Genomic DNA, 144,179 nt, shown 5'->3' on the forward strand with positions numbered 1-144,179 from the left:
CCTCTGCATGTGCCAGGGCTTCCAGAAACTTGAAAAACACAGGACTGTACTCTGAGAAGTCAGGCAAGCTCATAATCTTATAATGTGCACTAAGGCAGGAAAGATTAAAATGTTTGGGTGTTGACAAGTGACAAGGAATCTCTTCAAGTGTGTAAGCTGTTCAGAAGAAGTCACACACCATGGGGTCTATGAGCATCCCAGGCCCTCTGCCTTAATTAAAGTAATTGGCTTTCCAGATTTCCCTCAATATTCTATCAGATATATCTTTTAGTAAGCGGCTTAGTGAAATATTTCACATAATTAGTTAGTCGGCCCAGCAAGCCGAAGAGCAGAACGGAACCTGTCTCAGGTCGACGTTTATGGTAAAGTTAGCTATAGAATTGCCACCTCTTTCTTGTCTATGAGTTTTATAACATATTGACCAATGATATTACCCCAACGGATGAAGGGTGTATAACGCTGTGCAAGCTAAAATATTACACTGAAGGAAACACGAATGAAACAGAATGAAGCCAGCTCCCTCCCTGCTTACCATGAAATGTCCTTTACCTTCTTCTTCTTCTTCTTCTTCTTTTTTTTCTACTTTTTTCAACACAATTTGACTACAGCTTCTGTTTCTCAGAGTGTGTGCGAGGGGACCAGCTGTGATTTGGAAAAGAGAGGTCTCTGGGTTTTGTGTTAGGTTTGAAAGAGAGGTCATCATATTGAGATAATTTCATTACACATCCACCATGTATCAGCTGGGTTACTATGTATTGTGTGTGTGTGTGTGTGTGTGTGTGTGTGTGTATTCAGTGTGAGGATGGCCTGTGCTATTTCAACAAACATTGTCATATGTCGCTGACAGAAACATCTTTGCTAAAGCGGCGTCATGCCAATGTTAATATCTCCTGTTAAATTATGTTCAGTGCAACTGTTTCTCTTTCTTTCTCTCTCTTTCTCTCTCTCTCTCTCTCTCTCTCTCTCCTTCTCACTCTCTCTCTCTCTCTCTCTCTCTTTCTCTCTCTCTCTTTCTCTCTCTCTCTCTTTCTTTCTTTCTCTCTCTCTCTCTCTCTGTAATTGCTCAGCTTTTGCTGAGACTGTTGCAGCTCATTTCCTTCCATGCTTACACCCACACCGATGAGCAGTGTAGACTGGGCCAGTGGTATAAGCCCATCATATGACTGCATGCTGTGCACATCAGTCTAATCATATGGAAGAGATGATCACAGGGCAGGAAATCGTTGCACAAGGCCAAAGGAAACAATCTTTCTGCACTGGCTTAAGCCAATCATGTTCTCTTTCAACCTCTGTGTTTTCACTACAGCCCATCTTTTCTCTTTTTCTGATTTTGGAGCTCTCTCCCTGGTGTCTCATAATTTAACATGAATACGTATCCCAAACTTGTTTCAATTACATTTGCAACCAGGAAAACATACACACAGTTTTTTTTTAAAAGGAGGTTCTTAGTTTCAGTGCGTCTAACTATGTAATCGATTACTTGGTTTTAAGCTCACTTTAGTAAATATTGGTTAATTGTAATGGCTATACAGCTGCTTATGAATTACTAAAAGTAATATTAAATTATCAAAAGCTCTTACAATTTGATTCCACAGTCACAAAACGTAAAGAACATCATGCATGAGCGATCATCACAACTTCACAATATGACAGCATACTGAGTGAAGTAAAGACTCATGAAGCAGAACGGAGAGGTAGTCGTCCTTTTTTCCCTGTAACTAGAACAACCTCCACACTGTCTTTTACTTCTATTACTCTCCCTGCACATGGTATACACTGAGAAAAAAGACAGCAAAAATAGTGATCATTTTAAACATGTTGGGAGAACCAGATTGCCTATGTTATCTGTAAATCTGAAATCACCTCAGTGAGACAGCAGGTGATCAAGTGAAAGACGGAGCATCAGACTGAAGAGGCAGTGTAACTGTAATCCCGACAGCAGTTAGCTAGGATTAAAAAGATGTCCACGGGTCTAAAGTCAGTGAAAGCAGGTGTGCTTGTATGTCTTTGACAGGAACTGGCTCCAACACCATCAGATAGTCGAGCCTCAAATTTCAAGCTGAAGCAATTGTAATTTTCCTATATGTGTTGTTTGTAATTAAAGCATGTAAAGTATGATTTTGGGACATATGAGGTAGTTCTCTTCTAAACCATTCACATTTTTAAAAAATCTCAATTTAAGCCCCATTACCACAAAACTCTAGACATTACAGCATCTCATCCTGTATCAATTAAATCAATTATGCTTTGTCCGAACCACCATTTTCTTTGAATGAGTGACAGTCACTCCGCAACACCCGTCTCCAGAAATCCCCTTCTGCCCTGGCCTGACAGCTGAGGGACTCTCTCACTCTGATTAATGCTGTGTTCTTGGAGATAAATGGCCCATCCTGGTCCCCGAAGGCCTCTAATTGAATTGGTTTCCAGAGAATACTAATGGGGCGTAATGTTGAGATAACTGAAACCCAAAGAATAAGTGATCATTGACAGCATGTGTTGCCAGTAATAAACATGTCACAGAGATGGCCAGTCAGTAGATGCATAATTAATACCCCAATGTACCACACATACACACTGGCCTGCGCCTGGCAGACCACCTCTTGCTCAACTCATTCAGTACAAAATTCAGTATAAATGATTTTCTTGAGAAATTATGCCATGGACTCTATTGCTTTAGACGAATAAATCTTAAAATATTTTGAAACTGTTCCATTCATCCAAAATCTGCTGCTAAAGTTACCTAATCACTTATCTGCAAAGGCACTTTAAAAAAATAAATTAATATGAATACCTCACCTATATATGGAGTATGCATTTGATAGTACATGGCAACAGTTTCTTGGGTTAAACTGTTTGTGAAACATTTGAGAAACATTTACTCTAACACTCACACACACATACACACACACACGCATGCTCGCACACATGCAGGTACGCATGCATGCACACACACATGCACATACACACATGCAGACACAGAAGCACACACACGTACACACAAACACACACGCGCACGCACACACACACACACACACACACACGCACACACACAATCAGCACTCTGTGCCATTATAACACTGGCAACCGCTGCCTTCCCAGATGAGCGTCTTGTTGCCACAATGCTTTTACACATGTGGGAGATGTTTGTGCAGAGACTTGGGAAACCATCAGGGCACTGAAAGCTCTTAACATAAACATTGGTCACTGATTCACACTTCATCTGGCCTGGCCATACATGTGCTGCACTGCTGCGATATTTTTGGATATCTGCCCACTTCATTTTTTTTTTATCACTTTCATGGTTTGCCTAATTTTTCTCTCTTTCTCAGAATAAATACATTATTCAGGAAAAAGACACCATTTTTGAATGTACATGTTGATAGCACCCTTGATAAGCCTACCAAATCTACTCAATGTTTAATATATTTCCCAGTTACAACATATCATAATCCCACTCATTCAAACAAGATGATTATAGGAAATACATGAGAGAAGAACAAAAACCAGAAGAAGAAGAAGAAGAAGAAGAAGAAGAAGAAGAAGAAGAAGAAGAAGAAGAAGAAGATCAGGTTTAATCAGATAAACTGGAAACAGGAATGAACCACAATCTGCCTGCTGGTTTTAATTATGGCCCACCAGTTGGCAGCACGGCGTCCTGGACAGGAGGTGTCATCAACTGACAGCGAAACCTACGTTCTCACCCTTCAAATGGGCCAGAGATCTCGGCTATGTTTGGTGAAAAAACAAATTTCCTCAGTGTGGCTACAAGCTGTGCTAACAGTAAAGACATTTTCAATGGCACCCCTAACCTCACTGTTCATGACGGGCACCCAGTCTAGTTATTGTATTTAGGTTAAGTCTAGTGTCCATGAATCAGTCAGAAGACAAAAACTGCCATGATGAGCTTGGCTTTGGGGCTGGGGGCAGTGTGATGTTGAAACCTTGGCATTTGAGATCATTATACAGCCACCATTTCCAGATAAATGTTCTGTGACAGTCTCTGCCTGAAACATAACAAGCTTTGTCTGCTTTTGGAGGGTGTGTCTTGTGGTATGGGCCAGTTGGACATACAGAGCTATGACGCTTTCGTAATCCACATGACAGTGTTCAGTGACTAAGGAACCCATAAAATATTCTGAAAATAAATTCACTGTTTATTTTCTGATAATACAAAGTACTAAGAGGTTTTATGTGTAAGCTTTCTCAGGATTAAGAAAACCCTTACCAAGTTTAAACAGTTTTGTTCAGTTGACATATTCTTGTTTATATGTATTCTTATTTATTCAAATAAAATCTGAATGCTAATTACAATAGGACATAGAGAACAAAACAAACTAACCGACGAGAGTTGTGCCTCAGTAATGATCTTGTACTATATGTTTAATGACATGTGGCAGGTCGGGCTATAAAGATAACAGTTGTCATTTGAAATACTCAGACAGTAACAATGACTCCTGCCTAAATTAGACTGGTCGTTGTCACTGGAGAATATTTCAGATCTTTCTGTCGTTTAGATTGATGATCTTATGTAAAGACAAGCCGTATTGGAATTCAGTTCAGCCTTTGAAAAACAAACTATTCTCTCATACTTGCTGTACAGGCGGGTCAACAGGTCTCCTACGTAGGCTGCTGCGTTCACCCATCTTTCCCAGTGAAACTAGGCTGCTCCCTGATCCCATGGTCTGTATGGCAAAAAACAACAAGGGAAAATAAACAGACTTGTCCACCTCTGAGGCTCTGTCAGGAAAAAGATCTCCATTCTAGTCCATTTGTTTGTGGAGATGGTGAAAAGCTGTCATGATGTCACCACTAGAGAACAATTCACCCCTGACTCTCTCATTGCTCCAACTCAAACAAATGAGTTAAATTTGGTCTTTTCAGTAGTACGTGTACTTTTGTGTCATTTACAGCTGCTGCTGGTCTTGTGTGCTGTAAAAATAGAGTATATCATTTTACATACATCTAGATTGGATCAGCCTTTTGAATAATAATAATAATAATGACAACAACAACAACAACAACAACAATAATAATAATAATAATAATAATAATAATAATAAAAATAATAAGGGCAGATGGATGGAGAAGATGGACAACTCATGTTCAGAATGCTGAGTAAGGACTTGGACCATACATTGAAAGCGATGAAATGAGAACACTTTTCTTCTCAGTTCTAGAGTGGGAATTATTCACATTACTTTAAACTGAGGAGAATCAGTGAATAACCCAATGAATCTGAAACATCAAACTAAAAAGTTGCTAAACAGAGAAGGAACTAAATAACAGAATAACAGAAACTTTGTCTCAAGCATTCAGATTTATTAACTAACATAAATTCAAGTTTATTAACAAACGTAAAGCTTGTTTTTTTCATAAGCAGTACTTATTGTGCCATGTTTTGTGCAAAACAGCATGTTTTCACCCCCAATTTAAACCGAAGTTCCCAGTTACCATTACCATAGTGACACCTAGTGACCAAAATAACAATTTCTACCATGTGTTAAAACTACTGCTGTGCATGGCCCTGATTGACTGAGTCACCCAATGCTATCAGAGGAATGTGTTGTTGCTGTTCCATGGGAAAAAAATCCATGAAAAATACTCGAAAATACACAAAATTAGAATATACTGAAACTGTACTGGAGGAATGCTGCTCCATCCATCAGAGAAATTCTCTGAGATTTGGTGTTTTGTTATTTGTGATGGAACGTCACAAATAACAAAACCAAGGCAAGACAGCTTTGATATATGGTTTATGGCATTTTCCTGTTTTCACAGATAGATAGATAGATAGATAGATACATAGATAGATACATAGATAGATAGATAGGCACTACTTTACCAATCCCTGTGGAGGGAATTCAATTATTGAAGCAGGAATACAAATAAATAGCACAGTATGGAAAACAAATAATAACTAAGTAACAAATAAATGAATTATGCAATGCAGTAAAAAGACACTAAGTAAGCAAACATATAATAAAGGCATCCATGTGTTTAAGTACATGTGTTGAAAGGGGAAGGTCCAGTACATTGTTGGCTATAAGACCATCTATGTTTATGTGTTTATATGGATATGGCATAAGCTACCACCTAAACACTATAGATGGGGTCACCATTATCCTGGAGGACAGCACTGAATGACTCATCTGACCATATTATTTTTTTGCTACTTGGCAAAACACAGCCTGCACTCTGTGGATCACTCACTGTTAGCATTAACATGCATTTCTCTAGGTGTAATGAGAGGTTTATGGACTGTAGCCTAAGCATAGTATCCCTCTCTGTGAAGCTTTTAACCACTGTTCCTCACTAGCCATTGTTCCAATGCTCCTTATGAAACAGTATTAGCCAAATACAACCCAATCAGTAAGTTAGATATTATCCTACATTCACGGTAGCTTAAAAAATGGAAAACTGGACGCGTCCAGAATTGTGGGTCTAACTCTCAGCATGATTGGACCTTAATTGCCTCATTGACACAAAACCCTCACCGTCTTAGCAATTTAAATAAACAATACAAATAGGACTGGAGGAAACCCCTTTATTTGCTGAAGGGTATCTAAAATAGGACAGTGAATGCTACCCAAGAAAGAGGAAGTGAAATGCAAATGTCCTTGAGTGTCCTTGAAAATCCCTACTTTCATGACTGCAGATATGTGTGTGTGTGTGTGTGTGTGTGTGTATATATATATGTGTGTGTGTGAGTGTGTGTGTGTGTGTGTGTGTGTGTGTGTGTGTATGTGTGTACTCCCTTTCTCTCTCTCTCTCTCTCTCTCTCTCTCTCTCTATATATATATATATATATATATATAAATATATATATATGATAGATGTATGTATGATATATATGATATATATATGATAGAAGCCACTGACATCAAGACAAGAAAGCTCCTTACAATGCATGGAGGATTTCACCCCAAATCCAGCATCCTGAGACTGTACACTAAGCGGAATGAGGGAGGCCGAGGACTAGTGAGCGTCAGAGCCACTATCCAGGATGAGACAACAAAGATCCAAGACTACATCAGGAAGATGGCCCCAAGTGATGAAGTGCTTAGTGAATACCTCAGGCAGCAGAAACCTCTGAAGAAAGAAAAATAGGAGCAGGAACCATCATGGAAGGAGAAGCCCCTGCACGGCATGTACCACCATCAAGTAGAGGAAGTGGCCAACATCGAGAAATCCTACCAGTGGCTGGACAAGGCTAGATTAAAGGACAGCACAGTAGCACTGATAATGGCAGCACAGGAACAGGCCATGAGTAGAAGATCTATAGAGGCTGAGGTCTACCACGTCAGGCAGGACCCCAGGTGTAGGCTGTGCAAAGACGCCCCTGAGACAATCCAGCACATAACAGCAGGGTGTAAGACACTAGCAGGCAGGGCGTACAAAGAACGCCATAACCAAGTGGCTGGCATAGTATACAGAAACATCTGTGCCGAGTATGAACTGGAAGTCCCAAGGTCAAAATGGGAAACACCCCCGAAGGTGATGGAGAACGACAGGGCGAAGATCCTGTGGGACTTCCAGATACAGACTGACAAGCTGGTCAAGCTGGTTATGGCAAATCAACCAGACATAGTAGTGGTGGACAAGCAGAAGAAGAAAGCCGTTGTGATAGACATAGCAGTCCCAAGTGACAGCAACATTAGGAAGAAGGAACACAAGAAGCTCAAGAAATACCAAGGGCTGAAAGAAGAGCTAAAAAAGATGTGGAAGGTGAAGGTAACAGTGGTCCCTGTGGTAATCGGAACACTCGGAACTGTGACCCCCAAACTGGGAGAGTGGCTCCAGCAGATCCCAGGAAGAACATTCGAGATCTCTGTCCAGAAGAGCGCAGTCCTAGAAACAGCTAAGGTACTGCATAGGACCCTCAAGCTCCCAAGCCTCTGGTAGAGGACCCAAGCTTGGAGGGGAAAGAAGACCGCCAACAGAGGCGAGGGGGAATTTTATATATATGTAACACACACACACACACACATTTTTTTTTGGTCAAGAGCAATTATTGCCACAAGTGCATAGTAAATGTAATCCTATCAAGGAAACAGTTCACAAATAAAAGCAAGATGAAGACGTTTAGAATGAAGAATTTGCATTGGGGATTAAATAAACATGGCTGCCCTCGACAAATACAGTGGAAAAGGGAAGAAAAACAGAAGAAAACATAATGGTGTTTTAGCCATGTGCAGGCTAGGCAGCTAGGCCTGTCTAAAACTCTGACAGGAGGATACATGTTTTGCAGGTGAGATGGAGCTGTCTGCCCTTTTCTCCTCAGATGTATGGGAATGTTCCTCTCTAATTAGTATGTCATTTCTGCGCTGTGCTGGGAAGTGCTCCTTGATCTCAGAGGGAACAGCTACCTGGGCAATGAGGCTGTGTCTGCTGGTTGCTATGGAGTCTGAACACTCTAAACCTGTGCCCTTTTTTGTTACTATATTTCTGAATTTTCATCAGTTACTGTGATCTGACACAAGTTGACACAGTGTATTGTCTATGAAGGGCTAAATAATTTTCGAGTTTATGTACGCCTATACTCGCCACTATGAAAAACATGTTTTCTTTTATCACAGTTTGGTTGGGGGTAGTTTCTGAGTTTATATGTTGGAACTCGATGGTAATTTCTTTCTTTTTCTGAATTATATTCCCTTTCCTGTGGTGTATTGCAACTAGTAAAATAAAAACCAATGACGTTACACATGGAAGAAATTCCGTTAAACAACAAACGTTTGAAGGTATTCACATGAAACACTTCACCTAACATCCGTTTATACGACACACGTTACCATGGTTACAGCAGCTTGCAATTTGTGTTATCTCCAGTTGGGGGCAATTATCGGTTGAATTTTCTACCAGTGAGAAACTCCTCACAGCAGCACCACTTTCAAACCGTAGCCAGCGTGAGACGTAACACAAGTTTTGAAGGGACTACGTTAGGCAGTGCTTCATCGTGAACCACGAATATGAAAATATGGTTGTTAAAACAAGGAAACAAAGCGTGAAGGACCAACCGTCACAGAGCACCGAAAGAGAGAAGACACAGTTGGGGTCACCAGCTCAGAGTGTAGGGAAGAGTAGACGTGGAAAAGAGGGGAAAGGTTCTCTCAGTAACCTGTTTCAGAGCAAAAACGGACTCTTTCTTGGATTGATCAGAAACAAACTGGGACTTAGCACCTCGGCTTTTATAAGGATAACAATCACTCTGATTCTAGGTAAGAGCATATCTAGCTTTGCTAGCCAGCTTGCTAGCTTTGTGATGTTTGCCATTCGCTCTTCTAACCTACCTCTGCAAGTGGAGCTTCAGTTAGTAGCTAGCCAGCAGCTACCGTTAAATGCATACGGCCGTGCTAACACACACTTTACAAGATAACGCTATGCCTTGGGCTTGCTGCAGCTTGCCAGGTGTTTCGCATGGCAAGCAGTATGTTCGTATTCATGTCACATATCTGCACTGGCTGCACACCTCTCATTGCATTTTGACCAGTAATGCAAACACGATTTGCAGACGTTAAGAGCTTGGCTAACAATAGCTGATAGATTTGCTTGACAGCACGACTGTAGCTTCACCTTATCTTACTTTATTAGTGCCAAAATGACCTGGCTAATTAGTAGGCTTCCTTTATTCGAGATTTGGCTTTTATGAGAACCAATATTAATGCCATTCCTCCACACTATTTTCTGAGCTGTCTGGATTTGAACTGACAGCTAACTTAGCCAACCTGTCATGGAATCATAGTGCAGTTAAGACGCTAACTGTTTTACATATTTTACACATTACGTTTAATACAATGTAGTGGAGCTTCCAAATACGTTATTTTATGTTGTACTTGTGAAACGCTTACTTTTAACTTTTTTTAAACCATGTCTGAACTTTTCTCTACCCGCAGCTGTTATCGCCGGAGTTCTACATTGGTAAGTAGATAGCCATCTTGTGTCCCGTTATAAACTCCCGTTTTAAGTTTACGCGTTCATTCTACAATTGGTTCATACATATCTAATACTCGTTTTCTTACTGTTGCCCCAAATCTCCTCAACGTAGGTACCACCTGTCACATTTGTTCGAAAATGACAGACATTTTTCACATCTCTCCGCTCTGGAGAAGGAAATGGCTTTTCGGACCGAAATGGTATGATATGCTTGGAGTTATTTTATATTAATCTTTTTACGCCTGTGAAGTATACTTTGTTAACATTTTTTATTTCTGGCATCTAAGATGTTTATGTAAATCTTTGTCCTGCTTGCAAGGGGTTATTGCAACTGCTAAATAAATATGTAGCTTAATCATGTATGTCGGATTATGAAATATCCTACTTGATTTAACATTTGCTTTGTATGAACTCTAATTTTTGTTACTTCAGGGTTTGTATTACTCCTACTTTAAAACCGTCATTGAGGCCCCAAGCTTCTTGAATGGTCTTTATTTGATTATGAATGACCGGCTCACAGAGTATCCTCTGATTATAAATACCTTAAAGAGGTTCAACTTGTACCCAGAGGTGAGAATACCTTGTGTGTTTTCTACCTGTTTTCTACCTGTATATAAACATATTTGCATAATTACATAATTAAATGTTAGTTTCTATCATGTTTATCAACTTCATCTTGGTTTCAGCTAAGCAGACAAACATCCTTTTTCCTATCCTCTGCTTTGTAGGTGGTCTTAGCCAGCTGGTACAGAATATACACAGGTACAATGGACTTCTTTGGGGTTCCCACAAAAATGTGTTGGTCCATCAACAGAGGGGAGGGGCTTGACCCAGTGGACAGCTGTGAAGGTATTGTCCTGTTTGTGCTGGATGCACTACAGGATATTGTGTAATTTGCAGTAAGAAATCAAATTTAATGCTTGCTGTGCTTCACATTGTGTTAAAATGAAACTGTGCAAAAGAACAGCTTTTTGTCAGTTGTATGCACTTCCTCCAAGACTTTACCTGGTTTCATTGCTTCAAGCATAGGTTCTTTAACTTAAACTTAAAACTTAGGCCTACTCCCTATGTTGGTAGTGTGTTGCTATGAGGGTGAAATAACACTCTAAAACTCTCACAGTTGAAGGAAGCCACAGGAGGTCAACACTATATTCTTGGTTGTTCCTTTTTCTGATAAATTGAGAATAGTGTTATTGGTTTCTTCCTGCATGTTAAGGGTTGTTGTAGCTTCTAAAATGAGACTTTTTCTTTTGTTCCTTTTTTCTTTTTCTTTAATGCTGTTAAAATTGTCAAGGCACGTAGTCACATCACTGTGTGAAATCCTTGCATGCCAGCAGTACAGATCTTCAACAGTTATCTGTCCACATCTTAAGACATTTTAATTTGTGTACTAAATGTTTGTATGGTCTTTTTGATAAAGGTAGTTGTTCCTTCCAAGAATTGTGAATCTGTTTTGGTTTGCCCAGTCACTATATTAATTTTAGGCATCATGTATATTGTAAAGATTGACCTTTAACATTTAGGAAGTGGTTTAAAGTTTGAAGAAATGCAGCTGAGACAAAAACAACCGTGCTTTATACACTACTAAGTACATCTCTAACTGATCAGAGGACTTATTTGAAATGTTCCTGTTAACACTTTGATTCAAGCTACAACTCCTTACTTTTTTCCTTCCTGGCAGGAATGGGTGATCCAGCTTATTTTTATGTTACATTTGTGTTCCTGTTAAACGGAGCAATGATGAGCCTCTTTTTCATCTATGGAACTTATCTAAGGTAGTTATGAATTTTCATTTTCACCTGTCTCTGGGAGAAGCCAGTTTAGACAGTCCTTGCTTTGGTTATGTTTTAGTGGGACGTGATTTTAATTCCTGCTGTTGTCTGATTAATATTTACAATTTCAAATACATTATTAAACAGTCTGCATGATGAAGTTAATTGAGAGCTGAGATGTGTAGCCATTCAGTGTAACCCCCATAGTGTTTTAGGGGTCACATAGGTGATCACTACGTAACAGGTAGGCATTTCACTTTAATTCTGTGTTTCATTTATTTATTTACTTTTGTTTTCCTGTAGTGGCAGCAGACTGGGTGGTGTTGTTACAGTCTTGTGTTTCTTCTTCAACCATGGAGAGGTAAGACAGGTCAAGACTTGCTGATCTGGCCATACAACTCATAAAAGCAATACAGTCAAATACTGAAGTACTGGACCTGATCTGTGAATGGTGAAACCTTAGGAAATATGTTAGCCTTCACTGTGCATTTGCCAAATGCTGGCTCTACACCCTCTGTGCCAAACTAAGAGATAGTAGCTCAGATGAAAAGGTAGATTAAAGGTGACTAGTAGGAGTCAGGCAGCAGGGAATAAGCAACATAGACATTTCAGTGTATGCTAATGAAGCTTTTCTCTGTTTTGACCTCAGAGCACTCGGGTCATGTGGACACCTCCCCTGAGAGAGAGCTTCTCCTACCCTTTCTTAGTCCTACAGATGCTCCTTGTCACAAACATCTTGCGGTAACTCTCTCTCCATCTCAGTGTTCTTTCCTTTCTGTCTTATCAAAGGAAACCATTTTAGCTTTGCAAGACTCATTTGCTTTTGGTAACACAGGTTTTGACATGAATTGGGTGATGTTTTTGATAAGTACATAATCTCATGCTGAGACAAAGAGACCTGACCATATGTTTACAGTCATCTGACCTTTCTGTGTTCTTTTTTTCCTTTTTCCTGAAGGACACCAAACCCAAGCAGAAACACCATGATTGCCCTGGGCGTCTCCACTGTGTTCTTCATGCTGCCCTGGCAATTTGCCCAGTTTGTCTTACTCACTCAGGTGAACGATTCTGAAGAGTAGAGGCAAAAATGATAACAGTTAAAGCCTTATCTAGACAGATCTGAGAATCTTTTTCCACCCATCTAAGTGCTAGATATCAGTTATTCCAATTGTTGTGACAAAAAATTTATGTTAAAAAATATTTTTACTACATCAGCCATGGCACAATTGCCACCTGTGGCCTGGACTCCAATAGGATTCATTTGGCTGTTTTTTGGGCTGGGTTAGTTGTCTGCCTATGGAGTTATAAGTAGAGCAAGTGAATAGCATTCTGCTTGATGCACTTTACAATTGCTAATACTGCACAATTCGCAATATGGAAAATTTACAAGTAATGTAAATATAAGAAATTGTGAGGAGATGGGGGGGGGGGGGGGGGGGGGGGGACTAAAGAAGCCATAGACTGTTGTAAAGCATTCAGAGCTCCTGTATGATTAACTCTTGTTTGTGTTCTAGGTGGCTGCTTTGTTTGCCTCGTACATTTTGGGATATCTGAGCCCAAGCAAGATGCAGTCCATTTTAGTGACTCACATGGTAAGGATTTTTGAAACAGAACTCTAAACTTTGTTAACGACTGTATTTCTAGGGATGTTGAGTATTGAGTGAAAAATGAACTGCCAGTATCAGAGCATAGTGTGAAGAAAATGTAGTCCATTTGACTGAGTGGAGGGAAGGGAAAAGTGTGTTGGCAAGCAGTGTAAATCAATGCCATGTGCCTTGCCATCAGGCTGATGGGAAGAAGGAGCTGTGAATGCTAATCCTTAGCCCACTTATCTTTTCAGCAGGACATGCTAATTGTCATTCAGAGGCACCCTGTTCCAGAAAGAATGTGCTCCGTGATCATGAGGTTTCGAAAGATGGTGTATTTGTTTTATTTTTAAGCGTGTAGTTTTCAGGGAATCCATAATAGTTTGATGAAGAGGCCTGAAAATGTTTTCCTGTGTCCCATTTCTACTTCGAGTGGATGTAGTGTAACATAGTATGTTACACATCAAAAATAATTGTTTTATAAATGAATTTTGTCTGTTTGAGCAGATTTCATTGGGTGTCTGCTTTCTTCTGATGTTTGGAAACTCGATGCTTTTGACATCTTTCTACGCCTCTTCACTCATCTCCATCTGGGTGAGTATTATAGATGATAATTTCTGTCAGAAGCACCATATCTGCCATTAAATGCAATGTTGTTTCTCTCTCTTGATTCAGGGTATTATTGCGGTCAGGGAGAGATTTTCTGATGCTTTCAGATCCAGACTCCTGTCATGGGTAAGGCCAAATGATGCACCACTGTTAACTGAATGCATTCCAAATGAACATAAAACCAGAAAAACACACATCTTTTTTCTTGGAAACCTTTTCAATCTTTATTGTTCATTTTTAGGTCATGCAGGGCCTTGCCTGGGTTGTCTCAACAGTTATTCTGAAGTTTGTGTTGTCAGTGGTCCTTGGTGCTTCAGATGACGTGAGTTCATCTAGATCTGCTAGTTTTTTTCCCGCTTAGGTGACATATAAAATGTAGGCTGTACAGTAGTACTTAAAGCTTTGTTAAACTTGTTTTGCTGATACTGCTTTTTCCCCTTTTTTCCTAATCAAGGCTCACATCAGCAGCCTGATTAAGTCCAAGTTCACAAGCTACAAGGACTTTGACACAATGATGTACACCTGCGCAGCAGAGTTTGATTTCATGGAAGTAGAGGTTGGTTAAGGGAACCTCAGAACTCACAACCTCTCACTATCCAATGTCTTGCTTCAGCCCTATATATATCTTTATAATTATTTTTTTTAAGTAGTTGTATTTTCCTGTTCCTTTTACACTGATGATGTGTCGTTTCTGTAAGAGGCTGTGACAATGTTTTAATTAGTCTATTTGGCCTGTAGTTACCTCTTTCTTTGTTTTGTTTTAAACTTTGTTTTTAGTGAGTTACTCCCTGTGTCCAATTTCAATAATTTCTCATGTCATTTAGACTCCTCTCCGCTACATAAAGACTCTTCTGCTGCCAATTAACATGCTGACTGTGGCTTTCATTGCTGGAAAAGTGAGTAATTATGATGTGTTTGGGAAACAGGTCTTCATGATTTATGGTATGGCTCATTGTGTGTGTGTGTGTGTGTGCGTGTGTGTGTGTGTGTGTTTTAATGACATTTCCATATGCAGCATCGGCTGAAATGTAAAATACAAATGTGCTAATTCATTCCCCATCTCTGGATACAGGCTATACAGGATATTTATCAGAACCTTAGAGCTGAGGACACAGAACCTGTAAAATCACAAGATGGATCAGAGCAGTGAGTGCCTCATCACTGTCCAACAATACCAATTCTCATGACTCATTATTCTCATGTCACTCATTACTGTTTATCACACACCTCAATCACCTAATGTCTTAAATACAAGATAGAGGAGTACTAGTTTATTGGTCGAGATGCACAGTGATGTGGTTTTAGAATTTCAGTTTTTCTAACTCGTATGTACCTAAAGAATGAACCTAACAGAAACCTAGCATCTGGTCCCTTCTAGGCAGTATGTTAAGCCACATGCTCTTATCAGGATCACATAAGACTTGTTCACTTAGAACAAGTCCAAATGAAATATTCTATCCTTTTCTAATCTCAACAGTAAACAGTCCTACATGTAATTACTGAGTTACTGATAACAGTGTAGAAATGATTATTTGCATGTGTGCAGGAGAGGGGCATGCATGCCAGCATTTATTCACTGGGTCCAAAAGACAGATTTTCCAGTTGACTTCTGAGTCATCTGTGGCCTCCTTAGTATTGCAGTTATTGTCATTTGAGACACATTTGCTTTTTCTTAGAAACCTTATAAATGTAATGACATTTAATGATTATATCACAAGTTATGTTATACACAGGGCTTTTTAACCATATTGTACGTATTTGCCTGCTGCATATTTACTGACAGTTATCGTCTGTTATCTCTTGAAGAAATAGTTATTGACTAATACATAGTTTTGTTTATCATTAAAAGTGATGCTGCCTTGGTGGTTTGAGTAGTCTGGAACAGACAATTTCCAATGATGTGTAAAATTTTTAAGAAATGCATCCAGTCAATTAAGAAAAAAATCTAATAAGAATAACATTCTTTTTGTGCGATTTCTCACCCTCAAGTCATTTTAATTTTTTTTTTTTCCTCTCAATTTTTAGGATTTTGTCCAAGGGAGTGGTAAGATGATTTCATGATGCATTTATCCATCAACAGGTTGAAGTATTATGTGAATGTTAGCATGTCACTACTGCTTCTTGTAATTATGAATAATTGTTCATTATTCATAAATTTCTGTTAGGGATTTATCAATCTTTATTTTGGATGCTCTCTCTGTGTTTAGTAGGGGTGACCCCGAATAGTCGACTATTCAACGATTTGATTTAAGGAGCCTGATTCGACTGCAAATCTCACAGTCGAATCGTCACAAAATGATGTCAGGATCATTCCATCCCGGCTACATGGGGATGCTGAATTTCTGATAAAATAAATTCTTATCTCAAGAAAAGAACTCTTTCCTGTGATAACGAATTAATTATGTCATTATCGCGGGGAAAAGTTTTGTTATTTAACTCAAGATCTCAAGAAAACTAAGAAAAATAACATGTTATCATGAGAAAATGGAATCAAAATTAAAGTGTAAACTGATGGCATCTTAGGTATTCCATAGTTCCTGTTGGGAGAGAAAATAAAGGCAATAAAAGGTGCCATACTGCACTCCTGTTCCTTCAGTCCCATCACCTACAGTGGGAAGACCCGTGGTGTATGTGGACTGTTACCTCGAGAGCTGAAATTTTGAAATTTAATGCATCAGATAATGAGCCAGCCGGTACTCTTGGTCCAAGCAAAGATGCAAAAGGTAACACAATCAGGAAGACAAATTGCTTAATTAGGTGTTTCAGCTCTGTCTGGTGTGTAAAAAATGGATGCCAACGTTGCAAATGAGAATATGGATCACTGAGGGAGGAAAAAAAACACCGAAACATGATTCGACGATCAGTCGACGATAGGCAAGACTTGACGAATCAGATTTGACTATGCAAGTTCTTAGTCGGGGACACCCCTAGTGTTTAGCAGTTCTATATTGGTCCTAATCCTTTTCCTCCTTGTGCTGATTGGCGTCATATCTTAGTTGGTGTACCACAGTCTGCAGCTGATAGCTTTTGCTGTGCTCGCTGTGCTCATAATGAGACTAAAGCTCTTCCTCACTCCACACATGTGCATCATGTCTTCTCTCATCTGCTCCAGACAGGTGAGCACACTGCACTATCACTGACCGTTTATCAGCCGTTCCTCTCCACCAGACAATGTCTGTCTGATAGTCTAAACATGTTTCCATAGTGACTTCAGCCTTTACTTATGTTGCTGTATTACATATGTCAGTTTTGGAGTCTGGCTACCATGGGGTTCCTTTAACACAGTGGTCATACATATAATATATGATCTTCTGTGTATCCTGATTTATGGTCCCATGTGTTCTGAAAAAAAGGTCTGTGTTCTTGTGTTTTGATAGCTGTTTGGCTGGGTAGGTGAGAAGTTCAAACTCCACATGATGGTCTTTGCCATTCTGTCTATAATGGCAATGCAAGGGGTGGCCAACCTGCAGAGTCAATGGGCCATCATGGGAGAATTCAGTAACCTTCCACAGGAGGAGCTCCTGGAATGGATCAAGGACCAAACGAAACCCAGTAAGATAGAACAGCATCCTCCAGCAATCACCGCAGGGGTTATGTATCGCAAAAACTTTGACATTTACCATTTTAAAATCATTTGTCTTAATGTAGGTGCTGTAGAAAACAGGATGCAAGGCAGCTCATTTTAACGACCTTTGTCGTTTTTGTAGCAGCTGTATTTGCCGGTGCAATGCCCACCATGGCCAGTGTGAAGCTGTCTGCTGGCAGGCCCATCGTTAACCATCCACACTACGAAGACGCAGGGCTGAGGTGAACCAAGACTTGCACAATTTCTCATGACCACGGATATGCTAACCAGTATTCTGTAACAGTAACAGGACTTCCAGGATGATGCACAAATAGGAGCTTGTGCATGCTGTTGAAGTGTTTTAATGGAGTCTGCTCTTTTAATGTATGGATTGTTAAATTAAAATGTGATATGGAAATATGAAATACAATATGAAATCATGATACTGGCTTTGGATGATAAAAGGAGTCTTAAGTATTCTTCCTATAAAATGAAATTTTGCTGCATTTACAATGATGTTCCTCATTACCTTGCTACTTGTCACCAGGGAAAGAACAAAGCTGGTCTACGCCATGTACAGCAGAAAGCCAGTGGAGGTTGTGAAGAATAACCTTATAAATCTGGGCGTGGATTACTTCATCCTGGAGGACTCATGGTGCACCAGACGCTCCAGGTACACTCCTCCAGGCCTTTACTGTAAATCTGAGTCAAAATAGTGAATGTTTCACTCATTGGATTTTTCAGCTGACTGTCATTCAACCATCATTCAACTTTACTCTTGCAGGCCGGGCTGTAGCATGCCAGAGATCTGGGATGTGGAAGACTCCCAAAATGCAGGCAAAGTCCCACTCTGCACAATTATGTCCAGGGACTCCCGTCCACATTTTATCACAGTATTTCAAAACAGCGTCTACAAAGTTCTTAAAGTCCCCAAAGCAGCCAAAGACAGTAGATAATAAGAGAGATGGTTTTTGTAACACTAGCTCTTAGTAATGTCATGTCCTCTGGTGCAGAACGTCAGGTTTCTTTTTTTTTGTTTTGAATTCAAATTTACTTTTTTTCTTTTTTTCAAATAAACTCATTTCAAATTGTTTCACTGGATGAATTAACTGTGGTGATGATGTGAAGAAGGTGACAGAGTGTTTTGAAAAGTGTTCCCACACTTGTTTTACAATGTGACTATTTATACTGTTAAAGCGATGACTTCCAGGTTGTGTCATCCTTGCTGCTCTTAACCAGCTCAGTATGTACCATTGTCAGTTACAGACGTTATAAAGCGGAGAACATTTCAGATTAAATCCTGCGTACAGTGGAGTCACGCTTTACCAGAGGTGCGAATCCTGCTTTTATTTAATTGTGGCAAACAATCAGTTTTTTGTTTGACTTCCCCTTTATCTTTCATGCCCTGGCAGAGTGATGAATAAAAAATCTGTTCTGTACTGTGTCATATTTGGCTGATAAAGACTGCAAAGTATTTTTTGTAAATGTTTTTCGTATGTTCAGAGCAAATATTTTTTCTATTTTTTAAAGTTACTGTAATAGCAGACTGTAGCTTGTGGGATTCATTGCTGAGGATGTATCTTTTTATGTCATTACAAACAGCTGTCAGTATTTGCAACCCGCCATGCAGCATTGAAGTTTTCTGTTGTTGAGAATCTTTTTTTGTTTGGCTTTTGTGGTAGTTTAGATAAGCTGCAATTTCTAAAATATAAGCTATCCATTTCAAATGGTGAATAAAGAGATGTTGAATTTCTTGATTACTCATCAGTTATTTTTATGTTGCTCTGTTGATTTGTTTCTGAACATTGGTCAGTTGTATTTTTTGATTCTAACGAAGAGTTTTAGGTGGAACATTTTTGAAGTATCAATAAAGCTCTTGTTACATTAAAGCTCATGTTTCAGTTATAGAGAGAAGTGTTTAAGCCCATAAGTTGCATAACGTTTGACTTGATAAACCAATGGCCTTCCTCTTTCTTGTTATATAAGCAAGTTGTATAGAATCCGCCCTCACAACTAACACATCCTATTTGTCAATATTTGTGTTCTCACTGAGAGAACTCAACTCAGCGTGACATGTTCTACGTTCTGTCTACATACAATGTGAGGAGGGCCTTCTGTGCACATGGAATCAGTTTTTAAGTAAAGTGCATTTGAATTTGAGTACTAACACTTCTTTATAATGCACCGAGTCACTCAACAGCATGATACACAAATAACTGCATCAAAGATGGGAGTTAACACTTTCAGAATACAGACAAATGTCTTATTTGCAGACTTAGTTTTAATGTATTAGGACAATCATAAATCCCAGTTTTACCTCTGTTTTGTCAAAAGGCTTACTTGACTACAGAACATCCTGTACTGAATTACAGTGCACAACTGTTATAAAGTACAAAGCATCACAATTACAAAAAGTAATTACTTTAATGGGTCACACTTTTACTAGTAGTACATTGTATGAAGGTGGCCACTACTGCTAGCACTACTACTAATATTGCATCTTCTCTGCTGTGTCTTCATGTTCACTGATAATCAGCACTAATTTTATTAACAGTGTTTATTTGAACAGAACAGGATACTTCTGTGATAAGAGTAACAGGGAAAGAGAAAATTCTCTAAAACACACCAAAAATGTATGTGTCTGACAGGGAAAAAAAAACCCAAACACAAATGACATCTGCAGTGTAATCACCTTTATTGCTTTTATTTAAACAATTAAATTTATATCACAAAAAATAGCTTTTGTCTGACTTGTCCTGTTCTAACCTAGTGTGAATAATATTTGAATATTGAACAGTTCCAGAACAATCATCCGAGAAACAGATTTAAAAAAAAAATGATTAGGCCAGTCCATAGATAGTATTGAACCAAACAGTGGTACAGTGAAGGACTGACTTTGGCCTTGTTGACATATTGGTGTAAAGGTCGCGGTTCCTATATAATGATTATGCAGACTGACCAATTGAGAAAAGCAGTGATATTTGTTCTGTTTGTGCTACTGCAATCCCCTAGGGGTGGATACTTGGGCACAGTACATGACCCACAACACAGAGAGCTCACTTAACAACAGTCTGTCCCACTCCCCACCACAGGGTCTGATGCTCAGAAGGTGATTTGTTATTTTTTAATAGGGGAGATGACCCAGTGGTCACTGTCACTACTCTATAGAGTATACAGGGGAAAGATTATGATGATGCTTGAATTCAGCCAGTCTCACTAGATAAATATAGTTTATTTCAACATGAAAACAAAATATAATATTTTGTTACCATTAGGGTTGGGCGATGTCTGAAAGCCGAATTGGAGAGAGTTACGTTGCTAGCCCAAGTATCTGCTCTGTGACAAAAACAAGTGCTTGATGGAAGCTAAAGCTAAACAAGAAGCTGAAGCTACCTTAGCTAAACTAAAGCTACAGAGAGAAGACCTAGAGTTACAGACCACTTTAGCAGCCTCAGATGCTAAATTCAGAGTAGGAGACGAGTTTGAGAGTCTTCAAGTCTCATCTATAGCCCCAAGTCTCATCTATAGCCTCAAGTTGAGGCAGCTAAGCCCTCTGAACTGCAAGATCGCAGGCAGGTTAAGCCCATTCCTCTTGGTGCCGGGTCATTGGGAGAGAGGGAACATGCTGGCAGTAGCATCCTTAGTGCACCTGTTATAGCCACGCAGCCAGAACAAGAGACCATAGGGTCCACACAGGCCATCACAGAATTCCTCATGAGACAAGACTTTCCACTCTGCCACCTCAGAACATTCCTATATTGAAAGGGGACCCTATGGAATATAGGCTAATCATCAGGGCCTTTGAGCATGGCGTGGAGGACAAGGCAGAGAGTCACAAAGACCAGCTGTACTACAGCAGTGCACAAGTGGGCAGCCCAGAGAGCTGATACGGAGTCGTCTCCGCATGGAACTGGAATGTGGCTATCGCGAAGCAAAGAAGAGCACTATGGAATCGAGCACAAAAGTTCAGTGGCATACATTGAGAGGGCACTGAACTGGCCGACTATTAAGTCTAAAGACGGAGAGCCGCTCCATTCCTTTGGCCTCTACCTCACTGGAAGTCATAACGGCATGGCAGACGTGGAGTACATGGAGGAGCTCGAAAGCGCAGCCACCATGCGTACTATCATTGCCAAGCTTTCGTACAAGCTGAGGGAGTGGTGGAGAAGCTTAGCCTGTGGTATTCTAGACAGGCAGCAGCATAGAGCCAAGTTCAGCAACCTTGTGGACTTTATAAATGAGCAAGCCAAAGAAACTTTGCACCCTGTGTTCGGGAACATAATGGAGGGAACCAAGAGCCAAGCTAAAGCTTGCAATAATGAAAGGTCACTCAGGAAGAGTGGCCTTTGGAGAGGTTTCATCACTGCCACAACAGTAGTAAAGAGTAAAGTGGAGGAGAAGCCAGCTAAGAGAGGTTTAGTCTGTGCTTTCTCTAAACCTTGCCTCTTCTGCCAAGAAGAACAGCACGCCATGGAGCACTGCAAAAAGATGAAAAGTTCTCTTCACAAGGAGAAGATTGACTTCCTTAGGGCTAAGGGTCTGTGTTTCAGCTGTTTGAAACAGGGACATATGAGTAGGGCCTGTAAAGAAAAGATAAGCTGCCAAGACTGTCAACTGACACACCCTACAGTTTTGCATATAATAGCCAAGGCTACATCTAACAAAGCAAAACACAAAGGCGAGCCATCGGATGATGGTGAAGGTCAGTCTGTGGTCAGCGGGTGCATCGATGCAGAGACAAGGACCTGTGGAGCCATTGGGGCCGGTAACGTTGATAGCAATTGTTCCGATTCAGATCAAAGCTAAGAGGGGCAACAAAGTGGTGACAACCTATGCGTTCCTCGACCCTGGCAGCACCGACACATTCTGCATGGAGAAGTTGATGGTGGTGGTCAACCTCACTGGCAGGAACACAGGTATCTTGCTGAAGACCATGGGAGGGGAGAGGATTGAAACTAGCCACTTGGCGTCCGGCTTAGAAGTCAGTAGTCTGGAGAGTAATAACCTCCTGTAACTGCCTAACGTCTTCTCTAAGACAACAATTCCAGAACATAAACAGAACATCCCTCGACAAGAAGATGTGGATAAGTGGCTTCATTGTAGTCAAGTGCATCTCCCGAAGATTCAAGCGGGGATAGATCTTTTCAGCAGGACTAACATACCCAAGGCCATGGAACTGTGGCAGGTTATTTCCAGTGTAGACGACGGACCGTACGCAGTGAAAACTAGGCTTGGTTGGATCATTAATGGACCCCTCAGAGAAGATAATGGTCATGGTGCAACGAGTGGACTCGCGCAGGAGACACCCAAGAGCACATCAGTGATGACGCTGGATGAACTGTGGAGTCAACAGTTTAAGAATGACTTCCCAGAATGTCAAGATGACCATCTGCAAAAGTTGAGGGACGACATCCAGTTTTTGGAAATGGTCTCGCAGTCCACTAGACTTGTGGAGGGACATTACAGCATCGGTCTACCATTTAGGAACAGAGTCATCAAAATGCTGACCAACTGTAGAGTAGCTGAACAGCGAGCTCTCAACCTAAGGAGGAAGTTCATTAAGAATTCGCAGTTCAAAGCCAATTACTCTGCATTCATGGATGACATCATCGCCAAAGGCCATGCGGTGAAGATCCCTAGCGAGGAGCTCAGCCACAGCAATGGGAAGGTTTGGTACTCGCCACACCACGGGGGTGTACCACCTGCAGAAGCTGAAGATCAGAGTGGTGTTTAATTGTGGAGCGTCGTATCAGGGTACCGCTTTGAACGAACAGCTGCTACAGGGGCCAAATCTAACCAGCACACTGCTCGGTGTCATCGCCAGATTCAGGCAAGAAGAGGTGGCGATCATGGCTTACATAGAGGCCATGTTCCACCAGGTCAAGGTGCCGGATGAAGATGCCGACCCTTTCGGGTTTCTTTGGTGGCCCTCTGGTGACATTAGTCAGGACTTGGGAGAGTACAGAATGGCAGTGCACCTGTTCGGTGTGACTTTGTTCCCTAGCTGTGCCAACTTTGCTATTTGAATGTGTGCAGAAGACAGCAGAGACTGATTTGGAGCCATGGGTATCGACACAGTATTACGTAATTTCTATGTCAACGACTGTTGGTCAGTAAGCTCAGAGGAGGAACCTGTGTCTTTGTACTACGACTTAAAAGCCATCTTTGAAAGAGGAGGATTCCGGCTCAGGAAGTGGGTAAGCAACAGCCGGGCCGTGTTGTCCGCTATCTCTGCAGAGGAAAGGGCCAAGGAAGTCGAAGACCTAGATTTGTTTCCGGTCCCAGACGTGTTTCCGGTCGAGCGAGCTTTGGGCATCCAGTGGTGTATCCAGTCTGACAACTTCAAGATTAAGATCGTTATAAAGAACAAACTACCCATCAGAAGAGGCATTCTCTCCATTGTTAGTTCTATCTATGACCCGTTGGGTGTCCTAACACCTATGGTCCTGCCGGCAAAGAGGGTTCTCCAAGAGCTCCGTAGACTGTAGCTAGGCTGGGACGATGTCATTCCCGAACATCTAGTTCAGCAATGGTTCAACTGGATGAATGACCTCCACCTGTTGGAAGACTTTGAAATGGCTCAGTGTGTCTAGGCTTTGGCGAGCCAGCACTCAGCCAGCTGCATCACTTTGCAGATGCCAGCTAAGGAGGCTATGGAACAGTGAGTTACCTGCTACAGAAGGGCAAAAGCAACAAGCTTCACTGCGCTTTTGTCATGACTAAGGTCAGAGTAGTGCCACTCAAGCTGATTACCACCCTGCGCATAGATCTAGAGCTAGCTAGCACATGGACAAAACATTGGGGTAATCAGCTTGTCCAGAGTAAGACAGTGGAGGTATGTTAACACTTTCAAGAGCCCAGCTGACTACGCGTCAAGGGGACCCAAGGTCGACTCATTCATGAGCAATAAGACTTGGATACAGGGGCCCGACTTTCTCACCAAGCCTGAGGATGAATGGCCAGAGAACCTGGACCACCCTGGGGATTTAACTGCAGAGGACCCAGAAGTAAGGACTGTCGTGGTCAGCACTGCTGCAGCCGAAGAGCAGTCAGTTCAGCAGTTTCTGGAGCACTTCTCTTCATGGTTCTGTCTAAGGAGGGCAGTTGCCTGGAGCTTAAAATTGAGAAGCATTCTGCTGTGCTCATGTCGCAAGAGGAAGGAACTGAAGGCTTCTCTTGCTTGGGCAGAAGTTCATAGGGTGATGAGGAGCTTCAAGACTGGCTTTAGGAGGAACAACCTCACAGTGGAGGATTTAAAGGAAGAAGAGCTGAAGATCATTCGTTTCTGTCAGTGGTGGAAATTCTCAGAAGAGATCTCTGTGCTTCAAAAGGGTGACAGTGTGAAAACAAGCAGTCACATCTCTAAGCTTAATGCTATACTCCAGGATGAAGTCCTCAGAGTTGGTGGAAGACTCAGAGGAGCTGCCATGCCTGAAGAGATGAAGCACCCTGCCATCCTGTTGAAGGACCTCCATGTAACAGAGCTTATCCTTAGAGAGATCTACCAAAGCCTAGGCCACAGTGGTCACAGTCATATGCTGTCTAAATTGCGACTCAAGAATTGAATTCCTGGTGCAAACACAGCCATAAAAAGAGTTCTTTCCAAGTGTATCACAATGCTCGTATGGCACCGCCGAGCAACAGCACATGGCTGACCAACCTCACAACAGGGTCCTGCCGGATGAGCCCCTGTTCACCAACACCGGGGTTGATTACTTCGGTCCTTTTGAGGTCTGGCACGGTAGAAGCCTCATAAAGTGGTACAGTGTCATCTTCGCCTGTTTGGTCATCTGTGCAGTCCACATTGAGGTAGCGTCATTGCTAGATACAGACTCCTTCATCAGCGCTCTTCGTTGCTTCATAGCAAGAAGAGGTTAGGTGAAAATCCTCCGCTCAGACAATGGGACAAACTTTGTTGGAGCTGATTGTGAGCTGAAGAGAGCTATTGAAGAATGGAATATCTCCAAGATTGAGGACGCTACACATCAGAAGGGAATCCAGTGGACATTCAACCCCCCTACTGGTTCTCACCATGGCAGAGTCTGAGAGTGGTTGATCAGGTGAGTAAGGAAGATCCTAAGCACCACCTTAAAGCTCCAGACATTGGATGAAGAAGGCTATCATCAACAGTCATCCGATTACTAAGGCCTCCAGTGACCCAACGATCTGGAAGCACTGACTCCCAATCACCTCTTGCTCCTCCAGTCGAAGCCATCTCCGCTGCTGGGGCTCTTTGTGAAGGTCTTTACACCCACAGCAGATGGAAACAAGTCCAGTGTATGGCGGACATATTCTGGAAACGATGGACAAGAGAGTACCGACCTCAGTTACAAGAGTGGCAGAAGTGGTCATGCATGTTGCGCAACTTTGCCGTCGGAGACATTGTGTTGATTGTCGACCACACTGCTCCACGCACCTCAATAATATATCTACATGTTGTTGTTTATATAAACAGTAAAGAGTGTACAAGCTATCATTAATGTACAGTTGAGAGGCTTGGGATGCCTTTCTTTACTATTGGATTTTTGTGCATTACATTTTTCGAATACTGTCACTTTAAGATAGGTCTGGGTTCAAGGAGGCAACTGGGGGGCTTTTGGGCCACGGAGCAACACTGTTTTTGGACTGTTTTTGGACCGTGTCATATTAGGAACAACTTAGCTTTAGGTTTCCTCTTGTCAGAGAAGTTTTTGTTTTGATTTATTTGATTTATTTATTTATTTATGTAGCATGTATAGTATACAATAAACACCTTTATTTTATCCTTTTACTCGGAGTCCTGTGGAAGTCTTTCTTTCTATGAGTGTACACACACGAGTTAAGGAGTTGCTTCGACTACCACAAAAACATTCAGCCCCCCACAGATACAGTACTAAGTGGCATACTGATCGTGGTGTACTGAAAAGTAACACAATAAACCAGCACACACTGCATTTACTGTAAACAAGTTAACCACTTTACCTGCTTTTGATTTAAAAAATTTGTAACATGCAAAAGTGTAGAACATAGGACTAGGGCCACATTGAGAAAGAAAAATTTTGAAATATTGAGAAAAAGGTCGTAATACTACACGAATAAAGTTGTAATTGAGATAAAGAGTCATAATGTTACATAATGTCAATGTTAAGTCGTAATTTTTTTTTAAAGAAAAAAAATAAAAATCATATTACGAGAATAAAATCATTAAATTTTGAGGGAAAAAATCCTAATTTTACAGGAAAATATATCACTAGCAACAGGTAAGAGGACAGTCAATGACAGCTTGAGCCTGCTTCTGGCAACTGCTGTTTGTCTCAGGCGTCGTGCTGTGCCATACACATTAGTCAACAGGTAACCTTACTTAATCATCTTATCATTAAACGTTTGATAAATGCGGTTTGGTTTGTTGAGCAAACACAGGTTTACAGTTTCATTCCTCATTTTAATGTAGGGCACAGACAGCCTTTCTGATATTATCCCTCTAAAACAACACGCAGCCTAAAATTACGACTTTATTCTCATAATATTCTGACTTTTTTTTCATAAAATTTAGACTCTATTCTCATAATATTACGACCTTACTCTCGAAATCTCAGAATTTTTTACCCTCAATGTGGCCCTAATACTCTGTCGTAAGAACAACAATCAACTACAATTAAAATCAAATAACTAAGATAAACAGAAGGGTATGTCCTTGTTACGACATTACTTTTTTGCTGCTTTTTACATCGACGCCGAGGAGAGAACTGTAATCTAACACTAGTTTGACTGACTGTGCTTGCATCAAAATGCAGTTAACGTCCATTACAGTGAGCATGACACCAGCTCTGACAGAGGCAGCGGGAATTGATTAAACCACTAATGTTAGCTAGCCAGCTCGTTAACATAATATTGCGTTTTTGGATGATTGATATATGTGCAAATATATATATAAAAACATTCAAGCTCCCCCCATGGAACATTTCAAGCGCCCTTGGGGGCCCTCTGGTGGCCATCTGGTGGTCATGGCAACCCTAAGCAGCCGCTTAGTATTCTTATACGTACACTTATAGTATGCTAATACAATTTGTGGTCATTGTCATTCTTTCATCAACCTAGGTGAACATTATATTTGCGTTTGTAACATAGACTGTTGTTGAAACATGACCAGTAAGTTTCAAAGTTGTTCAGTAAATAAATTCTTTCCAGAAACCAGAGCGGCAAGAAAAAATCCTACCAGAAACCCTGAAGCCGGCCCATGATAAACAAAGGGAACAACCCCTCCACTTTTGCATGAAGTATCAGATCTGTCTCAAGAGAAACAGGTGAAGTATTCCTTTAAAAATATGTAGACTCATTAAGTACATGATGCAGAGTCCATGGGCTTGAGCAAATCCCTACCAAGCACTTCACAAGATCAGTTCCATTAAACCAAACTATCAGTGGATCTATGAGAGCCGCAGAGTGTTCACTAACCTGAGGCCTTTGACAGGGATGTTGAGGATATTCCTGTTATCATATGGAATCTCCATATGTTGGTCAGCCTCCAACATGCGCTGTGCCTCCTGTGAGGAACAGAAATGAGTGTAAGAGATAAAACCAATAAGGAACTGACTGAAAAATATTGGAGTGGGGGCAGTGTTAGGAGTAGTTGTCAGACATGTAGGACAGTGGGCCCCCTGGACTGGAGTTGAGAATCCCTGTGCTATGGCATTACTGCCTGTCGCACCTCTTCCGGTGCCCATAGGTCAGCTTCAACCCTTGGCATGGCACTTGTGTTGCCCCCACCTTCTCTGAAAAATTTGGAGACCTCTGTTCATGTCCTGTCTGCACCTCTCCAGCACACCGTCCAATCTTCTCAAGAGCTGGTCCTGTTGCCAACTGTAGTGTTCTTGGGAGAGCGCGATCTTGCAGCCTGACGAGATGTGCTGGAGGCATGCATTTGGACTGCTGCAGAGGGGGCAATATTCTTCCTGGCCAAACCACTGGTGAAGGTTCAGTGGGCAGGGGAGTGTGTTGTATGTTGCCCTGATGAGGACACTAGGTCTTGCCTGTGGGATCTTCCACAGGTCTGGCATACTGATATTTCTACCAACAACGCATTCCCAAGTTGTCAAGCCTCCCTGTTGTCCCTGTGCTACAGCCTTGATTTTATCGCACTCGTTCCCAATCCTTGTAACCTCAGACACCAACAGTTCATTCCTCTCTTTCCTGCTGGCCTTGGATCAGAACTGCAGGGCTTCTCCCCAACTGAGACCTGTCCTTCCTGTCTAGACTCTGCCGATGATCTCTTTGTACTGCAGTCTGCTAATTGACAGGTCGATTTCAGCATGGGCTTTCCACTTGCGGCCAGTGCGGACCTGGACATTTGTATTCCTCACTGCCTGGTCAGTAGACTCCTTCATCTCCAACACTAGTCTGGTCTTCTCCTGGTTGTAGCCCATGCTGATTGATTGCAGTGGCAGCTACAGAATGTTCTTTCCGAAGAGACCGGTATCAGAGAGGCATCACGGCAAGCCCAGCCACTTTCGGATGAAAGAGTTGGATTTCCCATCCAGCTTGCTTACTGTGGACAAGGGGATTTCACACAGTTTTAGCAGCCACATTATCCTCTGGTGTAGTGTGGTGTGATAGCGCCACACCCTATACTTCCCTGGAAGCTGGCTTTGGTCAGTCCTTGCTAGGCCATGAGAGAGCTGTTTCAGCACGCTTCTCCCCGTGTGCTTGTCAGAGAGCTCTGCTGTGTTTTCTCTCTTAAGGCTTTTGATGGGCTGTTCAGCCAGCAGCAGGATTTTCTCACCGCCCATGACAAAGATGACTTCTTGATGACCTCAAAGATTACCCCATGACCTCTTTCCTGAGCGAGAGACTTTGGGACTTGGCTGGTTTGATCTTCATTCTTTCCCAGGATATCATCCTCCCACCATTTGTCTTGCTCCAGTGAGTATTACCTAAAAGGTGGCCACAAAGAGAATGGAGGATATTGAGCATCCCATGGCTATTCCTACCTCCAACTACTGCCACTCGGTTGTAAACTCTTGGAGGGCGAAGCTCATCTGCAGGTCTTTGAAGTTATTTGAGACCAGGCTTCTGATGCTGTCAGGCATGTGGAAGAACTTGGTGGCGTAGCTGATGAGCTGGTGCAGAACTGATCCATACATGTTCGCAAGGTCAAGCCAAAAGACATGCAGGTCTTTCTTTTCATGCTTGGCCAGTTGGGTTTGCTCCCAAATCACCAATGAGTGCACCACAGACCCTTGGAAGCCTGGGACCCCTGCCTTCAGGCAGCTGGTGTCAAGGTGGCCATTCTCTATGATGTAATTGGTCATGCTTCATGCCAAAAAGGAGAAGATCTTCCCTCCAACATTGATCAAGATGATGCTCCTGAATTGGCTGATTTCCCCGGAGTCCTTTTCCTTGGGGATGAATCCCACCACTGCTCTTTGCCACTCCGATGGGATACATTGCTTTTTCCAGGCGGCTTGCATGAGGGTCTACAGCAGTTTCAGTACTGCGGGGCAGTTCTTATGGAGCTTGCAGGATATCCTATTGGGGCCTGGGGCTGCTGATGCGCTGGCCTTTCTCACGACCTCTCTGACTTTGCTGAGCTTGGGGAGGAGGGTGTTAAACTGGGATATGGCTGGGTCTGGGTGAGGCATGTGCCCTGGCGAACCTAAACGCTTGTTCCATGCCAGCATCAGATCAAAATGAAGGCAATTACTCCTGTGTGGTTTCTCATGAGTCATCCAAGAAGCCAATCATTAGTACAGTTAACAACGTTTATAGTAGGTGCACATAGAGACACAATGTTCTCTGTTTGGATTTTCACTCACCAAATGCTTATATCTGTGCTTTTTTTTGTTTGTTTGTTTACTATGGGATCTTATTTTATATTTCTAGGTTGTCTTTCTTTTTGTACCAAGGTAGAGACATGTGCTATTTGAAGACACATGATGTTTACATACCATTGTATCTGGAATTGCAGCCTGAGTATTGACTTATTTTATCTACAGCATTTAGGCCAACTGAGGCCATGCACAAGGTCTACTAACAACATGCTCTTTGGGAAAACTGATCCGAGAATGTTTTTTCAAGCGGGATTCTATCTGATAAAGACAATGTGTGATAGAATCAGTATAACTGCAGAGTATCATTCGAGCTACAGTATACTAAAAACAAAGATGTGATTATCAATAAACTTCCACTCTCTACTAACACTCGTACATATCTCTATGGATTTTCTTGTCCTCTTTCTTCCTTGGCCACAATTTTGCTATTGTCCCCCTTAATCTCTCTCTCCTCTTTTAGCCTCAGTGACTCCCTCCAGTCCCTCTGCAGCTTTACTACAAGGTCCCGGGGAGCTGGTGTGTATGGCGTTTGGTTACAGTCCATCTGACATCACCATCACCTGGTTACTGAACGGCGACTTTGAGCAATCTGACTTCACTGTCAGCGACCCAGCGAAAGGGTCAGATGGAAAATTCAGTGTGTTTAGTCGTCTGCGTCTTCTGCCCACCTGGAGCAGAATATACCTGCAGGATCAACCACACCACTGGCATTTTCTTTGTCAATGTCTCCAAACCAGGTACCTGTCATTCTCCAATAAAATAGGTCTGTAGCAGTGTCGTTAAAAATATAATTCCTTAAGGGTAATAAAATTGAGCACTCTAATCGTGTCATGATTGTGCCTTGTGACTGATTGTACAATTGTATCAACCTCATTCCATGTTCTAACCAGATAATAAATAATTAACTTTGGATATACTTTTTTGTTGTTGCTTGCTTGTTTGTTTGTTTATTTTTGTTTTGTTTTTCATGAAGAAATCATTGAGGAAAGCATATACTTTGATGACAATAAGGCTGATGAGATCCTAATCGATACTGCCTCCTGATTTGCTCTTCCAGCTTCTCCAAGTTCCTATTCTTTGCTTCCTCCAGAAGCTGCTTGGCACCCTTGAAGGGATTCTTGCAGAAGTTGGCTTGTTCCTTCTCATTCCTCTTCCTGCGCTTTTGGATGCGCTCAGCTCTCCACAGGCTGGCAAGACACCATAGACACCAGCCTTAGTGGGGAAATAATGTTTGGTTTTAAACTGTTTGAGGAAAGAGGACAGGAAGAAGGTGGTGAAGAACAGACTGACGGACTAGAAGAGGACATCAGGGGTAAAGGGTGTCCACACGCTGGACCCTCAAACTTATCATGGAGTTTCATGTCTTTAAAAGGGGGAGGAGGAATTGCAGCATCTTACTTCATGCTATAATGATTCATATGACAGAATGAAGCAAACAGTAAAAAGCATATTCAAACACACACACACATTATGGGTACATCCAGGTCTCTCCAATTGATTCAATCAGGAGTAAACCCTGTTTGATTCCATTCCTGTAAGATTTCAGGAGTATCATTGGCAGGCAGTGAACCAATAAATCACTCCCCTTATATTGCATTATTTGGTGTTGCACTGCCTGATGTCCAAATAAATAATTACAAATGCAACATACTGGCCTTCTGCACTCGGTTAGGCAAGCGGCTAGTACTATTTAGGTAGAAATACCCTCTTCCCCCTACTTACTCTCAATGGATCAAAGAGGTTATGCAATATCTCAAGCTAGAGAAGATAAGATATTCTCTCCAAGGGTCCATACTGAGATTCTATATGATTTGGCAGCCCTTCTTGACATTTGTAAAAATTATGGAAGCTGAGAATGTAACCCTGTAGAATAGCCCCCCCCCCCCCTTTTTTTTTTTAAATTATTACTGTGTGTCTCAGCTTTTGATATAATGTTGGAATATGACCAGCTTTATTTCATTGGTGCAGGTCTGAGGGTGGGGGATGGGTGGGCTTAGGGGATTGTTTGTACAGTTTGCATTTTGCATACAGGGGATTGTACTTTGTATACTGATTGTAGTGCTTGTACTTTGTATACAGGGGATTATTTGTACTGGTTGCACTTTGTATACTGTGAAAATCTTTAATAAAAAGGCTTTGGTTTATATATATATATATATATATATATATATATATATATGTTGTTATATATATAGATGTTGTTTTACTCGTTGTGCGCGTTGATGGTGAACATCTCTCCCAGGTAGAAAAGCTTTTCCAGGGCTTCGTAGATGAAAGTGATACGAGAGCAGCGAAGGCCTCTTCGGTGGAACGAGCGATGTAGCAGACCAGCGAGCTGGCGTCCGTGGCAACCAGCACGAGGCAGAGGAAAGCCGTCCACACTTGGACGTTCCAATACAGTCATGGATCATTGTACAAGTCATTCTGAAATCTCAAAATTACATTTTAGTACATTTTAAATGACAGCTTTCAGATAGATTGACCAAACTTCCGTTTGCAATGTCTACTATGGAAAGTGCAACTGCACGGCCTACTATACGGTAAGTTTAACACGTCGTGAAGTTACGAGATTCAGTAATAACGTTTTAGAGGGAAAGTAATGGTTTATTACGTTATTTTAATTCTTATTTATTCAAAGATTGTCTTGCAAGTGAGACTTGAAAATGTCAACAGATCTTCAAAGTTACAGTACAGAAGATAAATGAATGCATGTAACAGATTGTAAGTTTACCTCATAGTATCTAATTAGAAGTCTCCTCCTGTTTTAGCTGTGGTCCAGAGTCTAACAGATTATATAAAAGAGTTAAACATTACACAACACTGCTCTCCTAATGTATTCTCATAATCGCATTATTAAAAACTGTCAACAGAGATAAGAAAAACTGTCGATTTCTCAGTTGACCTAGAAGTGGACTTTGATTAAGAACAACTAGAGGAGGTGTAGAGAAGGAGGGCTGGCCTCTGCGGGGTTACAAAAAGACGACATGCGGACATCTCTTCTCACTGCGAACGCAAGCTGAGCGTCAATGTCAGAGATGGCCAAGCAAGCAGTGTGGTTTCTGGCAGTATTGTGCATCTTTGCCTCTTCAGGTCTGACCAGGGAAGAGGATGTAGATGCCATCTCCCAGCTGTCAGAACAGATGAGTACAATACTGAGGAAACTGCAGGCAAAAAACGAAGGTATGGTGACCTCAGACGATTTGAAATTGGAGCTGGAACGCTAGAGCTCCCAGTACGTACGTTGAGAAAAAGAGGTTTAGTCTATCTTGAGATGCTTTAACTTTATTTTAATTTCCTCTCAGAGCAAGCGTCAGAGATTCTTGCCTTGAAGGAGAGACTTAATGCCTTAGGTAAGAATGAGGGTTTTTCTTTTTTTTCGTTCATTTGTTTACCAACGTCAAATTCTAATCCTCCACGCTTATTTGATTCACTATGACTTCTTTTCAACGTCTGCAATGTTTTCGTGAAACACATTCAGGTCTGAGCTAACTGACAAAATTAACTTTTTGGGCGAGAGACTAACTCAGCAGTCATGGTTTTACTTTTGTTCTTTGTGTTCTAAAAGTTACAATTTCTTTTACAGGAAACAGTTCAGCAATGTCTGAGCCTGTTGAGACAAGCAAAGCTTATAAACTCTAAAATGTGTAACTTACTCCATTACCGCTACCAAGCTGGATCCTACCATTTAAAAAGAGAGCCTTTATGGCCTAATTGGAGCTTCCATCCTTTTATCTCTTATGCAGTCTCAGACCCCCAGGAAAGAACTTTACAGTATGTTTCCATATAGATGGGTCTGTTAGACCTTTTTTGATGTATTTTGCTCTCTGCCTGAACAGGAGACTAGATTAATAGGCTAAAAAGCAATGGAGACCAATGGAGAAAAAAGTGTGTGATCAAAACAAGCAAGAGTTTTTGTTTTAATAAATGAAAGAGTGACTTAACAAAAAAAAATTAAAGAAAGATCAAAACCATGCTCTTACATGTGTAATTAACTTTCATGCTTATTCACAGAAACACCAAGGGTAGCGTTCGCAGCATCACTGGGTACCAATGGGCTTATGAATACAAAGGCCTTCAAGACGCTTATTTACAAAGACGTATTGACCAACGTTGGCAATGCCTACAACCCCAAGACAGGTACTACTGTCCAAGTTGTGCCCCTCTCTCTCTCATTCATTCACACACACACATACACACACACATACCTGCACATGCACACAGGCACTGACTCCCTTCCCTTGGACTTATATTTCCTTTAGGCATCTTCAAGGCCCCTGTGAAAGGAGTCTACTACATCCGCTTCACAGCTAATTCCCCAACCACAGACACCATGAGTGCCGTGCTGTATAAAGGCGAGACTGTAATGCTGATCGTACATGAGCAGCCGTCCGGAGAGGGCAGCGACACTGCCTCAAACGGGGCTCCACTGCTTCTGGAGGAAGGAGACGAACTCCATATGGAACTCTGGCCTAACACCCAGATCTGGGACAACTCTAACCATCACAGCACCTTCAGTGGCTTCCTTCTCTTCCGTATGTGAGGAAAGCAAGGGTTCAACTCCACACTTTACCTCTATGTTGAGCAGTTTCAGACTTTGTTGCCTCACACTTGATCTGTTGGGATTCGGACTGGTGCATGTTACACTTAAATGTGGTCGTGTTAAAACGACTGCTTTTGTCTGACCTAAAGTTTATTCTGTGTGTGGCATTAAAATTAAAGTTTGTTTTGACAGCTGAGATTTGAGTCCTTTAATTTGGAAAGTCTGTCATCAGATAACATGTGACAATGTTAAATTCCTTCTAATTTCACACATATTCATTATTCACACACATGTTCAAGGATTTAAAACACCTGACAAAGTTTGTTAATATTTTCTTGGATATCTCCTCTTAACCGTACCAACAAGAAGTGCGCACTGGTGAGGAACTGCTCATTAACTGCTAAAAGAGGAGAGTATGTCTGCATCATGACCAGTGGAGGGTGGTCAGTCACCACAAAATTTGACAAGAAACCTCACTTTCTAAAAACAACTGTTAAAAAAGCTGGTCATGACCAAACACACCTTTTTGCTGTTTCTTAAATAAATTTTCATGGTCAGTTCAGGTTTTTGGGTTCAACCTCTCAGTCTCTTGCACTGTTTAAAGATGGAAGAGAAAAACTGTATTGAAATTGTTGGCATGTGCCGAGGTCTTACCAGCAAAATTTGAATAGAATCTTCTCAACGACCAGGACAGGACCGGTACTTCAAGATAGTGAGTGGCTGACCAGCAAACAAAGAGTATGCCACACCAGTGAGGGAGGCTCCGAAAAGAGATTCTATGGCACTCTGTGATTCCCAGGGAATAAAAGGTGAGGAGAGAAAAAAAACTCAGTATAACGGAAAATGGGTTCACACTAAAGGAGAACTGGAACCTATGGTGATGGAACAATAGAAATGGGAGGGGGGGCTAAAGGGGCAGAGGCATTCCTAATTACATCCTGGACACTGAGTCTGAATAGCTAGCGAAACATCCAAATTGTCCGTCAGAAGTCAAAGACACTTCAGTCCCAGTCTGTGCGCAGAGTTAAGCTAACAGACTAAACTCACAATGTTGTTCTTGGTGGCCTCTCCCAGCAGGCCTCCAAAGGTGATGACAGGAGACATGCAGGCACAGTAGAGAAAGAGAATGGAGGCCAGGCACTGTAGGCTCAGTGCATCACCCAAAAAACCCTGTTGCTCTCCTCCTCAGGCAACAGCTGCACTTCCTTTATACGTGCAGCAATGGAAAGAAAAAACAGTAGGATGTACAACTCATCTTAGAGCTGGTAAACTGAGATAAGGTAGAGCAAATGTATAACTTAAAATTTTGTCGTTAAAACTCGAAATGTGCTTTAAGAATAATAATAGCAGTAATATGAAAATATGAAAGACATTTGCTCTGCCTGCTTTAGGGGAATTGCAGCTTCACAAAAGACCTTTGACAGCACCGAAGACAGCAGTATGAGTGAACCACAACCTCACAGCCAAAAATCAAGAAAAAGGATGAGGAGTTTTATGATGTAATCCAGTGATTCTCAACTTCAGTCCTGGGGGCCCACTGTCCTGTATGAGAAGTTTAAACTCCACGATGGACTTTTACCATTTTGTCTACAATGGCAATGAAAGGGGTGGCCAACCTGTAAAGTCAATGGGCCATCATGGGAGAATTCAGTAACCTTCCACAGGAGGAGCTCCTGGAATGGATCAAGGACCAAACTAAACCCAGTAAGATAGAACAGCATCCTCCAGCAATCACTGCAGGGGTTATGTATCGCAAAAACTTTGACGTTTACCATTTTAAAATCATTTGTCTTAATGTAGGACTTGACTTGATAAACCAATGGCCTTCCTCCTTCTTGTTATATAAGCAAGTTGTATAGAATCCACCCTCACAACTAACACATCCTATTTGTCAATATTTGTGTTCTCACTGAGAGAACTCAACTCAGCGTGACATGTTCTACATGTTCTGTCTACATACAATGTGAGGAGGGCCTTCAGTGCACATGGAATCAGTTTTTAAGTAAAGTGCATTTGAATTTGAGTACTAACACTTCTTTATAATGCACCGAGTCACTCAACAGCATGATACACAAATAACTGCATCAAAGATGGGAGTTAACACAGTTTCAGAATACAGACAAATGTCTTATTTGCAGACTTAGTTTTAATGTATTAGGACAATCATAAATCCCAGTTTTACCTCTGTTTTGTCAAAAGGCTTACTTGACTACAGAACATCCTGTACTGAATTATAGTGCACAACTGTTATAAAGTACAAAGCATCACAATTACAAAAAGTAATTACTTTAATGGGTCAAACTTTTACTAGTAGTACATTGTATGAAGGTGGCCACTACTGCTTGCACTACTACTAATATTGCATCTTCTCTGCTGTGTCTTCATGTTCACTGATAATCAGCACTAATTTTATTAACAACAGTGTTTATTTGAACAGAACAGGATACTTCTGTGATAAGAGTAACAGGGAAAGAGAAAATTCTCTAAAACACACCAAAAATGTATGTGTCTGACAGCAAAAAAACACAGATGACATCTGCAGTGTAATCACCTTTATTGCTTTTATTTAAACAATTAAATTTATATTACAAAAAATAGCTTTTGTCTGACTTGTCCTGTTCTAACCTAGTGTGAATAATATTTGAATATTGAACAGTTCCAGAACAATCATCCGAGAAACAGATTTAAAAAAAAATGATTAGGCCAGTCCATAGATAGTATTGAACCAAACAGTGGTACAGTGAAGGACTGACTTTGGCCTTGTTGATATATTGGTGTAAAGGTCACGGGTCCTACATAATGATTATGCAGACTGACCAATTGAGAAAGCAGTGATATTTGTTCTGTTTGTGCTACTGCAATCCCCTAAGGGTTGACACTAGAGCACAGCACGTGACACACAACACGGAGAGCTCACTTAACAACAGCCCCCCCCCCTCTCCCCCCCCCCTCCCCGTTTCAAGGTAACGTGAAGCACAGAAGATTACGATGATGCATGGATCCATTTTCAAATCTGGAGAATACACACAGTGTGGTTCTGACATTATGTAAATATACTTCACAGGGCCAGTTTCAGGGAACACGTGACACTGCTTTAACACAGGTAAAAATTTTGAGTGTTATATGTTTTGCAAATATTTTGTAAGAGAAACAAAATGAGAAACGTTTGGCAAAAACAAAAGTCGGGTCAGAAGTCGGGTCATTTAATAAAACAAAATGTGGGGCGTTAAAGTAGAAGCAAAACTTCAGTTGTGATTTCTGTTCAAGAAAAATATAAATATTAGGGAAATAATTCATAACATTATCATTAAAATACAGTATTACAGAAATAAAAGGGGAAAAGCTAACTCACATTTTTGACCAGTGTAAAAGTGAAGACAAACTTTGAGGTTTTAAGAAAGAAAGCCTAATCATCTCTTACAGCAATTATGAAGACAGAGAGAGAGAAAGAAAGAGAGGGGCTCTGACAGAACCCAGAAATTCCTGAGACTGCTCTACAACACACACACACAAAAAAAGAAAAGAAATAAGTTATATGTTGTCTGTCCCACTCTCATGATAGCAAGTGTACCTAAAGTGCACAGTAATGAACAGAACAGGGAGGGAACCTTAATTACGGTCAAACACCACCTGTCCTGTTGCCTCGCGGCTTCCGTGAACTTGACCGCTAACTTGACTGTTAAAAAATAAATTAATAGATTTACAAACCGATACAATAACAATGCAAATGACAATTATATAAAAAGGCATCTCAAGTGACACAATATTATCACACTGGATGTAAACTGTTTCACTTAGTAAAGGTTTCTAAACGTTTTTTTCCATAGTAACAAACACTGCTTACGTCCATGCCAGTTATAAACCATCTACAACACAGAACAGCTTTAAGGTGACACTGAAAAGCACAAAGATGATGTATCTAACAATTAACTGATGATATTTTCCATCACTACAATCTTCTGTGAGAAACTCCTTATGGTCTTATAATTTGTAACTTCAGCAGTGTATGGTATGAAAGTACTGTGTTGTATTGCATTCTGACTTTGGTGCATCTTGATCTGTTTGCTATACTTGCCTCAGGTTAGTTGTGTAGAATTCCTTTCTCTATTGATTAAACCTCTTAACCTCTAAGTAACTGAGCATGTGTAATTTCAGTAACGTTTTGTAAATAATATGAAATACCCGCTAAATGGTATTAAATATTAACTGAGCTGTAACATCGAGCAAAATGAAGGAATTGTGTGTAATAACCCAACTTTTTGCACACACATCAGAATCAAACGTTTCACGTGATTCAGGCAGCCACACGGCTAACTCTTACTCGAACTGTGATATCGTGGAAAATGGAAAGTAAAACTAACAAATACAACATATTCAGGGAACTACCAAATATGTACGTATATCGTTACTGTTATGTACGTAAGCTCCTAAGCTCTAGAGTTAATAATACATGAATTTCAGGTTTTGAGGGTCCAGGTACCTCTGAGAAGCGTATGCTTTGATTAATAACTGTACTTTCAAAAGACTTTTGATCTTTTGCAAACATTCCTTGGATCAGTTTCTGTAAAAAACCTTTTTATGAAACCAGTCGAGAAACTTTATGAAATGAATGAATCTTAGATTCAAATAAAAAAAATTTTTTAAATGAAAACCAAACGGTAAAAAAAGGCAATTTGTTTACATCCTAACAAAATAAAAATTCAAGCACATGTATACAGTGCCCATCACTCATCTGTCCCTGCAGTATGTCCCTTGGGCTTTGGCATGACTCTGGCAGGGCAGCTGGACACAGAGAGAGAGAGAGAGAGCGACCTCAGCTGGATGGGAGGACTTTAAAAGGGCCAGTTTGTGCAAGGTAACTATACGAGCGCCCCCGAATGAAGTCCCTCTTTTCACAAGGACGTCTCGGCATCCAAAAGCTTCTCTCCTTGTTCATCTTCTACGCTAATCTTAATGCACGTCGGTGTCTCCTCGCTGTAAAGAAATCAGAGGACAAAAACACTTCCTCCATGAATCATTTGGCCAAACTAACAAACAATGTCAGCGATGGAATGACACTGGGTGAAGTTTCAATTCAGTTTTGGGCTCAGTACTGGAAATGAACTGAAATCCAATTGATAAACTATCAACAGATTTACCCATTAATTATTGACATGAATTAACTGAACTGAAACTGAACAACAAAAACAAGAAGAATTCAGACACTTTCCCAAATACACACACAGATGAATATTCAGATTCTTTTTTTTAAATAACTCCAAGCAGGTCTAAGCAATACAACTTAACAGCTATGTGAACACTTGCTCCTGTGTGTATATGGGAGCAATGAGGCTAAAAGTGTTATAGTATTAGGGTGAATGTTAACAGGCATCCATGCAAAATGAATCAGAGCGGAGCATCCAAGCCCAAGAGAAAGCAGTTTGAGTGATAGCTACCTTGTGTTATGTCTCAGTGCTCGGGCACTGTCAGAGTTCATGGCCACAGCTTTCCACACAGCAGTTTTGGCCATTTCATCAGAAATATTTACCACAGAGGGATCAGAACTGCAAAGAAGACACAGCACATTCAGCTGGTGAATGCACACACACACACACACACACACACACACACACACTGCCCACTAACACAGATCTAAACCAATGTGCTTGATGGTCATAAAGCATCTGTACCACCTTGGACCTCAGATTTATTGCAGACACACCTTTCCAGTGCAGAGCCTGAACAGAGGCACTGGCTACTGAAGCCTCCGCAGTGATTCTGCTGGTAATGTTTTGCTGTGGCAGCCCGGCATAGAAATAAATACATCAGTAAAAATTATATAAATATCTTTAAAATAATAAAATTGTAAAAAAAAAAAAAAAAAAAAAAGGTAAGATAAATGCATTTTAAAGCAATGCTGCCATGCTATACTGCTTTGTCATTGAAGCCCTCTATAGAAACAACACTCAGTACTGAAGTGGCACTCACTGCTGCGCTTGATGCACCATGGCCATCACGTGTCTGAAGAGCACAGTCCAAAGACTTCAGCCAATCTCACTAGATATATATAGTTTGTTTTAGCATCCGCATGAAAACAAAATACTAATGTTTTGTTACTATACGTTTTCATAAGCATTTAATCTGTATTTGGTTATAATCTGGTTAAACTAGAATGTCTGCTTAGAAGAGAAATATCAATTTTTAGCAAGACATTCACGTCCCAACGAAACAATCCCAGAGAAAACACTTCAAGTAGCTTGTCACTGAAGGTGGCACATCCAAGATGACCGGTGCTTTATGAACTCTCCAGTGGATTTGATAGGCAAAGCCAGTAAAAATGCTGTGTGTGCTGGCATCAGGAGACTTAGTGCATCCTGTTTTTAACTGTTAGTAATACCTACCATTACAACTCACAAAGCGACACTTCCAATTAATCAGTTAGCCTATCGGCGGATTAATTTGAGCCTTATTGAATGTGTTTTTCAAGGAAATTAAAAGCGTTTTTCACAGAAATTATATTGCTTTTTAAGCTGAATTGACTTTCAGTTGTATTCTTCTGAAATTCAGCCAAAACCAATCTTTGCTGCTCTTTTAGACGTGGCTGTGGTTATTATTTGAGGTTCAGCGTGGCCTTCCTCAGCTCTGTAGTAAACCAATGCTCGTTTTCATTGGCAGTGTTATTATGGGGAAGAATTTTTGGGTCGTCCAACCATGCTCTCACACTATGAAGATGATAACAGTCATGTTAGACAGATTCTCACCACGTTAATCAAATGTCAGAATTGATTAACTGCTAAAACGGCAAAAAAAGAAAGTACACATAGTGTCAGATACAAGCAGGCCCGTGATAAACAAAGGGACCAACCCCTCCACTTTCGTCCTCCCCGCATGAAGTATCAGAGGCTATGCTGTCAGATCTGTCTCAAGAGAAACAGGTGGAGTATTCCTTTAAAAATATGTAGACTCATTAAGTACAAGATGAAGAGACCATGGGCTTGAACAAACCCCTGCCAAACAAGGCACAAGATCAGTTCCATTTAACCAAACTATCAGTGGATCTATGAGAGCCGCAGAGTGTTCACTAACCTGAGGCCTTTGACAGGGATGTTGAGGATATTCCTGTTATCATATGGAATCTCCATATGTTGGTCAGCCTCCAACATGCGCTGTGCCTCCTGTGAGGAACAGAAATGAGTGTAAGAGATAAAACCAGTAAGGAACTGACTGAAATACACTGGGGTGGGGACAGTGGTCTTTCTCGGCTCTGTAGTAAACCAATGCTCGTTTTCATTGGCAGTGTTATTATGGGGAAGAGTTTGTGGGTGTAATTGGTGTAGAGGTGTAATTGAGGAAGTGGGGGTAGCACATGCGTTTTTTTTTGTGTCTGAGGCTCATGTTTGGCATAATAGTGCTGGTACTGACTAGGGCTGGGTATCGCTTAAAAACCTTTGACACCGGTACCAGTACCGATACCTTGACTTCGATACTGGTTCCCGAATGATACTTCTTTCGATACCAATTTTATAAAATCCATTTTAACAAAAAGAAAACTACACATTACGGTATCTGTGTAAATCTGTAGTTTTACTTTTAAGCCCCTTGGCATTTTTACACACTCAAAGCAGTTTTACAACATAAAAAATAAACCCACTTAGCAGACTACCAGACGACTGCTGTACTTCCTGTACCACTGCTGCCCCAAAAAACATTAGGCTGTGTTCAAACAAAACATCTTTTTTTAAGCTGTCAGCATCTGTTTTACATAATAATCCTTCGGAGTAGACCGTGCGTTCAAAAACGTCCAGAGTGTTTTTTTAACACCACCGCCGGCGTTTTTTTCTGCAGCTCAGGGTGATTTTTTCAGTTGAAAAAGTTCTCAGAAAAAGCACCCTTCGTTAAGCGCTTTTTAACAACTGAAAAATCACACACGTAGTGATAACTGTCGTTTCCAATAACAACCACCAAAAATGGAGAAAGTAGCGATTGAGAAGTTAATTGTGCTAGTTTCTGAGCACAGTGAACTGTATGACATGACAGTTAAACGGTATCATAACATTAATCATAAAAAGGCCGTCTGGAGTCAAATTGGACGGATTCTAGATGTTTTTGGTAAGTGTTTGTGTTTACTGCTTGTCGTTAGCTGTTGTTGTTACGGCAACAAAAGACGCTCTCAGCTGCTTTTTGGAACAAATTCTGCCAGCGTTTTTTCTACCTTAAAAAATCGCCAGCGTTTTTCATCAAAAAAGAGGCTACGTGTGAACACACCCTTACAGGCATTTTTACACCTACTATGCTATGCACACTATTGTCCAGTGTCTCAAAATACAACATACAAACACGAGCCCCTTCTCTGGGCTTAATGTAGTGGTTCTCCTGCATGCCTCTACGACATGCTCGTGTAATATCACGTAGACAGCCAATCACCAGCATTATTAGAGCTTGGTACAAGCATCCTGCATGCTTATTAGCTCACTGACGCCGATGAGATTAGGTATTGACATTTGGTACCGAACGACGAGGCACTTTTTTCGATATTCGATAGTATCTAAGCAATTCGGTCGGTGCCATAAAAGTATCGAAGTTCAGTACCCAGCCCTAGTGCTGACCCTGAAAATATGCTTCGACTCACACTTCTATTTACCTCTTTTTCTTTCTTTTTCTTGTCATCCTCCTTCTTCTTCTTACTTTCTGGCATTAAATCATCTAGCCAGCTGAGTTCTCTCTTGGTGAAGCAGAAGTCCAAAAGCTTTCGCACAAACACCAAAGCAAGAACCTATGAAGAAGTAACAGCTAGTCTTTAAGAAAGACTTGAATGCACCCAGAAGCTGGAATTTTTGATTCTTATAACTCCAGAGAAACTGCCAGATCATGTCTGGATGGTAAAAGAAAACTGTATAGTTGAGGTTGTGTGTTATGAAGGGAGCTGGCTAAAATGATCACCATCATGGGGAAGACCACAGCAGCTGCAGAAGCTTTGATGACCCACAGTAAGACCAAGCATGTAAGTTGGACAATGGTGAAGACGTGAACCTTCCACAGAGGAACGTAACGAAGGTAGATCAGGTCTGGCTGGTGCTTAGCAGGCATGCCAAACAGCTTGATGCGGTCAAAGAACTACAACAGAATACATAATCTAGTTATACTATAGAATTAAAATGAATGCTAATTTATTATGAGGTGACAATGTTGACTTTACAGGTAAACTTATGGTAACTGGTAAGTAGTTGCTACCAAAAACACATAAATTTACATTTTAACACCACCAAATTGAGGCCTGGAGAAAGCCCCTGCAATAATGGAAAGTCAACCACAGTAGTGGCAGAGACACATTTATATTTAAAGGAGTGATTTAGTTTTAATCTCACAAAATGTTCTATCTAACCCCTACAGCTGTTTGTAGTCAATACAAAGGCTGAGAGGATAATCCCTAAAATACTGTCGTGGTTGTTTTGTTAATTGGAACAGAAGTAAACAATGATTGTTTCATAACTGGCAGAAGAGCCTTACCAATGTACACAATACGTATTGATAGTTTTAGCCAGGTAAAATTGGCATCAAAATTATTTTGAAGTTACTGGTTGCGAAATTGTCCTTTTACATGGATCAAATGCCAATTTTTCCCACTCTGTTCTGGAATTCTCCTTGAATGCAATTTTAGCAAGAAAAGTTCAAACTCTGATTTCTGCATAGCAGCTATGTTGACTGATTAAATAAATCTGATGTTTGTTACACTTTCACTTCTGAACATTTGCCTACATTTGCAGTTGCTTGCTGATTTTAACTGGATGGCAAATACTTGCTACCCCATCATAAATGTTCATTTAAATTCCTAGGAACTGATCCACAACCAAATAATCTTTAGTAGACTGATCTGCATGCCCTTTCAAACTCATTGAGCAACTAGGCAAACTTTTAACACAGACAATCCTGAGTCTGTGACAACAACACATATTATTAAAACAAAAACCACAGATTTTTCATGAAAACATCCCTGTATGGCAAAAAAAAAAACATACTCACCTGTATGCCTTTGAGTGAGGACACACCCATATAGAGGAATACTCCATACAGTACTGGCATGGGGATAAACTAAAGGAACAGTTAAAAATGAGTGTTAAACCTCCACATCACTGTCACTGTGTTTCAACTAAGACTCTTGTGTGCTGTTAAAATGAGGTAACTGATGAGGGATTTTTAAAGGACTCTGACCTTGAGCACAGAGGTCATAAAGACTGAGAGACCCATGAGGATGAAGATCATGAAGCCAGTGACTCTCTGCTCTCGGATCCCTAAGAATTTGGGCTGCTCCCCGGGGGCGGAGCACTCAGACTCCACCTTCAGGCTGTTGACGTGGGAGATGGAGAGCACGGTGGCGGCTACAAACCAGGGCAGTCCCATTATTGAACATACTCCTAACATAACCGCCACCACCATTAAGTCCAGGTGATACCCACAGCCTTTCTGTGAAAAAGTGTCGCAAATGTGAGAGGGCCAAAAATGCAATGCGACAGAAAAGAGAATGAAAGCTTGAGTAATCAAAAAGTTACAAAGGACAGAACAACTCAAGAAACACTGAAAAAATATAGGAAGAGATGAATCACAGAAAAGAAGTCAGTGTAAAGAGAGACTTTGAGAGTCATTTCATCAGAGCCTCTTGCTCTCTAACCTTGAGTTTGTGTTCTTTGCGGTTGATGATGACAGCAGTGATCTGCTGGTCCATGAAGATGAGAATGGTGCAGAGGAGAGCTGGAATAGCTGCTGCCAGCAGGGTCCAGGTCGGGTTATTGCCCAGCGGGGAGATCAGCCAACCGCGGTTCTTAGAAGTGGGCTTTGGAACATGATAATACAAAGCTACATGAATTTTTTGCCCAAGAAATGGTAAAAATACAAAGATCCAATATCATTATTATTTATGAGAATATGTGAATGAACATTCCTCTATTGAGACAGTACTGTAAATCTAAACTGTAAAGTGATGTTGGGCAAGATCCACTGTAATGTCACTGTTATACAAATACATTTTCATGTTTGAGACAAGCTCTCCAATTCCTTACAAGCCCAAACAGGCTTATAGCAAATTATGCTCATGTAGTAGGTGCAACAGAAAACAAGCAAAGACCAGACTTAGTAGAAGTCTGTGAAACCCAGGTGAAATCCAACTTGAATGAAGACACATACCTGCTTTACTTAATTAAGTTACTCTTTTACTGTTTTACAATATTTAAAAAAATTACAAATGAGAAACACATTTATACCTCAAAGGTGTCAGGGACGTTGAGTTTAGGAGAGGCAATGCCAACCAGATAATCCACCAGGACCATAATCATTATGGTCAGAAAGACGGCAAAGTCACTGATAGTGGAGCGCACCTAGAAAACAGAGGAGAAAGGCTTCACTGATGTCCTTATGGATCTGCGTTAGGACATGTGCTGTGTAATAGACACTAGCCTGCTTACCTTAGTGGGGAAATACCGTTTGGTTTTAAACTGTTTGAGGAAAGAGGACAGGAAGAAGGTGGTGAAGAACAGGATGACGGACCAGAAGAGGACGTCAGGGATATAGGGTCTGTTGTCTACACATGCTGGGCCCTCCAACTTGCCATCAAGTTTCAGACACATCTTTAAAGGGGGCAAGGGAAGAATGGTAGCATCTTACTTCATGCTATGATTCATATGACAGAATAAAGCAAACAGCTGTAAAAAACATATTCAAATACACACATAGACATACACACACACACACACACACACACACCCCTATATACTTACAGGCACATCCAGGTCTCTCCAATTGATTGAATCAGGTGTAAACCCCGTTTGATTCCATTTCTGTAAGATTTCAGCGGTAGCATTGGCAGGCGGTGAGCACTGACACCTGAAAGAACAGTGTGGGAGGAATCAATAAAAAAAGAAAATCCAGTAAGACCATTTTCTCTCACGTACAAAAAAATCACATTCAACATTTTCAAATGAATTTTTGAAATGCAAAACGCTGATGTGTCCAGCCTGTGTGGCACTGAGTGGAGCTGGACACAGGGTCCATTTACTCACGTGTAGAAAGTGAGGTTGTCTAAGTCATTGTGCATGTTAATGGGGAATATCTCTCCCAGGTGGAAAAGCTTTTCCAGGGCTTCGTAGATGAAAATGATACATATGAGAGCAGCGAAGGCCTCTTCGGTGAAACGGGTGATGTAGCAGACCAGCGAGCTGGCGTCCGTGGCAACCAGCACGAGGCAGAGAAAAGCTGTCCACAGTCCGATGCTTGTGCGCAGGGGAAGGTAAGACAAGTCGTAGTCGCTGGAGAGGAGAGAGAGATTTGAGCTCTCCAGGAATACAGTCATGGATCATTGTATGAGTCATTCTGAAATCTCAAAAGTACCTATTATTTTAAATGAGAGATAGATTGACCAAACTTCCATTTGCAATGTCTACTATGCAAAGTGCAACTGGACTGCCTACTGTACAGTAAGTTTACTACGTCTTGAACTTATGACAATCAATAAATAACATTTTTTAGAAGGAAACTGTTGATTTATGTCTTTATCTTAATTCTTATTTATTCAAAGATTGTCTTGCAAGTGAGACATTCACTTCAAAATGTCAACAGATCCTCAAAGTTATAGTACAGAAGATAATTGGATGCATGCAACAGATTGTAGGTTTACTTCATAGAATCTCCTTAGAAGTAAGTCTCCTGTTTTAGCTGTGGTCTAACTGATTATATAAAAGTTTTAAACATTACAGAGCACTACTCTATTAATGCATTCCCCTGATCGTGTTTATTTTGAAACTGTATCAACAGAGATAAGAAAAACTGTCGATTTCTCAGTTGACCTAGAGGTGGACTTTGATTAAGAACAACTAGAGGAGGTGTAGAGAAGGAGGGCTGGCCTCTGCGGGGTTACAAAAAGACGACATGCGGACATCTCTTCTCACTGCGAACGCAAGCTGAGCGTGAATGTCAGAGATGGCCAAGCAAGCAGTGTGGTTTCTGGCAGTATTGTGCATCTTTGCTTCTTCAGGTCTGACCAGGGAAGAAGATGTAGATGCCATCTCCCAGCTGTCAGAACAGATGAGTACAATATTGAGGACACTGCAGGCAAAAACTGAAGGTAGGGTGACCTCAGACGGTTTGAAATTGGAGCTGGAATGTCAGAGCCTCCAATGCGTACATTGAGAAAAAGAGGTTTAGTCTATCTTGAGATGCTTTAACTTTATTTTAATTTCCTCTCAGAGCAAGCGTTAGAGATCCTTGACTTGAAGGAGAGACTTAATGCCTCAGGTAAGAATGAGAGATTTTTTTTTTACCAACTCCGTCAAATTCTGATCCTCCACGCTTATTTGATTCACTATTGTTTCTTTTCAACATCTGCACTGTTTTTGTGAAACGCATTCTCGTCTAACTGACCAAATGGAATTTTTTGGACAAGAGTGGCTGGGAGAGAGAAAATTCAGCACTTATCGTTTTACTTCTGTTCTTTGTGTTCTAAAAATTACAGTTAATTTTAAATAAAAACAATGCAGCAATGCCTGAGCCTGTTGACACAATCAAAGCTTATAAACTCTAAACTGTGTTAATTACTCCATAACCCCTACTAGGGATGTAACGATACACTCAGCTCACAGTTTGACTGGATTCACAATGCTATGTTTACGGTTCAAGTCTTCCACGACATTTTTAAGAATATCAATTGAACTGACACTAGAATGAGAACAACGGATTTTGTTTTTGATGTATTAACAACACTGAACTATTATTGTCTTTTTGTACCATTAAACCAAAAGTGATGATAGCTTAACCCAGGAGGAATTCTTTGAAAGCTAGACAAAAATAAATAGCCTTCAAACATAAAACAATAGTAAATTGAATGGATCTGTCTGTATTACATTAATACGAAATTACTAAAATTGCACCTCAGCTCACAACACTCAAATTCAGACACAAGTTAATGAGCTAAGATACCGTCACAAACACTACTGATACTGCTGATTTTAAAACTTCAGCTATGTTTGTTCCTGTGTGTGCCTCAAAAAGGGGATGAGTCTAGAACACAAAACTTTTCAGTACCCACTATCTATTGAGCACATGTGCTGTTACTGTAATGTAGCTCTGAACAGTCCTGGACGTCCACCCATCTGTCATCATCGCCACACTCTCCGTACTTTTCAGAATTTCTGTCACTTTGGTTTTTGCTTCATTGTACAAGGCTGGTATTACAGACCGACTAAAGTGCGGGATGTTGTATTTGGGCAAGCAGTAGGTGAAATCCTTCGCTGCCGACTACCATGAATGATCTCATGTCGTTAGCGATAAACTCTCCTATGGATCTGGCGATATCTTGTGCTCTTGTACATGTGAGGCAACGGGGATGCAAAACTTTTTTCAAGACAAGTTTGGCCTTTAAGCGCTTGCTTTCTCACACCCCTTGACCAGAGTTTGTCGTTGTGGTGGCGTTGCAGATGCTGCATCACATTCATGGTATTACCTGTAGTGTAGCTGATAGTTTTTCTATAGTGTTTGCGCACCATCTTCATTTTGTCCGTTAACTTGTCACCATTCTCCTGTTGAAGGATTCGGAAAGCCAAAATGTTGCCACACTTCTGATTTAAAGGAGGATGGCGCATGCTCGAATTCAATCTCAGCTCCAGCCACGCTCATTACGTTTCACACTGACACTGCTAGTCTGTTACCGAAACCTCTTTTTTCTGCCTATAACTGAAACATGTAAAACGTGAGGCCTGGAAGTGCGGCCTATGACATTGTGCACTGGTAATACAAATAATGATACAGGTGACTACTTTTATTTTATATATTTAATTACCACCACTGATGAATTTATACGATGCGTACCGCCAACTTATACGAGGCGTACCGTCACATTTTTGCACCGCGATGTATCGTGCTACGGTGAATCGTTACACCCCTAACCCCTACCAAGCTGGATCCTACCATTTAAAGAGAGAGCCTTGATGGCCTAATTGGAGCGTCCATCCTTTTATCTCTTATGCAGTCTCAGACCCCCCGGAAAGAACTTATGTTATGTATGTTTCCATATAGTCTGTTGGGTCTGTTAGATCATATGGGTCTGTTAGATCTTTTTGATGTATTATGCTCTCTCAATAGGAAACTGGGTTAATAGGTTAAAAAGGAAAACCAATGGAGAAAAAAGTGTGTGTAAACAAAAACAAGCAAGTGTTTTTGTTTTAATAAATGAAAGAGTGACTTAACAAAAAAAATTAAAGAAAGATCAAAACCATGCTCTTACATGTGTAATTCACTTTCATGCTTCTACACAGAAATACCAAAGGTAGCGTTCGCAGCATCACTGGGTAGCAATGGGCTTATAACTACAAAGGCCTTCAAGACGCTTATTTACAAAGACGTTTTGACCAACGTTGGCGAAGCCTACGACCCCAAGACAGGTACTGTTGCCTGAGTTGTGCCTCTCTCTCTCTCTCTCTCTCATTAACGCACGCACACATGCACTCGTACACATACACACGCACACACAAAGGCACTGACTCCCTTCCCTTGGACTTATATTTCCTTTAGGCATCTTCAAGGCCCCTGTGAAAGGAGTCTACTACATCCGCTTCACAGCTAATTCCCCAACCACAGGCCCCATGAGTGCCGTGCTATATAAAGGCGAGACTGTATTGCTGATGGTGCATGAGCAGCCGTCTGGAGAGGGCAGCGACACTGCCTCAAACGGGGCTCCACTGCTCCTGGAGGAAGGAGACGAACTCCATATTGAACTCTGGCCTAACACCCAGATCTGGGACGAGGATAACCATTACAGCACCTTCAGTGGCTTCCTTCTGTTCCGTATGTGAGGAAAGCAAGGGTTCAACTCCACACTTTACCTCTATGTTGAGCAGTTTCAGACTTTGTTGCCTCACACTTGATCCGTTGGGATTCGGACTGGTGCATGTTACACTTAAATGTGGTCGTGTTAAAACAACTGCTTTTGTCTGACCTAAAGTTTGTTCTGTGTGTGGCATTAAAATTAAAGTTTGTTTTGACTGCTGAGAATTGAGTCCTTTAATTTGGAAAGTCTGTCATCAGATAACATTTGACAGTGTTAAATTCCTTCTAATTTCACACTTATTCATTATTAACACACATGTTCAAGGATATAAAACACCTGATAAAGTTTCGTCTTAACTATACAAACATGAAGTGTGCACTGGTGAGGAACTGCTCATTAACTGCTAAGAGAAGAGTGTATGTTTGTGTCATGACCAGTGGAGGGTGCTCCATCACCACAAAATCTGACAGAAAAACCTCACTTTCTAAAATCAACTGTTAAAAAAGCTGGTCATGATCAAACACACCTTTGGTCTGAATTTTTGAAAAGAAAAAAAAAGTGCATTCAGAAATATGGTCAGCTCATAGCCGTTTGGGTTTAATCTGTTGCATTGTTTATACCATGGTCCAAAGGTTTTAATCTTGAGTGGATGGAAGAGAAAAACTGTATTGAAATTGTTGGCATGTGCCGAGGTCTTACCTGCAAAATTTGAACAGAATCTTCTCAAATACCAGGACAGGACCAGTACTTCCCAAGATAGTGAGTGGCTGACCAGCAAACAAAGAGTATGCCACACCAGTGAGGGAGGCTCCGAAAAGAGATTCTATGGCACTCTGTGATTCCCAGGGAATAAAAAGGTGAAGAGAGAAAAAAGTCAATATAATGGAAAATGGGTTCACACTAAAGGAGAACTGGAACCTATGGTGATGGAACAATAGAAATGGGAGGGGGGGCTAAAGGGGCAGAGGCATTCCTAATTACGTCCTGGACACTGAGTCTGAATAGCTAGCGAAACATCCAAATTGTCCGTCAGAAGTCAAAGACACTTCAGTCCCAGTCTGTGCGCAGAGTTAAGCTAACAGACTAAACTCACAATGTTGTTCTTGGTGGCCTCTCCCAGCAGGCCTCCAAAGGTGATGACAGGAGACATGCAGGCACAGTAGAGAAAGAGAATGGAGGCCAGACACTGTAGGCTCAGTGCATCACGCACATCACTCCAGTAGAATGGAGCCTTTCTCTTCACATCCAGAATCAGACCCCCAAATATCCTGTAGGATGAGGGGGAGAGAGAGAGAAAACAGGAGACAGAAAGTCAAAATCCTGACATTGTCATTACAGGATAAATTCATCTCCATCTGTCATGTAAGGAATCGCATTCAGCTCGCCTGGGGTTCAATCCTGTTGCATGGAGACTCAAGATGCGTCACTCAAAAGACAAGAATGTGAGAAGTGGTGATGTGTTCAGACTTTGTTAGGATCTCATGTATGTGGTCTTTCCTCGTTAAGCTAAATTCTACAAGTCCTTCTCAGAAAGGAAACAGTACCGTGACCCCAAAAACCCTGTCGCCCTGCTCCTCAGGCAACAGCTGCACAACTTCCTCTATACGTGCAGCAATGGAAAGAACAAACAGTAGAATGTACTACTCATCTTAGAGCTGGTAAACTGAGATAAGGTAGAGCAAATGTATAACTTAAAATTTTGCTGTTAAAACTTAAAATGTGCTCTTGCAAGTCTTTAAGACTAATAATAGTGATAATATGAAAATATGAAAGACATTTGCTCTGCCTGCTTTAGTGGAACTGTAGCTTCACAAAAGACCTTTGACAGCACTGAAGACAGCGGTATGAGTGAACCACAACCTCATAGCCAAAAATCAAGAAAAAAAGTCAAGGGAAAAAAAAAAAAAAGAAAAAAATCAGTTTGTAATTTATGGGCTGAGGATTTTATGGTGTAATCTTCGACAAACACTCCCATAAATCAAAAAATTGTACTGAATGTTGAATTTCATTTCTGAAACATCATCACTCCAACGGCACTGTTTATATTATGTTATATTATCAGTGTGTATTTATGCCGTTGATTAGGCAGGGCTGATTTTCTCCTTTAATGGATGACTAGGTCGGGCTGTATTTGCAGAGTGGAGTGGAGCTTTTAAAATGGATCTTAATGGACAGGGTATCTTACACAACAGTCCCTGGTACATCGCTTAAGGTCCACATCAAAGAGTGTCCACTGCTGCTAAATATACACCCCTCCTTTATTTAAGGCCTGCCACATGAAAGGCTTACAAAATGTGTTGTTAAAAAGACCCCCCCCCTCCTTCGTCTGCCTAATGCCTGTTTAATAAGGTGACCACTCTGTACCCTTTGGTTCTCAGAGGCTGTTCTCCTTCATCAAAAGGGACTTAAGAGCAAATCCACACTGTAACAACACCCCTCCCCACCCCCCAAGTACCACCCCTCACCTCCCAAACCCCCCAACCTGGTTTCTCCCCAGCTTTCAGCAAGGTCAGCGGGATTCAGCCGCGAGACGCAGACAACCCACACCCATTCACCTACTTTATCTGAATCTTTTTAAAAAGTTCACCCTCATACTCAGCAAAAATCTGTGTTTCTTATTCTGTGCTTTCTATCATTTCTTTTAGATGCTTTAAGCAGTTCTTTTGTGTTAAATTCAGATTCGGGAACGTGACTCGACTGGCCTCAGTGAGCAGTGCTTTGACTCACCTTCCTGTTCTCTGTAGCTCAGGTCCTGCATGATGGTCTTCGTCTTTAGTGGTCTCCGATGTGGGAGCAGAGCCGTTAGGCATGGAAGGCATCTTTCTCTTCTCCTGTAGGGAAAAAAAAAAAAAAACAAGTGCCATTCAGGGCAATATTACTATAACTCTGTCTCTCCTTCATTAACTAAAACGCACAAAAATGCCGGTCAGGTACAGTACAGTGTAAATATCACTGACTACAAAGGCCTCAGCGGCAGAGACAAGTGGTCCTGACCTGAGAAGGGACACTCTTCGGGGGCTCGATTCGTATCGTGGGGTCCCACTCGCCGGGTGGCAGTACGGTGACCTGATCCAGAAACTCGTCTATTCCAGAGAGCAGGTCATTTCTGTCTTTGGCTTTGTATGCTACATCGTGGAAAATCTGTCCAAGAGCAGACCACAGTCCATCATAAAAGACTTTCTTACAATTTTTCCCAACTAAATCTACAGCAGACAAAAAAAAATGCAGTTGAAGACAGAAGTGGGTACTCATGCTGAATCTCTTGCAGACACATCCTGCATCTAAGTATCAGTTTAACATGATTTCCCAGTGGAGACAGTGCAGAGGGTGGTGGAGAAAGAAAAAGCCCTGACTGGCAGGTCTACGGATGAGATTTCTCACCTCGTCAGTCATGAGAGTGGCAATGGACCTGCCAATCTCATGGTACTGAGGTCCTTTCCCAAATGGCCCCAGCAGCAGAAATAGAAACCTGTACAGCACAGAGAGAGAGAGAGAGAGAGAGAGAGAGAGAGAGAGAGGGGGCTCTTACAAAGAGCTATGGGCCTAAGTCCTCACACCCTTGAAGAGTTTTTGTGTATGTGTATAGATGTATGAGGGAGAGAGTGTGTGTGAATGTGTATGTGTTTATGTCTGAGTATGTGTGCGTGTGAGAGAGAGTGTGTTTGGGTGTGTGCGTGTGTACGTGCGCAGTACCTGGTAGGAACAGGCACTTCAGTCAGCCCCGTGAGGAGAACAGCTGGAGACAGGCGGACGAAGGCGACGATGGGCCTCTCCAGGAAGTCCACCTCCCCCACTAAGACATTAGAGGCCTCTGCACCAGGAGGAATTTTCTTCATAAAGTTCATGTCCACCTGAGGGTGAGGAGTGTCAGAGTTCAGAGATGATTAAACTAGGGTGGAGCCAGGCGGGGGAACGGGGCTAGCTCTACCGTGTGCCAAGGTCAATGGAGAGAGTCGGGGGGGGGGGGGGGGGGAGGTCTAGGTTCACTCTGTTTTAACCCCTGTAACTATGCCAGGGAAAGTTGATTAGCACACTGATGTTGGCAGCACAAAAAACAGATTAGTTTGTTTTTTTTTTCCCTTTTATCGTTGTTGGTAATAATAAATTAAATTAAAAAAGGTTTCGTTTCTGACGGGGTCGACGTTTCTGACAGGGGTCTCCATTCTCAGTCCAAAGGTCAAACTTATAAGGGTTTATGTTTTTGTGCCTGGGATATTGTGGGACACACCAACAAGACAAACAGGATGAAGTGTTCTGGAACATAATAACTGCCCTCTTTAGGAAAGAAAACAAATATACAACATTTCACACCAGCAACTGCACAAAAACACACAAAAACGATACTGAACTACTATCAAAACACACAGATGTGACAAAACTCTCTTGGTAGTGACCTGTAAATCACGTATGAAAAAGAACCTGGACAAGATGAAAAGATAAATAAATAAAATGAAACCATAGACATGTGAGAGAGGGCTGAACAGAGATTTTACATCCCTGTAGTTCTCACGACATCCAACAGTTAACCACATGACAGTGGAATTTATACTGACTCAATCTTTAGGACTGTTTGTCTCTTAGTGAGCATCGTTTGGCTAACCTGGGTTTGCACACACCGGAAGGTAATGCCTAACTTTGTTGAAGATCTGAAAAATAGGTTGGTTTATCTGTATCAGTGACCAGACTGAAAATGAACACTGTTCCTCAAACAGAGCTCCCAGGAACCCAATGGCTCATTTGTGTTCTTTCAAAGAAATTCAAGATTCACAGATCATCTTACGTGAATTCAGCAGAGTTAAGACAAAGGAGAATTCATCAACTAAAGTCAAAACTTTTTTGCCCCAGACAAAGACCACCTAATATTAAGTTCTCAAGGTCTTGTGTGCACCAGGTGACTATCTAGAGGTTGCTTCTCTTGAAGAAGAAGCAAAAAACATCATTACCACTGGACACCACTAATTTCTGTCATACGACCACAGACACAACAAGATCACAACATCACGTCATGCTGAGCAATCAGTCCAAGGCGAACACAGCACTAGTCACAAGAACAAACGTCACACGTCACCACACGACAAGGACCACACGGTTAACCGACAGAGGTCAGAGATCCACATCAGCAGGTAGAGGTGAGGAAGGAGCGACTTACAGCAGGCCTCCTGGTACCCCCTCCCAGGGAACCACAACTACAGTGAAAAGAAGGGTTGCAGTCCTGCTTCAGGCCAGACAAACAGGGACAGGATCACTAAACAATGCACTTCATCTTCCATTTGATACTGAATTACGGTAATAACAGTAGCTTTAACTAGAAAGGAGGATCATCTCTAAATGTGGCTTCTAAAGGAGAACCTTCCAAACAGTCTCCCGCATGCAAACATGTCCCATTGTACACACAGCTGAAACAGAGCTCTGCTCAGATCTGTTCTCTTGCCACTGAGTTGCACTCTTTTCTATGTTCAAGCTGCATTTCTATTCAAATCATCCATAAGCACCTGATCACACCAGAGTTTCACATAAAAGATTGAAAAGATTGGAGAGACATACATTTCTAAGATATTTTTAAAACTTATTACTGGGGTCATTCACAGTCATGATAAAAAAAAAGGGAGCAATAAAGAATGATAACACAGCGTGCATAACAAACGCAGGTTGCTTGAGTACAATAGCGAGACAGTCATCGAGCAATCTGTCCCATAGTCAGTTGGCGAATAGGGTGAGGAATGTGGGGTGTGGGTGTACCTTGCTGAAATCCACTGTGCTGTTCTCCCGGCTGCCACCAGCCCCGCTGATACGACTTTCACTGGGTTTGCTGTTCTCCAGATTTCCCGGGGCCGACTGGGGTGATGCCAAATGACCTGAGAAGTGGAGAGAACGGGAAGAGGAAGGGAGGAGGTAGACAAAAACAAAAAGACAGCGGTTAGATACAGCTGTGAGAGCTGGATTTCCTCACTGCTCCACAGGTCTGGTGTGGTGTGAGTGCGTGTGTGAGAGTTTCTAAGTGTGTTGTCTCTGAAGACATGCTGCAGTGGCCACATGCTGTCTGGATGACATATGCCGTAAATCATAAAAATTCACCTACATTACGTGTCCGAACAGATTCACAAAAAACACAACCCATCCGACAGTAATCTAACTTTCAAGGTTCACGCTGTGTGCAGTGAATACTCTGATTTGAACTCGGTCGTGCTTAAGCTCATTATATCATTTAAGTGAGATGCTGACACAAACATACCCCATTAAAGCTCAGAAAACCTCATCAAATACAAGCCAGGGCGTGGATGACATTTACAATCAGCTGCATCACCTGCCATTCCAACATGAAGCTTTGACAACAACCGTATTAAAAAGCAATGCGAGCTACAGACGTGAGTGAGAGAGACCCTCCCCTCCAGTTCAATACATGCACCACATCCATCAGACATGACACACATGAGCGTCAAGACAAGTTAGTATGGGGCTCCCAGGCCCGGGCGACACACTGACATTTGCAGGGAAAGAACGATAAGACCAGGAAACACGATCTACCCTTGGCTGTGTATGTGTTCAGTTAGGCTCGCAGCTTCGTCTCTGAAAATCTAGCCCTCCACAAACTACAGCACGAACACCCAGTGTTGACGGAGTAAGGTGGATGATCAGACATAGATGTATTTGTCTGTGTGAGGGATGAGAATCATGGGAAAGGGGAGCTCTGTCAGAATCTGTACATCAGATACAATAGACAAATGAAACTGAAGCTGCTGTTAGGTTGAAGGTGGTCTCTGAGGTTCTTACAGTATCCCTTTCCCATAGATGTGAAATAGGGTATAATATCACAATATCTGTCCAAAGTTTACGAAAATACCTCTGGCTAACTCATCTTGTGAAACAGTTTCTCGCTCTTGACAGAAAGAAAGGGCTGATGGGTAAGTCACCTTTATATGTGCGCAGTAAGCCACCTTTGTATATACATAATGTGTGTGACGGTTTGTTTCCTACAGCTTTTCTTCACCTCTCCACCTTCACAACAAACGAGGACAGTTAGGATCTTGAATCAAGTACCAATGAGTTTGACTTGATTTCAGCTCGATGCACAATAATAATAATAATAATAATAATAATAATAATGAAAAGAAAAATTATTATTGATATATTATTATAATATTTTTAACAGGAATCAGTATGCTAGTTGCCCAGAGAGAATTCAAGCTCAGTGGTTGACTAGCTGACTTTGTAAACGTGACCATATGCACAGAACAGCCTGTTGCCAAGGGTAGACTGTTGTACAACATGTGAGAGGCCACCTCTGTGACATCACACACGACCCACAGAGGCCGTCTCAGCTTACAGATTTACGAGTGATGCAATCTGAGATAGCCCATCTACAGCCAGCCCTGGTGAATCAGAGCGAAACGCAAGCTGCTCTCTCACGTCTGCACCATGACATCACTTATTAGAGACCACGAGACGTTATTTGCCCATACAAAGATCTGTGTGTGACGTCTGATTGGATTCCCAGGTGTGCAGGCTGCACTTCTTAGCGCGTCGGCATGCGAGGAAAAACAATGCGCATGGAATGACGATGCAATGACTCACCCACGTCTGTCGCTTCTAAATCAGGTTGCAGCGTGAACAGTTTTGTGGACACTTTTCAGTGCTATAATTCTATTCAGTGAAATATGCCTTTAGAGGTATGAACTTCTCCTTCAGACAAAATCCATCATAAACTTTCCTGGCTGTGAAACTTGCTAGACACATACGTAAACCCCTTTCAGCAGTGACCAGCCCCCTTGCTATCACACTCCCAGGCACACATGACTTCACCTGCTAAAATAAGACCCCCCCCCCCATCACACACACATACAAATTCCTCCCTTAATGACTTTCAACACCCCCCCCCCCCCCCGACCCCCTTTTTTCCCTTCCACGTGATAACAAAAAGCCATCACCTGATGAAGGAACCCAGACATAGAACACGTGAACACCTCAGGGCCTCTTTTCAACATGACAGACAGGGAATTAGCTTTACATGCATTGTGCAGATAAAACCCAGTTTGCTTCAGGTTGAGACAATATCTAAAGACTGGGACGTGAGCATGAGCATGGACTCTAGCCTGCGATCACAAGACAGACAAGAACAGCCAACCAGAGCTCTGAAAAGAATAGATTAGGTGGGGACGGTTAAGTGAGGTGAAGCAGGACACACTGAGGGGGTTTATTCATGCAGGTGCCCTGTGCCCATGTTGGACGGTGGGCTTCAGGATATTTGCCTGCTGAGGAGGAAGGGGGCAGGAGCAGGGTTTGACCGGGCACCTGCCCGGGCGTTGCCTGCTCGTCTTGGGTCGCGCTGAGGCGCGACTGAGGGTCCTCTTCCTCTGGCGGGAACACCACCACCTCTGGAATGTCCTCTCTTTCTCCCTTCGCCACCAGCAGCTCTGGGCCGGGCAGCGGAGGGGAAGCGAGAGGGGGGAGGGAGCGGCGGGAGGCTGGGGGCGTGTTCTGGGGCGTGGCGGTTGGTGTGGCCATAGGGGAGGCGGAGGGGGATACGCTGGGGCTGGGAAGGAGGTAGTTGAGGATGACGGAGGTGCGGGAGCCTTGCGACTCCCTGGAGGGACGGCGGGAGTGGGGCGGGGTGGACGTGGAGATGGAGGTGCGACGTAGGAGAGACAGACGGGATGCAGAGAGACCCTCCCCTGAAGGGACCAGAAGAGGCCAGAGAAAAGGAGGACAGTGGAAATAAGACAAAACAGAACAAATGAAATGTGTATGGAGGGAAAACATAAATCTATAAAATCACAGGCATGTTGAGATTGAAAGAGAAAAAGGGTTAGAATGAAATGCTGAGGAGATTAAGGGAAGAAAGAAAGAAACAAAAAAAAACAAAACAAAACAAAACAAAAAAGTTAGGAGGTGTGGAAAAAGATCTTAGTGTCACCACAAACAAACAACCCAAAAAAATGATTACACGCATTCACTCCATTACATTACCATAACACAGAGGACAAGGTTCAAAAAGACGGCAACAGGAACACTACACATGCAAACACAGACAGATGCAGAGTTGGAAGGGAGGTTAAACAGAGCTGTTCAATTTGTCTGTGCAAACAAACGGCTTCAATTCTAAGATAATCCCTCATTCAGAAAAGTCACTATAACACTCGTAATTTTAAAGAATAGCCCCGTTTACACTGTGGGCCAAACCTGGTGCTCGAACTTAGTTCCTGGGCCATGGAGCGTTTACACTGTACTGTGCAAGGCTTAAACAGGGCTTGACCAGGAACCTAAGTTTTAGCAACAAGCCCAGCTCAATAGTCAGGGCCAGAGGTCCAAGACCTGGTGCTTACATGTCACGATGAGTGGTTACGACGGTTACAGTTCTGTTTACACTTTCTACTAAGAGGTGACTAGCTAACCCTAGCTAACTAACTAATGCTAACTCATTACCAATCTACACTAACACATTACATTAAATACAAAAAAATGGCCAATGGGGGGGGGGCAATTTTGGAAAAGAAACAAGACAAGGGTGCTATTAGAAATTTGGGGAAATGAAAACATCTGGCATCAGTTTGAAGGAAATTGTTCAGAATGATGAGGTCTCTTCTGTTATGTTTCAAAGTTTCCGTGTCTTTCTCAGTCGCGTTTTGAGATGTGATACGGTGGCCTCGTCTTGTACGTGCCGGGCTGTGCTCACATAATGTAGCATGGTAATAACAAGGAGGAAGACAATGCTTGGCTCCATTTTTGTGAGCTGTGGTTAGCAATGCTTTGTTTATCAGTTACAATGGAATGTTGTATAGTGTCTCTAAGGCTGCTGGTTGGTTACATGGCCCGTGGCGTAAATGCAATAGGAACTCTAGCCCCGGTGCTTGCCGCCCAGGACAAAGTTCCTGGGCTTATATTCCTGGGCTGATGGCCCACAGTGCAAACGGGGCTAATAAAGCCTCAGACAACAAAAAACCTCATTATCCTTGTTTTTAACTGCTCCAAATCGCAACAAAGGAATGCAGCCACATCTTCATAATACATTTCAGAAATGATTATTTTAGTGCACTTTCCAGTGAAAGCTAATAATTAGACAAAACTTAGTAAAGGTGTGCTTAGAAAACACAACATGCACCAGAGGCACCCTGTAACACAGCCTCTCAACAAATCACGAAACACGTCTTAATTTAATCATGTAACGTGTGAGTGCTGTCCACACAAACGACCAAGCATACGCACCCCATTTTTTTGTTTTGTTTTGTTTCTCTTTCTTTGTTGAGAATGGGAGAGATTTCAGATCAGCAACAGTGTTTTCAAAACTTTTTTTTTTTCCTCTTTCATTTGGCCAAAAAACCCCAGCCGGCCTATTTTAAGAACAGACCTGTATTCTCGTACAATAAAAAGGAGCGGGTAAAAAAAGTGGAGTGCATCGGGGAATCTCACCGTTTTTCTCAAGTAAGTGTGGGTCAGAATGTTTCTTGCCTATGTCGGCGAAAGAGCGGACCAGTGGGATGCGGTTGCTGAGTTTCTTCTCGTTTTGGTGGTGGTGTCTCTTTAGCATGGCCTCTCGCACTTTGTCCCTCAGTTCCTCACTCAGCTGCTTCGATGCCACCATGCTATCTATAACCATGTCTGAGAGGAAAGAGCCATGTTTATGACTCAATGGAAAAATAAACCAAGGGAGACCGCTGTGCGTGTGTGTGTGTGTGTGCGTGTGAGTTAAAAACAGGAAAAGAATTGCTGCAGATAAAATTACACACTGAAAGTCATTTCAAATTTAAAGTCAATTCAAAGTCAATTCAAAAGTCTACGGCGGTCACGTGAGGAGGAAACGGTGAGTGTGAGATGCGTGAGGGAGAATTACCAGCGATTTCCTCGATGGTACTTGCTCTCATGTCCAGCATGACTGTACCATTGAGAATGCAGCTGCGCAGTTCAAACAGACTGTGCAGGGACAGGGTGGCCACGTAAGGTTTACTCCAACGCTCGCCGCCGTCTTCCACGTCCTCCTCGAACTTCAGCCACCTGCACACGAACACACACAGATCACACACACGCTCAGCAATGAACCCGACAAACGTCGCCGGGCCCTGGCGTGACGACCTCCTGCGTCGTCCCGGGGAGACCCACGCACCTGGCCATCTCTTTCCATTCGTAGGCGTTCCCTTCGCGGAAGGCCAGCTCATCCAGTTCGGTGAACAGGTCGTGAGGGATGTGCTCCTCGTCGTCGTCCTCGGTGCCCAGGATGAACTGGACCCTCTGGGACGGGGTGTCTGCGGCAGAAGATGATGCGTACACAGGGTGAGCTCGCGTAGACTAAACGAGACGACTTGGCAGATGGCCGGGAACTTTGCGCTTTGAAAATGACCGACGCTGTTTAAGACAACGGGGATCGTAACTCATGTGAAGTCTAAGTGTTTACTGAATGTTTGGTCGAGTTTTAATCAACTGAAGTGTCTCGGGACAATGGGAGGATGTGTGTGAGGCAACAGTTTGACGTTGAGTCACAGCAGTGTGTCAGCAGTGTAATCTTATCATTTCTAGTCTTCTTATTCTCCACAACTTGTTTCCAAAACAGTCTTTCACAAAATCAAATTCTTCCACACAAGGTATGCAACAAGAGAACAAAAGTCCATTTAGACCAGCTCAACCAAAGAGCAAAAGAAGAGACCTATCACACAGACAAGACAGGTCCAAAGTAAACACAAACAAAAGGGCAGTAATGACTGGATTGTTTCAGTGGTTGTTCCAGAAGAAAAGGCTCTTTTTGGATTAAAAACCAGATACCTAAAAGTGCAACAACAGACCTCTACAGATATAGAATTAAATCCTGACCACAAACATGCCAGAATAGAGCTGGAAAAGGACGATTAGGGGTTAAAACAACAGAGCAGGCACTGGAGAGAAAAACTGGTCAGTGTAAAGTCCTTTCCACCCTTCCCTGGTAAATGCCCTGCTGGTTAAACATGGTCTTTGTTTTCCAGCAGTGGTGGAGTGCAAAGGCAGCCAAAACGGAGGTGAGGTAGTGCATGGGCAGATACAAACAGAACATTCTAAATCTGCCCTCAAATTTGACGGCAACGTCATTTACTCATTTAAGCGTTTATAATGTCATCGTTTTAAGAATATACAAATTATGTATGGCATACATCTGCATGCATATGGATTTGGATGTTACACCTATTTTAGCAATGTTACTCTGTAAGAGTCTGTGGGCCATGGAAATAAAATGTTTCATGGTACAACCACATTTGATAGTATAACAGTCTTTAGATTTTAATAGGACAATCTTTTGGGGGTGAGGGGTAATCACAGTATGGCCCTGTCAAGGACATAACAGTTTAAGAGACACCTATGTTTGGGATGTGACTGTGTCTATGCACATGGTTGCCAGAACAGCCCCAGTATGGGCTTAGAGCTGTCCTGACCTCAGACAAACAGAGATGTTACGTAATTACCATATGTTGGAGACTCTCTGCCATCTTCCCGGTCAGAGACTCGGTCTCTTCTCTTACGGTGGTGTTTGTGACCACGGTGCCGATGCCTCCGTCTGCTCTGTCTTCCTAACGGTACGTGGACGCCCACGTACACGGCTCTGTGACCTGAGGAGGAGGAGGAGGAAGAGGAGGAGAAATGAGAATTATTTAGCCGTATGATTGTGCAGCGATGACGGTGGCGAGCGCGCAGTCTGTTCTAACCGACCGGAAACAGAAACAGGGTTTGGCCAACAGACTGCAACCCTGAATTATTCATTCAGCCTGAACTATGAGTTCCATACGGAAAAGCCTACCCTGACCTAAATTCCAATGCACACACAAACAGAGATTTATGAACCTATTTCTGAAAACAGTTTGGTTGATTAGTCCTTTACAGTCCTCTCATCTTAATTAGATTTGAACATTTCTGCTTTGAGAGTCTCTCTTAGTTCAACTCAGGCGAACAGCGCAAAACCTGGATTTGATGCTTTCAGTTGAAATGACATATTTTGGAAAATGAATATAAACCTTACAAAATATGGCAACGTTTGTTTTAGTTGTCTTTGTATTTCCATGATGTTCTCCAAACACCACAATTCAAAGAACTGCTGAGTGAAACTGCAGTCCGGTATAACCTTTGTCTTAAGTTCAATGGAAAAAGACACAGAGACACACTGTGTCTGCATTCGGTAATAAGCTTATTGTCACTCCTGTGACAGATGCATCAGCAGCAACCAAACTATGCAGTTTACAGCATCCATGGCTGTGTTTATGGCCTGCAAGTTGGAGCTGTAGTTCTGAGAAACTCCACTTGAGAGCTTTGAGAACACTTAATGCGTGACGTCAAAGAGAACAGAAACCTAACACCCACATCATTTGGTTAACTCACGTGGAGGAGGAAGTGGTCCTGAGGGTGTATATTCAAACAGGCCATCATGTTAGGGTGTCTGAAACTACGTCTTAAAAACAGCGAAGCGAGTTGTGATGGAAATGGACTCGCACATGCACCGTTCTTTCTCTGCTAAAACAGTCAGGTTTTCTTTAACGCTGGCCACACATCTACTGACAGACAATCTGTTTAATAGATTTCTCTTTGCCAAGAGGAAACACTAGTAGACCACTTATAGTGTACCAGTCTCCAGGAACAGTGTATGCAAGTGTATGAATCACTCACAGGACCAGTTTCACTCCAGTGCTATACCACTGCCATGGACTACAGCACCTAAGCCCTCTCACAGATCTTGTGGAGGTAGATCTATGTTAGTTATTCTTTAAGGATTACTGGTTTAAGTTACCAAACCGAGAGTAAGAGAGGTCAAAACCCTAGTTTTAGTTTTTCTGCTGTCCTGTAATGACAGAGTCATGCACAACACATGTTACAATGCTGTAGTGATTAGAGGGAGGAGGCAAAAGCAGCCAATCAGACGCAGGCTATGGGCGAAAAAAAAAAAAAAAAATCAATTGTCACCCACACAAGCGTACAATGCTACTCCTCTTCTCAGATTTCAGTCACTTCCCCAAACAGTTGGCGAGTCAACAGCACTGTGTGGTTGCTTGTTTCAACCTGTCAAGGTCTCATGTGAAACACAGCCCACATCCACACCTGCCTGCCACTGTTTGCAGCTTGTGGCAATACGTGCTTGATGACACAACAAGCTAAAAATGTGCATGTATGCAGGCACGTGCAGAAAACATGAGTGTGAAAGTACAGTTTTCAGTAACAACTGATGCATCATTTCAAACGTGCCTTGAGGCAAACACCAGTTTATTTTTTTCGCGAGTGTGCATTCATGTCGCATTTAACAGGTTTCTGGGGTCAACTATTTGCCAACAATTGAGACAAAACAAATTGAAAGAAAAAAAAAAAAGAGAGAGAAGTAGGAAAAACAGAAGAGGGCAGAGTGGTGATTTGCATTGTGTAAGACGTCAGCAGTCAGAGAAGCACAAAGAGCCATGACTGGAAAGCAGCTCTGTGTTTAATTAATGAGATCTGGGGTCTTGGTGTTTAATCTAGCCTAATGCTATTAAAACAGGAGGGTAGGGGGGAGGGGGGGGGGGGTCTCAAGCCATTAAAAGTTAACACAGAGCATTCTCACATCAAAACCCCTTTAACTCATTATAACCATATTAAAACACTGTGTATGAGACGCCCTTGTGGTTCACATTGTATGAGGCATACTGTTTGATAAGAACATTGTTCAGTTCTATTCACTCCGTAATGTGTTTCCTTTTGAGAAGCAAAAAAAAAAAAAACCTTCAGTAACTGGGAGAGGTCCTGGTTATTCTGCCAAGGACCCAATATGAAAAGGCCTACATTCAGTTATCCATTTTACAGAATATTTCTAGCACTTCCTACCACTTAACAGTTCTCCTCCACCCCCCCCCCCCCCCCCCCCCCCCCCCCGCCCCCTAAAACCCTTTTTATGTGCATACTTCCAAATTGAAAAAGCTTAATAAAAATAAAAAATGTAGGTCAGGGTTTTCCAGGCCAGTCTTAAGTCTGTGTCTGTGAGTCGGAGAGAGTTTAAGGACTGTTGCATTTACAGACATGTCTGAATGAACTCCTTTGGCACAGGAACAGACACTACATACCTGCACTAAAACATGGGCAGAGAAGCGAAGATCAGCCCATAAAATGAGTCAGTTGGGTAACGAGGAGCACGTATCGCCAGGGGACATACCACCTAAGAATCCTGCATGCTAGGGTTACACAACAGCAAAACACTCTACAAGTTGGCTGGATGGACAAGAGCGCACATGAGGCTGTGTGTGTGTGTGTGTGTGTGTCTGTGTGAGAGAGAGAGAGCTAGAGAGAAGGAGAGGGAGGAATGGCTTTAATCAGTCTCTCCTCTCAGGCGCAAAATAAACTGAGTCAGAACATCCAAAATCCTGAAATTCACTCTTTTGCAATGTGTCAGAAGAGCAGATGGTACACATACGAAAGAGGGAGAGAGAGAGAGAGAGAGAGAGAGAACTAAATAGCACAGAGAGAAAAAGTGATCATGACTTACTTTCTAGCTCCTCTTTCTCAAAGTTTGTATGGATAGTAGAGCTGGTCTTTCCCAAATCTACAACTGCCTCCTCATCGTTACCCTAGGAAAAACAAGAAACAAAATTTCCATTAAAAACAAAAACACATCAGGACTGGCGGATACAGAAAGTGGCTGATGGGTGGGCCTGGAAAAATCTGGGTGGGCCTGAGTGAAGCTCATCACCGCACATTTTCTTAAACAGGCTTAGATATTTACAGTGTGATGACCGCAACAGTACCATTGTTGCAGTGTCCTACCAAAAGAGCACCAGCGTTTCTGTATGTACGATGATTATTGTACTTGTAAAAAGTCGTTCGTCTCAATAAATGTGTGTTTTCTGAAATTACACATCTACGTCTGTTTGTTCTCTTGGTTATGAGTCATGTATGATCATTTTCCTCAAAATACGATCATTTTAAGCCTCTGGTACAATACTTTAATGTTTCCCATCTGGCCCTGGAGCAGACTAAAAACTAAAAAACTGAAACCATATTGGCCTGATCGTCCACCAGTGATTGTTTTTTGTTAAAGAAAATGGGTCAATGATAGCTGTTCAGCCATAGCTGCACTTAACAGTTGCCAAGCAGCTGCTACACCAAACTCAGACAGAACTACTGCCGTGAGTTAAGGTTCATGTAATGTAATGTAGCCTCATGTCAGTCAGCAAAAGAAAGAGAGCAAGTTCTGAATATTATTATTATTATTATTATTAATACATAATTCCAATGATTCCTAAGACAAAACAATTCACATTCAAGGTAATTACTGAAAATGAAGAAAAAAATTATTACAAAAAAATATTTCTTTTTGTGAATCTGAATGGGTGGGCCCGCTGTCAGTCAGAGCAGGCCTCTGTCCACCTCTGTCTCCTTTATACTGAGGGTACAAAAGTGGACCGGGAAGGAGGTCTGAAAAATGCGGCATCCATGTCCATTGTCCAACATCCCGCACACCAACTCAAACCCTTCCCAATACTACTCTAAAGCCCCTTTCACACATGCACCGCAACCCTAAAATAATCTAGATTCTAACCGGAGGGGCTGTGTGTGCGAACGCAAATGTCCAAATCAGTCGAATCAGATTCTAAACAGACTTTATTCTATATCCGTTTTTTCTTCACTTGGGTCCATATGTGAATAGAGCGCATCATAGTCCAGAGGATGTACAGCAAGCAAGTGGGTGTGTTGGTGCCATTTCTAACATGCGACTGGTGTGAAACCAGAAGAGTACATCCGAGGGTGAAGAAGAAGGGTCGTTAACATGAAGACACCAACGAAAATGTCTAACTGAAGAGGCGACGAGATTCGGGAACTTCTGTCGACGAGGGCCAACTCTGAAATCGTCAGACAAAAGTCGGTGGCCTTGTCCGCCTTTTTCGACGTGTTGTACACAACACACTGTGATTTTCGCAGCGTACTTTTTGCGTCGTGTCCTGCCTCCTGCACTCTCTACCCAGGCGCCAACTCTTGCCTAAACCAGACAAGTATGTGAGAAAGCATCTGACCCTCACAGTATCCTGTCGTGTGCTACATGTGTGAAAGGGCAACTTTGGACAAAATGCAAACCTGATTCTGCTGACATAGTCCGTAGTGCATATGTGAAAACAGCTTAATGCCCACAATCCTAAACCAAGGGCCATGCCCAACTAAATGACACTCATTAGCCCAATTCATAAATACACACAACCATGTTTATTCACAACCTAGTTTTATTTTCATCTGGCCTAATCAAAATTAGAGTGCAAAACGACTGGCTGTTTAAATGATGGGTCTTAGTAAAAACATTTCAGAGACATCTAAAAGTAGACACATATCTAGAGCACAATGACTTGTATTTAGTGTTTGGTTGCATGACAAAATTTGAACTCTCAGTTTCATCCTTTAGCCCTATCCAAAGGATACGTTCACAGTCCACCTACATATAGGCTGAATCTATTTATCGCCCGGAAAAACTATTTTCATTTCAGTGAAAAGGGTACGAAAATGTCAAGCCCTCGCACCCACGCTCTCAGCAGTGCCAGCTCTGTGTTGGAATAACACAGAGTAAATATTATCAGAGTTGGCAAAGCTGGCAGTGGCTTCTGTTTCAGCTCACTTTATGATTTATCATAACTGGCATCGTTACAGAGTAAAACTAAAAAATAAAATAAAATAAATAAATAAAATGACTACACGACTCCAGAGAGCCAGAACTCTCAAACGCGCGAGAAAAAAAAGTCTGAGCCTTACCTAATAAAAGTACACCAGAGCCACAGCAAAAAACCCCCCCACTACTGTCAATGCCATGGGTCACAACAAAAAACTTAAAAATAAGAATAATAATAATGAATTATGTCATAGACAGCAAGGTGCCTGCCTCTGGTGGCTATACACTGAGACCGAGGGAGTCAGTCCCCGTGTGTCTCCACTAACACAGCGAGGTGGTCCCACCCCCCTGTTTGGCTGCCATCCCAGCATTCCTGAGCGCTGTGGGATCAGATATCATCGCAGTGAAGAGCACGGGGGTAAGAGAGGATTAGAAGCTATTAGCAATGACGTTTAAAAATACAAAAAAAAAATAAGGAGAATATACAGTGTTTACTTATCAAAATGGATCTGAGGTGTAGTCCAACACATGTGGGCGGGCTCTCAAATCAGATTGAAATGCGGGGAAAATAAAAGCGAAAGCGAATTCTAAAAAACGAGACACTTAGGTAAACAGATGAGTCCAAACTCAACTTCAGGAGGAAAATATGAGGTTCACACAAACCTTATGATACAGGCGATGACAATTACAAGCACAAGTTGGCACATACCGAGAAAATAGTGGATCCTCTGGTTCTTTGATTGACTATATCTCCCCAGAAGTCCTGCATTGCCTCCAGACCCTGGGGGGCAGCTTTATAGCCGGCTCTTTACGAAAGCGTGCAAAACAAGACGACCACTTCAACTCCGCTCACGCAGTCCAAAAAGCCCTGGCACAAAGACGACAGATCGAGAGGCGTAAAAAGAAGAAAGGAAATAGGGTTGGTGTCCCGAGAGTCAAGAGCTAAAAGAGGACTGGAATCCCGAGAATCAAAAGCAGTTTCTAAAGTTTGAAACAGGAGCTGGAGGAAAGTAAAACCGCGCAAGAGCTTTAGCTACGTAGCAAAAATAAAAAACAGAAACTCTAAGTAAGAAACTCTAAGTAAGCTGCGCCAAGACTGCTCCCCCCCCCAAAAGGAGACTCCACCTCACACACGCAGAAGTCAACCGCTGTAGAGAAAGAACACAGCGAGGAGAAGAGGACAAATGACAGAAGACTGAGGTGAGAAGGCAGATCCTGCCAGCGCCTGTGTATCCAAACACTTGGCAACTCCGAGTGCCTTGGGAGTCGGTCGTGTTAGTGAAAACACAAATATGAGGCCTTATTTACATCATGCTAAGCTCACGCTCTCTCTTTTAGTCTGTGTGCGAGTGAGTCTTTTTTTTTTTTTTTTAGGAGTGACACGTGGAGAGGGAGGGAGGGAGGGAGAGAGAGAGGGAGGGAGAAAGGGAGGGAGGGGGTGTTGGAGTTCAGACATAAATGGAACTGCACATGGGGCAAGTCCTGGAGGGGACAGGACAGCATGTTGCATGTCTGAGGGGTCATGTCTTGATGGATAGGACCGATGCGTGCTGAGGTAGAACACAGAAGGCACCCAAAGACCAAATGTGTCGAGAGAACGTATCGATACCTCGTTTCATTTAAAAATCGCTTTCATGATTGCAGACAGCTTTTAAAGCTTCTGGCAAGTAAGTTAAATTTCATAGTAATTCATCATGTTTGTGAGGTGCCTATCTGAGAATTTTCTATCCATCTACTTGCACCAAGGAGAAGGACTTCCTTAGCAGCAAAGAGGCACACTTAGACAATCCATACTTGTTGCCCCAGGCAACAGAGTAACATTTTTCAACCAATAAGGGAAAAGGAAGGTGTGTCGCTCAGCCAATCAGGTTGAACATGGATATGCTAAAGTCTGACAGCTTGAGTGCGTGTGATATCAGCAGCTGAGCCTTGAGAAAAAACCTCTCAAAGGGGCTGTATAATAGACTCACTCAATGAAAACCACTGCCTTCCTGTCTCTTCATTGCCAGCCACTGAGAGTTTGTGTATAATAGCACGTTTGTGAAAGAACTGAAAAAGGATGTACAGGATTCACTTTAATTCAAAGAAACACACCTTAATTTCTTAATCCTACCTTTCTATTGGGCACCCCCCCCCCCCCCCAAAAAAAAGTTCAGAGCAATCTGGTGATCCCCCATCCCTTGGTTTTTGTCTTTAACTTTTTTGGCAGAGACCCTGAAAAAAGTATCATTTCAGGTTAACAGCTGACTTGTCCCAAATTAAGGGCAAATGTAAAGTCAACATTCTCACTTCTCATTTCCTAAACGCAGCATACTGCAAGAGGCTGACAACACATAACTGACAGCCAGTGAGACAGTTATTGCAGTAGCACAGTGAGGAAAAATAGACCACTCACAAGGCCATTTTTCCCAGGACTAAGACATTACTGCACAGTTAAACAAAGCTCTCATAACCGTCGCATCGTCATACCAGTCTTATGACGGCACAATGATCTAATGCTAACCACACTGTGATCACTTCTTTCACCAAAGCCAAAAATAATCCAATGTCATTCGTTGTTTTATTTCTCATTCTGGTGTGACTAACATGTCAGTGTCACAGTGCAGAGAAGGCAAAACTCATAAATTGGAGGAATCCTTTCCTTTAGGGGATTATATCTAGTAAAGTAACAAGTCTAGATTTGCTCTGTCACAACAGTGTTACATAGTGAATAAAACAGTCATGCCAGTTTTTAACTGACATATTACACCAGTGAAGCAGCAAAGAATCCACCTTGCCTATTGCTGTCTGAAATACTTAACAGGACTGACACAGATTAAAACTGTCCTTCAACTGACACTGGCTAAATGAGACTGTCACATTTGTGTGTGTGTGTGTGTGTGTGCGCGTACATGTGTGTATTAACTCTTCGCCGCACATAATTCAAACAGCACTCTTTAAAGGTCTCATCCATCCAGCTGCACAGTGGTGGAAGCCTCTGAATTTTCCCACGGATGCCATCAATCAGCTGGGCCTGTCAGTCTTAGACAGACAGACCCAGACTGTGCGTGGTTCATTTCTGCTCAATGATTAGGTTTGAACTGCTTCCCTGTGGTAGCCTATAGTACCTGATACTAACTGATCACTCAAACCTCTAATCATTAGCACACAGACGGAAATAAGACAGTTAATGATCTCAAGACTCTAACAAGAGATTGCTGCAAAAATCTATTTGTTTCTGAAGAGCCTCTGAATAATGGGGTGTGATAACGTCTTCCTGTTTCAAAGTTCTCTCAATGGAAAGACACACTCTTGATCACTGGACACATTACAGTGTTTTGCATATTTAACCCAAACTAACCATAAATTTGAATTTTTGGGTGCTTCTTACTCTGTCCTTCAGCGCATCAAGAGAAAAGGAAAGAGAGAGACAGATGGATGCAGAACGGGAAAAGACACAGAGGAGAGAGACTGCATTTCTCAGACCATTATCTAGCGTTCGTGTCGACCACATTTCAGCTCTGTTAAGTGTAAATCTCTGTATTTGAGTTCAAACACTTTCAGAGCACTCTGTGAACTTAGAGAACATTTTCCTGAGCCTTTCATATTAGGAACACTGCGATCTTCACGTTTCAGCACGCTCGATCATAAAAGGGCAGAGAATGAAGGCAGACAAACAAACATTTCCTGTACTAATCTATGGCATCTCGCTCTCACAGGCGAGCTCCACCTATAAAACACATCTACACACTCGGCCAGTGATACCAAGCGTGTTCTGATGATCCGACAACAAATGGAGAGATCTTTATTACTGTCCAACTTAAACCTACACTAACGCAAAAGAACACTTGGCTGACTCTTCTCTTTTCCAAAGCCCTATCTCTGCTTCTCCTTCTCTTACACCTAAAGCAACTAAATGAGACAACAAAAGACAACCTCAGTATTGCAGCAAAAAGAGAACAACAAGTCACCATTTGCATGTGCCAGCTTAAATATTCATAGGCAGTATGTCCTTTCATGTTTAGTCAATCATGCCTTTCTCTGTCATCATGCTACCTCTTTCCATCACTCTAAACACCCTCCGTCTATCTCTTCTACTCACAATCAATCCCAGTCTTTTGCCTCCTACATCACATAAACAGACCTACCGCAGGAGACACATGATTGCTTTCATTCTTCTCCATGACAGCTGCGAATCACAAGAACTTTCCGTTCTCCGACGCGTCCGTCTGTTCGAGCTCTCTGCAGCTCTGCTCTCCCTGGGAGAGTGCCTAAGTGTGCTGTTCTTTGGCGTGTTGAGTGTGCCTAAACGAACGGTTGCTATGATTTGTGAGAACATGGTTCGAGAGTCTATACAATAGCACAAATAACAATGCATCCTCAGGCGAAATGACATGAGTGAGACAAATACAGAGAGATCCTAGAACCAAGTTTTGGCAATAGATTGCTTTATTTTATTTTTTTTCAAACTGTTGAACATGAAAACCATGACTAGGTAAGCCTGCTAGAGAAGACATACAGGCTATAGAGTTCTTACTAATACAGTCCCTGTGATCCAGTGCCTAAAATACCCTTTTAACTGGGTACAGGATTAAATGCTGGCATGTCTCCAAGAATTCTGCAGTTAAATTCCCATTTTCTAATTTTCTCCCACATTCTCCTCGACTTCAAGTGCTCAATTACACATGACCTCTCCTACTTGGAAGAGTGCAATATATAAGCCATGAGACTATTGTCAACATAGAGGGACTGTGACCCTTGTCCACCCACCAGAGGCAAGCGTAGCACAGCTGGGACTGAAACAAAATGCTAAAATTTACATCAACATAGAGAAATCTTACCACAAATAATGCTTTTATGCCTCTGAAAACAATGAGCTGGCAAAATGTTACCATCACATCAAGCCATCACATGGTGGAACAACTAAAACCAGTCATACGCTAACATCTATATTCACCCTCCCCCTTCAGCTAAACAGTCCCAGAAAATCATTCCGTCATTCTTGTTTTCATATGCAAAGACTTACGCCTCTACAGCATGGTCAAGAACAGAGGCCTTATACGTTTGGAGAGAGCACGTGAAACACATCATGCCCTACTCACCCATTCATACAACAAGTCTTAAAGCCACAGGCAAACGACAAGTCTTGGTATTACTTGGACAGCTGACTTTGTAGAAACTGCTCTTTGCGCAGATATGAGATCAGTTTGGCCATATCTCTTACAGCATTTAAGGTTAAGACCTGTAGAGAAGAGCTGCTCTCTGATCAGCAGAAATCTAACAACTTCTATCAACTTCTCATACTTAAGCAGAAAAGCGTATCCAAAAGATGCAAGGCGTTTCTTTGTTTACTAAATATGCCTGCGTATGTGACTGTAGAGTTATAGAAAGCATATAAGCAATAAATGACCAATGCTACTTGCTACTCTTGCCTGGCGTGATAAATTTTGTTGACCTTTACAATGCACAACGAAAAAAAGGCCTAACTTCACTCAAACAGTGTTGCAGATCATATGGCCACATATCATAACATAAGGCCTCATTATTATCTGCATCATATCAGCAAATACGTGCCAAGCGTTAGCTTTACCCTCAGTCTTCTGCTACACAACGTGAATCAGAGTAGAGGTATATCCATTTGTAGATGGAAAAGATAGCAAGTTTCATATCTATCCATCCACAGAGTTTTCAAGAAACAGTCATTTTAAAATATTCAAATGATATGTATATCTCATCTTCTTACATGGATATACACAACCTAAAGCTCCTGGCAAAGCACTTCTCCCCATCTTCTTCAGTCAGGACTAAAAATCATTTTATTTGTAGGGGAAGATGGAGTTATTTCCACAGGGCGTAGGGTAATTTGGCTTACATTATGTATAACGTGTTAATTAAGCAGGTGCCGTCATTTGGAGGCATGTGCTGGTTCATGCACGTTTATAGCCTTTTCTCCAATGACTGTCCCTTCCACTCTCCACCCGATCAGCCGGTTAGTATGGCCTCAGAAACGGGAAGCCGGCAAGTGACATTTGCCTGATTAAACACAACATGGGAACTGAAAGTGACCACTGCTACATCACATGGCAGGGCGCATCAAAAAGAGGACAGTAAAATGTCGCAGGCTCACGAAAGCATGAAAAGGAAAGTCTAAAGGCCAGGTCTGAGATACGATAAGAGTCGGAATGCCCCCCACACGACGCCCACCTCCTCTCACTGGGTGGCAGTTGATACTGCAGAGAAGAGATCTAATCTTCACTAATGAGGATCCTCATTACCCTTCATCCAGCTCCAAATCAGCCTTTACTGCACAGCAGAAGGATCAATACGTCCCATCTGACCAAGCTTTCATTTCAGTCTTAGGAGTTGGAACACAATCCGTCTCTGGTTTTGCCTTCTGAGGCCATGCAGTGAAACATCAAGAGGTCTCAGAAAAGTATGACCTAGGCCCTGAGGGCAAACCCTGAGTTGACCTCCTACAGAAGGTCCAGCCATTCCCATTTGCACTGTTCAATTCTGTTCCGTTCAGTTCTATGGACAAACTTTGTCTCCTTCCGTTCTCTGAAAGACAAAGAGAAGTGGAGCAGTCACGCATGGCTGTGAGTTAATGTAGGTCCAGGCAGTGGATGCCTCTGTGCAGGGATGCTACAGCAAGTCCACTCCAATCCTGCTGAGCTCATGGTTGCGACCGCGCTTGTTTTAGCGCTGGCATTGTCTGCTCAGTCCCATCAGCCCAGAGACCTGCTGATGCACCCGACGGGAAACAATGACCAACATCCTGCTGTCTAATCTTCCACCTAAACTACTGGGTGTGCATGAAAAGTGCACATTCACTGACGCAAAAAATCTCAATGTCCCCAGTGTAAGAGTCGGAGCAGCGGGAAATCGTATTTCAGTGCATTGGAGAGTAGATCCAATCAAAGATTGCGTCAATCAAAGTAAAGTATGTCTGAGTGACTGGGTCTACAGGTGTTCACACAGTGGTACGGCTCTGTGGGAAAAGGTCAGTTCATTTGGAGAACTTGCGGTGAAAGCCAGTGTTAGCATGTCAACCGACAAGCCTGCTTCAGCAATGAACTGGTCTGGCAAGATCATGTCCTGATATGGGCTTTCTATCATCTGGGTCATCTTTATATCAGATCGGGACACTTTGTTGAGGTGTTGTCGTTCTGAGTCTTCACAATGTGCATATGCTCTCACCACAGCTTAGGAAAACCATCGTAATTTAAATGAAAGATTTTGTGCTTTCGGTACCTGAAGACAAACACAGATAACAGCCCTTCCGCTTTTCTTGGACACGTCCTCTTTTAAGTACGGACAGGTATTACAGCCAAACTACAGTGTAAAGACTGTGAGGAGACAGATTATAGCAATACTATTTATACGCGTGAAAAAGAAGATAGGAGCGGGTAGAGAGATGAGATAGTCGAGTCAACTGCACGGTAAGCCCAGGGGATGGAGACTGACATTTCCTTTCATGGGAGTTTTGTAGCATTTTTGAAATTCATATCTATCTTTCCATTTTAGCCCTTAAGACCTTAAATATGTGGTGACCTAATAAGGGCACAGAGGAAAAAACAAAGTCATTACAGTTTATGAAACCATTCTTCAAAGAGAAGGAAAAACTAGAGTGTTTTTTTTCACACAAGTCAGTGAAAATTAATGTGCATCATCAAACGTCTCCCTAAAAACTTTTGTTGAAGTCTCAGAATGTGACACTGTTAAAAATAAATAAATAAATTCATTAAAAACAAAGAACTTTCAGCCTCTCTTTAAGGCAGGCCACACTGTGTGCCAAAACATGACATGATGCTGAAAAGCAGTGAATGTAACTGAAAGGTGACACATGAAATATGAATGCAATTTATCCTGTCAAACCAACTGGCAAACACAAACAAATTGTCAGTTGTACATGAAGAACCAAGCTCTAAATGGGATGTGCTGGTTTACTCAGGAACATGAAATCTTGATCTCCAGCTGCTGCTCACAGGTTGCTACAGTAACCACAAGGCGGAGGAGGAGGAGTAAGAGGCAGTGTCTGGCAACCAAACATAAAAAGGCATCACAGTGCACAGAGATCAAGGAGTCTAACCCTAGAGACTTTCACAAACACATACTCAGTTCAGGATGTACAACTATGTATGGGAAAAGCAAAGGACATAACATTTGAGCAGTCACTCAAAAGTGATTTAACGACTTGTTCATTGCAAATCATATGTGACCTATGAGATTACATCCTAAAAGGCCATTACCAATAAACACAAACAATGATGAACTCACACAGGCACTAACCAGTTTTTTTTTTATATTTGGATGCTGTCAGCTTCGCATGGTAACATCAGTGAAGTTAACCAGTTAAGACAATGCAGATGATTTATGAATGAATGAACGCAATAACCTTATCAAACTATAGAATAAAAAAAATGTTTGTTCTGATCTTAAGAGCACTTGGCCTATATCCTCAAACTCTTAAAGAAACTGGCAATATAAGTAACTGCTTGAGCGTCCACTTCATTAACTCAGTCCAGCATTCAATAAAATCACTGGAGAAACATTTAAAACAATCTACAAGAGGGCGTGGATTCCCACTCCTGTCTTTGCCCTTTTGTTGTTTAATGTCAACCCTTTTTAACAAAGCTCCATGACTACACTTTGTTTTACCTTAGCAACAAAGTTTACATCAGAATATTAACCTGTGGCTTCTGAAACCGTGACCCATTCGTGAGGTGAGTGCCAAGACTACAAAGTTTATTTTTGCCATATTTCATTAACTTTTTTGCTCTACAGTGTTTCCTAAGCAAATATGAGGAGACTATCTTGATCAGCCCACCGTTTTCTCAAATCAACCACCCACACAGAAACCAAACCTGATAACCACTTTTTGAAAAGCTCCAGACAAAGGTTAGCACAGGCATCAGCAAATCACTTCATTCAAAATTTGCCAGAAAGCAGGGTTTCTGCTAAAGCTGACACCAGACATTTGAAAATCAAGTTTACACTAAGGGCAGTTTCTCAGTGGTAAACAAACTGACTTCAAAATTGCATGTAGGGTAATCTTTAAAGGCCCACAGCAAAATCCTGCGTTGATTAATTAAAAGTGATTAATTAAAAGCACACTTTATCCACCAGGTCAAGCCAAAGGATTAGACAAATCTGCAAAATATTTTTATTCTAGCCTTCAATACCCCAAAGTTAGGCTCATTACAACCACACATTCCTTCATGGTGCCGCATCACACAAAAACAATGTGTGCAAAAATGAACACCCATTAGGAATACAACTACCTAACCTAACTCATAAAAGGCTTCCTTGACAGTGCGTGCTGTTTGTCTTAATGTGACTGATCTGTGAAGCTCATGTGACTGAGCTCAAAACTTTGAACGAATGCCCATCAAAGTCTTTGGCTGCATGCTCTTCAAATTTTACATTGTAAAGACAACTACAAATGACTCACCTGTCTGTTATTTCTTGTGTTACAGAAATTACTTTCTTCTTTGCTTCCACCACATTTGTCTACAGATCAAACTGTCAGCAGTACTTGTAGCCCAGTGTAACGTAAAGCATCTATATACACAGAGGGTGTAACAAGCCTGAAACTACAGAGAGGGACAAAGACCAAAGAGACCAATGGAACGGGCTTGACAAGTTAGTAAGGAAGATTACGTCATTGTTACGCAAAAGAAAACTATTAAAATGGTAAATGTAATAAAATCATTATCGTAGGATAATAAAAAATTAATAACAGCCTCATCCGCTTTCCAAAGCTGTCATGACATTAGCCAAACTGACTTTACTAAGGAACTTTAAGAAGCTGCTTACACCACCTGTGCCATAATAGAACTCTATGTACAAAATGATACCTTCAATGAAGATATGCAAAGATTTTCAACTGACCTGCATAACTGAGCAGGGAAATACCTACCTTAGGGCATTTCAGAACCTGTTTCAGCTCTTTCATTTTAGCAGTGTGTTCCATTAAGTTACTCTATTCTTAGGTTATAGGCAATTCTGGCCCACATCACATTTTGAGAACGTGGGTGGATGAAAAGAGTGTGAAAAATTAACGTGATAGTTATAAGGAAAGAAAATAAGGGACACGATAACACCAAAAAAGGAAACAGTCTCGAATACCTCCATTCAAGCTCAGTGGTGACAGATATAGTCTACTTGAAATGTCTCAAATAAAAGATTAAAGGCTGAAAGTTTTACTCAGTAAAATGGTTTAACATATACTGTCAGGTACATGTACTAGCGTTAGTTGGAGCAAAGTAAGGTCGAACATACTAAAATAGAAAGAAGGAGCGAAAACATCGCGTCACATTTTTTCTTTTCGACGCTAAGCGAAGAATATGAAAAGGCCAGGAAGGTGATTCTGGCTTTCAAAGGGCTCACGGGGACTACTGTTTGGCTATCAAGCGCTGATGGTGCCGAAGAAACTGGCTAGCACTGCACATATCTGGCGACCACGTTGCAGAGGAAACATAACGTTGTCTTAAGCATACCACATGCGAAAATTTTGTTAGCAACGATGGGGTGTCTACCGTGGGCTACCACTACGCGCAGTCCGAGTCACCGTTAGAGTGACGTAGCAAGCTAGCAACGATACTTCCTGGCACACACATGGTCTCCCCCACAACAATAAAGAAAAACACACAATGCGTGCAGTTACACAATTTCTTTTTTAACGGCCACCGAAACTGCCTTTACTTATCATCCACAGTACTTTAAAATTGATATGTATCGTACCACATACTAAATCAATCGACTAAACCTCAATAACCCCCACCCCCATTTCTACCTCTGTTTTTACAAAAAGAAAATGTGCTGTATGTCGAATTATTGAGTCGGTTGAAACCTAAACTTTCAGTAATTTAAGGCTAATTTTACAAACAACTAACTTTATACTCACTGTCGTAAGGAGCGGTCTCATTTGCTCTGTACCCTCTTCCTCCATTTGATCAGTCTTTACACCTCAACTCGTCGCCTCTGACTGAATTTAAATACGGTATTTCGAATTGCCCCTTTTCCGTATCTCAGCCGCTGATAGTACAAACTGGCATTTTTACATATATTAGCGCTCAGTAAACCCCTCCTCTTTATGATTGAGAGGTTGAATGCTCCGTGTCCTCGCCTGCGGCCGACGAATTTGAACCAATAATATTTGCGAGTGGCAGAAGGGCGTGGCTATTCGCCCCCTAAGGAGGAGCTCGCGACTAAAGAGGCGTTGCAAAAGCAAAAGGGTAATCCCACGGTGCAACTTGTTCAGAAGCCTCGGTAAAACGCATTTCTGCAACATGTGCTACTACTATATAAGATATGGATAAGAGTTCTTGGTTACATCTGAAAGTCATGGAGTTGAAACTAAGAGGAAATAGGAGTCTTATGTGACTATTAAACTGCAGTCACACTGAGGTAGTAATGTCATCCTTACGTTAATCATCCGTGTTAATTATTCATTCAGCCGTACTGCTGTCAAAATATTTTCGACACTTGACTCATTTATGCATCACTTAAATGAGGACATTATATTACCAAATCCAGTACATTGTCTGAGTGATGAGACAGGAGACTTTTTGATAAATGGTCTGCAAGCTGTAAGTAACTTGGGATTCTCTCATTTAAATGAATCTATTTCTTTAACGTTTCTGCAATGGGGTTGGCTTTGCCTGGAAGAAAAGAAAAATATCCAAAGACTGGAGATTTGGCACCTTAACAAAAGATTCATGTAAATTTTGCAATAAAAAAATGTGAATGGCTTTCATTTTTATTTATATCACAAACGCTGTTTTAATCATTTAAATGTGAGTCAGAATGATCAATTTAAAATATCTTTTAGTTTTTCCAGAAGCCGTGTTTTCTTAGACATACCCCTTAAAGGGTATAACACCAACAATAAACTGGATAGTAAGAGCCAAACTAACTCCATGTCACTCCGCTGTGAGTCAGTGGCTGTCCTCATCCAACTGTTAGCTCCTGTTCCACATGTATTCTTCCCCAGAAAGCGCCTGACAATAATTCTGCTTACCTTGTTGCCGTTGCCTTGTTGCACGGCCTGATGAGAGTACTGAAAATCCATTAGCAGGAAGAACAAAAGCAATACCAACCTGAAACTGCCTCAGCTGCAGGCTCTTTTAGTGCCATTAAAGTACACTACTGTGCATGTATCTCATATCAAAATCAAATATTCCATTTAAGATATTTAGTGCAAGTTTGGTCAGCAGATAACAGAAGAGCACATCATTGTTATTATTAGACTTTTAACCATTCATGAAAAGACATATATGGAATATAGTGAAAATAAGATCATTCTTTGTGAAGATTGGCATAACTATATTTTGGGCATTGTTACCATTAAGTTATTGTAATATGTCTGATAGATTTAATATTCTACTTGTATGCTTGGGAGCAAACGTCAGACATGAACATCAGGTGACAAGAAAAGAACAAAGAAATTTAGAGATCTGTTCATTTAGAACCTGTCCCTGATGATGGCGCTAAAGGGTAAGTGTCCCAATACACTGCCAGTCTAGTGAGAAATACGTTCGTCTAAGTTTCAGGTATGTAAGGCAATATGATACAGAGATGGGCCGTGTTTATATTGCCTGCATCTGTGTTATTAAGGTGAAGAAAACATGAACCTTTCTATTAGTTTACTGACAACGTCTGCAAGACATTACACAACATGTTTATCAAGTACTATGATATGGTTTCGAAATTTGTCCTGATGCTGCTAAAGGGTGGACAGTGCAAAGCAGCATCTGTACAGCATGTAAATCTGTACAGCATGTAAATCTGTACAGCATGTGAATCTGAAGCTTAACTGAGTGCCCAGGTGTAGCAGCACAGCAAATATGTCTACATTCTTGGACACGTTTGCCGCTAAGGAGACAGTAATGGTTTGATGGATCAGTGGTCCTCCTTATTTCTCAGAAAATGACAAACATAAACATCAGGTGACAGAAAAATTAGGAACTGAAAACTTGGGTGTTTATTTCAAATCTGACCCTGATGCTGTTGTTACCATGTAGGTGTCTCCATACACTGTCTGTATTCACAGAATCCAGCGACCAATATGTTCTGTCTAAACTGTCTTGCGGCAGGAAGTAAGACTGAAGTTTTTTTTCTGTCTCTGTGTCATTTAGGCAACAGAAAAGCAGAGCAGACCTCACCCGTCAGAAGTTGCAAAATTTCCTCTCAAATTAAATGAGAAACAGCATTGATATTTGATATTTAGCCTGACGGTGGTGCTAGAGGACAGAGAGAACAAAAAAGCATCTACAACTTGTAAACCTGAAACTTAAATCAGAAAATGGGTATCACGCTATTTGCACCTGCTTGGACACATTGGAAATATATCACAGTATTTTATCAAATGTTTCCAAATCTTATTAAAAAATCATTAGGATTGATTTTATATGTTTTCAGTAACTACGCAATATGACAATTCCTGGAGCCTGTGGCAAATGAATGAACATGACATAATCCTCCGAAACATGACAATCAAATACTTTGCATGCAATAAACAGAGGTCAACCATTCTCGTGGACAGAGACTCAAAACATAAACTAAGGACACAACATTTGCGATGAAGCAGTAGATGGTTTTGAAGTGATTTTGGAAATGAATCTTATCACTTATTTCTGGAATTTCTGTTCTTTGTCTAATTCCCAGATACAGTGGAAAAGAAGAGTTCCCTTATGAGTTTTACGTTGTATATGGATGTCTTGAATTTTTGGACTGAATTTCTCTGGTATAATGTAAATTTGCATTATCCAGTTGCCGTATAACAATTTAAATATCATGAACTTTTACACATGCATGCCTCCCATTCACAATCAAATGTCTTGTTCTCAAATCTCAGCTCTGTAGCACTCTCTCAGAATCAGTGGAGACCATTTAACTGATCATGGATTGGTTATTCAGCCAAGTAAAATGGCCCATATGGTAAAAGACAGATAAAGCAATTAATTATTTTGCACAGTGACAATAAAAACAGGGTAGCAGCAAAACAAAGCAAAAAAAGAAGAAGAAGAAGAAGAAGGAAAAAAAAGAAGTCAGCCGTAGGACCACCAGACTCTCCTCCTAGGACATGATTCATAGGATATGATCATTTTTGTGTTTATCTTCCATTACACCTTTTCATGACCATACTTTTATTTCCCAGTCATGTTTTCCAAGAGTAAAATTTGCTTTACACTGAACAAACGGAAAATGAGAGTGGACACTGGACCTTCGCCACTGGCATTCTCTGCCCTCTGCCAAACAACATCAATATTTCTAAGAAATGCACAGCAGTGTTCCTCTTAAGCCTCTTACCACCATCAGAGCATAAACATGTTAAGACTCAGGCCTTTTGTTGTAAGTGTTTCAATATGGTAAGTGCAGTGCAGATGAGGACTAAAAAAGAGAATTCATCATATGAGGCCTACCAATAATACTGTAATAGATAAAGATGCCCAGCTATAACTATGATAGAAATAGTAATGAGAGTCGAAGCCTTGGAAGTTTGTTGTTCCAGATGAAAGAAATGAATGTTATTTGAAGTAGAGAGAAACACTAGCAGCCAGGGCAAGTGTGTCGATATAGAAACATTAGAAACAATTAAAAGACAATATTTATCTGTCCAGCAGTGAAGAAGGGAGTAAAATCTAGTTCTTTAGTAACTTTGGATATGACAGGCTTGCTGGAATAAATTTGTTCATATCAGGGGTAACAGTTATACCAAGATATTTAAATATATCACTAGTGTTTGCGCAAGGCTGATTTATTGTTGAATGAAATGTTTCCTCATCATTAAAGAAAAGAACTGAAGGTATAAACTCAACTCTGTCATTTGAAAGTTTTTCAGTTTTATGTATCAGAGCATTGAGAACAGGAATAGAGATGTTCAGATCTTTTAACAAACAGATGGGTATCATGTGTGTGTGAAGCTGTGGGTTGTTTAAGTTCAAATGGTCTAATACATTTAATGTTGACAGGGCTATAAATGCTATTGTGGAAGGTAGTAAGATTAAGACAAATTGCAGTAGACACAAAACACATTCTTGGCAGGTTCCACAGAGCCTAAGTTAAATGGTTTTGAAATTGTGTTTGCGTTCGCAGCTTCAGCCCACAGAAAATCAGATGGCAGGCAATGTTTAATTAGTCCAAATGAATTTCTCTGAACTTCCCAGATTTTTGCCATTTTTTCATTCCAAATGACAAAACACCATTAATGACTGAGCTTTTCAGGGTTATCTGGTCTTAATGGTAATTTATATGAAGAGACAGACCAAAAAGATTTGGGGATATGGGCATTGGCATGAACTCTTCGTGTGTAAACATGTCCTTAGAATTAGAAAGCCCACACTTTAATTTGTCTATGTCTTTTTGCTTGTGCTGGTGAAGTGATTTAACCAAACTTTGGAAATTAACTGGAGCAGGTCCATAAATTTTGTTACTTTTTGTCCCATTAGATCTTTGAAAAAGTCTTTCTTGAGGCTTTGAAAGGTCACGTACTGAAACTAGTCCGAAACATTTATCATCAATGATACCCTGCGAGAGCACTCTCATTAGCATAATTACCATCTGAAAGCCTGTCTCAAGGCCCATCACTTAGGGTGGGTAGGACATAATGCCCACATCCCCTGCAGTTCAGAATGATTTCACTGTAGGTGAGCTCACACAGGACAGGGAAAGAATCAGGGACTTCTATTTTAATCTCAGTTTACCAGGAAATATAGTGACATTTCCTGATGGGTTAAATGTAGGAGTTCATGAAACTGCACACAGGGAGCAGTTGCAGTTCTTCGATCTATTTGTATTTGTACTGTAAATGCACTGTAACACTCTAACACATTGTGGTTTTATTTACAGCCAGTGAAAATGAGCTTAGCATTACATGCAGCTGTCACGGCTGGTGGTGTGGTGCAGGACCCAAGTGCAAAGACACGATGATTGAAGTGAAAAAAAAGGAAGACTTTACTTGAACTGAAGATCAAAATACATGTGCAAACTAATAGCAAAAGCTGATAACAAAAAGGTGCAGCATAACAGTGTGCAAAAACACAAACAACGATAGACAAAGTACAAGGCAAACACTAGGACTTAAATAGAAGGAGAACTGAACAGGGCAACACAGGATTGGTTGAAACTAAACAAGGTTAATAATGAGACAAACAGGTACAGGTGAGGGGCGGAGACAGACACAGAACGGGAGCACAAAGACATATCCAACTAAAAGTCCAAAATGGCGGTGCAGGTTGTGACAGCAGCAACCTGAAGCTTGTTCGTCTGTAGGTATGATTTGTACCATGGGTGCAAGAGGTGCCAGGTTCAGAACCTGCTCCCTCAACAAAAACTTGTGATGTCTATGTCCTGCTAGACCCAAAGTCCAAAATGCAGTTTGTGCCGACAAAGATCACAGAACTTTCACTTTGTTTCTGCCAGTGCTTGACTTGTTGGTCTAGAGTAGGGCTATTCAATCACAAATTCAGATGGATCATATTTCAACACCAGTTCATTGGCCAGAGAGCTTTGGCAGCCTATTCGCATTTGCATATTTACATGACTTTTTGTGGCTGGCAAGATGCTAGTGGTTCTGTAAAGCAGAATGATATACATGGTAAAATGTCTCAGTACTATAGTGCTGTGAGTATTATCACTCATGGGATGCCTTTTGTCCAATCAAATTACTTGGCTGGAGATAACTTTTGAATTTGACAGCATTGCTGCTGGGCCACTGGAGGTTATTCTTGAGCCAGATTTGGCCAGTTGACAGCCCATTGAATGAGTGTGCTCTAGGAGTACGCTTCTTAGTTTAGAATACTCAAGGTCCTGTGTTCAAGTCCTGTTGAAACCTATTCAGCTGGTACTCTTAGTTCTGTCAGTCACTTCCAAAGTCAGAGTAGACACATTCACTGTGAGGAGCAAGCTACTTTTCCAACCTGGTTGGCTGCCATTGCTGATCAGAAAGATATTGTCTTTCACTTCCATGCCACTTAAGAGATTTGTTATATTCATGCTCTCCTATTCACAAATCTTTGATGGCAGAACCCACAGTTTGCTGCTACATTAGAACACTTTACTACTCAAACTGTGTCTTCACACAGTCTAAAACCACAGAATTTTAGCATTTTTTTAAAACTTGTCATTGAATCACTGACATATTGGTTCTACTGTTGCTGTAGCTGTGAAGCTGGTTGAAATCTAGGTTATATCTAATTAAAGAACTTGCCGTCTTACTTTTCTCAACCACTGAAAGTTTTGGTGTTGAGGACATGCCTCTGTGTGTTGCCTAGTAGCGAAAGGTCACAACCTCAGAATATAGCCCACTATACCCTGCTGAGCACTCTAGTGTCATACCAAGTCAGGTGTTTTTTTTTTTTTTTCTTCCCTTTATTTTTATTTTTTTTTCATTTTTCTGGTGGCACTTCGAACAAGAGCAGGACTCAACTGCAAACCTACTCTCCACTCTTATGGAATTTATTTAGAGGTTTCATCATTGAACATAAAATGTGTTGTAAGAAATGGGGTTTAAGTCTATGACTCTGCACAGAGGCATGGGAATCTCTAATCTTAATTCGGACGTCATAGGCCAACATTCTGACCTGGAAGTGGGTTGATGTTTTCTGTATTCTTTGGCTGGGGTGTTTTCCAGTTCCTTATCTATGGCTCATTGGTCTGGGGACTGTCTTTTTTTTTTTTTTTTTGCTGGTAGATCGCAATGCAAGATACCGCCCCCATTACGCTCATTAGTAGTTTGTCTTTTCATGCATTTAAAATTAGTCATCCAGTTCATTCAAAACTTTTAGATGAATGCAAAGCTCTGCAAATGATTCAGCAGTTTCCTTCTTTCATTCGGTTTCTGTCTGCTTGGCATAATAGTAAGCTAGCTAATATGCTAATATGAACATATTTAGTATGTGGACTTTTTGTATTACATGTTTGAAAATAAATGTGCATTTTACATGGATTCATTTTTTCTTCTACTGCCTGACAGAAGCACAGATCTGATGAGATGAGCTTTGCTGTAGTAGGTAACATCCTTAATAGTTATCTTGGTTCAAAATGTTAAATCCTTTGTCATAACTAGTATTTTACGCTAATAATATTTTTGTGAGTATGTCCTTATGTTGTTGCCACTACCAGTGGTAATCCCAGTCATGCTCCTGGAGGGTAACAGCATTTAATACTGAAGATCTCTTCCTAAAATATCTAATTCAAGTTATCAGCTAATTATCAGGCAGGCATGAAACACTGTGAGAGGCCCAAAATGTGCACAGCTGTAGGCCTCCAAGAGCAAGATTGGGAAACACTGTTGAAGAAAACAGTTTAAGGAGTTGAAGCTCTGAAGTGACACAATTAATAAGAGCGTTAATCCAGATTCGGGAGAGGATGTGTGAAAAGAACTGATCTTTATTATATGATGGGAACACAGAGTAAATCCTGTTTTTTTTTTCCTCTGAAAAAAAGGAAAAAGAAAATCATTGTATGCTTGAATCAGTGAACATGCAAATGAATAAAAAAAAAAACACAAATAAAAGCAAGCTATAAACTAAACAAGCAGCTTGCTAGCATGAGGTAAATGTAGATAATGGTAATGATATGAGCAACAGAACATGTACCACACTGAAGAAACAGAGGTATTATGTCAAGTAAATGGCGACAACTAACAAACATCAATTATTGGAACAAAGAATAAGTAATATCTCTTTGCTTTGGTAGGCCTACAGGGTTAAGCAACTAATAGATAGGTCAAAGGGTGCTCATGGTGAAAAGTTGAAAATTACTAAGGACTAATCTGATGTCTGTGCTAAGAATGAGGGGCCATCGTGACGGGGGGGGGGGGGGGGGGGGGGGGGGCTGGTCGAGTTTTGTAATTGCTATTGCTTTCCTCGTACCTTATCCTTTTCTTCTTTGATGTAAAATTTCTGTCTGTTATAATAGAGTACGGGGCCCATAACTGCAATCAGCAGCACCGGGTTTTTGCAGTATATGGCTCTGAAAGCTTCACGGACAGCAGACGGAATGATGGTACTATTAAACATCTAGTACAGCTTTATAAAGACAAAAGGTAAACATTCTTAATGAATGTTCAGCAAAAACATATCCACACGCTTTGTGTTGTCTCAGCGTAGGTATGTTTAACACCAGAAAAACGACAGAGCTGACGGGGTCTCTAGTACGAGCTAGCAGGTTCGCAGGGCTGAGTGGTTCGCGACTCGCTACTGAGCACCTGTTTCGTCAAGATGTTTGGGAGACGTATTCTCCGCTCAGAACTGACTGGGCACCATTAACAGATTGACATAAAATCATTACTTAAGTTTCGGTATAACTATAACACTTTCAAAAATTATATTCCTCTACTTTACAAATAGGCCTACTCCAGATATGATACGACTCCGCTTTGAAAAATGAGATATCTCCGTAATCTTGTTTTGTTTTTTTGTTTTTTAAAAAAAACCCACTGCATTCTAAAAGTATAAGTTCAAGTGTTACATAGGCTATAGTAGATTTGTAAGGTCTATCATTTTGGGGATATATGTAATCCAATATTATGAGAGGTAAAAGTTAAAAGCACTGGTGTTCAACGTTGTATGGTTGACGGATTGCTTTGCGTGTGCTCTTGCTTCGCTCCTTATTTTAATACGGTTTTAATGCAAGTGTATGAGGGTCAATAAACATTACCAATCTAATTATAGACTTTAAGGATGTTTTGGATAAGGGCCATTGGCATGGTCTTTCATCGCCCCCATGTGGGCACTGGATGAGGGAGCACTGTCTTAAAACCTGCTGTCTGTGACAGGATATGACCCTACAGCCTGTGGGCATTCCTTCCTTCTTTCTTTCTTTCTTTGTCATTTTAATATTCTAATTACATCAGTAGTACAATAGGATTTGTCCTTTAGATATGCAAAATCTTATTTGCGTTATGTTATTAAGAAATGATTATGAAAATGTTATTAAGAAATTCCCTCTTGTAATACATACATACAAATAAACATTTGACACTGCTGTTGGTCACTCGTCTGGGGCAGAATTTTGACTGTTTGCTTTTTATGCACTGAAGAGGAACAACTTATATTTTTGAATGTCTCCTCTCAGTTATCTAAAATTATTGACGATGGTTTTGAGCTTGGTTTGCCGCAGCTGAGCCCTTAACAGACTACTGTAGCGTACTTGTAACTGAAAAGGTGCCTTTAATCATTTTCAGCGCTTCATTTCGACGCAGATGTTTCCTTTGGCGCTGAACTCCTTTTTCCCACCACCTTCATATGCCAACCCGAATCCGTCCAAGGTCGTGTGATTTCTTGGAAGCCATCGAATTGTATGAAATGTGAAGTGAATATAGTTTGCGGAGGTGTAATCGAAAGCATGCCGGGATGACTCACACTCCGTCGCTGCAGTTCATCAGAGACCGCGAGTCATTCATCATCAGGATTGCAAATTGTTAAGGTCATGTAATGTTTTGGACTGATTGCTTAATGTTTACAGTAACGTGTATGTGTTCGGTTCGGCACTGCACTTCTTTGGACGAGCAGCCGAAGACGTGTGGTAACTGCTTACAGTTTGTAAGAAAAGGACAGCATTGTAGCCATTTGTGGCTGCTCCAGCAGACACAGTTCTTATAATTCGGTAAAATTCAGATATTCGGATGTAGACGAGTTCTTGTGGAGGTCACAATTATACAGGGAAAAATGTCGCACATCCCAACAATCTCTTTCTAATCCAGTTATTACTACTAGGTTGAAACAACAACAACAATAGCCTAACAGCGATTGCAGCAACAGCGACAACAACACTGTCAACAACAACAACACTCATTCAAATACAAGTGAGGATTTTTAATTACCAAATATTTAACACTGTAACTTATTTTGGGTATATCTCCATTTCACTGGGTTGAATTCATCATACATGAAAGAGTCTCCAATAAATAAAATTTCAATTTGTAAAAAATAGAAAAGAAATTTAAAGTTTAGAGCATGCTCATAATATATTTACAAAATTACTGGCCACACTAGGGAATTATTATTGAACAACTTACAGGGCATCAAAAGCTTTGGCTTCCAAAAGTCACAGACATAACCAGACATAGCTTAGAAACCAAGAGGTAATTCAATGGACAGAGGAGAGAAGAACTGCTTATGTTTCCATTCAGTGTAAAAAAAAACTCTAAGTGCTAGTGTAAAAGGCATAGTAGCCCATACTTTTTGTGGAAGAAGAGGACGAGATGTCTTTGCTGTAGTCAGATGTATTCAAGTCCTCACACTTAATTGTGGGAGAATTCTCTGTGCTGGAGTTGTTGGGTGAAATCCGCCTTCTCTTGCATACAACAGAATAAACATTAGCGTCCATTGAGTCCAGTGGTTTTAGAGGAGGTGGGGTCTCCATCCAAGATGAGGCCGAACCAGCAGCCCCTTCCTCCCTGGTCTTGTCCTTGTCAGAAATGTGATCATCTAAGAAATCAGTGGGACTTGGTCTTGGGGACCATGGTAGACTAGCGGCAATTTTTCTTTGATAAGCACTTCTGGACCCCCATCCCGTTGTCATAGAGGCAAACGCAGAGTCAGAGTAGTAGCCGAGAGAGTGAGGGCTCTGGAGAGGCAATGACTTTAAACTATATGGCAGAAGGCTGCTAGAGTATTCGCCGTCGTATGTAGTCAGATCTAATTTATTCGTGCCTGCTTGTTGCATTGGAGTTACAAACCACCTCTGCGTGTTGGCAGCATCTTCCGGCTGTGGGGACAGCAGGCCATTTGTTTGAGGTACAGTACGCTCGCCGTTATAAAAACGACTTTGGGGCAGGTTATTGACAAATTGATCCTGAAGGAAAGGCTGCATGGCATAACGTGCTCCTGGCACAATCTGGTGTGAGCGAGGCGAGTCTGTGGGTGAAGGAGTCAGTCTTTCTGCTTCTGGGGCCGTATACATCCTACAAATTCCACAGTCAATGAGTACACAAAGAAAACGTATTAATGCATCAGTTGTGGTTTTCTTTATCAGGAGTAGAGATATGGAATGTGTAAGATACTCACGAATCATAGTTATCCCTGAAACCTTTGGCAAAGGGATTGTGGTCAATTTTAAGTTGTGTGATCTATCAAGAAAACAGAAATCAGAAATCAAAAAACAATTAATGAAATGGTTTACGCAAATAAATAAAACATTTTTGTAGGTAAGGAAAGACATTGTCACAACTATGAAAAAAAAATCAGTGAGAAGTATTTACATCAGTGTTCTGATATGCTGTGACGGCGATGAACTGGTTCTCGGGAAAGGTAAAGATCTGACTCTTGGAATCCCTGCTCATTTCCTCCACACCATCCTCAGTTACCTCGACAATGTGTAGTCTGGGTTGGTACTTGTGTAGAGATTGAAGGACAATCATCTGGGTGCGAGGGGAAAACAATAGATACATTTTGAAGATTTTATGATTGCAAGCTTTCTGTTTGTCAAATAAACCTATATTTTCGTTTAACAAAAAATAAATGTGATATGCGATTTATGTAAATTACAAGTTATAACTCGAGTTCTTTTTTTCTCGATAGATACGTATAGAGTCAAAGTTCATATTGCGTTATTTTCTCTTTGAAAAGGATATTGGCGCTCTCATCTATCTAGAAATGTAATTTATTTTACATAAGGTCAGTCAGCGAACATTTCAAATGTTTTTCTGGATTACTGTTTAAGATAGTCCACCACTTTATTGTTCTTATTTATAATTATCTCTAAAATTTATCTTTATTTTTTTTTTTTTTACCTGTGTGTTATTATTATTGGCTCCTTTGTTATTTGTGAGTTTCAGCTTGCCAAAGGAAATCTCTTGTCTCATCCAATGCGCGCCCGTGTTCGGAGATTCGGGGTGGACATATATCTTATTACCTGAACCATAAAAAATATTTATTTGGAAAACGGTAGTTAGTTTTTTTTTAATTTTAACTTACATTTTTATATAAGCAATTTATTTTCAAGTAGAGAAGACTGTACATACAACAACAACAACGTCAATAATAATAATACAATAATAATCATAATAATAATAACAACAATAACAATAATAATAACAACACGACTCTCTTACCTTGCATATTATTATCTGCTTTTCCACAAGTCACCCATTTTCCTCCTTGAAATCTCCAGTGGTTTGGATCGGCCAAAACTATCTCCACGAATACGTTATAGTGCGCACTGAGGCTCAGTCCGGTAATATTAAAACTGAGGAAGGGAAACATGCGCCTGATAACAAAAAGAAAGGCAATAAAATACTAACATACATCAAAAAGTAGGAATATTTCGAAATCTTACTCAGAAAAAATCCCACTTTTTTTTTTTTGCTGTAGCTTATTGTAGTTTCGCGATCAGTATGGTGTCCAGGCAGTTATTAAATAGCCCATACTCAACAAAACGTCATGCCTACTGATTGATTTAATAACTGTCAATTTCTATGAAGAGTCTTTGCGTTATATATAGCCTATCATCAAACCTCCCTCTGACTTACCTTCCCTGTTTCGTAATTATCATCTCTGTCTGATGTCGGTGGAACTTGAGCCATAGTGGCCGATTGCAGAGGTAGACTTGAGCTCTCATTCCAGTTCCTGCAGCACGTAGGGTCATAGGGTCGAGACCAGAACCTGCCCCTGCGTACGAAGGATATATGCAACCCGAGCCATGTCCGAACTGATAACTCGAACCAAAGTGATTGCGTCCTGCGCAGACTGATGAGGGAAATCCCGACGATGGCAGGACGGAACCGTAGTGGAGCGAGGCAGAGTATCTCGACCCATCTGATCCAGCATAGACAGTTCCAGGTTGGCCTGCGTAAGGAAAGAGTGAGCACGGACTCGCAATATCTTGCGACGGTTGAGAGGATGGTGAAATAAAACATCGATTTGAGGCATCTGTACCGCACCGGTCGTTGTTGGACAGATCTTCTTCGCAGGTGGAAGGCGAACTTTTCCTTCCCTCCATAGCACTAGGCAAGGACAGGGTATCACTCTCTCCTTCACCTGGCATAATATTAACACCGCTTGTCAGTGAGTTACGCGGTCCGTTCTCTTGTTCAGGCTCCGCACAGTCTACCTGAACGCCAAGCTGCGTCGAACTGGTGCTGCACCTTTTACTCTCCAGGGAGAAAGAGTTATAAAACGTCTTCGGCAAGTGAATGGCTGTGTTAAGTGCTGTACCTTCTCCAAGTAACATTACTGTGGAGCAAAGAAATAAAACGACAGGTGTACGGATTGTTTTAAATGAAAGGTCACCAATGTATTCTTCTACAGTTTCCGCGTGAACGTTCGGTTGCTCTCTTTGTCGGTGAACAGGTAGTTAACCAGACCTCCAGATTCTCATCAAACCTCAAAATCGTATGCTGGTAAGACAGTATTTACTGGTACTTTTATACCACAGCCTTATTCCTTTTGCATCGAGCAGTGTGGGCGGGGCTTCTCAGTAACGATACAAAATACCCCTGCTTTATGGACTCGCAATTAGAATGCATGAATTCACTTGGATTATGTAGGGTAAAAGTGACAAAAATTATTCGTAAGGTAGGTCTATCAGTCAGAACTGTAATTCATTACACTCACATTACACTAACATGGCCACCTGTTAAGAATCGGAAAAGATATCTGTCACGATGCACGTTCTAAGAGAAGCTCACCTAATATTATCAGACCACAAAGTGTCTAATTTCACAAGAGCTTGGCCTACATATGCATCCGATATCACACTTCTAATTGCTGCATTTTTTCACTTCACTTGTGCACGAGAAGTTTTTGCCTATTGTTGTCAAATATTTATGTGACCGATGACCCGCTAGTATTTGGATCGTTTGGCTTTCTTTAAGACTGGGGATAGTTGCCAGACGTCTTAAGGACAAGCTTAGATTTCAGTATGTCATATCTAGTGCATTAACAAGTTATCTCATCTTTCATCAGAAGTGTTGTGGTTAGGTCTACTAGCAAATTGTTTTAACGAGATGTTTCTGGGTCATTTTGGTCATGGGTCCAACAAGGTAAAGTGTCTTTTCCGGGATTGTTCATTATCAAGATAGGCTACTGTATGTCGAAACGTTTTAAATGAGAAACTTTTAAAATAGACATTCCTAATGTTTACAGTCTTTACAGTGTAATAATTCTAAAATGTAAATATAGGGATATGTAAATATGTCTAATTAGTTTATTTCATTCATAAAGGATAGCCTGTTTTCCATGTTTTATAGACTACAAACAAAATAATATTCTCTCCAGATTAACAAATTCGTCCTCTCCCATTTCTTTTTGTTCTTATTATTGTTGTTTTTATTAGTGGTCGCAGTATTTGTATAGTGAGCCTATATATTTCTTGTGATGTAAATCATCGACATGAAGTAAAATTCGTTTCGTTTTGCGTTTTGATTCTTTTAGTCACTCTTCAAAGTTGTTCTCTCGGTTAAAAAAAAAAGAAAAAAAAAAAAGAAAAAAAACCCATAAATTAGAATAGAGGAACGAGGATTCCAAATGAGTTTGTTTCGGAATGATTCAGTCCAACTTTTAATATCTTCAAGCGTGCATTTTCTGAAGAAAAAAACATTACCGCTTTTCTCGGTTTTATTTTAGGCTACATGCCTACAATGCGTTAAACAAAAGTATGCCTCTGGGCGGATATGATCTGTTATCAAACGTATTAAAACAGGAAAATATGATATGGCAAGGTCCGTGTTTAACATATAATTTGCTCCGACGGGAAGATCTGTAAGTTCACTAGATCTTTAAATAGATGTGATTGAAGCCATGTTCATTAAAACACACACGCGTGCTTTTGCATTGTATGCGTGCAGGCCTGTGTGAAAGAGGCTTTGTAAAACATAGTAGGCTAATGTCCGTGTGTTTATCGCGGTAAATTCCTGGACACCACTCGTAGACGAAGTTAAAAGGATATTACTTAACAGTTAAACGTGGCCAAAAACGTTCGTACCTGAAAGGCAAATCAGGAAAAAAAAATCTTATCTCTAAACTTCATCCTGCGATTATATCTTGCTATGTGCTTTTTGCTTCATTTTAAAGGAATGTCCTGCCAATACTCCCTTTTATCGTGAGTTTAAGAATTACTCCAAAAATTACGCACAAACAACTTTGGCTCTTTTGGTAGCTGAACAATTTCCATCCCTCATGCTTATCCCATCCCACGCCCCAATTTCAGTGTGATATGCTATATTTTTGCTGCAGAGAGATCAGTTCTTGCTAACTTACCTGTTGTATCTCCATTTAGAGAGGTGCTGGACTACGTAAAAATAAAGGCCGTGGTAAAATAGTCAAGAAATCAATTATGTTATTGTTGTATACATGTCACTGAAGTTGCACTCTTAAAACTGCTCCACTCCTGTGTGTCACAAGGCAGTGATTGCCAGCAGACGTCTTGTTCTAGTTTTCGTTTTGGACGGAAGGATGAGCAAAAGTGGCTGCGTAGCTTAGTGTTATCTCGAGCGCTCTCTTGTGACGGTTATAGTGTGCAAATGTGTGCTTGTCAAGTGCCAGTTCAATTAGCCTTGTGCTCGAATAGTTGGTGACACTGCATTAGACACTATATTAGAAACATCTCTTGTCGGTGACACTATCCAAGAACAAAGAACGGCTGTCATTCTCATAACTCCTAAACGCGCAAAAGATTATTCCTTGTGATTCGCTGAACAAATGTGATGATTGTTCACTACAGCCTTATGGCGACACTTTCCCTATTGTCTCAGGAGGAAAATGAGTATAAGTGCACTACAGTTTTCATACTATTACACAGTTCCCTGCAAAACGGGGACTATTCGTCTTCTGATCACTGACACGTTTAGCCTACAGTTTACCTTATGGCTCGTACTTGGAGGAGGAAATTGACTAGTCACTCGTCTAATTAATTATTCAAGCTCTTTGTCTGTAGTGTGAATAAACACTGGTAAACTTTGACAACACACGACGGTCGTTAGAGAGCTGTTGACCAGGGAGAAGCTTCCAGCCCAGGCGGGATGCTGTTCGTCGATTTGTCACGTCTCTTGTTCACACTGAAGTAATGTGACAAAGCTTCGCCTCCGGGGTGGCCAAATCTGTAAAAAAGACCTCATCCATTCTCTCGCCCGCATTTCAGAGGTGCACCTGGGACTAACTAGCAAGGTAGTCGCGGCCGATGCTGCGCGTTGTTAGAAGAATGCATATTGTCTAAGCATGGAGCGACAACAGACAAATAAACACCCGAAATCACTAGAGTTTCCTATATATTAAATGGTATTTGCTTTTTTACTACAATATGATGAATAGATGGTTCCGTGTTATTATCGTTTGAGATTGTGTGTTAACTTTGTTGCTCGCAAAGTTACGTTAAGCAACAAGTAGCATGTCTTTAGCTGCTATTAATATCCCCTAGAATCATCATAAATGTGAAAAGGTCAACTGAAAAATAACGGGAACTAGAGTGTACTTGACCCACTTTGGAGGAGAAACTAGATATGAATCAAACAAGCATTACTGAAATTAGCAAAAGTGGGCCAACAGGCTGAGAAGCCTTATTCTTATCCAACCATATACAACCTGTGTTTATAGTGACCTTGGATGGCCAGAGGCCAGGGACAGCACGACAGGAGAAGGGAAGTCTTACCATATTGTTGTCAGAGCAGATAATCAACAGAGCACATGAAAGGTTACATGGGCCAAAGCTGCCCATATTAGCCTTTTGCTCGCCAAAGTGAATTTACATCCCCCACTGCCAGGATTAATAACCTTGTCTCATTAGTGCATCTCAGCACCCAAGACCACATGGAAAGAGAACTGATGGGAAGCATCCAGCTGGGTAGTCTCGCTAACAGTTAGGCCTTTCAGCATTAATATTTTGGGTTTAACCCATTACTAAATGCCCACAGTATGTTTTCCCAAGTCTTAGAAGCTGTGCAAGTGAAGTGGTATACAGACAATATCACAGACCACAGCAAAGTTTATTGCACATTATTTAGATTTCTCATTAGGACTGAAAAGTATCTCCTTCTCTCAACACTAGGTGAGCACAATGAACAATAAACAACAGAAACCATTGTTTATCACATACAGTTAGCTCAGTTGATTGCATCAGCTCACCACAGTTAAGTTTTATTATTATTATTATTATTAGTAGTAGTAGTAGTAGTAGTAGTTGTATTTGTTTGTTTGTAGATGACCATGCCATTTTGAACATCGGTGCTTGTTTAAGACCCTTCTGTTTATTGTTATGCAGAGCACTACACAAAGAGCACTTACCTTTCCATATATACACCTACTAGTGTCTTTTCTCCCAAAAAGCCCAATAAAATAGCAAAACATTCCTTATCATTGAATAATCATATTTACAGTATATAATGAATGAAGGATCAAGCACATTACCACTGCACTTGATTTTAATAGTAGCCTACATTAAACCTTACCCTAACTGCACTTTTCCATTTCTCCCTTTCTATAATGGATACACAGCTGGGTATGATGTGTACATGGGCTTTTCTAATTTAAAATAATAAATACCTGTTGTGTTGCTGCAGTGTATTCTTGATGATGTGATCTGTAGTTCTAGTCAGTGCAATTGTTCCACATGCTTATCACTTGCCTCTCTGCATGCCTTTCTGTTTAGCCTTTTCAAAAATGTATTTTATTTATTTTTTACTATTTGCATTAATAAGAATTTTGCCAGTCAAATGTTGTCAGTAACTGATTGACAAACACCAAAGCAACTGATTGACTGTTAACTGTTTAAAGTTGAGATTCATTTTTAAGGAAAATTTTGCAAATATCCAAGCATTTCATCAATATGTTCAGGCCATAAAACAGCTCTGTCAATGGGACTGGATGCCTTCACTTTGATGTGATGGTTAAATTTCACAGTGTCAGCACTAGGACCTTGGACAGGTAGCAGTAGGGGTACAGTTGCCACTGTTAGTCATTTCATTGCCAGTTGAGATGAGAGATAGCCCATGAGAACGTAATAATTTCATTAGTCTTTAAAACTTTGGCAGACTCTAAACTCTTTTATCTACACCACTGCTTTAAAACTACTTCAAATGTCCACACTGAATGATATGAGGTTGGAAATGGATATGGTTGAATTCAATACTGTGTTCATGCCTCAGGCCTGTGAAATGGTATTGCAAAGTGATGGGTTTCTAGGGTTGAAGAGATAATCCAACAAATATATAGCATAGTGTACAGTCTGTTGTATTCATGTGATCATGTATTGCTTACATACTGTATGCCATCTCAAAGTTTCTTCAGAAATTAAGCAAGAATAACACGACTGCCTTGGTGATGTCCTAATGAAATTGTATCAAACCTCGATTTATTGAGCTTTTGCCTTTAATTAAACTATTCTGATTATGTACGGGTGAAATTGAGCCTCAGTCTCTTGTATATGGACCTGTTGTTGGATTTATGATTTACTTTCACCGCTGAGACGTTTCACAAAATCTTCAGATTCATCCACTCACTCTTATGACAAGTGACTTGACGGATACAAAAAACTGAAACTTCCTTTTGCCCTTTTAAAGCACCATCATATTTCCTTTGCCTTATAGAGCTTCAGGAGTCTGTGTTTGTGCAGTTAAGCTGTCAGCCACTGTGAAAGATCTTCCCTTTAACAGAGACTTATTCAGACCTAAGAGAGAGTTTACTCAAAAAAGAAAGTCAAATCTCTGCACCATCCCACACACTTTCAGTTTTTGTGCGTTTAGTCAGTTTTCCAGAAATGAAAACGAGTAGTTTTGGCACATATTTTTTAATGGCAATCTGAGAGGCTTTAAGGAGGTTGTAAAAAGTGGTAAAAATCTATGTACACATGAGGCATGTAGACATAAAGGAACATGACCAGAGACTGACCTTTACACGTATTAGATTTTCTGTATTTCATTTGCATGAGCTGCATGCACTACTCAAGATACTAATAATAAATGGTGAGAAATGATGTGCAGAACAGAGAGAAGAATGAGGAATGTCCAGTTGGAACCGTCATAGTACTCAAATCATAACTGAACAATTTTGCTCAAACTCTCTGTGTGACTATATGTGATAGTGTTTGTGTGTGTGTGTGTGTGTGTGTGTGTGTGTGTGTGTGTGTGTGTGTGTGTGCATGTGTGCATGAGTGTGTGTGTCTGTGTGTGTGTATGTATGTGTGCATGTGTGTATGTGTGTGTGTACTTGTACAGCTATTGTTGTGAGGACCAGTTTGAGTTTTAAAACTCGGGAGAGAGGACATTTTGGGAAAGTGAGAACATTTTGGCTGGCCCGCACTTCTTCAAAGGGCTGATTGAGGTCTAAGACTCGGTTGTAGGGTTCAGGTTAGAATTAGGTTTAGGTTAGGGTTAGGGTAAGGATTGGGGTTTAGTTGTGATGGCTGAGGTTAGGGTAACGGGATAGGGAACACATTATGTCAATGAGTGTTCTCAGACAGAAGCACAAGTAGATAGAAGCACAAGTATATGTGTATGTGTGTGCACTTGTATGTGTGTGCGTGTGTGCGTGCGTGCCTGTGTGTGTGAGTGTGTGTGTATGTGTGTGTGTTTGTTTGTTTGAGTGTGTGTGCGCGAATGTGTGACTGTACGTGTGACTCCATGCATGTGCTTTGTATGCGTGTGCAGGCATTTGTAAGTGTGAATCAGTGAAAGATCAGGTCAGACTGTGGCCTTACCTTCCTGCAGAGACTGCCAGACATGTGGCTTTGTTTTCTTTGGTGATGTTCGGTGGTTGTGGGTAAGCTGCCACCAGTGCCTCACAATGTTTGCAAGTAAAAACACTTTGAACAAAGCAGTTTTGTCTCATGTGCTGAGAAAACTAGCACAAGGGAGAGAACAAAGCTCTTGTCAAAACTGCCAGCAAATGATTCAAGGTAGCAGAGAGTGCACAGAGTACATATTCCCATGATGATAATGCCATTACCCAACCTTCTTTTAAAATATTTCAGATTGTCAAGACTAAAACCTGAAAGCTTCCGTAGGAATTTTATTTACTTTATGCCACTCCATGTGTGAGTCTGCTGTGGCTTGTATAAATTGGTTATTTACTTACTCACGAAATTTACTTACTTTTTTTTTTTTTTTTTTTTTTGCATTTTGACATATTGTGTGTTGATCAATGCTTTGAACAACTGGTCACTGAGAGCTTCAACTTTTTGATATTTGAAATATTGTCAAGATATTTTCAGTTGTTTGGCGAAGATTGTGACCACCTGTCAAATTTTAAAAATGATTTTATACCATCGTTTCGTAGGCCATGATCATTTCCCCAATCCTGGTTTAAAATGAACTGCTGCTCCAAGGTCTGATAATCTTTAATATCATCTCTGCTTAATCCATTTAATAAGCATAGCAACATTACCAGCAATGAATCGTTTTTTTAATGCGTCAACTCCTACACAGTGCTGAAAGTCATGGGGAATCTCTACAGGTATGTCATTTTCAGTCTGAGCGTTTGCTCATTCTCCCTGTGTGGGATGTGTTAAACACAGCGCTCTTGAAAAGCAAAACTGAGAAAATGGTGGTTTTCATTTCATGATTAAGTCTCCCAGTAGATAATGTTTGTGTGTGTGTCCATATGTGGGATTCCAATCCACTTCGCTGTTACCCACTAGAAGTGTGAGGTACTTCTTGCTACCCACGGTTCTATCGCTACTATGACTGAAGGCGAGATATAGTAGGTTTACGAATAACAACTGAGCTTCTTCAACATTTTATTGTAAAATACTACAGAAATTATGAAGCTAGTGGAGGATTAACAGGTGTGGAGGAGAGTCTGTGACTTTGAGCAAGATTTTCCCTTTGAGAGTACTAGTGGTAAACAAGACATTCAGTAGAACCGTCCATAGTGCTGATTCAGTTAATATGACTACTTTGTGCCATTAAATGAACAGATGCTCAAAAAATTCCCAAAAGGAATGAAATAAAATAAACAATATTAACAATAACCACAAAATGTTGCTCTGTGCGTGTCTACATGTGAGAGTAGAGACTGCATAATATAAAGAGTGTTTTCTGGGCAGTGGGAGGGGAACTTAACTGATAACCCATGCTGATCAGCTACCCCTGTGTTTTCTTTTTGACACTTCTAAAGGGTACTTTCTGACATCTTGCCACCCTCCTCCGTTGTGTCCATGCAGGAGGAAAGAACTGGTGACCTCGGCACCAGCATTTTGGCAAGTCTCTCTCTCTGCTGTGACCAGAAGGGCCGAGCGTGAAGCCGGGCCAATTGCTCTGCACCGTTTGCTGCTGATGTCATAAAAGCAGGGAATTGCTGGCTGGTTATGATTGGTGAATTCTCTTTCGCATTTGATTTAGAGGTGGTTTCATTTCTTACCATGAAATAGAAAAAAACTGTGCACTCTGATAAAGAAATAGCATTGTAATGACATGACCTATCAGTACGCACACAAGAACTCTAATACACACGGATAATTATAAAACAGTTGAGTGGTAATGGAAGAAGCTGGGATGCTAGAAAGTCAAGGCCATGATCCCCGTTTCTTTGTGTTTGTGGTTGAGTCCTGTGCCCCATATAAAGAGCACCAGCGGGAGAGAATCATCACATTTGGTCCTCAGCATGAGGGCAGTTGGTGAGCTGTCTCATTCCAGTTGTCCCATGGAGCTCCTCTTCTGCCTCTCTGTGAATTTTCTCTCTACCCTCATTTGCATCTGTTAATTAGATCCTGTTAGCGTCGTTTTGTACATGACACCCTTCTTAACAAATGAATTAATAAATCTACTTGTAAAGAATAATACGGGTGATGTTGAAATTACTAATTGACATGTGATTTAGCGGGAGGAAGAGAACAAAATGATGTGGAATGAGAGATGTCGCTTTTTTTTTTTTCTCCTGAGAGAAGTTGAACTTCTCTAAATGTCTAGTCAAACACACTGAATAATTTACTATTTTTAAGTCAAGTGATAAGTGGACTCAAATTATGAACATTTCCAAAAATTTGGATTCCTTTGTTCATTCTTTTTCATGTCATCTTCATAATTTCCATGTGATAAGATAAGTTTAGGATTTACTTTGTCAACTATGTTCATAGGACTTTTTTGGTCCATTGGTGTGTATGGAAGAGCAAAACCTGAACCAACATGTACTAGACTGTAACAGTCTACAGTGGGTGAAACTGATACAACCTAATACAACCCTCCATCCACAGCATCTACAATATCTGTATATTTGTCTCTTGTCACCTTTGCCTAAGTGTTTTTAAATAGAGTATAGCATCAGATATATTTCTGTATCTCAGGGAACTATTACATTAAAAAATAAGCAAAGAAACAAACAATATAGTAAAAACACACACACACATGCAGACACACACGCACACGCACACGCACACACACACACACACACACACACACACACACACACACACACACTAACACACACAGTGGAAATTACATGATGTGTCTCTCAATTTTCTTCTCAAATTTTTGGTTAAAGGGTCTAATGAAGCAAGATGCCTAGTTTTCATAAATAAAAAAGTAGTAATATTTTTTTGATTACATTTTTGTTTTTTAAAACAAACAACATGGATTTGTGATACTGTAATCGTGAAACATAGCCTACAGTCAACATGTAGAAACTGCAGCTTACAAGCGTGAAAATGTTTATCATGCAGTATTAAAATGAATCATTTTTTAATCAGAAGCAAAGCGAGTGGTGTTTTATGTTTTCCCCGGCCAGAGTTGTGTTCTAGATTGTTCTGAGTGAAATGCTGAGTCTCATATCACATTATGATTATCAGTTTATCCTTGGGCTCCCTCTGTCATTGCTATTCTACAGATGTTTGGAGTTTTACTGTGTATACTAAACAACAGAGTCAGGCTTCATTTGTGACATTGATTCATTTATTGGTTCTGTGGCTGATCACTTTCCCTGAGGTAATTTGTAAGCGCTTTATTTTTCACAGAGGCACATCGTATGCTTACAGACTTAAATCAGAGGCTAATTAATCGGCTTTATATGAATTCAATGCAGAAATGTGGTTTGAATCTGTTATTGGGTGTACTGAGTATTTTTAGGTTATCGCATAACTTCCATGACACACCCCGTTTTCCTTCTTTCTTTCTTTCTTTCTTTCTTTCTTTAACATTTTTATAATGAATTTTGAACACAAATGGTGGTAATGATTCTGTGACACTTTTCAACTGAGCGATATCTCTCCGTAGAAAAACACACATAGACATGATCAGTTTCACAGCTTCTGGACAGTACAAATAATCTTGCCACTTTCATTTGTCTGTTTTGAGGACTCTGTGGTACTACTACACAACAAAAGATAGAACATGAACACAAGATTGTCTTTATTTCAGTGAAGAGAGGGTGACCAGGCAGTGGATGGAGGACAAACGCCATGCTACTTAAACCAAATGTGCTTAAGAAAAATCATTCATTTCAAAAAGGGAAACAAAAGCAAACCCACAGCAAAACCAGCTCTTTGTATTTGGAATCTCTTCTTTGCTTCCAGTCGTGTGTCTGACGCTTGCACCCTTTTCTCAAAGTCACACTTTCAAGTCCATATGGGGCTATTTACCAAAACAAAACCCACACACTTCATATCACATTTTTAACAAACCCTTCTTTGTGTTTCAAACTATTTCTGAGACAACGTTTGTGCTGAAATAATGTTGGGATCCTGTGGAGTTGACAAAATAACTCCCGTTGTGTTTTTAACTCCGGAATGTTTTGTGTTAACATTGACACAGATCAGAAGAGCCTGGGAATACTAAATTAACTACATGAAATTCTCATTGTAAATCAGTACTTAAATAGTTCATCAAAACCAAACTGCAGTTAAAATAACAACAGCTCATATGTTTTTCAAATATGACACATGTTTTTCGAATTGCTCAGAAATAAGGGCACTAGTCCAGAAAGATATTTATATACATATATATATATATTTATATATATGTGTGTGTGTTTGTGTGTATATATATATATATGTGTGTGTGTGTGTGTGTGTGTGTGTGTGTGTGTGTGTGTGTCAGGGATTTACTTCCACACATGTATGTTAATACCGGTAGACAGTAGACACCATGTAGGATTAACCCAATATACATTCACATTCAAATTTATTTCCCTCCTGGTCATTGTTTACAACTCTTTCAGAACTTTCTAAATGTTAATGTCCTCTGTATTCGGCTCAAAAATGACTACTCATAAACCTCAAATCTCAGAGGACTTAACTGTATCCAGGTCTACTCGACTTGTAACTTGAAAATTGATTTTATAATGCATCTCTGATTTGGTGCATTTTTTTCAATGTACTGTAAAACATTTAAAAAAAAATGAAAAAAACAAACAAACAAAAAAACCAACAACCAAAAACTAATGCCAGAGGAGAATGCTGGAGTGAGGAAAAGCAGATTGGAACCATCTCACATTTAACTAGACCCCCCCCCCCCCTTATGCTTCCTGCTTCCCGAGTTCTCCGTCACCTCCCCTGATTTTCTCTCACTGTATATTTTATCACCCTTTGCTGGAGCTTGTAGCTAATCTCCTTTTGATATACATAGCCAAAATAACATTGTACAGCTCAAAGGAAACATACTCATAATTGGCTTTATTACTTTATTCCCTGTAGTGACGGTAAACCCAGAAATCGCATGTATAATCAGATAGACTCTGGACATTCACCTTATGGTTGCAGTAGGTAGTATTTTCTTTGTACATGTTGCAAATTTCTCCATTTTGTGTGTTTTTGTTAAGAAATGTGATTTCATGTAATCCTGCAAGGCAGTAATGAAAAACAATCTCATAATATCATCATATTCCATTTTCTCCCACACATTAATGGAAAAAAGGTGATAGAGCAATGTACATCCGCCCTTCTTCTATGGAATTTGAATCTGAACCTATGCATTCTGCACTGCATAGCAACGTAACCCAGATATTTATCGCTTGCATCTCAATCTATTTCAATCTATGTCTGATTGTCATAAACAGCTATGGAAAGAGTCATAAGATTGTCTCAGTGATCTGTCAACATGCACTTATCTTGTGTCAGTGTCCCAGCTGTATAGACCAAACCTTTTGTTACGGTGCTTACAGTTACATTCATTACAATAGACTAATTACAACCACTCATGTCAGCAGTAAGTGGGAAACAGTCTGTTTCTCTATTGCTATCACTCTCAAGCTGTCAGTAATGACCCTGCATCCCCTATTCTGGCGCCCAACTCTTTAAACAATTCCATCTTCCAATTGTGCCCCCCCCCACCCCCCCACCCCCATATCATCCCATGTGACTATCAAAGCACTTAGAGATGCAACCCCCATTGTCGCACCTCTCTTCTGGAAGTGTTAATAGGTCTGATACCATCTTACTCCTCACTTTGTGCTCCATTGGTGTTGGGTTGAGTTGGGGTGATAGTTGGAGTGAGCTTGAGGGGGAGGGTGTCTGTTAAGAGGATGCGCAAGGCAGGGACAGGGTCAGGCAGAAGTCAGGGTGCCAGAAGTTCAACTGCCTTGGCTGTCAACTTCAATGAATTAGAAGAGAGAGAGGGAGGAGAGAACGGGCTGGGTCTACAGTGTAAGGTTCAAAACAGAAGGGTCAAGATCAAACCGAAACATAACTGTATCAAACCTTGCTTTTAAGCGTCGTGATAGTCTTTTACTCCATGACTGTTGAAGACATCTGAGAAAAATCTGCTGAACATTATCCTTTTAACTTTGTCATTCTCATACAGGTTCAAGTATATGCGTTCTGCAACTGCAAGATGCAGCAGCAGACCAGATGCTTTCTCTCTCATTTTGTGATTTGTTTTGTGAAAGTTGGGTAAAGAACTCTTAACTTACATCAGAGAGGAGTCATCAGGTATTTTCTGTGAGGGACACAGAGAACCGTGTTTCATCAAATCTGTACTGTTTGTTGCAACAGGTAACAGATTTGATTGTTTTTTTTTTCAAATGGGGAAATGAAGAAAAGAGTGCTTTGTAAAAAAGGAAAAAAAATATTCTGGGCACTGAAACTGACATGTGTTTGCTATAGGCTGTTTTTGAAGTTTGAGTAAGAAAAAAGGATTATTGTGACATTTTCCCCTTAGGATGTTGCAAAAGGTGTTGAAGGGGTATTTTTGGTAACTCCAGATCTAACTCTTCTGTGTGCACAGGCACTGAGCACATAGGAAGTATGACTAAACTCATCTTTACAAGCCAGCTAATAGAAAGATAGTAAAAACTTTCCAAAATTTATCATATCATAACTATAGTTTTAAATTTACTACATTATTCCTGTAAACTCTTAAATGACATGGATCCAGTTTTGTAAAGAAGGCTGATTTTGTTATGCTTTGTTTTGTTATGTGTGTATGTGTGTGTGTGTGTGTGTTTGTGTGTTTGTGTGTGTGTGCATGTTACTGTATTGCCTCAACAGTGTTGGTAGGTACAGATTTTGGGTTTAATTTTTCTTTGTAATGACCAGCTCTATCAACTACACAGCATTCTGTCCCTCTCTGTAAGCCATTGTTGCATTGTTTCTCTGTCTAACAGTCTAGCACAATCAACAGGATATACAAAACAGCAGTGACAGTGGAAAGTGATGGAGTTCACTGTGATGGCTTCAGTGATCCCTTGCCTGTAGGTGGGAAAGCATACAGGCTGCAAATCTGGAGAGAAATCTGATGTGTTTTCTCAAACTGTAAATGGCTTTAAATGTTTTCACACCTTAACAGGATGTGAAAGATGACTGCACACGTGCATGCAAGTAGACTTGTGTGCACCTGAACACACACACACACACACACACACACACATACACACACACACACGCACACACATACACACACACACACACACACACGCACACACACACACACACACACATACACACACACACACATTCACCAATGTCACCAAAATGGATTGCATGCTCTTGAGCACAATCAATGCTGGAGCACATATTGGTGAAATGCATTATGAGTTTTCCACACTATAATACTATAGTGGCAAAATCAGTCTATGTCCTTCATTTGGGAAGATAATGGATGGCTAAAATACTAATAGATAGCTAAAAAGTCTACCCTCGTCTATGCTTTCAGACCTTCTCTAACAGCTCGCCTCTCATTAGAGCAGCCTCTGAAAGGCTTTCCCTCAGGCTTTCTCCAGTCCCTCAGTCTCTGGCTTTAGCTGCATGTAACAAGCCATGAAAAATCTTTTCTACAGGAACAAACTTTTCTGTAGGTAATTAACCTTATTCAAGCACTCAGGAAAAGTAAAAAGCATACAGACCATGAACAACAGAGAGAGAGAGAAAGAAAGAAAGAACGAACGAATGAGAGAAAGAAAGAAAGAAAGAACGAACGAGAGGAAGAAAGAAAGAAAGAAAGAGAGAGAGAAAGGAAGAAAGAAAGACCAAATGACAAGGTGCTCATCATGATGCCGTTGAGAGCTTATGTGTTTTATATGAGTCTCTCCCATTCAGTCCAGCTGTGTCGCCTTCATCCTCCTCCTCTTCTTCATCTTTTAAGCCTTCTCTCCTTTTTAACACTTTGGAGCAGAGCCATGTAATGAAGGAAAACTCAGGTGATATGTAGGCCGGAGAGCAGATTGACTCTCTTAATGAATACAGAAAACACTGAGACTGAATGGCCACCCATTTTTCCGCTTGCCTCGTGCAAACCCCAGGCTGTCTCCTGAAGAAGGCTATCTGATACAGTCTCTTATTAAAGGAGCATAAAGCAAAAGCAGGAAAAGTAATTTTGTTCAATCCTTTCTCTCAGTGGCTTCTGCCACTTTTTTCGGAGGAGGGCGGAGGTGCTTTTATAAGGCTCATAATTATTTTGGTGAGTACCCTCCAGTATGAACCAAGAAGTCTTTGTACAATCTTTTTCACTTTTTTTTCCCTTTCTTTCCCCCTTTTTTTTTTTGGCAAAATGGAAGCCATATTAACATTTCTTTCTCAAGTCAGCAGCCAACGCTGTAACTTTTTCCATTTCCCTCAGAGTGTCAGAGGATTGCGTCTTCAGGCTGTCGTGCCCATCTCAAATAAAGACAAATACGTGGGACTTGTATAAACTGTTTCTGTTTTTATTCATGATTAAAAGCTTAATTTAGCCTTGTGTTCAGACAAGTTTGTAGAGGAAAGAAATTAGTTTGGCAATGACACTACACTTCCCGTTGGTTTCAAAACTGGATAGGTGTAATTTTGACCTTCTCTTATTTCATGTTTGGCACGTAAATATCCTTGCAGTGAACGCTTTTAGATCTCGTTCTTCTTGTCACGTTTCACGTTTTTGAAAGCTCTGTCCAGTACTGATAGTTGGTTTTCTTGGTCTCCAGCAGAAATGCCTGGAGTTTGTGAGCTGTCTGTCTACCCCAGCCTCTCATACTGCAGCCCAAAGCAACTCTACTCTGAGCCACCCAAGATCTGTCCCTCAGGGCAGAAGAAGTCACTTCAGTGATCTTCAAAAACCTGGACCTCCTAACAAAGCATGATGGGCCTGCAAACGTTTTAAACACTCGGACAGTCTTGCGCAGAATGTCACAAGATTTTTGTGTTTACAAAAATATTTTTATCTTGGTCTGACTTACAAACGCAAAAGCTTCTCTACACGTTTGGGCCAGGAGCAAAAAAGGTGTAGGGAATACACACTAGCGGAAGAAGTCAGGAACATTGTGCATTACTTATGTCTGCATGGATGATATATAAATTCTATTTTTTAAACAGACTAGTGCAACAATAACAAGAGTGGAGTTGTGGCAGATCATATGACGACTATCAGATAGATATCAGGATTCCAAAGCTAACGGTTTGCATGCTTTTTTTTTCTCGCAAGAAAAGCTAATTAATATATAAATGGTGGAATGGTGGAATTACTGGGAACCAAACTTAACTTGGCTTTTTAAATTTAAATCTCAATCAATTGTAAACTACCTGTTGCACCATCAACACCATCAAGTAATACTTATAACATTTAGTGCATTTTCCCACTATTTCTTTTGTTCCTTTTTTGATTATTTTGACTGTACTGCATATATTACAATTTAATTGGAAAATGATTCTGTTGATGATTTTTCTTATCTAAGCTATCAGGATACTTTAAGGAGTTCGTTGAGAAATTTGGTGGTATTAAAACATGTAATCATTTTAATAGCTTGGCAAAAATATATCTTTTAGTTTCATATCTAGATAGTTTAAGTAGTGTTGAGACTGCAGGTAGAGCCCTGCTTAACTGAGCATGTCTTACAGATAAGTAGTGTAGTGTAAAACCAGTTCTCTGGACAGGAGAGTCTGTGTGTGAGAGTGAGCTTAACAATACCTATGGCTAAACCCATAGTTTTGATTGTGATTCAAGTCTGCACCTTGAAATTGAGCCCTGCTGCTGCTGTATGCTTTATACCCGGGAGTTCTGTGGTCCATGCCACCCTCCATCATGTGATGTGATGGTGAGGTGGTTGAATGCGTGGTTACGGAGAGCAAGTACGTAAAGAACACTGACATCTCTGCCGTGAGCTTTTGTGGACCTTTGTGGAATGTTTTCCTTCTAAGCTTTGCCAGTTCATTTTCACAAGAAATAAAAGAATACACTCCATTTGTACTCCTTTTTTTAGGAATAGCCTCCAACACTTTAAAGCGGTTTACATAGTCTGACACAAAAAAATTTGGAAGAGTCAAGGAGTGAGCTGCTATCTGTATATCAGTTAGTAATACTGAGTTTGTGAATGGCCCCAGAACACTATGATGAGTATACACTGCTAGAATACAAAATATACCCTTATAAAGCATGTTAAGATGGTGACCATAGTCATGAAATAGCCCAGACACCCCACAACAATAGTCATGTAACACAAAAACACTAACAGTTCATATATCCTGACACGACATTCCTCAGAATAGAACTTCTAATCCCACTACCTGCTACTGAGCACATCATCCTCACATTAAAACTGGGACTAACTCAACTACACGACTGAACGTTTTAAGTTAGTTGTATACTCAGGCCAAGCATCAGCCAATCTGAACCCAGTGCATTGACAGTAACTGTCCACAACAGCTTCATAATTAAGAACTTTGCCCCCATTTCTCCACTATCTCCCCCTTCCCCCCTGCAGAAGTAATGTCACCCGTCACTCCTCGACTCACCCCACCCCCTTGCGCTTGCTCTTCTGGCTGATTACTCGTAATATAATTTTAATTAAAAACTGCGGTGTCAAAGGGTTCCGCTCGCCTGAGAAGCAGGCCCAGATTGCAGCGCTGTGGCAGCCCCTCACTTGGTTGAACGGAAATGCATCCTGACACCACTGGGGCGCCAAGACCAGCAAGAGCCAAGATAAACAAAAGCTGCTCCGCTTTATAGGGCAGGTTCAAATGGTGTGTATGGTCATGAAGGAGCCCGTCGTGCTGAGAACAGCAGCGAGGCCCATCAGCCATACAAGGCAGGGACTCGGTGGGATATGTTTGTATTTTCCTCTTACACAAGCCTCGCTCATCAGGTGCAGGTTTATATCTGCAGGTGTTCATCATTTCCCATGATGCATCCCGAGAATGAGTCACTTTTCAGTCTAGTTCGTTATCACTAAAATCTCTGCATCGCTCTTTAAGAGGATGAGAAGAACATTGTAGCCGATACTGAAAACTGTTTAGAATGGAGAAGTGTGTTGTGTATTTTGGTGCCTGACCGTCCCAAATAATATTTGAAGGTGATCAGACTTGAGGAGAGAAGTTTGTACACTTTAATGTATGACTGCATGGTGAGAAAGCTGCAATCTAGAGTGGAACAGGGGAGATGAGCAACACTGCATAGATGCTAGATGACTTCTCAAAGCTTAATGATGTGTAAAGATTATCCAAGGTGTCAGATCTAATGTGAGAGACGGTGTCAGCCAGAATCAGGATTCAGATTTATCAGTGTGTGTATGGATTTGTACATGTGTGTATCTGTATGTTCACATGCACATACAGTACTCCAAAAATTCATGAAAATGTGGTACACCAAAATAATTCAAAACCTGAGGCAAATAATGGGTAAAATAATGAATAAAGGTGATCTGGCCAGAAATGGTTTATTAGATTTTATTTATCTATATTTGGTGGTAATATCCTAGAGCTCTTCTGAAAGAACAAAGAGAAATGCTGAGAGAAATTTGGGCAGAGCGTTGAATGGAAACGGGTCATTCTGTGAACTGTAAGAACCACCTACTATCCTGTGTTAACGACCCTAGAAAATCCTATCAAATCCCATCTGCTCGGACATTATTGCACTCCTAAACTCCTCACAGAGGAGGGTCCAGGCTAAATCTGTGTTCACAGACAAGTTTTAAACACCCCAAAGCTACTGAAGATAAGATCGGTTTTTCCAACTAAAATGATAATTTTACACAATTATTATTAGTAGTAGTATTTTTACATACTGTTGCGATTTGGAATATGGTAGGTCAAACAATCATTGGTGCTTCCTTGAGACACTTGACTGATCTTGTTTTTTTGTTTTTTTTCCCCCCTGCAACAGAGCTTTAACTCAAGCAGCGCGAGGTGCTGTCCCTTTAACATTTGGCTTCAGGGGCCTGTGCGTCCTTTTCCACAGACGGTCGGTCATAGTGGACACAGTTGGTCTGAGCAGTGAGGCATGGCATAAAAGGGTTTAACTTTGCTAACCTCCCCTCTGCCAGGTTCACGGAGACCTGCTGCTGGGGTATATTGGACTGGTGGGTGAGCGCCCAGGATTTGGCAAACCCTGTCAAGAAGGAGATGTGATGTTATTAAATTCTCCTGTGCGTGGCTACCCCCCTCCCCCTCCTCCTGCCACGATGTCAGATGGAGTAAATAAACACAGAGGTGCGCAGCTTCTATTGGGTGTTGGAAGACTGATCCTGCTGTGAGAGACACTTGACTTTTGGAGGTGCCCTCAGGTGTGTCCACGTGGGCTGGTTGATCTCCTTCTAATAAGTTAACATACGCACAAAGACACTCTCAAAGAGTCACCAGTATGTGGTAATCTGCAAATAGCACAGAATAACTGTGGAATCCGCTGCTCAGTCTGTGCTACATCAGCTAGCCATGTTAGTGCTTTAAATTGGCAGACCACTCTACATTCATGAACAATGTGGTACACACTTACCATTGACATGACACTAGACGGAGCAAAATTTTCTACAATTTTCTACTATGGTGTCTTTTTTCTCCCCAATACACATACCATATAGTTATAAATCTGTGTCAAAGTGAATACACAGATAAAATGGATCTTGGCAGCAAAGAAATGCCCAAGGTATATTTTAGAATTATTGAAAAGAATCTGTCACACACCATAAATTGGCACAATGTCTTTTGAATACAGTTAGAAAACGGTCGTTCCCGTGCAATTCAGCAGTACCAGTCCACTTAGTGATATACTCGCTTGTCTGGTCTCATATAGATAGCATTTCTTTGTGGTGTCACTGTCTGCACATGGAGATGGGGGAAATAAATGTAGTCAATGTCAAAGGTGTGGAGCAGACCAGCAGACAGACAGTCAGGTAGACGTGGTTTCTGTTTTGTGTGCCATAGCTGTGATATTGCAAAGGCCTTATATGACGAGAGTTTAACATGGGATCAACAGGTGACTGTGGTTGTAATTTCATTTGATTTTGCGGTTGTGTTTGAACTCCATATCTGAGCTGTGGGTATGGTTGTCTAATGTTCTCTGTGCTAGAACAGCAGGTGTACGGGCAATGTGAAAGACATATGTTGGCGTTTTTTTTTCCCTTTCCTGTCAGAAAACAAGCCTTTAGGGACAGATAGATGTAAGCGCACGTCCCCGCTGTGTTGCTTTGTTTTAGGTATCCATTCTCCTCCCCACAGCGAACAACATAAAAGCAATACAAAACACTGTTACTTATTTAGATTTTTAAAAAATATGTAGTCTCATTCAGATTTGATTTATTTCCTTACATACATATTGACCTCAGACATCTTATAAAATGTTTTTGTTTGAAAAATACTTACATTGTTTAGTGAATTGTTTACTATGTTTTTAAAGTGAATTCCAAATCACGTCATTTTTGTTAAACCCTAAAAACGAAAATCGCTAAAATTTAAAAATATTTTAAAAATGTCTTAAATTTGTGTGTAAAGTTATTTACTTATATGGGATAATGAAGACACTATGTATTCTGATTGCTTGTTTTGTTTTGCTGTGTACTAAAACAGCTGGAAACCGTCTATACGTTGCAGTTATTTCACTTTAAAAACGTCCCCTTTATAGGCCCCTTTATTTCTAGAAATGTACAAGTAATATGTTTTGATGCTGACACTAATTCGGCCATTCAAAATAAAATTGTAACGTTTAGAGCAAATTGTTTTCAGTTTATTTCTACGTAATTGTAAGTCAATTAGCAGCTCAGAAAGTTGGTACCTGCTGATTGGAAATGCGTGACCATGCACATCTTAAATAAGCAAATATCAACGAAAGATCTGAAGGAGACCTGGGGGGTATTCCAGAAAGCAGGTTTAACAAACTCTGAGTCTAATCCTGAACTCTGAGTTGATGAACCCGGAGTTGGGAAACTCCGAGTTTTCGGTTCCAGAAAAGCTGATCTGAGATAGTTCAATCAACTCTGAGTATGTTAACTCTGAGTTAAGCGCGTGCATGACAATTGTAAAAAGCCATCATTAATGGAGCTCCGATACTACGATTCACCATGGCAACCGGCGAAAACAAAAGTCGGTTTACTTCACCCCTCTGCAGTTAGTAATTTTGATACTTGCTTATGGCGAGTATGAGCACATTAAAAAAAAGGGGGGTTGGGAGGGCAACGCAGCTACATCAGCAAAGGCGAGACAATTAGCGTGGGAGAGAATTGCGTCAGTCAACTGCCCGAGTCAGTGCGTAAGTTTGAATGTAGTAGTCTATTCATTTAACCACACTTTCTTTTAAGTGGTGGAATGTGACTGAATAAAATTCTGTTTTATTTTAGGTGCAATCCCATGGGTACAAAGCGCACTTGGCAGCCGCTGCAAATTAAATATGAAAAGATGCTAACAGGTAAGGCACATTTTTCTTAGGCCTGTAGGCTCATGATTGTACCTCATTTTGGTTTTTATCAAATTTGACATGTTAAACAAAGTAAATATCATTCAGTGGCTATTTCAACTTGGAGTAGCTTTAACTCCCAACAGAATGCTGTTTTAAGACACACAAATGTCCTCTCGCCTATATCCTGCATAGCAGATTAACATTTGGGCTGTAAATACTCCCAGAGATTTCGCCAATTATAGTAGTATACTGAAACAGAATGCTCTTCTTCATCACAGGATGATGACGAAGACACGTTGTCTGGTGCCACAGAGAGGGATTCAGAAAGGCCTACTGTGGTTTACATTAATATTATGTATGGTAGCTACTGATATTTCTCTCCCCATTCAAATGTTTTTAGATTCTTGTGTGGAATTTTGAGTTTAAAATGCACATTGAAGGGATGACATGTTCTTATCCTTTTTAACAGAGCATGACTGGGCATTACCAGGACGAGAGTCCATCAACCTCCACAGCACAGATTGATACAGTGAGATGTTCAATAAATGCCAGGTTAATTCTGCATGTAGAACTGCAGAATTTAATGTCATCCTTATGTTTTCTCAGTTATGAATTAAGGAGTTGTATAAAATACATCTCCTGAGGAAAATGGCTAAAACTGACTGAGAAATGATGCACTTGTAGTGGCAGATTAAAAGGCCTATCTTGAAATTCAATTACTGGAACACCAGTTAGAGGTGGGTGCATGGTCACAGGTGAATTGTTAATTGTTGGAACAATCTAAATATAGTAATATTTGCATTTGTAGGAAATAAAGAAGACCAAATAAAATGTGACTGATTTTTCTTTATTTGACTGCTGGGGGTGGTGGTATCTTAATCTGTGAAATGTTTTTGGCAAATTCTCTCAGACGGCTCCTCCATCCAGGACATCTGCAGGGTGGATGGGACTGTCTTCCTCAGGATCATTCATTTGTGTAGCAGGGTGCTGCTCTCCTCTAATTGTGGCAATATTATGGAGAACAACACATGGCAAAATAATGTCACACACCGTCTCTGGGGTCACCCTGAGTTTACGCAGACGCTGGTGCCGGGCTTTGAGCATGCATAGTGTCATCTCGACCCAGGCTCTAGTCCTGCAGTGGGCCACACCGGAACGTTGTTGGGGGCCCAGCTCAGGGTCAGGGTAAGGGCTCATCAGAGAGGGCTGGCATGGGTACTCTGTCACCAAGCAGGTGGCCATCAAACTCTCCTGTAATTATACAGTGGATACATTTTAAGGGTATTAAAAGACACAAGGAATGATATTTGTGCAAAGCTTTACTTACCACGTGCAAATCTGTTGCTCAGGGTACACTAATGATACATTCGTATATCATGCACAGAGCTGGGCCACTGGCTTCAACATTTCTGATAAAGTGCACTGCATCACATATGATCTTGACAGTGCAGAGAATGAGAAATATTAGCTGCAGTATATTGTGATGTACAGGCTTTGTAAGACAATAGTCAGTGTACCTGCACATTAATACTGTGGAAAGACTTCCTATTCACATAGTCTACTTCATTAACTGAAGGAGCAGTGATAGGGATCTGTGTGCCATCGATGCAGCCCATGACACTTGGGGAAACCCTGCAACATAAAAACTAACGACTGATCCCAGTCTGAGGTCGCAGCAGAATGTCATGAACACGATAATTTAAAATATCATTAACTTCGACTGAGTGATTCTACATAAGTCACATGCAATCCTGTGTATTCCTCTTTGATGGTCCTTAGAGGTCTGACACTAGGAAAATGTGCAGTAGCCGTTTAAGTACAAGGGACACTTTTTTACGGCTCTACAAACAGTTGCTTTCCCGATATACTCGGCGTCGCCAGTGTTATAAAGGAAACTCCCGTCGGCCAAAAATCTGAAGAGCAAAGAATTTGCTCCGATCTGAGAGCAAGAAGTCCATTGTGTCTAATATTAGAGATGTAGGCCGGAGTTATTCGGATAATTGATAGACTATGATGAAAAACGGTAACGCTCGATTACGTTGTCATCAGGGAGTGATAATACATCTAATCGGGGTCTCAAAAACCTCTCCCGACATAAGGCTATGCGAATTAATTTGGCTTCAACACCGATCGGGTTAGCGACGAAAGGACACACCATGTTTGACAGCTGCTTCAGGTTCAACCGGAGGAAGGAGTTAGGGAAAAACTCAGGGTTTGTTGAAGAAAACCTGCCAGCGAGCAGGTTAGGTTCACAGAGACAGTTACCACGGTAACTGAGCCAGAGTTTGAGTTACCTCGCTTTCTGGAACGGAAAACCCAGAGTTTCCTTCATCTTAGGGTTAACAAACTCAGTTTTCACTAAACCCGCGTTCTGAAATACCCCCCTGTAGATACACAGATCCTCACAGTATTTGTTTTCTTAGTTTCATTGGGTACCCTGTTGGTCACGTTAGCGGAAGCGTGTGCATGTGATAGGTTAGTGTTATGTGACATTGACCATGCTCTATATTATGAAGCGTCTCAGTTAGCTAACATAGCTACGTGCTCTACCTTAGCAACTATATGGAGGCGACTAATACTGGTATAGTGTTCGTTTAACCTTAATTTTGGCAAAATGCACCCCTTTATGTGTTGTATATTACTCTGCCTTTTGGCGTTTGCGATATTCTTGGACTGATGATAATAGGCAGCTGTCAGTAAGAGGGCATGCAATATTATTATGTTAGCAAGATCTAACATAGCAATATGCTAAGTTAGATCTGCAGAGTTAGAAGACGCCTGTCTCTCAAAAAGAGTGTGTGTTTTTGATTGTCTTTGGGTACATTCATTAAATCCATATGTCACTGTTTGTATTTTTTAAAGTGGTTTCACTAGGTGGCAACTTGTATCGTTTCTGAGTTGTTGCTTAACCTAGCTTAGCTAATCAAGTTATCACTAGCTAATTCGTTACCTATATGCCAAATGAAGTGTTACTGCCCTTTTGCACTAGTGTTTTGTTGGGTAGCTTATGATACTGTGTTATCGATGTCATCTCTACCGTTTTAGTTGGTCAGATACACACTTAATAATATCATTTGCTCCGTGGTGCACGACATGAAACAGTTGTTTTCTACCCCACAGAGAACCCTCAGGAACCTCACCTGAGGCACGTGGAGACTGATGTGCTGATTCCCAAAATGATGAGAGAGAAGGCTAAAGAGAGATGTTCAAAACAGGTTGAAGGTACAACACTGTTTTAAAACCCCATTATCTGAGTAATAATTAAAACTACCTAAGTGTGACACAGCAGTCATACTCCGTAGGTTCCATTCCATGGTTCCTCGCCAACCACAAAGAAACAACAGTAAGGCACAATACTCCAGGAAGTTGAATAAGGGTGGTCAACATGCCAGTTTAAGACAGTTTATCATTAAATCGTAATCTTGCCCCATCACTCATGGCAACAGTTTTCTTTTCTTTCTATTTTTTTTTTTTTTTTTTTTTTGCATTTCAAACAATCCTTTTAGCACACATTAGACTGTGATCTTATAGAATATCTCAATAGCTACAACTATAAGAGAGAGAGTGACAGCTTTATAATGTCTCCTTGCAAAGTTGACCCACATGTTAGGATGTGTGTACACGTATTAATTTATTTCTCTGTGCATCTAAATTGTTGCTCTTATGCACTAGTCTAGCCTACATAAAGGTTTAATTGAATTTGAACTGTTTGTTGCCTGCTTCATCTGTTTCTCAACTCCAAGTCTCCCTCTCAACTCCCTATTATTATAGTCAATCTGTGTACTTTATGACAGCACATCATGGTTTATGTTATGTGTTCTACGTTTAATTTCAATGCTCATAATCCCATTCTGCAGTTTCAGAATGTGTGATATGGTAGAAAATAATTTATTGCCTGTTGTCTCATCCTTAATGTCTCAAGTCAACTTATGTTATTGAGAGCCATCAAAATGAATGGTTATGTGGAATGATGCAAACTTGCCAGTGGCCATGTATATGCAAAATGACATAAGGTTCACCCAACACAAAATCAGACAGTTTCCAGAATATGATGTAATATCAAACAGTGGAGGAGGACTGGGTTCACTTGAAAAAAGACTCATACGAAGTTTCCATGTAAACAGTTTTCATTTTTCGTTTTCATTTTCACGTGTAAAAATCATATCAACTAAAGATTTGTATTAGCTCTGAAACAAATCAATGATGAATAGTTCAGATGCTGATGTAGTTTTTTTTTTCATAGTGATTAATATTCAGTATGCTGTTTTTAAAGAAGACAGTGTAACACAAGTGCCTGTTTACCATTTCGTCTTAGACATATCCACATTGAATCCAGTGAGGGACTCTCCTGCAGACGTGCTGTGTTGCTCGACAGTACTATGCAAATCGTAATGCGGAAAAATGAGTGATCGGTTTCATATGTGACGGAGGAAGTGTGTGCAAACCCCATTCAGCCTTACTGGTTTGACTGCTGTGTTGAGGGGGAGGTTTACAAGATTGCAGGAAATAGGGCTTTCCAACCCTTGAGAAAAAGTGGAAAAATTGATTTTAAAAATGCAATATGTATATGTGTATGTATGTGTGTGTGTGTGTATATATATATATATATATATATATATATATATATATATATATATATATATATATATATATATATATATATATATATATACATATATATATATATATATATATATATATACACACACACACAAACAAACACACATATCTAGGACATCAGTAAGCTTACTAGATTTGCACATGATTTATTTATATGTTTGTGAACAATTACAATTCTTAACTTGCCGGCATTTTCAGGAAACTCAAGAAAGTTGTAATTGCCGCAACTAATTATAATAAGTAGTATAACTAAAAGTAATCCGCTAACTTCTTTTGAACCAGACAAGCCTTATAATGAAGCAGTATTTATCAGTTTGGGAACGTTTCATGTCTGTCTTGAAAGCATTCATCCTTTTTTCCTGGATAGTTTCTCCCTCGGACAAAAACCCTTTTCTGTGTGATGCTTTTTACCAAGGTGGCTCATAGGATTGGTTGTGGAATGTGCGGTAGCATTTAGACAGAAAAGTGCTGGCTTTAAAAATGGCTTGCTGTTGTTTATCTCTCTTTCATATATGTGTGTCTCAGTCATACACTTGTTTTACCAACCACAATTTTCTTGTGCGTCAAAACATTGTAAAATTTGTTTCTTGAGAACAAATTAAGTGAGATGTAACAATGACTGGATTCAGTCAAATGTGGTTTTTAGCCTTTTGGTCTTTGGTAGAAAAAAAAAAAATATTCCATTCGTTGATTTATTTGTCTACGTAGTCTCTCACCATTTTTTTTTTTTTTTTTACGTTTTTGTTTTGTTTTGCTTTTTTTTTTCTTTTGAAGTCGATGGTCTTTCACATGCGCTTTGGTTTCGCTGGTTGCGTAAACACCCCTTCACACCCTCGGCGCAGTGACGGTGACGGGCCTTTCTCTGTCTCTCCAGTCCTCACACCTGCGCCCTGTTAGCTACAGCTCAGACGGCAGACCAGTGGAAACCCCCCTTCAGAAAGTCTCCCCCTCCTTTTCACACCTCTGCACCGGGGCCTTGGCCGCGCGCCTCCGCATGCCGTGTCGATGCATCTGGCTGTTTTTTGTTTTTTTTTTTAACACTAGCACAGAGACAATCCTTGGCCACTCCACGCAATGTGGAAAAGCGTTCTCACGAACAAGATGCACCACCGTGAGACCTGTGCTGACTTCTGTATAGAGAGGAGGAACCCAAAGCTTTTCATTTTGATTGTTTGAAAGCAGTCATATACTGTCTGTGCAGAGAGTGGTTAATTTCCAGAACTGAAGTAAAAGACGTGTATGTTGGGTTCCTAAAGTTTTATCACACCTTTACTTGCTTGTCTTTTTCGTGTAAATCATGTTAGCCCAAAGGTTGCATTATTCTGTGGAAAACAGAATGCTATCAATTTCTGGAAAATTAGAAAGCTTATTGTATGACTCATGCGTTGCATCTAATGATATCCTAATAATGGGGATCCTGCAGAGATGGGCATATTCCCTACTTTTCCCCTATGACTTCCCAAATGTTTCCACATCAGGGCTTTTTGGGGACATACATTGCTTTGATACTGTTCTTATTTGAATAATTCCTCTAGAGAAGAGCCCTTTTCATTGTTGCACCAATTACGCCCCATCGTGGAGATCTGTCAGGCTTGTTTAATCTGAAAATCACATCAAGACGATTGATTTCTAGTCCAATGGAGAAATGATTGGGTTCGTACATCTCCTCATTCATAATCAGATGAGATTTAATTGACTTCAGACAAGCGAGAAATCCCTCTGCCTCCATGTTTGGTAGGTCAGTTGGAAGAGTGATAGAAAGGGTCCAACACTGGGCAGTGGCTGATTTCAGTAGACTGTACCAACCTGTGGTATCTATAGGCAGATGACAGATATACAGTAGATCCTGCTGTCACTGTTGTAGTCATTTGTTTCCATTTGAATTAATTACCTTACATAATCTCTTCATCTGCTGTTAGTTTTGGATCAGTTGTTTTGTGGTATTCGTTCAATTAAAATGCCCCTGTGAGTTACCCGTGGGAATTAGAAAACCTAATTTGAAAGATAATCCAATAAATAAACATGTAGAATGATACTCATCAGCGATGGAAGTGATTCATCGGGGATGTTTGCAGTAGATGATGCAGTAGAGTTTGAATGGCATTGATTTTCTTTCTCACACGTTTTGCGTGTTTGTAGAATGTTCTGGAAGGACCTTAGGCTATTGTTTTGCACTGACTCTTTTAAGATTGTACATCATTTTGGTCTGTGCCTGCTAACTATCATTCAATTCAGATCATATTTTTTTAATAGTATTCATGCCCGAGACTGATGTGGCTATTGTAAAACTTTGCATTCGTGGATAGTTGAACATTTCTTTGTGGACTGTAATGTGTGTTTTGAGTAGCTGTCGTACTCAGAATTTGTCTTGCAGCCAAGCTTCAGACTCCTGGCCTTCAGCTCATTGTTAGGTCTGGCCAAAGAACTTTTCTGCTGTAGCATCCCGCTCAACTCCAAGTGTCAATGTTCACTCTACGCTCTTTATAACCCTGCACACTCATGTGTCAGTTGCTCGTTTTAGGTTTTTTTACTGGCACGCTTCCAGATGATCTCATGGCACGGAAGTGTTGTTAAACTGTGGCTTTACATGTTTGGTGACCCGCACATACAACCGAGTTTTTTTTTTTTGTTTTTTTTCTAGCCGTGTCTTTAGACTTTCCTTTTTGTCTCAGATCATCCTGCTGCATAGAGACAAGAGGCACTATTTAATGCCGCCATTAGGCACCCTCTGTTGCTCTTTGGAGCTGCACTTGATTTAGTATTTATGTTTCATCTTTCTGATGGCGGTTTGTAATTTCTTTTTTTGTTGTTTTTGTTTTTTGTTTTTTGTTTTTTCATTTTAGTCCATTCAGGTTATGATTTACCTGTTCACCTGTTATTTGTCTTTTTTTTTTTTTTTGGTCTCTGAAGGCTCTTGCCCTTTTTCTTTCAAGGATCTTGGATATTCTGTTCTCTTGTTTATTAGCATCGATTCATAACGATCATTGTGATGCAAGCGTAGTGAAACACAAGCTAATTAATTTTTGCATTGGAATTTGAATAACAACTTCGTAATCTTCCTCTCGGTAACTGAAAATAACAGGGCTACTCAAGGCTCATGATTATGCGTCTGATAGGTCGAGTGTGACAAGGCCTAGCTCATGTCGAAGTCTAAAGGGTGTGGGCTTTTTTTTTTTTAATGCATTAGATTAGTTTCAGGATTGTGAGTCCTGAAATTGGTTTGCTCAGTCTCTATCTGCATACAGATGAAAGTAAACATGATAATCAGCAATCACACAGATAAAAGTAATTATAATTATTCTTTCTGGGAGCTTTGAGATGTGGGAGAGAGGGACCGACCTCATTAATGCTTTGAGAAAATACCCTGTTGACAGTGTTAGCCTGAAAGCCCTTCACCACCTTTTTCACACCAGAAATGATTCAGCCCTCTGTCGGCCTACCCTCCTTCAAATATTACTTCTTGTCTGGGTTCAAGCCTCCATTTCTTTGAATCTTTACTCTTTTTAATCGTTTTTTTTTTTTTTAGTCACATCTTAAATATGTTTTAGATTTTATCATAATTTCTTGCAGCTGGTTGAGGTTTCCAAAGTGAGCGTTATCTTGTGACACGGTTTCAAAGATAGGGCGAACATGCCAAGCTAAGGTTACAGGGTACCAATTCACGGGTAGCAATAAACACCAGGATGGCTCACACAAAACCTTTTGTATCAGTTGCACACATATTTTTAAAACTGGACCATACATGAAATATTTATACATCTCTGGTCTGTAAGTCCTCGTCTTGCCAGAGAGATATTTTTAATGGTGCCCTTTGTATGCAGGAAGAAACATGTACCCCACCACTTTACGAGGTTCTATTATTACAGCGTGTTAAGGGAAATGAAGGTTTTTGTCAGATAAGAAGTTTGTGGCTACCACCCTTGGCCATTTTTGAAGTACCGTCAGGCTGCTTGGAGGCCAGAAGGGCAGTTTGTGGTTGGCTCTTCCCTCTTGTTACAGGTTTTGGAAGACAATGCGTGAAATCTAGTAGCTTCTAGTTGAAGCGTGACCCTCTGGTAACCCAACGCTCTACCTCTTGCCCTCCCCCCGCCTCCCTTTGCTTTCCAGCATTCACCCAGTGTTGCAAGGAGACTGGTTTCTTCATGGTGTTTAGGTGCCAGGATGAGAATGCTGCACTGAAGGAGTGCCTGACTGCCCAGTAAGTGGCCTGTGATGTATACTCTCTTTCCATCAACCCTTAGTCTCTGGGGTTATTGTTTATGATTAATGTGATTTAGTTATGTTTCTGTCATAATAAGAATTGATATGATGATTTTTTTTTTTGTTTTTTTTTAAACGATCTCTGATGATTTGCCCAGTGCCATGCGTGTGCCTCTGTCCTTTAAGGCATTTTTTAAAATGAACTTTTGTTCTTACATTATGTCTGTTTTCATTGTTGTCTTCAGCTACCAAGACCCAACCTTCTATGAAGAGTGCAAACAGGAGTACATTAAGGAGAAACAGGAGTATGAAAAAACCGGGATCCCCATGAAAAACCGGAAACAGAAAGTCCCGACCAGCATGTAGACTTCAAAGCGATAGCCGTAGCCGGTGATTTCGGGGAGAGATGTGTCCAGTGCCTTTGCACTCAGTTTATATTGTACACAGTGAAAAGTGGGATGTCCAGTAAGAGGACGAACGAGGGAATTCTTTCTTGGGCCATTTTGGGCACTCATTGGTGCGGCAGTCTTGACTGTGTCTGTAACATAAGATGAGATTCTATATCTGTGTCTTGGCCCACTGTTTATATTCATGAGAGTCTCATATGAATCTTCACAAACGCCTAAGCCTGATAAAAATTCATTGAGAATTTTTCAAATCAAATCAGATGGCTGTGGGCATTTCCCCACAGGGAATTATGACACATAATGTAGAACAGGATTTTTTTTTTTTTTTTGCCTTTTCAAATGGAAGTTCAAGTCTGACATTGCTTGTTTATTTTGATTTTGTTTTTCCCCAGATTTGCTTCAAGTCAATACATAATGTCGTATATATGTCTGAAGACAGTTTATAGATGTTGAATTGATAAGTTGATACCATACAAGAACACATGCCTTATCAGCGCTATCACACATATCCATGTGCATCGTACAAATGTATCTCTGCGTTAGACATTAATAATACTAATGCTCTGGAATCTGATTAAAATCTAGTATTTATTTTAATTATGATGGGTGTACATACCAATGTATATTTTAGAGGAAACATTATTCAGTGATTATGATTTCTCAGATTGTAGCCTCACAATAAGCAGAGGATTAAAAGACCAGAAAACAAAAACATGGAACTGCACAAGCAGATCCAGGCAGCTTTAAGTCAATGGTTTGAGATTCTTGGTCCAGGGATCACAATTGATTTTAATACCACACCAGGAGAGTTTGTGATGGCACTTGAATTATGTCCTTTGTTGTGCTTAGAATCCTCATAAATACAACACAGACATGTATATTAAAAGATACAAAAAATGATCAGCGGATGTGTTCTTTCTAAGAACACTCGTATCATTTGATTTGTTTTCATTTTCAAACACCAAACTTGCACCACAGTCCCGTGGGACCCTACCATGGCTGGTTTGCCATTCACACTCTGAAATTCATTGCCTCTGATTAACTGCTGATATACTAAATTATATATTAAGGAAGTATTTAGACCTGAATAAACTGAAATTTGTTGGTTTTCAGTTACAGAAAAAGAAAGGGATGAACTACTTTCACTACCCCTCTGCAGAAAAAGAGGTGCCATACAACTTGCATTTGTCCATGTCCTACAGTATTTTTATCACACTCAGTAATCACACTTTTTAGTGCTAAATCATAAATAGGCCTTGAAATGGGTGTTTCCCGCTGAAAACTTGACAGTTACTCCACCCTGGGTTAACAGATGTATATATTAATAATACTTGTTTTCATAACGGCACATTAAATCCACTTTGACAGTTTATCAGCAAAACTTAATTGAATTATTCAGAATTTGAAGTTTTGGTTAAATAAATAATTTTAGGAGGACCACTGCGTGTTCTCCAGGGCAACAAATCATAAATGTATCCAGGTCATTTTGTAAACAGAGATAAATGTAAAAAGTGTGAAATGTTTTTTTTTTTTTGTCAATTATCTCAGTATTGAACGACTTTATTTTAAAAAGTATCATTCAACATCATGTCTTGGATAAACTCATTTATCCATGGAAAAGTAAGATAAATATAACTTTAGGGACAAAACTTTTTCCAGTCTACATTATTAATATTGCTGCATGAATAAATAAGCAAGACGTTGTAGTTCATGTGTGAATAGAAAGTTTGCATTTCACAATTCGACTGTCGGCCACATTAATAAAAAAAAAAGAAAGGTAACAGTGACAATTCAGCCGTGGCTGTGGTTTAACCTTAAAAATCTGAGGTGTGCTCATTGAGGAATCAACATTGGTGCTGCAGTTTCACTGAAATACTAAAGACGTACAATAAACATTTATTTCAAAAGCTTATTATACTCATTTGACCAAATCCATGGATTTTTTTTTATCTAGATAAATGCTTCCATGGATCCATGTGGTTAGGTTAGGTAATTAGAAAATGAAATTTTTTTGGGTAGTTTTGTCAGTAATTTTGTAAGTCTGTTAAGTTTTCTAGGTGAATTTTTCTGCTAATGGCAAAAATTCCCTCATGAGAGGTCAAGTTTGTAAGAGATTTTAATATATGCAATTACTGGGCTGGATTTGACTGAAAACAGTAAAATGAAGATTTGTGATGCACAGTGCATCCTCTATTCATAACCAGAAATCAAGAATCAGACACTGAAAAGATAAAAACTGAGTTCTGACTCATTTAACACAAAATCAAAATCTCTCTTGTACAGAGCTGTTTTCTGTCTGAACTGAGGGCTGTTGTTCTGTAACGTTTCGTCCCTGTCCCCCATGCCGTGCAGGCTCTTTTGTAGCACTCTTCTTGGATGGCACTGCCAACACTGGAGCCCTGATCTCTGGCAAATGAAGGACTATTAAGTGTATGTGCTGTTGGCATTGCGTTGCTTTACCTTATTGGACTAGATTTAAAACGATTCTAAAAGAATGTATGTATATATATATGTGTGTGTGTTTGTGTGTATATATAAGTCTAAATACATTTTCTCGATAATGGAGAAGAAAAATGCTAAAAAAAACCCCACATTCTCTCACCGGCTTGATGTTGCTTATATGAATCGCTTCGAACTCAGAAAATACCTTAACAGTGATCAAAATAAGTGTAAATTGGCTACACATCAATGTGTTCTTTTGTATGTTTTAAAAAGTGATTGTATGAATATTACTTTGATGCTGTTGCTGAATTGAGCATAAACTCACATAGCACCTCTCTCTGGTAACAGCGTCATTACATACTCTCAAAGGACGGGCTTGACAACTCATGCAAGCGGGAGACAGTTTCTCAGGCAGAACATAGAACTTAGGCGTGAACTCTTGTTCCATAACCATGTTAAAAAGAATACAAAAATCCTTATAGCTTAAATATGGTTTGAAAAGATTTTACCGAGGTAATAAGACTAAATTTATTAAGAATCCCTTTTGCCAAAGATTTGAAAATTTGAAGATTTATTTCCAGTATTTGACTGACATAGGATGTAATTACAATTACAGAATGTCTTGAAGACATTATGTAATAAATCAGTCGAGGAGAAGAGTCACATTCATTCATTTATTTAATATTTACAAACAGTCTTGTGTATTAATTCTAAAATATAATCCGCATCTACTGTACATTGCATTTTGGTACATAAATCTCTTGTAGTTGTTATGAATATGTAAATACAGTTACTGAAAAATTAGAATTCAAAAAGGAACATGAGAGTAACCAGTGGTTTCGTTATCAATCGTCTTTTGTTGTGAACATATGTTAATATAATCATAAACTGCCCTTTGTGCTTCATACTGACTTCAAACTAGGACAAAGGCTTCAAGTCACGTCGAGAGAATGTTTCACTTCCGTCAGTAGAGATGTTCCATTGAAAACAGACTGGGTAAGGATGTAAAATGTCTATGCTCCAGAAACACAGAAACAGGAGGAGCAGAGAAAAACCAAAGGGAAGAGGTCAACTTTCCAGTTCACTCTGGTTTAAACCTAAACCAAAAGAATTAATATCTCTGTCTTACCATAAACTCCCTTTGTATGCAGGTAGTAGTATTAGGAGTGTGAAAGACAATTTTGCCTCATTTATCTGGAGTCTTGATTCAATAGCTGCTTAACAAATGAAGGCTGAATAAACATCATATATATATATATATATGTGTGTGTGTGTATATACATATATATATATATACATATATATATATATTTATAAACACATAGTGATACTTTTACATGGCACAGTGTTCCTCTTAGGACTTAGCGGGCACAGATAAAACAGGTTTTCATACAAATGTCCTTCTTAGGTGCAATCCAATATTACTCTGCCTTTTTTTTCTTTTGCACTTGTTGAGATAACTGCACGAGACTGAAAGTGAGCAAAGATCCAGACACCCCTCTGCCCTCCAGGGCCCATGTCTAAGAACACAGGTATGGACACAAGCACATGATATGGAATTATTCTAGTCTAAGAGACAGCCCCATGGGCCCCCATCCAAAGCCATTACACATCCCTACAAAGTGAACATCATCACCATTTCACTTTAAATACACAAGCAAGTTTGAGTTGGTCCATGTGAAAAATAGCCCCAAACCTCCAACTCAAAGCTTTCACGTTTAAGTTCCTCTGGACCTTATAAGCTCTATTACACTCTTGTACATTCATAAACTCTTTGTTTTTGATTTTTTTTTTTTTAATTGGAGTTTTGAAAAATCAATTTACAATTATATTTATGTCTTGGGATAACAACCCATCACCACAGGGGGGTTTGTGAAGAAGATGCTTGAGAGAGGATAAGTATATTGTGTACCTGATCTAATAACATTTCACTAAACTAGTCACTGTCCTCCATACAGTGATGGTAAAGGAGTTAATCTTAAATCTTCCCAACTGCAGTTGACAAGGAAGTGGCTATGATAAAGTTATGAGTTTACACCTCACACAGGGAGCTTACCCAAGTCAAGGATGCACTCATGCACAATTACACACCTTCGTGAACAAGGAAGCGTTCTTTAAAGACTTGCTCTTCAGTAAATGAGGCATATTCTTTGTGGGTTTTTTTCCTATCCACAGCCCAAATGAGACTTAGACGTCTTAGCCTCAGCACAAGTCACAGTCCAGGCTATTCAGAGGTTTTACGTCCCCTGGCCGTTGGGGTACAAAAAAACCAAATTCGGTTTTAAGGCAGGTCGGGTGTCTTGTTGGCAGGGGTTAGGGCCTAGCCTCAGTAAGGTTTGGCCCAATCAGCATTGGGACTCTTGGGCTTTGTGTCCTCCCAGAAGAGGGCATCACTGGGTCTAGGAGCACTGGGGAAGGACCAGGAGCTGTCATCCAGAGAACCCAAGCGTTGAGGCTGAGGTGGGGGCCCGGAGGGGCTGCCTAATGGGGCAGGGCGAAGGATGGGCCAGGGCTCTTTCCAGCAGTCATCTTGGAGACCATCTGACACTGGGGGTCCTGTAGCCAGGCAGGGGCGTCCAGCGCTCGAGGGTACTGGGGGGGCGCTGGGTGGCCTCGGTGCTGTGACTCTCACCATCTGCTTATTCCTCTCCACGTCATCTAAACACTGTACTGGAACTGTTGAAGCAGCTAGAAGAAAAAGCAGAGAGTTATACAAAATAATGTGAGAATTAAACATCGCAATAATGGTTGATTAAAATAATCCAATAGATAAAATGTCCACCACCATCCATCAACGTTATTTAATACTATCACCCAGAATTCCAAACCATATGTAGAAAAATTCCATACCTGCTATTAGATGTGACATGCAAAGACAGACAAACATGATTCTTTAGATTGGGATTTTAGTCAAAAATGTACCTGAATTTTTCCTTTACTCATATGTGGGGGGACTCCGTTCTGAAAATCAATTTTAAACGGGTAATGAGGTATTAAAAACACTGTGGAGAAAAACAGAAATCTGACTACAACAAAATCTATGCACTCCAGTCAGTATAACATACACGGAGCAGATGGAGACGGTCTCAGAGGCTTACTAACTAATTGGCTGCTCATGAAGAAAACGCGTCAGTGTGAGAGTCACACCTCAGCCGTCTCTGTCACCAGCCCCCCGCTACTCCTCCGACAAGTTGGGCCCAAAGGCACGCGCACCCGATTAAAGCAATTCACTGAGAAATGACGTCTCTGAAAAATTCTGAGAACAATTTGCTCAGACAGGCCATAAGATAAATGTATCTCTGGGACTAAACAGCAGCTCCAGTAAGAAACTTGCCCTGGATGGTAAAGCATACCATCCTTAGAAAAAAAAAAAAAAAAAGGGCTTTATATACATCGACGCTACATCATACTTCTTTGGAGTATCTCAATCCATACGCGTGTCCTCCGGCTTAGGAACAGTTCCATGCCGGAGCTAACGCATCCACTCTCTGTCCAATGCCCAGATATTCCCCTGACCGATACATTACACACCTCTGAGTCTGTCTCTCCGTCTCTCAAACGAGGGCGTGATGAGGTTGCTCAACTGAAAGCTGATTATGCTGCTGACCTCCCGTGAGAATACGGATACGGTGGACCTCAAAAGAAAAATGCGCATCAAACGTGTCGCCTCGCAAGCGGACGTTAGCCTGTCAGGGACAGAGGGGCCTACCAAGAAATGCGTCCGAATAAATAAATATAGAGCAAATTTTTCCTCCCCTTCGTTCTAATTTGCACCTTTTGCTTTTCTTCTGGTCCGTTTGGGGAATACTAACAAAAATTCTCAACATGAAGAAAATCGGCGTAGTGCCGGGATACGGGCAAAGGCGCGGAGATAAAGACTGTTCTTCATTTCAAACTACTTTTGTATTCTCTAATACTCCCACTGTCTGGAATAATACAGGCGCGTACATCATTTACACTCCACCTATCATGATTGAAAGAGAAAGATAAGGGCAGGGTTGTTAAGATTTCTCCACAGTCTTTTTAATGCATTTCGCTTCATGTCCCAGCAGTTTGTTTTTGTGCGTTTATGGTCTTGTATATTTAAAGTATACATTAACACACAAAAGGCAACGGGCGAATACAGTCTTCGAATACTGGTGTGGAATTATCTTTGGTTGGTTCTCTGGAGACTGAATTTAGCTTATGTATGAGAGCATGAGGCAACCAATAGCCACAGCACTGAAAAAGTGTGAAAGGGGAACATCACCTCTCACCTCAAGATAGGGAGAAGAGGAAGCCCCCAGAAATGAGAAAGAGGAACTTAAGAGAAAAAAAATCTACACATTCATAACAATTTTTTTTTTCAAATTAGCTATATAAATATATGAGGTCTGATCAAAAAGTTATATGACTTTTTCTATTACAGGTGACAATACAGAGGCAGTGAGCTGTGCTGAGAGGTGTACAAAGAAAAAAATATCAACCTTTCCCAGGAACAAGTCATTTCTCCATAAGTTATACTAGTGCTGAGAAAGACATGTTCAAAGACATATTTCTTACCCATGTCGGAATAAAAATGGATTGAAGAGAGGAGCAGTATGTGAGCATTGAGTTTTGTTTGAAAAATGGTTTAAAAAAAAAAAAAAATATATATATATATATATATATATACAGTAAATATATGAGAGAGAAAGAGAGAGAGAGAGGTGTGTGTGTATGTATGTATGTATGTGTGGGTACACACACACACACACACACACACACATATATGTATGTATATATATAAAATTAAGACCAATCACATAAATAGAGTAAATGTCAGTTCGTGACAGTATTACTTCTCTTTACTGAACTGTGTAGCAATTGTTATACCCAAATGCCCTTGTAATTTGTGGATAACTGTACTTTTCGCTCTCTGCCTGATGCCAGGGAATAGTAATGTCAAATGCGGTTGTCTGATTTGCAAGATTCTGCCGTTTAAATGCTCGTGAAACACCGTTGATTGTCTGAAGCTTGTGCGCTACAGCAAAAGCTACAGCATGAATATGTGTTGGAGACCTAATCCCTCAATGTGTTTTAGATTGTAGCTGTGTTACGAAATTCAGTTCAAAAAACAGAAGTTACTGAAATCAATCTCAATTTCTGAGAATAAACTTTTAGGTTACAAAAAACAGAATTCTTTCATCTGTATAATTGCATCAGCGTTGAGCGCAATACACAATAAAATTTAGCACTCAGGCCTCAACTAGTTTGCAAAAAACAGTAACTCTGTCACAAAATGACACTGATAATCATTTACTCTGTTTACATGACTGGTATTAATTATTCTGCGAATCGTTACTTTTATTGTTAATTAAGGCTGATAAACGGGGACGGGTTGAAATTAAAGACTGATTTAAAGGTGAGGTTTGTTCCTCCTCTGTTTCCAGCTCACTGGCCGCCACTGAGATATATATATATATATGTGTGTGTATGTGTGTGTGTGTGTGTGTGTGTGTGTGTGTGAGACTGATGATATATGTGATATGTTTGATCAGCTCTTTGGCATTACAGCCTACACTGCAACAATACTCAACATTCTATTTGATGAACCTCTCCTGCACAGTGAGGTTCGGAATTTCTTTACTACCAATATCTTGAATTTGTTTACTCCTATTCAAAAGATAAAGTTAAAATATATTTTTTATATTAAATCTGAACCTTGCCCCAAATGCAAGAAAGTGCTTTTACAGTGTTTCAGGATGTGAAACCTTTCCCATGCCAAATTCCCTTACTGTACGGGGTTAACACTCTTATTGCATCATTGATGTTTTATGCACACCAAGCTCTTCAATGCGAATTATCATTCTTTTAGTCTAGTCTGATCACTTTAGGGGGTGTAACCAGTATATGAGTACAACATATACCGAGGGGAACTTTTCATACAGTGCTGAAGAAATTGTCCTGGGAGTGATAGATAAACTTAATTTTAAGATTTGAAAATTCATATCATCATGGGCATGTGCTGACAATAAGATAGGATAATACATAATGAATGACTTATTCCAAAAAAATCAGTAGCACTTTGGATTGACCCTCCCCACCCCCCAAAAGATATTATGCTCTTGTCCATTTGTGACCATTTTATGTGTGACAGTCAGCATTGGAGTATATACTGTTAAAGCTACAACTGCACTTTTCTACATTATGAGGTCCATACCTAACTGTCATTTTTTCTACATGAGTTAACTTTTCTCGGGGACTTTGATCCAGTCTATTATTATTCACGAGAACACATGTGGATGTATTACAAAGTCGTGCTGTGACTCAGTGGTTTAATCAGAGCAACATCTTTTCTGTTAAAATATACATTCTCTTGACTGGCCCCTGCAGGAGGAATGAGCAGCAGGCAGTCTCTACAATGATGTCAGTCCCCTGTTATATCGCTCCTCCTAAATCATAAACACTGTATAATGGATAAGGTTAACGAGTCCATGAATTTAAACTGAGCAATGCACATACTTCATTCTAGACTTTGTTATTCAGCGAACCGAACAGACCAGCATACTGACTGTCTAACCCACAGATCTCTCATCTCATCTGACTTCTACACCAGTTATCCAGTATTACGGATCATGCTTTCAACAGACTGATTATGGATAACGTATACGTCGATTACGGATCATACGGCCATTCCCCGACATACGTCCGAGTTCCATTCCGACAGATTGGTCGGATCTCGAAATGGACGTAAGCCGGACGTACGTTAGCATGGCACGTAGAAGTCGTATACAACTGGCAACTGAGAGTGAGAACTGAGAGAGATGCTGTTGTCATGAACGGTAGTGTAATACAGGGGTTTTCAAGCGTTTTCCACATGCACCGTCCCACTTTGTCTAGGTTTGAACTCGCGCCCCCCTCCCCCTCCTGTTTCACTGTACTTGCCGGTCTGCGCCTAAACGTCTCCTAATTTTGCGCCCCCCTTGACAGGTGCTCGCTCACACAGTATTTTTATTTTTTTTTTCAGTCGTATGTATGGATGGTCGTAAGTCGCATAGGTCGTAAGTGGGGGAGAGGCTGTATATTCTGTGTGTCTCAAAAGAAATGAGGATGATGCTCAGGATGTTATCGTTCTTTGATAAGGGAAGCAATTAAAATTCACAATACTTATACACATAAGATCAGCAACAGAACTCTTTGCAGAGTTAAGAGTATGAAATGATTTTGCTCTTTAATAATTTATTTTAGTTTTATATATGCTCCTCTACTGTGCAAAAGGAACCCTGTCTAAAATTATGGAGTTAACTGACAAGTTGCCCACACCCACAGCCAAGTCTACCATTTTGTTTTATTCCATAAATTCATCTAAATTAAAATGACATGTAATTCCATTATAAACGTATTCTTCCTAAAACCAACGCAACACATTGCAATACTGAAAACAAAAATAATTCAGGTGTGTTTCTACCCTTTTTTACGATTAAAAACCCCCTCACTTCTCCAATCTCTGAATGATGTCTTTTTGTTGTCATTTACCAGTCTGCTGGACATTTTGAAAAACAGGACTGGACATCCCTGTACCTTATACAGTAAAGTCTGAGTTTGGATGGAGAATACATGTTTCAGGAGTGTGGACTCACCTCTTTTGATTACTGGATGTAGAGGTTTATCTCTGAGCCTCTTGACCAGATCTGTCTGTGCTTTGACCACTGAATGGATGTGTGACATCTCATCGCGCAGATCTGTGTAGGACTTCATGATGGCCGTCACCCTGATGCCAAATTAGAAACCAACAGAACTTTATACAGTCCAAGTATACACTGTGTAAGACACATAGTTCCATAGTATATGCACATATTAATAATCCTACATTGAGGTGAGCTCTACCATTTACCCTGCTAATAATTACCAACCTAAAACAAAGCAAAATAAAACAACAAAAACACACCTACAGATAACAAACAAAAACCATAAAAGACAAAATTCTAAGCTCATCTCTTCTTTATTTAAGAGTCAGCCATGGAGTTACAAATGTGGGTTTACTGTGCCCTCTAGTGGAAAAATTCTGGTAAACATGAAAAATTTCATTACATGCTTTCATGCCCTAAATAAATACACAAACAATAACTAATAAACATGGTCACACTTATTTGCATGGATGTGGAGACACAAAAGAACACACACACACACGGTACCCCTGAGCTATCCAATGTTTTCATTTGATATTTGAAACCGCTCAATAATTCAGTTCAGGCACCTTCGTTTACATCTTGGCACAGTGACTGACAAACTGGTCCCTGGTTTTCCAAACCTACGGCTAAGCAACAGCCTCCCTCTGCACAGGCAGTATTAACAGGATTTTGCTCAAGCCCTGCTCAGCCCTCCTGGTTCTGCTAATGTAGGCCATTCTGAGAGGGCCAGATATCCAGAACTGGGGCGGGAGTTAAAAGCCAACAGACACTGCAGTGCTTTACATTAGCAGGGCTACTTCACCTGCCACTCACTTTTCACATGTTTATTTTCTTTACAAGTATGTCTCACGACAAAAGGTTTAAAATAACTACGTGAACACACAGGGGAGGCCAGGATTAGCATGAGAACAGTTGTGTTTACCCTATCGACAACACGTTAAAAAACAAACACAGGCAAAACAACACAGTTATGAGCTCACCGAGACTCTGCCACTGACACTGTGTCTGGTTTCTGGTCACTGCTGGCAGGTACAGAGTTTCCAGAAACATTCTGTAAAATACAATTTATCATAGGAAACACTGTGTGAGACACTTTATTAATCTCCCACATACAAAACATGCAGGACCAAAACACTTCTGTCGTGTAGAAGTAACAGGGAACATCTCAGTGTATATATGTGTTTGTGGGTGTCTTGAATGTCTCTGTCTCTTGCACACAAGAGCGTCCAGAAAGAGAAGAAAAACCGTAACAGTCATACAGACCTGTGCCAAAGCATCCTGAAGTCGTCTACACTCTAATCGGACTTTTTCCAGCTCCTCCTGTAGACTATGGATCTTCACCTCGGAGACTCTGTCCACTTGCCAGTAATCATTTGTACTATTCAGACTTTTCATCACTAGTAGGGGAGAGGCAATGTGTTCTGCATTACTCACAGCATCACGGCTAAACAAATTGTAGCTCTAAAAACGCTAAATTGTGCGCGTAAGAAATCGAGATAGTCTGTGGTATTGTCATTTACACTGATGTTCACCAGCACCAGTGCAGACAAGTGAAGCAACCCAGCAGAACACAGACCTGCTGCAATCAGACTGTGATGCTTGCTGAAAAATATTATAACTGAATCTTTTCTCGTCGCCTCACTGTCAAATATACTTATTTTGATTGTATTTCTGAAGGATCATTGAATGCACTGAAACAACACATACCATATAGCAATTTCTTAATACACTGTTGCTTTAAATAATTAAAAAAAAAAAAGAAGAGAAGAGAAGGGAAGGTTAGAGAAGAGAAGAGAGAAACTCTACCTTGGCTGGTTTCCATTTCTGATCTCAGCTGCAATAACTCGAGCTCTTTGGCCTGTAGCTGGTCTGTCAGGAGTCTCTCTGACTCAGCCTTTTCTTTTTTCTGGGAACAGTTCAAGATAATAAAGGATGTAGAGTACATCAGAGTGAAAGGGAATCAGATAGCCAATAACAGAATAAGAGACTATGAATCAGAGTCCATTAATACCACTTTGGTCAGCTCCATTTGCAAGTCCTCTTTTTCTATGTAGATTCCCCGGTATGCACTGAAGGCCTTGTTCATGTACTGGGGCCCTTCAGAGGGAGGCGCCTCTTGTCTGATGAGCTGCAGAGAAAAAGAGACATTAGCACTTATCTAGAACTACTTACTGTCGTAATACCAAATGAAAATTCATCTCATACCCGTTTCTGGTTCACCTGGGATAAGACCGCATTTGTAGAGAGGTAGATAGTGTAAAATATATAATGAGCTTGTGTTTGAAAAATCAGTGAATGCCATTATCAGTATAACTACACTGAAACACCTCTGTGTTATATCTGTGCTATATCAGTAGCTCTCAGGAAGAATATTGCATTCAGCATCCATGTTTTTTTCATAAAGTCAAGAAGATTTCAATTCCCAGTGAAGAGGAGTCTGACTTAAAGGTTGCTGATTAACCTAAATTTTTATTAAACATCAGTGAAACCTATAAATGTTTCAACTTCCTTGTTGGCAATGTAAGTAGTGAAAGTAGTGAAAAGAGAATGTGTGTGTAATTATGCCACTGATAACAGGAGACAAGCACTCATCTGGAAAAATGTATCTGGAAGGGACAAAGGTCAAATACATTACACATCTAAAGTTTACGCCAAATGATCTTAGAATATTACTCAACTTAGACCAAAAGACAGCTTAGATGGGCTTGCACATTGTTAAGGCAGGATACTGAGAGGTATTTAGCCTGGCATAAACTATATTTAAAAACACAAATTAATTGGGACAACATTAATTAATGCAATTCTGCACATTCCTCCATTTGTCACCGTCATCTAATTCTTTTTACCTTCACAACGCAATATGGAGAGTTCGTACTATATCTCTCTCTTTATCACATTGAATTTTCACTCTGTGTTGCCCACATTACACAGTTCCCTTCACAAGAAAATCAGATAACTTCTTCTTTTCACCTTATACAAAGTTTTCAACTCTCCACCTCAAGATCTTTTTTTAATTTTGAACCTTACCTTGTCCTCCATTTGTTTTACTCTTTTCCGAAGCAACATGTTTTCTCTTTCTGTATCCCGCAGACGCTTCTTAATGTCCTCATAAGCAGTGACCAAAGCGAAGTGGGAGGCCACGGACTCATCGCCGGCACACACCGACACGGGGCTCTCTTGTGCGGCGTATGCAGTCTCATGTTTCAGAATGCAGATGTCATCATCCACTAGAGTCTCCATGCCAGCACTGAGACACCGGGCAGAAAAACAAAAGAAGTAATCAATAACAACTTTACGCAAAACATAACTTCTCTTGGAGACCTGGGGTGAATCTTGAAGACTGTCTGATTATCAGCAAAACGAAAGAGAAAGTAGCCGATTACTGGTGACAAAGAAATTTGTGACGTTTGTGTTAAAGTCTTCATTTAATGACTAATCAGCTTTACCAACAATTCAGTTCATTACAAACTGAAGAAAGTTACACAATCTGAAAACGAAACTGAATGAACAGCAGGTCACTTATGTGAATTTGTTACTTGCATGTATATATCCGTAAAACTAGCCGATACAGCGATCGGTCAAACCATCGGTATTTCTAGACGCAATATATTTGATCCGCAATCTGATTAAGCATAAAGCAATATGCATATCTGGGACCATATAAGTGGACTGTTAAATATGTTGTGTCTTTCCTTGTGCTGCATTCAGATTAGCATGCTAGCTAACAATATATTTATATTTAGACACTTAATCATGGAAACTCACCGGATACAGTCAGTTACAGGAGTGAAACGACGTGACAGTATTACGCATTATAAACGTTTCAGCATGAAAAAAATGTCAGTGAACACTGGCAGTCGTTCATCCTGTCTTTCGTTGAACAAAACAGACCCACAACTGTCACAAACATAAACCAGGAAGTACATCACATCTATGACTTTCTGCTTGTTCCGGCGGAAATGAGTCTACTGGTACATCAGTTTGAAGTACATCCACAGGAGAAAACGAAGAGCCACGAAACATACCTGATGTGTGGCATGAATCAAATGTAGGCCAATGGACCACAGTTTGATGCAAATACACAGTTTCATGCATATTAAGTATATCCCAGCCCCCCCCTTTAAAATCTAAATTACTTCTTAATTATATTTCATTTACTGATTAATTCTTAATTATTTTTTAAATTATCATTTACTAGAAAGACCATGTAATTATTAGTGACGCCTTTCGTGGAAAAGCTCTTTGCTTCATGATGGCAAATCACCAGACTTCTTTAACTCGTTTTGAATGGTCTTATAAGTAGTTCTGGAAACGAGTCTCTGCCCGTGAAGAATAATACAAATTGAATAGTTATATCGCCTAACTGATCCTCACCCCTAGACACACTAGTTAGTATGTCGCACGCGGGACGCTTTCAGTAGGTAAATGGTTAAGAACGGCGCGAAAGTAGTGAGGATATCCGAACATAGCAAGTCAAGATTCTCTAACTAGCTAGACAAGATAAGACTTGTCGCTATTAGACTGACTAAGAACATAGTATATTCAGGTCGCGAAGGTGAGCGCACAACATTGTTTAAGTATTGTTCTGTAGCCAAGCTTAACATGAAGACTAACAAACGTAACTGATTTAGTTTGATACAGTTAGCTCGTTTTATGTTGATCGTTGACCACTGATTTATATGTTAAACCGCTTTCATATTTGGACGAGAGACTATACTCTATGTGTGATGCACGGCTGCCGCTTCGAAGACAAAAAAGACAAATGGACAAAATACTAGCCCAACCCCTGAAAAATATAAACCGCATATGAAATTCCAGCTAAGTTCAAAGACAAAAGCACATAGGTTGCTACGTACATACCATTTTCCCAGGTAGTTTGAAGGGAGGAAAAGGATGAGGTATAACATGCAGAGTATGCCTGAAATAACTGCTCATTCAGTACATTTATAAACATATTATTTAATTGAATTTAAAATGGTATTCTTAAAGAATGAGTCACCTGGACCTGAATGCAAGTGAAGACGACACTTTATACTACACTGACAAGATCTGGGTACAGTGTGAATACCCACACTGTACGAAATGGAGGCTGGTTCCAAAAGATGACAGCAGCTTGGACCAGGATTGGCCGTGGTACTGCCACATGAACCCTGACCCACTCTTCAGCCATTGCTCTGTACCTCAGGGCCCATTTCCAAAGGATTCTCTACTGAGGGAGCATGGGCTGAAGATGGTCTATTCCGAGCTGCCTGTTGGAAGCCTTGTTCTGGTCAAAGCAAGCACATGGCCATGGTATGACAGTGGTGAACAGATGATATAGTTTTGATTGTGAATGGACTATGAATTCAGTACTCAGTTGTCTTGGTTAGTACTAAGTTTAGGTCACTCACTGTGAGTCTTGTTAACCCACAGGTGGCCTGCCATTCTGAGCCCTGATCCATTTTCAGAGGAATATGTTGGGCGTGACAATGAAGGCTATGTGGACAAGTATCATGTAGAATTTTTGGGGAACCCACACTCCAGGTTCTGGGCCACTGCAAAGAAAGTGGAGCTCTTCAAACCTCCGAGCATCACAGTAATATGGTTTATTTAACCTTACAGATGTTCATAGTGAATAGTTTGTACAGATTCAGATAAGATTTTCAAACTTGTGGATAAGATTTCAAACTTGTTTTCCCTTAGCCCAAAAACTTGAAGGCTGCGCTGAAGAAGTCTTATGATACGGCTATTGAGGAAGCTTTGAGGATGCAAGACCTGGGATGTCAAGAGAGGCTACAGATGTGCCACTTCAAGCCGATGGAACGTAAGAACACTTAAAAAGGACCTCTACATGGAATCAAAGCAATGTCTTTCAACATGTCACAACTATTCATACTCTAGAATTTGTAAGATCTTATTTGTGTTTGCAGTATTTGAAAGAGATCTGTACTCCCAAAGTAACAAATTTGCCAAAGTACATTGTTATTTTTTGTTTTGTTTTGTTTTTTGAGAGGAAGAGGAGGGAAATAACGGCCCCTCTCTGATTTGTTTTGTGAACATGTTCAGTGCATGCGTTTAATGGTTCTCTTTGTCAGTACAGTGTTGTGTCAGGCCCAGAGTTTAATGAATGCAATAGAGAAGATGATCAGACAGTGCAACACAGAAAGCCCTTCAACCCTGCGGATTTGTACAGCTAAAGGAAAGCTTGTAAGCAAAGTGTGTAATTTCATGACAAAATAATGTGAAAATGTGGAATAGTCGAAGGATCTGGAATGTTTTGAAATGCAGTTTGCTTGTGCTGCTAGAGCAGGGCTACTCAACCTTCAGTACACACACACACACACACACACACACACACACACACACACACACACACACACACACACATATATATATATATATATATATATATGTATATATGTATGTATGTATTTGTACTGAAATTATTGCATTAAAATTGACATTTTCTAACTTGTTTACTACTCCTCCTTACCTCTGAAAGACAGACTGATGCTCATTTGAAAAGTCACAGTAACCTTTAAAGAGCACAGATGTTTCTGATGTCTGAAAGGATCATTTCCTTCATTTTTCCAACAGCATGCTCTCACGTTTCGGGAAGTCTCTAGTTAGAGGGTAATTGCATTATTTGCCCTTTGTCTACTGTTTTGCTCTCTAATGTTAACATTACTATCTTCAGTGGAAAGAAGTGTTAGCTTATGCTGCAAAGACTGAGATGATCATTTTTGCCCCCCATTTTCTCGGAGTTAATCAAGATAATATGTGGGCCTTACTTTTTTAAAGTAAGAACATGTTGGTTGAAAAAAGTTAAGATCACCTTCGCATCTATGAAGTCTTACATTGTTTCTTTTAAAAGATGTTGTTCGGTAAAAATACTTGACCATAATAAAATCACACTTCCAGCAAGGTTTCTTTCTCTTTACATCTTCTAGCCTGTTTTATCGTGACAGCATGCTGAGCAAATGATGTAAAATCACAAGAGCTTTTAATGATTTGTTCATTTGAAGCATATGAATACTAAGCCTTTAGTATGCTCTCCAACTCATCACTCAGATCATGTTTAAGTGCCAGCAGTCTCTGATTTAATGGCATTAGCAGACAGGTAGGGGAAGATTTTTGTCTGTCAGCCCAGACTGGACTGGGTGTCCTTTCAAAGTCTGAAGGCAGCCTTTGATTGATATTTCAACATCTGAGCAGCCCGCCCTCAGATTAAGAGGAACCTGTAGTTGATTACTAGAATGACACAATGGGAGAATGTGTGATAGGAGATCAGTAAAAACATGTTACATATAGTAATGTTGTCTGACAAGAGGCAGGAGAGATTTGTGTTATGAAAAACAGGCAATAAAAGTTGTATTAGTATTATTCACTTTATGACCACAGTCACTGTATCTCTGAAATGAATTACTGTTATGCGCTGTTTGACGATTTTAATCAGGGATATCTCTTGTGTTGTTGTCAGGGCTGTACTAATGGAACAAAGAGGAAATTGACACCTGTACTGCGTGAATGTGGTGACTGCAGCATTGTGGAAACTGAAGACACTATGATTATCGATGGTTTCAGGTTTGTGAGTTCTGCTTGTGCCGAAGGTTTGATGTCACCCAACCATGTCGCCCAAGATTCAGCCTGCTCAAAGGAGCATCACTAGATAGTTTAGAGAGATTTGTCTTTTGGTTTTCAGTTACTTCACCTTTAAATTGCTTTTATGTCAAACTGATAATTAACAGAGAAATCTTTTCTTTGATTCTGAGTGATTAAGTCATCATATTGCTTGATTGTATTTTCTCATGCTTTCTCCATTATAAAAGATGTTTAGATGTTGTGTTAATTCTGAATAAAATCAGGGAAACAAACTGGATGTATCAATGTGTAATGATTCAAAATTAAGACTGTAATATGGTCCGATTTATTGTTACCTTTCAGAAATGAAATGTTGAAGTGAACTGTGACAAGAACCTACGTTTCTGACAAATGGAGATTACAGATTGAAATTGAGCTGGAAAAGTGACACCAAAGAGCAGTAGTGATAAATGACTGTTGTCCAACTTTATGTAATAAACACCCAAATAAAGGCAACTTGATTCATGGCTTTAGAGTTTAACCCTAAAAATAATCAAGAATATGGTGTCATTGCTGTTATGTAGTGTGACTTTTGAAAGATTCACATTGATTACCATAAAATCACAGTGTCTATTAAATTTCTCCAACAAAGTCTTAGTGATTATTAGTATAATCTAATTGTCATCACCTATGTTAGCTTGGTTTAGCGGATACTAAACCAACTCTAATTCTGTACCACTGAGTAGCCACTAGATGGAACACAGAGGACAGAAATGCCTTAAATAGATGTTGCAACATGACTATTTGGCTGTTGATAGTACTCATTGCTAACAGAAACTGAAAGTTAACTCCATGAGTAACAGTTTTTAGGTCAAACTGCCATCACTGCAGTTGCCCCAGTAATAAGACACTACAAATCAAAGCCGTTACCAAACCAAAGAAGGTGTCTGTTGAGAATCATACGTCATATACCTTTTCTGAAACAGCATTAATAACACTCAGGTTCTGAACTGATTTTATTAAACTCGCTAAATCTGTATTTCATAAATGAGAAAAAAAGTTTACCTATTATTATTATTATTATTATTATTATTATTATTATTATTATTATTATTATTATATTTGCCTCTTATTATCTATCAGGATGCTTTAAAAAGGATTTGATAAAAAAAAAAAGTTGAGTTTGGTGTGGTGTATGGATGCATCTGCCAATTATTTTTTTACTTTAATTTTTCAATTATAATTGATTTTCAGGTACTTTTTTATGTTAAGGTATTTGTGAACTGTTTATTTGTCTCTTGTGTTCCTTTAAGCAGTATTGGGACTGCTTGTGTGTAATAAGTTATGGCCCTTATTAAAGAGTTCTGTTTTCTTACTACCAGTTGAGTTCCGACTTCAGTGTACTTTCATTTCACAACAACTTGTATGAGAAAAGAACTTGAGAAATCATTTAAAAATAACAAGTATGACTCATCTCCTGTTCTGGGTGATGTGTGTGATGGACAACAGCTATGTTAGCTTGCTTCCTATAATTAGCATACATGTATTTTCAACGTTTCTTGGCTTGATCTTATGTTCTGCATGCAGAGCTGTGCACACAAGGCATAAAGCCTTCAATCACCCAGACTTCCTTCAGTGTTCATCTCTTGCAATTCATTTCGCCTAATTCTCTCGATGTACTCAGGCATGTGCACAGATAGACCCCAGGTGGTGCTCAAGCACCTGCCCTGTTGGCCTCTGACTAGATAAGTGCCCTTTCAAGACCTTTTTTACTATTTCTTTTTCTAATTTTACATTTAAGCTTTTCAATTTGGCCCATGGCATCAATCCTCAGTTAAAAGCGTGCTGTAATGCCCGATAGCTGCGCTTGCCACAACAATTAACGCACGCAAATCAAGTGCTTTGTGGAGCAGCATTCACGTCTCCTACCTTGACCTCCCTTCATTGGGTTACAGGTAGGTAACGATAGTAGGGCCGGATCATGGTCCCGTGGGCACATGTCCTTTGGAGCCACTGACAGTTACAGTCTGGTGAGATTTACTGTTGCAATGTATCGACTCTTTCACCAAGCAGTCTTACCCACTAAAGCATGCCCAATGTTGCATTGTTTTCTTTGCTGTTGCCTGTCCTTGTGATAAATGTAGAAGTAGTGAATGCTAACAACCATTGTCTCTGTGTGAATTGATAATTTTGTAGAAATCTGTTGAGTATTAAACATCTGCATGTGTGTATGGGTATTGAAATAAATAAACATGTAAGTAAGTAAAAGATGTGCTACTGCATGTAACTTTATTTTTTATAAATAATTATGAAAGAGGTGCCCTGCTTCCCAAAATGTCTGTGCATGGCCTTGTCCTTACAGAGGGTAAATCTGTCCAAATGGTTCACCCACATTATCAGTGAATGTGTATACAATTAAACTTTACTCCCCTGTCAGTGCTAGTCCTGGCTGAAGTGCGTTCAGCACGTATAACAGTAGCTTTACAGCTTGTCTGTCGGGTTCCATCCTCATACACATCAGAGCATACTTAACGTTAGCACGTGCAGGTGCAGTCATGTAAAACTTGGACCATAACTAACTTTCTGTTTGTTGCAAACTTGCCGTTTGCCGTTATAGAGTTCCCCTTACTGGAAGGTCCACACCTTCTAATTCTTTTACAGTAAAATCATGATGGAGGGAGAGGAGTTGGTTGTGAAATGTATTGCAGGAGTAGCTGGAGCCACGATACAGGTCACCAAAGGACATGTGCCCACTGGCCCCAAGGGACCATGATCCAGCCCTACTATCGTTACCTACCTGTGACCCAATGAAGGGAGGTCAAGGTAGGAGACGTGAATGCTGCTCCACAAAGCACTTGATTTGCGTGCGTTAATTGTTGTGGCAAGCGCAGCTATCGGGCATTACAGCACGCTTTTAACTGAGGATTGATGCCATGGGCCAAATTGAAAAGCTTAAATGTAAAATTAGAAAAAGAAATAGTAAAAAAGGTCTTGAAAGGGCACTTATCTAGTCAGAGGCCAACAGGGCAGGTGCTTGAGCACCACCTGAGGTCTATCTGTGCACATGCCTGAGTACATCGAGAGAATTAGGCAAAATGAATTGCAAGAGATGAACACTGAAGGAAGTCTGGGTGATTGAAAGCTTTATGCCTTGTGTGCACAGCTCTGCATGCAGAACATAAGATCAAGCCAAGAAACGTTGAAAATACATGTATGCTAATTATAGGAAGCAAGCTAACATAGCTGTTGTCCATCACACACATCACCCAGAACAGGAGATGAGTCATACTTGTTATTTTTAAATGATTTCTCAAGTTCTTTTCTCATACAAGTTGTTTTGAAATGAAAGTGGAGTACATTGAAGTCAGAACACAACTGGTAGTAAGAAAATAGAATTCTTTAATAAGGGCCATAACTTATTACACACAAGCAGTCCCAATACTGCTTAAAGGAACACAAGAGACAAATAAACAGTTCACAAATACCTTAACATAAAAAAGTACCTGAAAATCAATTAAATTTGAAAAATTAAATAAAGTAAAAAAAAATAATTGGCAGATGCATCCATACACCACACCAAACTCAACTTTTTTTTTTTTTTATCAAATCCTTTTTAAAGCATCCTGATAGATAATAAGAGGCAAATATAATAATAATAATAGGTAAACTTTTTTTTCTCATTTATGAAATACAGATTTAGTGTGTTTAATAAAATCAATTCAGAACCTGAGTGTTGTTAATGCTGTTTCAGAAAAGGCACATGACATATGCCTCTTTGATTTGGTAACGGCTTCGATTTGTAGTGTCTTATTACTGGCAACTGTAGTGATGGCAGTTAAAAACTGTTAATCTTCAGTTTCTGCCAGCACTGAGTACTAACAACAGCCAAATAGTCTTGTTTCAACATGTATTTAAACTTTACTTCCCTGTCAGTGCTACTCCTGGCTGAAGTGCGTTCAGCACGTATAACAGTAGCTTTACAGCTTGTCTGACGGGTTCCACCCTCATACACATCAGAGCATGCTAAACGTTAGCACGTGCAGGTGCAGTCATGTAAAACTTGGACCATAACTAACTTTCTGTTTGTTGCAAACTTGCCATTTGCCGTTATAGAGTTCCCCTTACTGGAAGGTCCACACCTCTAATTCTTTTACAGTAAAATCATGATGGAGGGAGAGGGGCTGGTTGTGGAAGGTATTGCAGGAGTAGCTGGAGCCGCGATATAGATCAGCATCTAG

The 144,179-nt window shown here is 40.5% G+C and overlaps 8 protein-coding genes across 10 annotated transcripts in view; 4 read left to right on the top strand and 4 right to left on the bottom strand.

The window, feature by feature from the left end:
• The first annotated feature begins 8,872 nt into the window (after positions 1–8,872).
• Positions 8,873–19,326, top strand: dpy19l1l (dpy-19-like 1, like (H. sapiens)). The gene is made up of 22 exons (XM_030781937.1): positions 8,873–9,215; positions 9,891–9,915; positions 10,043–10,130; positions 10,363–10,500; positions 10,659–10,779; positions 11,612–11,705; positions 12,006–12,063; positions 12,352–12,443; positions 12,661–12,760; positions 13,217–13,294; positions 13,796–13,882; positions 13,964–14,023; positions 14,139–14,219; positions 14,352–14,453; positions 14,722–14,793; positions 14,970–15,043; positions 15,923–15,941; positions 16,894–17,013; positions 17,275–17,449; positions 17,605–17,704; positions 18,010–18,135; positions 18,247–19,326. The coding sequence occupies exons 1-22, from the start codon at positions 8,975–8,977 to the stop codon at positions 18,416–18,418; spliced, it is 2,223 nt and encodes a 740-aa protein (XP_030637797.1). The 5' UTR covers positions 8,873–8,974; the 3' UTR covers positions 18,419–19,326.
• A 13,909-nt stretch (positions 19,327–33,235) lies between these two features.
• Positions 33,236–35,006, top strand: LOC115818155 (complement C1q-like protein 2). Its single transcript, XM_030781450.1, has 4 exons — positions 33,236–33,448; positions 33,571–33,618; positions 34,280–34,405; positions 34,528–35,006. The coding sequence occupies exons 1-4, from the start codon at positions 33,295–33,297 to the stop codon at positions 34,806–34,808; spliced, it is 609 nt and encodes a 202-aa protein (XP_030637310.1). The 5' UTR covers positions 33,236–33,294; the 3' UTR covers positions 34,809–35,006.
• Positions 35,007–39,365: 4,359 nt separating this feature from the next.
• LOC115818153 (sodium bicarbonate cotransporter 3) lies at positions 39,366–79,106 on the bottom strand. 2 transcript variants are annotated; one of them, XM_030781446.1, is made up of 27 exons: positions 68,859–68,918; positions 66,044–66,125; positions 63,015–63,158; positions 61,691–61,829; positions 61,421–61,581; positions 61,000–61,188; positions 58,842–59,264; positions 56,335–56,450; positions 55,745–55,807; positions 54,289–54,446; positions 53,977–54,064; positions 53,590–53,736; positions 53,323–53,426; positions 51,689–51,863; positions 51,295–51,428; positions 46,838–47,083; positions 46,556–46,661; positions 46,244–46,405; positions 46,043–46,156; positions 45,454–45,615; positions 44,997–45,248; positions 44,808–44,876; positions 43,728–43,901; positions 43,429–43,560; positions 41,874–41,962; positions 40,244–40,351; positions 39,366–39,782 (listed from the first exon to the last, which is right to left on the bottom strand). In XM_030781446.1, exons 1-27 carry the CDS (start codon positions 68,916–68,918, stop codon positions 39,701–39,703), a joined length of 3,879 nt encoding a protein of 1,292 aa, XP_030637306.1. In that variant the 3' UTR covers positions 39,366–39,700. The 2 variants fall into 2 exon arrangements, with proteins under 2 accessions (XP_030637306.1, XP_030637307.1); XM_030781447.1 differs by lacking the exons at positions 55,745–55,807; positions 58,842–59,264; positions 68,859–68,918 and adding an exon at positions 79,035–79,106.
• LOC115818154 (complement C1q-like protein 3) lies at positions 47,708–50,819 on the top strand. Its single transcript, XM_030781449.1, has 4 exons — positions 47,708–47,898; positions 48,021–48,068; positions 50,084–50,209; positions 50,340–50,819. The coding sequence occupies exons 1-4, from the start codon at positions 47,745–47,747 to the stop codon at positions 50,618–50,620; spliced, it is 609 nt and encodes a 202-aa protein (XP_030637309.1). The 5' UTR covers positions 47,708–47,744; the 3' UTR covers positions 50,621–50,819.
• Positions 79,107–89,281: 10,175 nt separating the features above from the next.
• On the bottom strand, positions 89,282–92,308 carry eomesb (eomesodermin homolog b). The gene is made up of 6 exons (XM_030782239.1): positions 91,608–92,308; positions 91,191–91,345; positions 90,870–90,991; positions 90,339–90,497; positions 90,145–90,206; positions 89,282–90,041 (listed from the first exon to the last, which is right to left on the bottom strand). Exons 1-6 carry the CDS (start codon positions 92,306–92,308, stop codon positions 89,282–89,284), a joined length of 1,959 nt encoding a protein of 652 aa, XP_030638099.1.
• Positions 92,309–115,573: 23,265 nt separating this feature from the next.
• Positions 115,574–123,187, top strand: cmc1 (C-x(9)-C motif containing 1). The gene is made up of 4 exons (XM_030781457.1): positions 115,574–115,641; positions 116,181–116,282; positions 121,788–121,878; positions 122,126–123,187. The coding sequence occupies exons 1-4, from the start codon at positions 115,623–115,625 to the stop codon at positions 122,244–122,246; spliced, it is 333 nt and encodes a 110-aa protein (XP_030637317.1). The 5' UTR covers positions 115,574–115,622; the 3' UTR covers positions 122,247–123,187.
• Positions 123,188–126,670: 3,483 nt separating this feature from the next.
• Positions 126,671–136,225, bottom strand: azi2 (5-azacytidine induced 2). Its single transcript, XM_030782627.1, has 8 exons — positions 136,147–136,225; positions 135,409–135,628; positions 134,393–134,509; positions 134,188–134,287; positions 133,645–133,778; positions 133,362–133,432; positions 132,331–132,461; positions 126,671–127,417 (listed from the first exon to the last, which is right to left on the bottom strand). Exons 2-8 carry the CDS (start codon positions 135,619–135,621, stop codon positions 127,056–127,058), a joined length of 1,128 nt encoding a protein of 375 aa, XP_030638487.1. The 5' UTR covers positions 135,622–135,628; positions 136,147–136,225; the 3' UTR covers positions 126,671–127,055.
• Positions 136,226–143,662: 7,437 nt separating this feature from the next.
• Positions 143,663–144,179, bottom strand: part of ncoa7a (nuclear receptor coactivator 7a) — a 3,809-nt gene continuing 3,292 nt past the window's right edge. For both annotated transcript variants that reach the window (XM_030782320.1, XM_030782321.1), the window contains one exon: positions 143,663–144,179. This exon is cut by the window's right edge and continues 19 nt beyond it. In XM_030782320.1, the coding sequence (XP_030638180.1) occupies positions 144,063–144,179 (117 nt within the window). In that variant the 3' untranslated portion in view covers positions 143,663–144,062.

This window comes from Chanos chanos, chromosome 8, assembly GCF_902362185.1.
Source record: "Chanos chanos chromosome 8, fChaCha1.1, whole genome shotgun sequence".
NCBI lineage: Eukaryota > Metazoa > Chordata > Actinopteri > Gonorynchiformes > Chanidae > Chanos > Chanos chanos.

What these genes read in the sequence shown, in the direction of transcription:
- dpy19l1l (XM_030781937.1), top strand. Translation starts at nt 8,975, where the DNA reads ATGGTTGTTAAAACAAGGAAACAAAGCGTGAAGGACCAACCGTCACAG. An exon ending in AACAATCACTCTGATTCTAG is followed by an intron (nt 9,216 to 9,890) that starts GTAAGAGCATAT and finishes CTCTACCCGCAG; the next exon opens with CTGTTATCGCCGGAGTTCTA. An exon ending in ATCTATGGAACTTATCTAAG is followed by an intron (nt 11,706 to 12,005) that starts GTAGTTATGAAT and finishes GTTTTCCTGTAG; the next exon opens with TGGCAGCAGACTGGGTGGTG.
- LOC115818155 (XM_030781450.1), top strand. Translation starts at nt 33,295, where the DNA reads ATGTCAGAGATGGCCAAGCAAGCAGTGTGGTTTCTGGCAGTATTGTGC. An exon ending in GGAGAGACTTAATGCCTTAG is followed by an intron (nt 33,619 to 34,279) that starts GTAAGAATGAGG and finishes GCTTATTCACAG; the next exon opens with AAACACCAAGGGTAGCGTTC. An exon ending in TGCCTACAACCCCAAGACAG is followed by an intron (nt 34,406 to 34,527) that starts GTACTACTGTCC and finishes TATTTCCTTTAG; the next exon opens with GCATCTTCAAGGCCCCTGTG.
- LOC115818154 (XM_030781449.1), top strand. Translation starts at nt 47,745, where the DNA reads ATGTCAGAGATGGCCAAGCAAGCAGTGTGGTTTCTGGCAGTATTGTGC. An exon ending in ACTGCAGGCAAAAACTGAAG is followed by an intron (nt 47,899 to 48,020) that starts GTAGGGTGACCT and finishes ATTTCCTCTCAG; the next exon opens with AGCAAGCGTTAGAGATCCTT. An exon ending in GGAGAGACTTAATGCCTCAG is followed by an intron (nt 48,069 to 50,083) that starts GTAAGAATGAGA and finishes GCTTCTACACAG; the next exon opens with AAATACCAAAGGTAGCGTTC.
- LOC115818153 (XM_030781446.1), bottom strand. Translation starts at nt 68,918, where the DNA reads ATGCAGGACTTCTGGGGAGATATAGTCAATCAAAGAACCAGAGGATCC. An exon ending in GAATGGAAAGAGATGGCCAG is followed by an intron (nt 61,582 to 61,690) that starts GTGCGTGGGTCT and finishes GTTCGTGTGCAG; the next exon opens with GTGGCTGAAGTTCGAGGAGG. An exon ending in AACGGTATTTCCCCACTAAG is followed by an intron (nt 46,157 to 46,243) that starts GTAAGCAGGCTA and finishes TCTGTTTTCTAG; the next exon opens with GTGCGCTCCACTATCAGTGA.
- eomesb (XM_030782239.1), bottom strand. Translation starts at nt 92,308, where the DNA reads ATGTTACTTGGAGAAGGTACAGCACTTAACACAGCCATTCACTTGCCG. An exon ending in ATAATTACGAAACAGGGAAG is followed by an intron (nt 91,346 to 91,607) that starts GTAAGTCAGAGG and finishes TTTTGTTATCAG; the next exon opens with GCGCATGTTTCCCTTCCTCA. An exon ending in CAGCATATCAGAACACTGAT is followed by an intron (nt 90,207 to 90,338) that starts GTAAATACTTCT and finishes TTTTCTTGATAG; the next exon opens with ATCACACAACTTAAAATTGA.
- cmc1 (XM_030781457.1), top strand. An exon ending in ATGTTCAAAACAGGTTGAAG is followed by an intron (nt 116,283 to 121,787) that starts GTACAACACTGT and finishes TTTGCTTTCCAG; the next exon opens with CATTCACCCAGTGTTGCAAG. An exon ending in AAGGAGTGCCTGACTGCCCA is followed by an intron (nt 121,879 to 122,125) that starts GTAAGTGGCCTG and finishes TGTTGTCTTCAG; the next exon opens with CTACCAAGACCCAACCTTCT.
- azi2 (XM_030782627.1), bottom strand. Translation starts at nt 135,621, where the DNA reads ATGGAGACTCTAGTGGATGATGACATCTGCATTCTGAAACATGAGACT. An exon ending in AAATGGAGCTGACCAAAGTG is followed by an intron (nt 134,288 to 134,392) that starts GTATTAATGGAC and finishes AACTGTTCCCAG; the next exon opens with AAAAAAGAAAAGGCTGAGTC. An exon ending in TTCAGGATGCTTTGGCACAG is followed by an intron (nt 133,433 to 133,644) that starts GTCTGTATGACT and finishes TGTATTTTACAG; the next exon opens with AATGTTTCTGGAAACTCTGT.